Below are 144,179 nucleotides of genomic sequence, written 5' to 3'. Positions count from 1 at the left end.
ACGTCCTGCCTAATTACCCATTTGTCTCAGGAGTTTCCTTGTTCTTTTCCCCTTGGAGTGGTGGCACTGACCACTACCCCTGGGAAGTCCCGCGGTGTGGGACTTTTCTTACTATAGCTGTCCCAGTGCCGCCCAAGAGAGATGTTATGGGGAGGGAGGGGGGAGGGGGGGTTCATGTTTGGGAACGCATGTAAGAAATAAAGATTTTAAAATTAAAAAAATAAAAAACTAAAAAAATTAAATTAAATTAAATTAACAATAAATAAATAAATAAATAAAGTTATGCTGCTGCCATTTTATGGTTAAGCCTTTTCCTGATCCCCAAATCCTCAAACTCAGTACAATGTCTATCATACATTTTGTTTATCATTCAGATTGCTGATAACCATTTGATTTAATTCCACATTCTATTATAATGCGAAGAACTGACTCATTGGAAAGGATCCTGATACTGGGAAGGATTGAGGGCAGAAGGAAAAGGGGACGACACAGGATGGCTTTGTTGGATGGCATCACCGACTCGATGGACAAGAGTTTGAGTGGGCTCCGGGGATTGGTGATAAACAGGAAGGCCTGGAGTGCTGCTGTCCATGGGGTCACAGGGAGTCGGATACGACTGAGCGACTGAACAGAACTGATTATAATGCTGATATGTATATTCTTGTATATATTTTTGTGTGGACACATTTTCATTTCTTTCAGATATTTATTTTAGAGTGGAATTCTTGGATTATACAGGAACTCTAAGCTTAACTGCTTAAAGAATTTTGCCAGACTTTTCCAAAGTAGCTTCAAATTTTATATTCTCACAGTAGTGTATGAGGATTCTAGTTTCTCCACCTTCTCAGAAACACTTGTTTCATTTTTTAATTCTGTTTTAATGAATATGTAATGATATTTCATTGTGGCTCTGATTATCATTTCACTAATGACAAGCATTTGTTCATATTCATATTGACTATTTGTGTATTCTCCTTGCTGCTGCTGCTGCTGCTGCTGCTGCTAAGTGGCTTCAGTCATGTCCGACTCTGTGCAACCCCATAGATGGCAGCCCACTAGGCTCACCCTTGCCTGGGATTCTCCAGGCAAGAACACTGGAGTGGGTTGCCACTTCCTTCTCCAATGCATGAAAGTGAAGTCGCTCAGTCGTGTCTGACTCTTAGTAACCCCGTGGACTGCAGCCTACCAGGCTCCTCCATCCATGGGATTTGCCAGGCAAGAGTGCTGGAGTGGGTTGCCATTGTATTCTCCTTAAGAAATGTTTATTCAGATCTCTTGGTTATTTTTAACTGTTTTTTTTTATTTTTGTCTTTCTATTATTTTACATATTTTAGACATAAGGCTCTTATCATATACATGATTATAGGTATTTCCTACCAATTTTGGGTTTATAATTTCATTTTCTTGGTGATATCCTTTGAAGCATAAAATTAGTTAATTTTGATGAAGTCTATTTTTTTTTTTTTTACTTTTGTAGCTCATGCTTCTGGTGTCCTAATAGTTCAGTTCAGTTCAGTTCAGTCACTCAGTCATGTCCAACTCTTTTCAACTCCATGAATTGCAGCACGCCAGGCCTCCCTGTCCATCACCAACTCCTGGAGTTCACTCAGACTCCTCTGCCAAATCTGAGATCATTAAAATTTTACTCTATGTTTTATTTTAAGCATTTTACAGCTTTATCTCTTTCATTAATACATTTGACTCACTTATAAGTTAATTTTTATGTATTGTGAACTAAGATTTTTATTTTTAAAGAATAAGACTATGTTCAGGTGGCAATACGTATCAAATTTATCTACAGATTCATTAAAACCATATCAAAATCACAGTTGATGTCTTTGTGCAAAATGTCAAGCATATTCTAAAATTCATATATCCTAAAGGAAATTAGTCCTGAATATTCACTGGAAGGGCTGACGCTGAAGCTGAAGCTCCAATACTTGAGCCACCAGATGCGAAGAACTGACTCACTGGAAATAACCCTGATGCTGGGAAAGATTGAAGGCAAGAGGAGAAGGGAACGACAGAGGATGAGGTGCTTAGATGGCATCACTGACTTGATGGACACGAGTTGGGAGACTGGGAGCTGACTGTGACTCAGATCATGAACTCCTTATTGACACATTCAGACTTATATTGAAGAAAGTAGGGAAAACCACTAGACCATTCAGGTATGACCTTGATCAAATCATTATGATTATAGAGTAGAAGTGAGAAACAGATTTAAGATCAGACAGACAGACAGAGTGCCTGATGAACTGTGGACGGAGGTTCGTGACATTGTACAGGAGACAGAGAGCAAGAACATCCCCAAGAAAAAGAAATGCAAAGAAAGCAAAATGGCTATCTAAGGAGGCCTTGCAAATAGCTGAGAAAAGAAAGGAAGCAAAAAGCAAAGGAAAAAAGGAAAGATATATCCATTTGAATGCAGAGTTCCAAAGAATAGCAAGGAGAAATAAGAAAGCCTTCTTCAGTGATCAGTGCAAAGAAATAAAGGAAAACAATGGAATGGGAAAGACCAGAGATCTCTTCAAGAAAATTAGAGACACCAAGGGAACATTTCATGCAAAGATGGGCTCAATAAAGGACAGAAATGGTAGGGATCTAACAGAAGCAGAAGATATTAAGAAGAGGTGGCAAGAATACACAAAAGAACTGTACAAAAAAAGAGCTTCACGACCTAGATAATCACGATGGTGTGATCACTCATCTAGAGCCAGACATCCTGGAACATGAAGTCAAGTGGATCTTAGGAAGCATTGATACAAACAAAGCTAGTGGAGGTGATGCAATTTCAGTTGAGCTATTTCAGATCCTGAAAGATGACGCTATGAAAGTGCTGCACTCAATATGTCAGCAAATTTGGAAAACTCAGCAGTGGCCACAGGACTGGAAAAGGTCAGTTTTCATTCCAATCCCAAAGAAAGGCAATGCCAAAGAATGCTCAAACTACCACACAATGGCACTCATCTTACACGCTAGTAAAGTAATGCTCAAAATCCTCCAAGCCAGGCTTCAATAATATGTGAACTGTGAACTTCCAGGTGTTCAAGCTGGTTTTAGAAAAGGCAGAGGAACCAGAGATCAAATTGCCAACATCCGCTGGATCATCATAAAAGCAAGAGAGTTCCAGAAAAACATCTATTTCTACTTTATTGAGTATGCTAAAGCCTTTGACTGTGTGGATCACAAGAATCTGTGGAAAATTCTGAAAGAGATGGGAATACCAGACCACCTGACCTGCCTTTGAGAAATCTGTATGCAGGTCAGGAAGCAAGTTAGAACTGAACATGAAACAACACATTGGGCACAGACTCAGTTCTCATACACCTCTCCTATGTCCTAATTCTCCATGCTATTCTTGGGGTTGCATCTCATGAAGAAAGACTAAAGCACTCAATACTTGTTTATCCCATGTATGTGTGGCACTTAGCTTCCTCGTCCCTGTATTTGGCGTATGCATGTTTCATCGCTTCGGGAAACACTTTCCTCCCACAGTCCATATTCTCATGCTGGACACATACCTGCTTCTCCCACCAGTACTTAATCCCATTACCTACAGTGTCAGGACCAAGAAGATTCGTCTAGGCATTTTTCACATGTTTAGGCAAAGAAAGAGGCTTTAGAAAGCATCCCACTTTTATCAGTTAGCATTGATTTGGAGGAATATTTTCTCCACTGGAATCTTAACTTTCCAACATATAAGATATGTTATTTTGGAGAATTCCCTAGTTTTTATTCTATTTCCATGTTTTTGTTTTTGGTTTTTTTTTTTTTTTTGTAAATTTGGGATTTTATCCTTGTTCTGATTTTATTCCAGCATTATATGAATATCACTTCACAAATATGTTATGAAGATTTTAATATAACAAAGCAAACTGATTTATAACGTGTTTTACAGTTTTTAAAAATAATAAATCCATTGAAATCTCTTAATCCAAAGACTCAATTGTGGTTATCATTCATTGTTAGTCCATGATTAGTTATTCCTTTGTCAAGTGCCAGAATTTTGTGCAAACTTTTGTTTGTTTTAATGATCTATGCATTTGGCATGTATTGGGCCTGAAATTTTAAAGACCTTACCAAACCCAATCTTTACTCTGCCAAATATCATGACCGTAACTGACTTTTTTCTTTATCATTTGCTCGTACCTTAGTTTCCTCTTCAGTTATTCCCTTGTATAGCTATTAGAATCATGCTCACTTTCTAGTGTTGAGATAAACACAAGGCCATGATTATTCACTCAAGGTTGACATATAATAAGCTGAAATATCAAAACAGGCATTCATTCCTTTGACAGCAAGGGAGTGAGACTAAATCTAGAACACTGATGGTTTTAGAGTGTGTTTACCCACACATTCAGATTATAATTTGGGATTAAAACAATGACGCAAACAATTATATGCAAAATAAACATCCAATTTCTCTTCATTGCTGTGATGGAGCAACAAAGATCAGATATAGTCCCTCACTTTAAACAACAGAAAATGTGGGAAGTGTATGAAAGAATAGTTCTCAGAAGTTGGGTAAAAGGTAACAAAGAGTGGAGAGAAGGAGAAACATGAGGTGAGCCTGGTGATTGCCCTGGTTTATTTATTGGAAATTTATTGAGTCTTGAAGTGAGGAGAACCCTAACAGAGTCGGGTGGTCTCCCTGAATTATGAGGCAGAGTAACAGAGAGCAGAAAGTTGCACATAGACAGATATGTGACGCGTAGGACACTCCTCAGAGGTCTTCAGTTCTGTATTGATCACTGTATGTTTGTGAAGGAACTACTGAGGCTGGGAAAAAATCATCAGAAAGGAGTATATAGAATGATTTTTTAAACTTTCTATATGACTGAGAAGAGTTTATATTCTCATAGCCACACGTAGAGAAACTTTGCAATACACAGAACATCTCTGTGTATTGGCAATGGGGCAAATTATCCCTAAATTAAAAACTGTCTTGGTTATTGCTAACCTTGTGTAAAGAAAAATCTCGAAAGAATTAAACCATTTATATGTAATTTTATTACACACAAAAAATAAAGATAAAATTTATATTTAAAGAAATACAGAAAAAAAATCTTTTGCTCAACAGTATAAAATTTACAATGTATAAAATTCAATTAAAAAATTGTAAGACATGGAAAGATGAGTAATAGCAGAATCCACATTGATGACTCAATCCATAGAAACACATGCTGAGATAAGACTAATGATGGGATAAGTAGACAAGAACATTAAAAAAATATAAATATGATCATTATATTCAAGAATGTAAAGGAAAGCATTAACATATTAAATAGAGCTATGATTATTTTAAAGATGAAATTTAAGTTCTAGAATGAAAATTAGTATGGGAGAGATGAAAAGCATACTGAATGTATTTAAATGAGAGGGAATAGACTCAAAAGTGAACTAAGCATCTTTGAAATACTGGAGATCATCACACTATCTAATATATGCACATAACTGGAAATTTAAAAAGAGAAGAGAAGAGAAAAAAAAGTATAAACAATAGCATGTTTCCTGAATTTAATAAAACTAAGTCCACAATCCAAGAAGCTCAATAAACCCAATCTGGAAAAGAATATGAATAAAACCATAGAGAAGCACATCCTAATCAATTTGCTTAAAAGCAATGGAACTGTCTGAAAGCTGTCAGAAAAATGACATCAAATTTACAGAGAGACAAAATAAGAATGAAGACAGCCTTCTTGCCAGAAATCATGCAACCCAAAAGACAGTGGAGCTATATCTTCATAGTACTAGAAAAAGCAGAAATAGCAACCAAACACCCTAAAATGCTATACTCAGCAAAAACATTCTTCAAAAATGAGGACCAAGTAAAGACAATATCATATATTCAGCACCTGAAACAATTTAACTCAAACAGAGCAGCAATACAATATTAAAGGATCACTTACAGCAAATATAATAATAATGCATTGTGGTATTAATTACATAGGTAGAAATAAAACATATGACAAAAATAGCAAAAAGACCAAGGTGTGGGTAATATTAGTATATTCTTATAAGATTCTTATTTTTTTAACTGTTAAGAATAATAGGATTCTTATTCTATATGCAAAATGATACATGACAGGAAAGTAGATAATGATAAGCTAAAGATGTATACTAAAATTTCTGAAGGTGTTACTAATATATACAGCTAAAAAAGGTATAGGTAATAAGTAATAAATGGTTATATTAAATCATAATTCTATTCCATTCATTAGAAATATAGGAAAAGTGGAAAAGGGGAAAAGACCAAATTAACTATAAAACAAATAGTAAGATGGTGGTAAATGGAAACATTTACTCTTCTGTTTCTCAGACACATATATTCTTTCTTTAGAATAATTGATAATTTAGAGTGTGTACTGTATCCTGGATGGTTTATGCATCATTGTAGATAGCAATTTATAAGCTGACAACTAAGACATACACACAATAGGTAAATCTACCACTTCATTAGTTTGCCAGCTTAATAGTATAAGATATAATCAAGGCATCTCATGGACATGTGTCCACTGCTGTAACTCACTGAACACCTCTTGTTGTAAAATGGGTCCCTTGTTTCTATATGGTATTATGCAAATTATATATCAATGTATTACTGCTACTCAGTCGCTTCAGTTGTGTCTGACTCTGTGCAACCCCATGGATTGAAGTCCACCAGGTTCCTCTGTCCATGGGATTCTCCAGGCAAGAATACTGGAGTGGGTGCCATTTCCTTCTCCAGAGTGATGGTGGTGGTGGTTTAGTGGCTAAGACATGTCTGACTCTTGTGATCCCATGGACTGTAGCCTGCCAGGCTTCTCTCTCTATGAGATTCTCCAGGCGAGAATACTGGAGTGGGTTGCCATTTCCTTCTCCAGAGGATTTTCCCTACCCAGGAATCGAACCTGGTTCTCCTGCATCACAGGCGGATTCTTTACTGAGCTATGAAAGAAGTCCCCACTAGCTTCTCCAGGATATCAATGTATTGAGCATGCTATAGTCCTTGGGATGATGAGTGAGACTCCATGGGAAGGAAAGTCAAACTCATGCTTAGAAAATATGTCCAATCTAGAATTGAAAGAGATACATGTACCCCAATGTTCATTGCAGCACTGTTTATAATAGCCAGGACATGGAAACAACCTAGATGTCCATCAGCAGATGAATGGATAAGAAAGCTGTGGTACATATACACAATGGAGTATTACTCAGCCATCAAAAAGAATACGTTTGAATCAGTTCTGATGAGATGGATGATACTGGAGCTGATTATACAGAGTGAAGTAATCCAGAAAGAAAAACACCAATACAGTATACTAACACATATATATGGAATTTAGAAAGATGGCAATGATGACCCTGTATGCAAGACAGCAAAAAAGACACAGATGTGTATAGCGGACTTTTGGACTCAGAGGGAGAGGCAGAGGGTGGGATGATTTGGGAGAATGGCATTGAAACATGTATACGATCATGTAAGAATCAAATCGCCAGTCTATGTCCGATGCAGGATACAGCATGCTTGGGGCTGGTGCACGGGGATGACCCAGAGAGATGTTATGGGGAGGGAGGTGGGAGGGGGGTTCATGTTTGGGAACGTATGTACACCCGTGGTGGATTCATGTCAATGTATGGCAAAACCAATACAGTATTGTAAAAGTAAAATAAAGTAAAAATAAAAATTTAAAAAAACTAAAATAAATAAATAAAAAAGAGAAAAAAATAAATGAAATGCTGCCCTTTTTAGAGTATAAATGTCTAGTGTAACCAAGTTGCCACCAAACGGTTGGTCTTCTTAGAAGACGGTGCCATATTGGGGTTTATTACTGGTCTCTTGCTAAGGTTTGGGTATTCGGCACTGGCAAGAGTAGTACAAAAAAGATCTTCATGACCCAGATAATCATGATGGTGTGATCACTCACCTAGAGCCAGACATCTTGGAATGTGAAGTCAAGTGGGCCTTAGAAAGTATCACTATGAACAAAGCTAGCGGAGGTGATGGAATTCCAGTTGAGCTATTTCAAATCCTGAAAGATGATGCTGTGAAAGTGCTGCACTCAATATGCCAGCAAATTTGGAAAATTCAGCAGTGGCCACAGGACTGTAAGAGGTCAGTTTTCATTCCAATGCCAAAGAAAGGCAATGCAAAAGAATGCTCAAACTACCGCACAATTGCACTCATCTCACATGCTAGTAAAGTAATGCTCAAAATTCTCCAAGCCAGGCTTCAGCAATATGTGAACTGTGAACTTCCAGATGTTCAAGTTGGTTTTAGAAAAGGCAGAGGAACCAGAGATCAAATTGCCAGCATCCACTGGATCATGGAAAAAGCAAGAGAGTTCCAGAAAAACATCTATTTCTGCTTTATTGATTATGCCAAAGCCTTTGAGTGTGTGGATCACAATAAACTGTGGAAAGTTCTGAAAGAAATGGGAATACCAGACCACTTCACCTGCCTCTTGAGAAACCTATATGCAGGTCAGGAAGCAACAGTTGGAACTCGGCATGGAACAACAGACTGGTTCAAAAAGGAAAAGGAGTACGTCAAGGTTGTATATTGTCACCCTGCTTATTTAACTTACATGCAGAGTACATCATGAGAAATGCTGGGCTGGAAGAAGCACAAGCTGGAATCAAGATTGCTGGAAGAAATATCAATAACTGAGAGGGTAACAGGCGGGAAGGTCAGGGGTCTCCAAAGGGAGGAAATAGCCTGCAAGTGTCAGACATTTTTATCTCCCTTAAGCAGCAGGAGGAAACAAACTATTGATATTTTTTTTCCTTCTCTATACAAATTTAAAAGGAGGTTTCCCTAAAATACTGTGTTGCCATAATGACACCTGGTTTCACCTGAACTTAACTATTCTCAAACCTAGAGATAACCAACCCACTCAGGTACTCTTGCCTGGAAAATCCCATGGATGGAGGAGCGTGGTAGGCTGCAGTCCATGGGGTCACTGAGGGTCGGACATGACTGAACGACTTCACTTTCACTTTTCACTTTCACGCATTGGAGAAGGAAATAGCAACCCACTGAGTGTTCTTGCCTGGAGAATCCCAGGGATGGGGGAGCCTGGTGAGCTGCCATCTATGGGGTCGCACAGAGTCGGACACGACTGAAGCGACTTAGCAGCAGCAGCAGCAGCAGAGATAACCAATGCATTTCTCTTATGGAGATGCTTATCTTAAGCTATGCTAATGTACTGTGCATTTACCCCAAACTCTGTCTTCAAGTTGGTTCTACCTCTTTGCTCAGAACCTACCTGACAAACCAGTATATTATACTCAGATATTGTTCCCCTAATCTATGTAAACGAAACTATTTGTATGGTAATCTGCCCTCCTTCAAGATTCATGTTAATCATTTTATGGCCCAGGATGAACCATTTGGTGCCAAGATTATCCCCAAATGCATCTTATGGGTGAGGGGCCTGGTGCCATTTTGAGCTTTAAGAGATTCCTTTCTTTCATTAACAGACTGCTAGTGACTATATAACATCCAGCTGAAGACTGCCCCCTTCTGATGCCTATATCAGAAGCTTTCTGTATCTCCTTTATACTTTAATAAAACTTTATTACACAAAAGCTCTGAGTGATCAAGCTTTGTCTCTGGCCCTGGATTGAATTCTTCTCCTCCAGGGGCCAAAAATCCCGGCGTCTTTGTGTGATTCAGCAACAACCTTTCATAACCTCAGATGACCCAACCATTATGGCAGAAAGTGAAGAGGAACTAAAAGCCTCCTGATGAAATTGAAAGAGGAGAGTGAAAAAGTTGGCTTAAAGCTCAACATTCAGAAAATGAAGATCATGGCATCTGGTCCCATCACTTCATGGCAAATAGACGGGGAAACAGTGGAAACAGTGTCAGAGTTTAGTTTTCTGGGCTCCAAAATCACTGCAGATGGACTGCAGCCATGAAATTAAAAGACGCTTACTCCTTGGAAGGAAAGTTATGACCAATCTAGATAGCATATTAAAAAGCAGAGACATTACTTTGCCAACAAAGGTCCATCTAGTTAAGGCTATGTTTTTTTCCAGTAGTCATGTCTGGATGTGAGAGTTGGACTGCCGAATAATTGATGCTTTTGAACTGTGGTGCTGGAGAAGACTCTTAAGAGTCCCTTGGACTGCAAGGAGATCCAACCAGTCCATTCTAAAGGAAATCAGTCCTGGGTGTTCATTGGAAGGACTAATGCTAAAGCTGAAACTCCAATACTTTGGCCATCTCATGCGGAGTTGGCTCACTGGAAAAGACTCTGATGCTGGGAGGGATTAGGGGCAGGGGGAGAAGGGGACAACAGAGGACTGAATGGCTGGATGGCATCACTGACTTGATGGACATGAGTTTGAGTAAACTCTGGGAGTTGGTGATGGCCAGGGAGGCCTGGTGTGCTGCGATTCATGGGGTCGCAGAGTCGGACATGACTGAGCGACTGAGCTGAACTGAAAATTAGAAAATATTTAATATCTTTAGAGATTTCAGAAGGAAAACGTGTATAGAATTGGAAGTGATTCCTTAATCAGTTTTGCATGAATTATATCTATGGACGTGTTCTTGTGAGTTTAAACCCAAAAGAGACATACAGATGGCAGTCAGATGTACGAAAAGGTGCCAACATCACTAATCATCAAGGACATGCAAATCAAAACCATAGTGAAATATCACTCACACCCATTAGGCATTCTCTCATCAACAAGCATTGACAAGGATGTGGAGAAGAAACCCTCACAGGTAGAATTGTAAATCGGTGCAGCCACTATTCAAAACAACGTGGAAGATCCTCAAAAACTTAAAACTACAATTGTCATATGATCCAGAAATTTCACTTCTGGGTATTTACCTGAAGAAAGCAAAAACAGTAATGCAAAAACATATGTGTACCCTAATATCCACTGCAGCATTATTTATAATAGCCAAGATACGGAAGCAATCTAAGTGCCCATCAATAGATGGATAAAGAGAATGTGGTATACACCTATATTGGAAAATTACTCAGTCATGAAAATGACTGGACTTTTGCCATTTTTGACAACAGAGATGGACCTAGTGGGTACCATGTTAAGTTGAACAAATCAGCCCAGAAAGGCAAGTAACAGATGATTTCACTTATGTGTAGAAATTTTTAAAAATGAGATAATTGAACAAACATAACAAAACAGAAACAGATTCATAGATGCAGCGAAAAAACAAGTGGTTGCCATAGACAAGTGGCATAAAGGGATGAGTAAAATAGATGGGGGAGATGGTGAGGCAGAAACTTCCAGTTATAAAATAAGTAAGTTACAGAAATATAATTTACAACATTGGTGAAAGTGAGAGTGTTAGTCACTCAATTATGTCCAACTCTTTGGGACCCCATGGACCAAAGCCCACCAGGCTCCTCTGGCCATGGAATTCTCCAGGCAAGAATAATGGAGTGGGTTGCCATTTCCTTCTCCAGGGGATCTTCCCGATCCAGAGATCAAACCTGTGTCTCTTGTGTCTCTTCCATTGGCAGGAAGTTTCTTTACCATTACACCACTTGGAAAGGTAATATAGTCAATATTATTTTAATAACTTTGTATAGAGAAAAATGATAATTGGACTTATCCTGGTGACCATTTTGCAATATGGAATCATTATGTTGTATACCAGAAGCTAATATTATAAATAAGTTATATTTTAATTAAATTTGTTGCTAAAATAAAATAATAATAATGATGATAATAATAATAATAAGATGAACTATAATTGACCATTTACAATGTACAGGATAGTGTTCTGAATGTACAAGAAAATTATAATTTATTCCCAAATTTTCTCAAGAAGGAAGGCAGTATTTTGAGTCCCTTTTTACTTTTAGGGAAACTGAGGTGTAGAAATATGTAAGTCACTGAAAGTGACATGGCTAGTATGTGACAGGGCCATGACTTAGACAATAGCACTCTAAATCTAGGATTGAAATTTAGGCATTTATAATTAGCAGGATTTCAGAATTCGTACATGTGAAATTGTGAGGATAGTGCTAGGGAAAGTATGTACAGAAAACAGTGTGAAAAACTAATGATTAATCTGTGTCAAGACAGACATATAGATCACAAATAGAAAGAGATAAAATCCAGATGTAAAACTCAAGGATTAAAAGATCTAAAATGTAAGATCATCTAGAATGCTGGAAAATAAAACAAATGGGATCTAGCTATATAAGCAAGGTGTCTGAATGGGATAATAGCGCAACTGATAATCTCTGAAGCTCAAGAAGATTTAAAATAGACATAAGGGATGGCTAACAAACACATGAAAAGATGCTCAACATCACTCATTAAATTGAAAGCTGTGGTACATATACACAATGGAGTATTACTCAGCCGTTAAAAGAATTCATTTGAATCAGTTCTGATGAGATGGATGAAACTGTAGATGTGTATAACGGACTTTTGGACTCAGAGGCATTCTAACATGTATACTATCATGTTGAAAAAAAAGACTAATCAGGGAAACTCAGTGGTTACTATAGCTTATAGTATATGATGTCAGATTCGTGATCTCTGAAGAAGAAGATTTAGCTTTCGGACCAGGGACCAGACTTGATCACTCAAGAGCTTTTGTGTAGCAGAGTTTTATTAAAATAAAAGAGGACAGAGAAGGCTTCTAACATAGACATCAGAAGGGGGACAGAGAGGGCCCCCCTTGCTAGTCTTATACTTTTTCAGTGGGCTATTACAGTAAATCAAAAGAATGTCTCAAGATTGTAAAGGTCTTACCAGACCCATTCACACAACATAACTTTAAGATGACAGGATTATTCAGAAGGTTCTTAAGAAGGAGAAACATGTCCTCAAGCAGGACACATTGCGGCTATATAATCATTGGTACAGTGTTTAAGGGAAAAACATATCCTTGAGCAAGATGAGTTGTTTTGTTGTATAATCATTAGCTCTGGGCTTAGAGGGGCTTCACTGGTGGCTCAGAGGTTAAAGTGTCTGCCTCCAACGCGGGAGACCTGGGTTCGATCCCTGGGTCGGGAAGATCCCCTGGAGAAGGAAATGGTAACCCACTCCAGTATTCTTGCCTAGAGAATCCCATGGACAGAGAAGCCTGGTAGGCTACAGTCCACAGGGTCACAAAGAGTCGGACACAACTGAGCGAATTCACTTTCACTTTCACTTTCACTGGGCTTAGAGAGAGAGAGTTTTTCCTTTTCTCCTTCTTGAGAACTCCAGACCTCTATCTCTTCCTTGGGGATCCCAGACTTATCAACCTGCCTAGGAATTGACTCTCTCAGTTATGAGGCTGGAAAAAAACAAATTATCAGTGAAGAGAAAGAGTAAAATCTAAAGCAAAAGGAAAAAAACCTTCATATTTTTAAAAACATTTTAAATTAAATTAGTTTATTCTCTGTGTAGAATGTCAGTAACACATAGAATTGGGCCATGTATTCACATTCACATGAAGGTACAATAATATATATCTTTTCACATATGTCAAGTATAGATGAACTAACTGTTTTATCGCCACTTGTTAACTTTTATTTACATACACTTCAGTCTGCTTCTATATCCTTTGGAGTTTTCGGCCTCTAGAGTAGAATCTTGAAGTTTGTGAGCAGTCCCTGAGGGTTCAGTCCCAGAGCTCTGTGCAAAGTTGCAGTGTTTTCTCAGAAATATCTCTTGAATACTCAATCTCTAATATAAACATGCCCTCCATGCCCTATTCAGAATGAGGGGTAAGTATTGTGCCACTTGACGCTGTGCATAAGACCCAGGCACACATGCAAAAGATGAATCAGCTGCTGATTTCTGGTGAATAGATCTCTCTAGTAAACGGAGAGACACATGGGCAGAACAGGCTGAGAATGGATTATGTTGCCAGACTGCACTAGGTAGGAAAAAATAATGTTTTTAAATGGTGATAAGTTCATTCTTTGGAGAAGGAAATGGCAACCCACTCCAGTACTCTTGCTTAGAAAATTCCATGGATGGAGGAACCTGGTGGGGTATAGTCCATGGGGTCACAAAGAGTCGGACACGACTGAGTGACTTCACTTTCACTTTCAAGCTTATTCTTTAAAACGCTCAGAAAGACCCAAGTCATGAAATATCATCTTGTCAATCACACTACATAAGATATATTTCTCTGGCAGTAGGAAGGATTGAAGCTAGTGGTGATCCTCTGTTGAAGGTGGACTCCTAGAGTTGCTACAAAATAAGCAACAGGGACTCTATAGCCTTGGCCATGGCCATGGCCATGATTTTTCTACTGGACAGTGGCATTTTAATTGCCCAGTTTGCTTATGTGTTTATAGATCACAAACAAGAGTCAGTGCACTTGGCAGCACTAATTCTCTCTCTGTTGGACTGAACTCACAAAAAAGGAAAGTTTGGTTTTTTACCATGGTATGTTTTCTATATCAAAAGAGAATGAAGTAAAACTGTAACAAAGTTCAACAATGCAAGGACAAAAAGGAAGGATCTCTATGCCTTATTCTGAATTACAAGTGCTGTAGCACAACCCTGGGGCAACTTTCTTTACCTCATTTTGAGTATTTTGAGTGGTTTAATTCATTCTGTAGCTTTATTTTTTAAAAATGTAGTTGTTTTACACTGCCGTGTCAGTTCCTGTTGTACAGCAAAGTGAATGAGCCATATGCATACACATATCCCCTCTTTTTTGGATTTCCTTCCCACTTTAACAGTTTAAGAAGGTTCTCTTTTTTCCACACCCTGTTAAGCATTATTGTTTGTAGATTTTTTGATGGTGGCCATTCTGACCAGTGTGAGGTGATATTTTATTGTAGTTTTGATTTGCATTTCTCAATCAGGACAGTATGGTACTAGCACAAAAACAGAAATATAGATCGATGGAACAAACTGGGAAGCCCAGAGATAAACCCACACAACTATGGTCACCTAACCTATGACAAAGGAGGCAAGAATATACAGCGGAGAAAAGATAGTCTCTTCAATAAGTAGCGTTGAGAAAATTGGGCACTACATGTAAAAAGAATGAAATTAGAGACTCCCCAACTCCAATACTTTGGCCACCTCATGCGAAGAGTTGACTCATTGGAAAAGACCCTGATGCTGGGAGGGATTGGGGGCAGGAGGAGAAGGGGACAACAGAGGATGAGATGGCTGGATGGCATCACCAACTCGATGGACATGAGTTTGGGTAAACTCCGGGAGTTGGTGATGGACAGGGAGGCCTGGCGTGCTGCGATTCATGGTGTTGCAAAGAGTCGGATACGACTGAGCAACTGAACTGAACACCATGTACAAAAATTCAAAATGGATTAAATACTTAAATGTAAGTCTGGACACTAAAAAACTCTTAGAGGAAAACAGTCAGAAACTCTTTGTGATAAACCCCAGCAAGATCTTTTTTGACCTATCTCCTAGAGTTATGACAATTAAAAACAAAAATAAACAAATGGTCCCTAATTAAACTGAAAAGCTTTTGCACAGCAAAGGAAACCATAAGCAAGCAAAAAGACAGCCTGAAGAATGGGAGAAAAATACTTGTAAATGAAGCAACTGACATAGGATTAATCTCCAAAATATGTAAACAATTCTTGTAGCTCAATATCAAAACAACAAGCCCAAATAAAAATTGGGCAGAAGTCCTAAACAGACATTTCTCTAAGGCAGACATACAGATGGCTACCAAACACATGACAAGATGCTCAACATTCTGCTGTATTTTGAAAGCATCTCTCAAGTATCTTTCTCCACACCTTTAGTTCACTGCAGAGGTAGATTCTTCTCTATTGAGACACTGATATCCCAGAGAGCTACCAAAAATACCTCCTCTAGTACCAAAATGATCTTAGGCTTTCAGATTTTTCTACCTACTTCCAGTGTATTGAGCTTGTAGGAGTAACCAAGCAAGTGTTGGCTCAACAGCAATGGTAAAATTAACTCAAGTAAAATTAACAGCTGTTCTGAGAGTACCTGATAAGCTATGGACAGAGAAAAGAGTGTAAATGACACTAGAAAACACTCCCCTTCTCCAACTGATACTCCGTGCAGTCTGTAACTCATGAACAATGGCTGTCTCTGCTCCTGGCCAGACATCTCAAGGGGTCAGTAATTTGTCTGAGAACTTGTAGCTGTGTCTCTTATGATCTGATTTGATTTCTGTGAGAGGCTACTGGGCTTGGGTCAGAATTTTTGCATGTACGTCTCTATGTGAATAATGGGGAATCAGAAGAATTCAGGCTTGAATTGTACAAGCTCCTATACACCTATATCTATAATTTATTCTCCTTATGGAGCCCTTGAAGGCAGTTTTGAATGCCTCTGTAATGCATTAACTTGTTCTCATGTGTAGTCTTGATTTTTCTAGAGTCACTTACCAGAGTATATTTCCCCAAATAGAATCACATCCAACTCTCTTTCAAAGTGAATGGCACAGTCTAATTATTGGCACTCTGCACTGAGCTTGCTGTAAAGCTTCACATTTGGAATTAGAGATCAATCAGCAGGCAGAATAAAAACTGAATATGACTCTGACCTGGTATATTAAATGCTAGAGGGAACGACTCCATACATGTGATTCAGTAACAGGCCTACTTACCTAGTAAACATGACATAAACTCTGTGCTGACACACTGAGCTAGGAATTGATGAAACAAATCATTCTCCCTCTGATCTCTCTCTCTCCCCCTCTCTCTTTCACTTTTTCTGTTGACGGGAGCAAGAGAACCAGATTCACTTTCTTCAAGAAGTAACAGGATGACATGTCACAATGGGAGCACTTTTCGCCCAATCACATTTTTCCTCATTGGAATCCCAGGTCTGGAAGAGGTCCATGGCTGGATCTCCTTGCCTTTCTGCTTTATTTATATAGTGGCTTTACTGGGCAATGTCACAATTCTGCTGGTCATCAAGATGGACCAGACCCTCAGGGAGCCCACGTTCTACTTCCTGGTCATTCTTTCAACAATTGATTTGGCCCTTTCAACAACCTCAGTACCCTGTATGCTGGGTATCTTCTGGTTTAATGCTCATGAGATCAACTTTGGAGCTTGTGTGGCCCAGATGTTCCTGATCCATGCTTTCACTGGCATAGAGGCTGGGGTCCTGGTAGCAATGGCCTTTGACTGTTATGTGGCGATCTGTGCTCCACTCCACTACACAGCCATCCTGACGTCCCGGGTACTCATGAGCATCACTTTGTACATCGTAATTTTTACAGTCTTGCTTACCCTTCCCATGATCTATCTCATCTCCTGCCTACCCTTTTGCCAGGCTCATGTAATAATACCTCATTCCTACTGTGAGCACATGGGAATTGCAAACCTGTCCTGTGAAAACATCCATGCCAGTGGTATTTATGGGCTCTTTGTGGTCTCTGTTTTTCTCCTGGACCCAGTCCCTATTGGCATCTCTTATGTTTATATACTCCTCGCTGTTTTCCGTCTGCCATCCCAAGATGCACGGCTAAAAGCCCTAAGCACATGTGGCTCCCATATTGCTGTCCTCTGTGTTTTCTATATCCCCTCACTCTTCTCTTTCCTCAGCCACTGATTTGGACACAACATACCCAACCATATTCACATTCTTGTTGCCAACCTCTATTTGGTTATCCCACCATCGCTCAACCCCATCATTTATGGTGTGAGGACCAAACAAATATGGGAGCGAGTGCTCCATATGTTATTAAAAAATAAAACACCTACCGTATTGTTTTACTAAGGATTTTGATCTCTCTAGGAAAATTTGGGTGTTCTTGTCTTAACAAGTATCTCCTGGTTCTGACCTATTGCTGCCAGATTGCAACACAAGTTGGTTTGTTCCGGACTGCTGACTAATGAATTTTAGAACTTGTGGAAACTCACTGGAACTTTAGTTCAAAGGTTGATGGGCTGTCCTGAAAGGGAGTTGTGTGACCCCTATTTGTATGCTATCATGCATTGTCCTTGATAACATGAAATCTCTTCTTTTCTGGAGATGATTTACTATACTGTGTGTTTATTGCTCTGCAATTAGAGAAATGCGGTGCTAGAGCTTTGACCCTGTTTCCTGTGTCCACTCATTCACTCATTCATCCATTCCTGTTTTACTCAGTTTGTACTCATTTGTGTTTATTGTATGTCTTCAATGATTCTTATCACTGAGGGTAAATCAATGACCGCAACTAACAGGAACATCTATTCTTATGGAGCTTGCATCCTGCTGTACCCTTTAAAAAAGCCAGGCTCATAGTTTCAATAAAAATTATTACCAACTCTGTATCCTGAAGTGGAAAGGTCTGCCAAACATGTAACACTCAGTGTAATGAGAAGCCAAAACAAACATAAAATTCAAATACAATTTATCATTAATGTCATCAGTGCCATTTAGGTGATTTTTTCTTTGCACTCAAGCTCATAATGTAAATGTGGTCTTGAGGTTTATTATATAGTACTGCTGTCTATGTGATGCATGCTGGACTTCTTCCTATCACTTTATTGCCTTGTTCTCTCAGTCTACACTTGACCCTGAGATATTCCATCCTCAAATCCAAGACCTCTCTTTCTAAACCCATGATCTATCCCTAATGCCTTCACTGACTTTAAAGTACAGATTATCAGATACATCTAAGAATAGTCAATTTTTTATGTGACCAAGGACTTTTGATTGATTCAATAAGATTTTCCAAGACCAAATAATAAGCTTTTAGATCAACAAACTTGTTACATTACTATTTTCAAAGTGGCAGATTCATGTTGATATATGGCAAAACCAATACAATATTGTAAAGTAAAAAAAATAATAATAAAATAAAGAAAAAGAAAAGACATTTCAAACAGACACACACACACACACAAATCATTTTATTTTTCAGTCTTTTAACAAATGGAGGAGCCTGGTGGGCTACAGTCCATGGGGTCACTAAGAGTTGGACACGACTGAGCAATTTCACTTTCACTTTTCACTTTCATGCATTGGAGAAGGAAATGGCAACCCACTCCAGTGTTCTTGCCTAGAGAATCCCAGGGACGGGGGAGGCTGGTGGGCTGCCGTCTATGGGGTCGCACAGGGTCGGACACGACTGAAGCGACTTAGCAGTAGCAGCCGCAACAAATAAAACTAAAGTAAAAATATAATAAATATTTTTGTTTCTACAACTCACACATTAATGACTTTTAACATTGCACTCATCTCAGAGATAAAGCTTAATAAGTATGTATACAGAATTAAAGTTGAAATTATCACTGTTTCAATACAGCTTTTCTGCTATTTTTCCAGAGGCAAAACTTATCATGTGTTTTTCTGACATCACAGTACATAAATTTTTAGCTCTACAACCAATTGCACTATTTTAGTTATTAATTCATTTAGATTAAAATATTTTGTTTTACAACATTGATTTTATTTACCTAGCCATTGATTAATAGGTATTCATATTAATTTCCAACTAGATATATGCTGCGTATTCTTTTATTTCTATGAACAGTTTTTAGATCGTTTATCCAGGGTTTATAATTTAATATAGAATTGTTAGTCAGCAGGATTGTTAATAATTAGAACATAATTCTGCTTTCCTGACCTTTGTTTTTGATCACTTTTTTAAGTTTCACATTTTCAAATATTCCTTTTTTCTAACTTTCATGCTTCCCTAATTTAACTTTGTTTCCTAACATTAACTGCTGAAGTGTTTGCTTTCTAATCACACTAAATTCTAGCTTTACTACTTTACTACTGTGAACAAAAAAAAAAGAAAATTCAGGCTTATTTGCTTTTTTCTGTTGTGCAACTTTTAGGAATTGCAATTCCAGTGACTTAACAAAGTGGCACCCCATTCCAGTACTCTTGCCTGGAAAATCCCATGGATGGAGGAGCCTGGTAGGCTGCAGTCCATGCTAGGGGTCGGACACGACTGAGCGACTTCCCTTTCACTTTTCACTTTCATGCGTTGGAGAAGGAAATGGCAACCCATTCCAGTGTTCTTGCTTGGAGAATCCCAGGGACGGGGGAGCCTGGTGGGCTACTATCTATGGGGTCGCACAGAGTTGGACATGACTGAAGTGACTTAGCAGCAGCAACAAAGTGCATCTAACTCTTTGGAACTCCTTTTCTGACCTCCTGGCAGTGCTGTCTCCAGTCTAGCATTTGATCTCAGGAGTAAAGCCAGAGTGAGAATCAGAAGGCTTGGCTGATTGATAAAATAATACTGCACTTAACATGGATATTCATCAATTTCTTAAAATGGGAGATTTTTAACTCTCTCTATAGAAGTAATCTCCATTCATTTTTCCATAACACTTTGCCATAGGTTCTGTTTTTCCTGTTTCAAATAGGAAGAAGTGGTGGCAGTACGGAACAAAATGGCTTGAATTCACACAGTATCACAATAAGCCTGTGATTGTCTGCTGCACCAAATAAATGAGAACATGAAAAAAAGATACTATCACACATCATGAGTCAGATTGCAGCTTCAAGCAAAACCATGAAGATTAATTGATTCTGAGGATACCAACTCCTCAACCTCCCAGCTATTTCTGAAAATTAGAAACCAATTTTTATGGTTAGAGAGACCCACCCACTGAAATGGAAGTTAGGCATTAGGTACCTTGGAAGGCATTCAGAACAATCAGTGCCTACCACAATACATGTATTTTTAAGTGTGTATGAAGTTATAAGCTCATGTGTAAGTGAAGACTGTACAGTATGATTCTGGAAACTTTAACAGGCTTGCTGAAACATGAGATAGGCTCAAAATCTCAAAACTGAAAATGTAGGCAGTATAACGTATCAAGGGACTTCCCTGGTGGCTCAGTGGTAAAGAATCTACCTACCAAGCAAGATAGGCGAATTTAATCCCTGGGTCAGAAAGATCCCCTGGAAGAGACAATTCCACTATTATTGCCTGGGAAATCCCATGGACAGAGGAGCCTGGTGGGCTATAGTCCATGGGGTCACCAAGAATCAGACAGGAGTTAGTGACTGAACAACACCACCACTATAATATATAGAATAATAGCACAGATTTTGGAATCAGACATTTGGGTTCAAATTTTACATTTATTGTTTCTAAAATATTCCATAGTTCAAGTTTTCCATCTGTATAAGCAATGAGCATACTATCTATATCATATAGGGCTATTTCAAAGACTAAAAAGATGAACAAAATAAAATGCACTTTGAAGATTCCTCTTATGCTTCCCTCATAGTCCAGTTGGTAAAGAATGCTCCTGTGATGCAGGAGATCCAGTTTGATTCGTGAATCAGGAAGATCCACTGGAGAAGGGATAGGCTACCCAGTCCAGAATTCTTGGACTTCCCTTGAGGCTCAGCAGATAAAGAATCCACCTGCAATGTGGGAAACCTGAGTTTGATCTCTGGGTTGGGAAGATCCCCTGGAGAAGGGAAAGGCTACCCTCTCCAGTATTCTGGCCTGAAGAATACTATGGACTAAGTCCATGGGGTCTCAAAGAGTTGGACATGACTGACTGGCTTTCACTTTCACTTACTTAATAACACATTAAGTAAAAGTAAACCTAGCTGGGACAATGGGATAAAGGCCTCTGATAAGAAGGTCTCGTGGGAAAAATAAAATTGTGAAAATGCAGTTGTGTATCTTTAAGACATATTAGGTATGAATAAAAAAACAAAACAAACAAAAACAAATCTTACTTCAGTTCAGTTCAATTCAGTCGCTCAGTCATGATCAACTCTACGACCCCATGAATTGCAGCACAACAGGCCTCCCTGTCCGTCACCAACTCCTGGAGTTCACTCAGACTCACATCCATTGAGTCGGTGATGCAATCCAGCCATCTCATCCTCTGTTGTTCCCTTCTCCTAAAGCTGGCAATTGCTCCCAGCATCAGAGTCTTATCCAATGATTCAACTCTTCGCATGAGGTGGCCAAAGTATTGGAGTTTCAGCTTTAGCATCAGTCCTTCCAAAGAACACCCAGGACTGATCTCCTTTAGAATGGACTGGTTGGATCTCCTTGCAGTCCAAGGGACTCTCAAGAGTCTTCTACAATACCACAGTTCAAAAGCATCAATTCTTCAGCACTCAGCTTTCTTCACAGTCCAACTCTCACATCCATACATGACTACTGGAAAAACTATAGCCTTGACTAGACAGACCTTTGTTGGCAAAGTAATGTCTCTGCTTTTGAATATGCTCTTTAGGTTGGTCATAACTTTCCTTCCAAGGAGTAAGCGTCTTTTAATTTCATGGCTGCAATCACCATCTGCAGTGATTCTGGAGCCCTCCAAAATAAAGTCTGACACTGTTTGCACTGTCTGCCCATCTATTTCCCATGAACTAATGGGACCATATGCCATGATCTTTGTTTTCTGAATGTTGAGCTTTAAGCCAAATTTTTCACTCTCCACTTTCGCTTTCATCAAGAGGCTTTTCAGTTCCTCTTCACTTTCTGCCATAAGGGTGGTGTCATCTGCATATCTGAGGTAATTGATATTTCTCCCGGCAATCTTGATTCCAGCTTGTGCTTCTTCCAGCCCAACGTTTCTCATGATGTACTCTGCATAGAAGTTAAATAAGCAGGGTGACAATATATAGCCTTGACATACTCCTTTTCCTATTTGGAACCAGTCTGTTGTTCCATGTCCAGTTCTAATTGTTGCTTCCTGACCTGCATATAGATTTCTCAAGAGGCCAGTCAGGTGATCTGGTATTCCCATCTCTTCATTCCCTTCTCTTCATCAATTCCCATTATCTTCAGAATTTTCCACAGTTCATTGTGATCCACACAGTAAAGGCTTTGGCATAGTCAATAAAGCAGAAATAGATGTTTTTCTGGAACTATCTTATTTTTTCCATGATCCAGAAGATGTTGGCAATTTGATCTCTGGTTCCTCTGCCTTTTCTAAAACCAGCCTGAACATCAGGAAGTTCACAGTTCATGTATTGCTGAAGCCTGGCTTGGAGAATTGTGAGCATTACTTTACTAGCATGTGAGATGAGTGCAATTGTGCAGTAGTTTGAGCATTCTTTGGCATTGCCTTTCTTTGGAATTGGAATGAAAACTGACCTTTTCCAGTCCTGTGGCCTCTGCTGATTTTTACTGACATATTGAGTGCAGCACCTTCACAGCATCATCTTTCAGGATTTGAAATAGCTCCACTGGAATTCCATCACCTCCACTAGCTTTGTTCATAGTGGTGCTTTCTAAGGCCCACTTGACTTCACATTCCAGGATGTCTGGCTCTAGGTGAGTGATCACACCATCATGAATATCTTGGTCATGAAGATCCTTTTTGTACAGTTCTTCTGTGTATTCTCACCACCTATTCTTAATATATTTTGCTCCTGTTAGATCCCTACCGTTTCTGTCCTTTATCAAGTCCATCTTTGCATGAAATGTTCCCTTGGTATCTCTAATTTTCTTGAAGAGATCTCTAGTCTTTCCCATTCTGTTGTTTTCCTCTATTTCTTTGCATTGATCACTGAGGAAGGCTTTCTTATCTCTTCTTGCTATTCTTTGGAACTCTGCATTCAGATGCTTATATCTTTTCTTTTCTCCTTTGCTTTTTGCTTCTTTTCTTTTCACAGCTATTTGTAAGGCCTCCTCATACAGCCATTGTGCTTTTTTGCATTTTTTTTCCATGGGGATGGTCTTGATCCCTGTCTCCTGTACAATGAGTCAAACCTCCGTCCATAGATCATCAGACACTCTATCTATCAGATCGAGTCCCTTAAATCTGTTTCTCACTTCTACTCTATAATCATAAGGGATTTGATTTAGGTCATACCTGAATAGTCTAGTGGTTTTCCCTACTTTCTTCAATTTAAGTCTGAACTTGGCAATAAGGAGTTCATGATCTGAACCATAGTCAGCTCCCAGTCTTGTTTTTGCTGACTGTATAGAGCTTCTCCATCTTTGGCTGCAAAGAATATAATCAATCTGATTTCAATGTTGACCACCTGGTGATGTCCATGTGTAGAGTCTTCTCTTGTGTTGTTGGAAGAGGGTGTTTGCTATGACCAGTGTGTTCTCTTGGCAAATCTCTGTTAGCCTTTGCCCTGCTTTTTTGTACTCCATGGCCAAACTTGCCTGTCAATCCAGATATCTCTTGGCTTCCTACTTTTGCATTCCCGTCACCTATGATGAAAAGGACATAATTTTTTTGGTGTTAGTTCAAGAAGGCCTTGTAGGTCTTCATAGAAACGTTCAACTTCAGTTTCTTAAGCATTAGTGGTTGGGACACAGACTAGGATTACTGTGATGTTTAATGATTTGTCTTGGAAATGAACAGAGATCATTCTGTCCTTTTTGAGATTGCAACCAAGTACTGCGTTTCAGACTCTTTTGTTGATTATGAGGGCTACTCCATTTCTTCTAAGGGATTCTTGCCCACGGTAGTAGATATAATGGTCATCTGAATTAAGTTTGCTCATTCCAATCCATTTTAGTTCACTGATTCCTAAAGTGTCAATGTTCGCTCTTGCCATCTCCTGCTTGATCACTTCCAATTTACCATGATCCATGGACCTAATATTCCAGGTTCCTATGCAATATTGTTTATAGCATTGGACTTTACTTACATCATCAGTCACATTTACACCTGGGTGTTGTTTTTGCTTTGGCTCCATCTCTTCATTTTTCTGGAGTTATTTCTACACTCTTCTCTAGTAGCATATTGGGCACCACCAACTTGGGGAGTTCATCTTTCAGTGTCATATCTTTTTGCCTTTTCATACTGTTCATGGGGTTCTGAAGGCAAGAATACTGAAGTGGTTTGCATTCCCTTCTCTAGTGGATCACATTTTGTCAGAACTCTCCACTATGGCCTGTCCATCTTGGGTGGCCCCATGCAGCTTGGATCATAGTTTCATTGAGTTAGATAAGGCTATGGTCCATGTGATCAGTTTGATTCATTTTCTGTGATTGTGTTATTCATTCTATCTGCCCTCTGAAGGAAAAGGATAAGAGGCTTATGGAAGCTTCCTGACGGGAGAGACTGACTGTAGGGGAAACTGGGTCTTGTTCTGATCATCAGGGCCATGCTCAGTAAATCTTTACTTACTATCTCTTAATAACACATTAAGTAAAAGTAACTCTAACTGGAATGATGGGATAAAGACCTCAGAGAAAAAGTGTATGACCTCACCTAATGTTTCTCAGCTTTTGTTATGAACTTAACTCTTACTAAACTTATCATTTACATGCCCATGATTTCCAAGAAATTACCATATTTGAATATATGTATATGAAAATGATTTAGAATATATATATATGTAGACATATATATACTTAAGTATGTACATGAAGATACACATATATGTTTCACTTCATATGATGTATGAAGTTTTATATTTCCAGAGATTTTACTTTAAGATTTGTGTGATATAACTGAAAGACAAGAGTGAAAAGAAACATTTAACTTCATTTTTTGTAGTCTATGCTTTATATCTTAAACCTGATCATGCTCTTTCTTAAGTATTATCTAAGATATCTGCTTAAATCTAAAGAGATTCAATTTTTGCACTCAAATACATTCTTGTCAGAATAAGAACTAGGTGTACATTTGACTCAGCACTAATGGATAAATGTTACAATAAATGAGAACTTTCACCAAATGTTACAGCCTGGTGGCATGAGAGATTTCTCAGTATAGTTTACATAGGTCTAGTGTTTACAAAGGTGGTGCTGTGAGCTAAATTTTATTTTAAATTAACCACTTAAAATATGCCAGGAATTATACAGATTGCCTGATATCTAGTACTTAATTTATCTTCAAAATGCCTTATGCTTTTGGTCCAATTATCATCCCTAATTTTCCAGTTGAGGAAACTGAGACATAGAGATAATTAGTAAATCACTCATGGTGATATAGCCATACATGGGTAGTCCAGTATTTGAACTGAGTCAGATCAATCCCAGGGTTGGCTATTTTGATCATTTGTCTCTATGGCCTCTGTGACATATATATGAACAACTGTAAAAGGGGAACAATCATGGACAGAGGATAGTGGGTCCAAAGAACTTTAAAGCTAAGCATTCAATGAACTGAGATACCTGGTCAGTGACGGGAGACAGGGAGAGCTAAGGTTGAAAATGGAGTCTCCAATGCTAGCTTACTATGTTTGAACTTAGACTACGAATTAGGTGCCATTTTGTCTAGAAAACAGCAACCCATAGAATTTGACTACAGAATCTTCCCTAGAGGAACATGAACGCTTCTCTCTATGGCATATACAAATGATAATATCTGTGTTTTTGTCCCACATTCATAACTTTCTATAAATCCCTAACCATGTTACTTTCTCTTGGGTTTCTCTTTTTCTAAACCATAGTCTGAGGGTTTTGTCAGCAATCTCAGAGGAGTTAATCTCAGAGCGCACTTTATAAGAGAAAGCTGAATTAACTCATTTTTTTCCAAACCTATAAGCAGCTACAAACTTAATATAAAACTTCTCTCTCTGGACTGTATGAAAAAACAGATAGAGTTTTACTATTTGATAGTTATCATGTGTCTCTCTTTCTATGGAAAAATGAAGCATCACACATGAATTTTCTTTTTATTTAGGTGTGTACTGAACTCAAATGAAAGAGGCATGATCCATCCAACGTGGCTGAGAACTACTACTTTGATATGATATGTTTAATGCAGTAATCCATTTCAGGTGGGAAATCTTGCAACTTTTAAATAGAGATTGGGTATCTTTAAAAATATCTAAAATATCAAAGGCATTTAAAATCTACTTACAAGAGTAGTTATTTAGTTGGTTGATAAAGTTAAATTTCTGCTTCTGGAATAGGTTATAGGGATTGAATGAAATGCATTTATGAAGCAGGAGGAAAGTCTGAGGTGAACAGTGGCATGTTATTGAGCATTTATTTATAGAGATGAACCCAAAGTAGGCATCACAATGTCTAGAAGGTTTGCTCTTCACCTGCACCCTGACAAGGGCCACTGGCAATTACCTGGAAGTTTCAGTTTAAACACACACACACACACACACACACACACACACACATAAAGGAACATTGCAAAATACAGCTGTTCTCTATCTCTCCATCTCTCTTTTTTTCTTTCTCTCACAAACACACACACCAACTTTAGAATGTATACAACATTTATTTCATTCATTCAACCTGATATATTTCCCATGGAAATATGGAGTTATACTAAGGTTAAAAACAGGAGTCTATGCTACTTTATCCTGAACTTGAAGCACTGTGCCTCAAGTTGGGAACCCAGAGAAAGTGTCTTAGCATCATTATGAGTTTATGGGATTTTTCCAGATTGCTTCTCCATCATTTTGAAGGCATTGCAAAAGTGCTCCTATTTCCTTCAGACAATGATGAAAAGGAATTTTCTCTTCTATTAGATTTTGTTGTTCCAGACTTTTTGTGATGCTCAAAAATACCTTCTGCAGATCCATAACAACCTGAAGCCTTTTTAGACTGTACTCTACCCATACTTCCAAAGTCTTAGCCAGGCAAAAGGAGTGAGTAGATTACATGCCAGTTCTGAAGCCATGATAAAATTATCAGGTCTTCTCAGAGGAGCTGATGTAGAGTGAACAGTGAATGCAGAATTTGTCATATACCACTAGAAACCAACATATTCATAACAATCGAAAATGAATCACTATTAAATGAAATGACTGAGAAAATAGAAACATCAATGAAAATCTACAGAAGTTTATTATCTTTTTATTATCTTTCTTTCAGGGATCTTTCAAGTACAGATGTATGTGTCCACTTGAGTCTACTGTTGGGCAGGTATCTCAGAATGTGTGTATTTTTTTATGATAATATATATCTCTGATATTTTGCTTCTGTCATTTCACAGAAAACTCTTTGATCTGGGAATTTTCTGTATGTCAAAATGATAAATAAATCTTTAGAGAAAGTCTGCCTTTTCTAATTATGGAAGAGTTGTGTGCATTCATGCCCATGACTACTTTCTCATCTGCCTATCTCTTTTTGGGTTATGTCTGCATTCTCATATGTGTATCCTTGGTTTTTCATGTGTCCCTTTTCAGTATGAGATTTCAAAAAAGATATAGAGAATATTAAATTATTCCATATTTCATGCTATGGTTTATGTTTTCTATTCTGCCCAGGACTTGATGATAAACCTTAGATGGTAAAAAATAGGATTAAATGTTTATAAGGATTACATATTTTAAGACTGGACCATTCAAACGAGTATGGCTTGATTTAGAATATGAAAAAGAATTAATAGATCTTCCAAAGCAAAATTCTTCATTTCACATCATATTGAAACACTAAGCTAATCATTTTCATAACCAGTACTTACTGAAATTTCTTTTTTTCTTCCTCCTTCTAGGAGTGACAGCTGCTTCTGCTCTGTGACTTGGAAGGATGTTTTATCACAATAGGAGCATTTTTCACCCAACCACATTTTTCCTCATTGGAATCCCAGGTCTGGAACAGGTCCATGGCTGGATCTCCCTGCCTTTCTGCTCTGTTTACCTTGTGGCTTTACTGGGAAATATCACAATTCTGCTGGTCATCAAGACAGAGAAGACCCTCCGGGAGCCCATGTTCTACTTCCTGGCCATACTTTCAACAATTGATTTGGCCCTTTCAACAACCTCAGTACCCCGTATGCTGGGTATCTTCTGGTTTGATGCTCATGAGATTAATTTTGGAGCTTGTGTGGCCCAGATGTTCCTGATCCATACTTTTACTGGCATGGAAGCTGAAGTCTTACTGGCAATGGCCTTTGACCGTTACGTGGCTATCTGTGCTCCACTCCACTACACGACCATTTTGACATCCCGGGTGCTCATGGGCGTCAGCGTGTGCATTGTAATTCGTCCACTTCTGCTTACACTTCCCATGGTCTATCTCATCTATCGCCTACCATTTTGCCAGGCTTATATAATACCTCATTCTTACTGTGAACACATGGGAATTGCAAAACTGTCCTGTGGAAATATCCGAATTAATGGTATCTATGGACTTTTTGTTGTTTCCTTCTTTGTCCTAAACCTAGTCCTTATTGGCATCTCCTATATTTATATCCTCTGGGCTGTCTTCTGTCTCCCATCCCAAGATGCAAGACTAAAAGCCCTAAGCACATGTGGGTCCCATATTGGGGTTATCTGTGTTTTCTATATCCCCTCAGTCTTCTCTTTCCTTACCCACCGATTTGGACACAAAATACCTCGCTCTATTCATATTCTTGTTGCTAACCTCTATTTGATTATCCCACCCTCACTCAACCCCATCATTTACGGTGTAAAGACCAAACAGATATGGGAGCCTGTGCTCCGTGCCTTTATTAAAAAATAAGACACTTACCACATTGTTTTATTAAGAATTTTGATCTCTCAAGGAAGATATGTGTATTCTTGCTTTAACAAATATCTCCTGGTCCTGACCTATTGCTGCCAGATTGCAACACAAGTTGATTTATTCCTAACTGCTGACTAATGGGTTCTAGGACTTGTGGAAACTTTATTGGAGCTTCAGTTCAAAGGTTAATAGGCTGTCTTGAAGGGAAGCTGTTGTGGTCTCTATTTGTATGTCATTATACTTTGTTCTTGATAGCATGAAACTGCTTCTCTTCTAGGCAAAGAATGTATATATGGTGTGTTTTTAGCTCTTTAATTAGAGAAATGTGGTACTGGGACTTTGACTCTGTAGCCTGTGCCCATTCAATCACTCATTCATTTTCTTAAGTTCTCCTAATTTACATTCATTTTGTGTTTACTGTATGTATTGAATCATTCTTATCATTGTTTTTGTTCAGTCGCCAAGTTGTGTCTGACTCTTTGTGACCCTATAGACTGCAGCATGCCAGGCCTCCTTGTCCCTCACCATCTCCCAGAGTTTGCCCAAGTTCATGTCCACTGAATCCGTGATTCTTATCATTAAGGATGATAAATGAACCGAAATAAAATGAACGTCTGTTCTTATGGAGCTTGCATTCTCTTGCGCTCTTAAAAAAAGCAAAGTTCATGGGCTTTGGCAACCTATGAGCTAAGGAAGGAGAGAGGTGATCACCAGGGGATGACTGACTCATACTGCACGTGGCCAGGACTGCCGATCACCTATGCTCTGTCCAGTTCAAAATAAAATCATTACTAAATGTGTAGTTGAAATGGAAAGGTCAGCCAAATATGAAAGATTCAGAGAATTGGTAGCCAAAACAAACATAAAACTCTTTCTCACTAATATCATCAGTGTCATTTCAGTGAACTTCCCTCTATACTCAGACCCATAATATAAGGGTGGTATTATAGTTAAATTACATACAGCATTTCTATCTATGTGATACATGCTGGTCTTTATCACTTCACTGCCTGTTCTCTCAGTCTACACTTCATCATAAAATACTCCATCCTCAAGTCCAAGACTTCTCATCTTAAACCCCTGATCTATTTCTAGTGCCTTCCTGTAATCCAATCAGTCAATGATTAGTCAACTTCTTCATGATCAAAGACTTTCAACTGATTCTACAATAAGATTTCCTTAGACCAAACAATGGGGTTTTGCAGCATCCAACTTGTCACATTATTTTCTATTGTTAACAAATTATTTTCTTTTTCAGACTTTAAAAAAATTAAAGTAAAAATGTAATAAATATATTTCTTCCTACAACTCATGAATTAATGAATTTCAACACTGCAGTAATCTCAAAGGTAATGCTTGTTAAATTAAAGTTGAAATCATTTTTAACACTGTCCCAATAGATCTTCTCTCCTATTTTTCCAGAGGCAAATTTTATCGTGTGTTTTTTGACATTACAGTATGAATTTTTTGCTTTATAACCAATCACGCTATTTTAGTTAGATCATGTTAATTTAGTTAGAAACCTTACTATGTATTTTGTTTAATAGCATTGATTTTATTTACATATTCCTCTATGAATAGGTACTGATATTAATTTTTAAGTAGAAATATACTATCTATGCTTTCATTTTCTTCTTGGTACATTTTTTAGATCATTTATCCAGGTTGTATAATTTAATATAAAATTATTAGGTAGAAGGATTGTAATCAACTATAACATAATTGTGCTTTCTTGATCTTTGCTTTTGATCACTTTTTAAATTTTTCATATTTTTCAATATTTTCCTTTTTTCATATTTTCATGCTTTCTGATTTAACTTTCCTAAGATTAGGTAATTAAGTGTTCATTTTCTAAGTACACTGGTTTGTAGTTCAGTTCAGTCTCTCAGTCGTGTCCGACTCTTTGCGACCCCATGAATTGCAGCACGCCAGGCCTCCCTGTCCATAACCAACTCCCAGCGTTTACCCAAACTCATGTCCATCGAGTCAGTGATGCCATCCAGCCATCTCATCCTCTGTCGTCCCCATCTCCTCCTGCCCCCAATCCCTCCCAGCATCAGAGTCTTTTCCATAGAGTCAGCTCTTTGCATGAGGTGGCCAAAGTACTGGAGTTTCAGCTTTAGCATCATTCCTTCCAAAGAACACTAAGGACCGATCTCCTTTAGAATGGACTGGTTGGATCTCCTTGAAGTCCAAGGGACTCTTAAGAGTCTTCTCCAACACCACAGTTCAAAAGCATCAATTCTTCGGTGCTCGGCTTTCTTCACAGTCCAACTCTCACATTTACTCTACTCTAAAAAGTGAAAGAGGAGAGTGAAAAAGTTGGCTTAAAGCTCAACATTCAGAAAATGAAGATCATGTCATTTGAAATGGGAAATAGATGGGGAAACAGTGGAAACAGTGTCAGAGTTTATTTTGGGGGGCTCCAAAATCACTGCAGATGGTGACTGCATCCATGAAATTAAAAGACGCTTACTCCTTGGAAGAAAAGTTATCACCAACCTAGATAGCATATTCAAGAGCAGATACATTACTTTGCCAACAAAACGTCCGTGTAGTCAAGGTATGGTTTTTCCAGTAGTCATGTATGGATGTGAGAGTTGGACCGTGAAGAAGGCTGAGCGCTGAAGAATTGATGCTTTTGAACTGTGGTGTTGGAGAAGCCTCTTGAGAGTCCCTTGGACTGCAAGGAGATCCAAGCAGTCCATTCTGAAAGAGATCAGCCCTGGGTGTCCTTTGGAAGGAATGATGCTAAAGCTGAAGCTCCAATACTTTGGCCACCTCATGCAAAGAGTTGACTCATTGGAAAAGACTCTGATGCTGGGAAGGATTGAGGGCAGGTGGAGAAGGGGACAACAGAGGATGAGATGGCTGGACGGCATCACCAACTCAATGGACATGGGTTTGGGTAGACTCTGGGAGTTGTTGATGGACAGGGAGGCCTGGCGTGCTGCGATTCATGGGGTCACAAAGAGTTGGATACGACTGAGCGACTGAAATGAACTGAATTGAACTGAAACAAAACAAAAATTTTAGGCTTCTTTGATTTTTTCCCATGATTTGACTTTAGGAATTGTCATTCCAGCAGGTTAGCATAATGCATTGGACTCCCTTTGAACTCCTTTCCTGACGTTAAAGCAGCTCTGTCTTGTCTAGCATTTGATCTCAGTAGCCAGAGTGAGAATCAGAAGGCTTGGCTGGTTGAAAAAATAATACTTCATTTAACATGGACATTCCATCAATTTCTTCAAGTGAGAAATTTTAGTTATCACTATATAAGTAATTCTCATTCATTTTTCCATAACACTTTGCCACAAGTTCCAGAGTTCTTATTCTAAATAAGAAGTGGTGGCAGTACAGAACAAGGTGGCTTGACTTCAGGTAGTATCAGAGTAAACCTGGAATTGTCTTCTGCACCTAATAAGTGAGAACATGAAAAAGAGACACCCAGACATCATGAGTCAGATTGCAGCTTAAAGCAGAACCATGCAAACAAATTGATTTTGTGAATATCAACTCTTCAGCCTGGCAGTTGTATCTGAAAATTAGAAACCAAGACTATTCTTATGGTTAGAGAGACCCATACACTGAAATGAAAGGTAGGTATGAGGTGTGTTCTTGGCATTCAAAAGAATCATTTCCTACCCCTCATATATGTATTTTTATACATATAGTTATGTATAACTATATGTATATAGTTACAAGCAAAGGTATAAGTGAAGATTTTACAATATATTTCAGTAAACTTTAACATGCTTGTTGAAACATGAAATAAGCTCAAGATCTAAATACAGAGAAAGAAGGCAGTATAATACATTGAATAATAATATAGATTTTGGAATAAGACATTTGGGTTCAAATTCTTTGTTGTTGCTAAAATTTTCTATAGCTCAAGTTTTCCATATGTATAATGGAAATAAACATAGTATCTATGTTGCAGGGCTGTTTCAAAAACTAAAGACATTAAGAAAGTAAAATGCACTTTGAAAATACCTCTTACCTAATACCACATTAAGTAATATCAGTCCTAACTATAAAAATGTGATAAAGGCTTCAGATAGAAAGGTATCATGGGGAAGAAAAAAAAAACAAAAACTTAAGTATGATCAATGGAACAAAACAGAAAGTCAAGAGATAAATCCATGCACCTATGGACACCTTATCTTTGACAAAGTAGGCAAGAATATACAATGGAGAAAAGACAATCTCTTTAACAAGTGGCGCTGGGAAAACTGGTCAACCGCTTGTAAAATAATGAAACAAGAACACTTCCTAACACCATACACAAAAATAAACTCAAAATGGAATAAAGATCTAAACGTAAGACCAGAAACTATAAAACTCCTAGAGGAGAACATAGGCAAAACAACCGACAGAAATCACAGCAGGATCCTCTATGACCCACCTCCCAGAATATTGGAAATAAAAGCAGAAATAAAAGTAAAAATAAACAAATGGGACCTAATTAAAATTAAAAGCTTCTGCACAACAAAGGAAACTATGCTGCTGCTGCTGCTGCTGCTAAGTCGCTTCAGTTGTGTCCAACTCTGTGAGACCCTATAGACGGCAGCCAACCATGCTCCCCCTTCCCTGGGATTCTCTGAGCAAGAACACTAGAGTGGGCTGCCATTTCCTTCTCCAATGCATGAAAGTGAAAAGTGAAAAGTGAAAGTGAAGTCGCTCAGCCATGTCCGACTCTTAGCGACCCCATGGACTGCAGCCTACCAGGCTCCTCTGTCCATGGGATTTTCCAGGCAAGAGTACTGGAGTGGGATACCATTACCTTCTCCTAAAGGAAACTATATAAGCAAGGTGAAAAGACAGCCTTCAGAATGGGAGAAAATAATAGCAAATGAAGCAACTGACAAACAACTAATCTCAAAAACATACAAGCAACTCCTGCAGCTCAATTCCAGAAAAATAAACAACCCAATCAAAAAATAGCCAAAGACCTAAACAGACATTTCTCCAAAGAAGACATACAGATGGCTAACACATGAAAAGATGCTTAACATCAGTCATTATCAGAGAAATGCAAATCAAAACCACAATGAGGTATCACTTCATGCCAGTCAGAATGGCTTCTATTCAAAAGTCTACAAGCAATAAATGCTGGAGAGGGTGTGGAGAAAAGTGAACCCTCTTACACTGTTGGTGGGAAAACAAACTAGTACAGCTACTATGGAGAACAGTGTGGAGATTCCTTAAAAAACTGGAAATAGAATTGCCATACAACCCAGCAATACCACTGCTGGGCATACACACTGAGGAAACCAGAATTGAAAGAGACATGTGTACCCCAGTGTTCATCACAGCTCTGTTTACAATAGCCAGGACATGGAAGCAATCTAGATGTCCATCAGCAGATAAATGGATAAGAAAGCTGTGGTACATATACACAATGAAAAAGAATATATTTGAATCAGTTCTAATTAGGTGGATGAAACTGGAAAGAAAGAAAGTGAAGTCACTCAGTCATGTCTGACTCTTTGTGACCCCATGGACACCAGGCTCTTCCGTCCATGGGATTTTCTAGGCAAGAGTACTGGAGTGGGTTGCCATTTCCTTCGGAGCCTATAATACAGAGTGAAGTAAGCCAGAAAGAAAAACACCAATAAAGTATACTAATGCATATATATGGAATTTAGAAAGATGGTAATGATAACCCTGTATGCGAGACAGCAAAAGAGACACAGATGTATAGAACAGTCTTTTGGACTCTGCGGGAGAGGGAGAAGGTGGACTGATTTGGGAGAATGGCATTGAAGCATATATAATATAAATAAAAACTTATTGCTACTGAAAAAATACTTAAGTATGTATCTTTACATAATTTTGAATTATAAGTAAAATAAAATCAAACAAACAAAAACCCCCACTAATCTTACTTAATTTACTTAAATATTAAGGGAGATTTTCTCTCACCTTAAAACAAAGTACAATAAAAATATTGGTATGAGTTCCTTGTCACCAAGAAAAAGTTGTTCTGATATTTTTTGATAACTAGGCAATACGTTGTTTAAAGTATTTCAGAGCTGACATTCTGTGACTCACTTGTGTCTAAGGTTGCTCTTGTCATGATTCTAAAACATCTAACCAGCAACTCCTCAAAATAGATGCTCTTTATTCCCAACTAGCAGAAAAAGGGCTATGAACTTCCCTAATATTTCTCAGCTTATGTTCAAAAAGTAATTTTGACTGAACTTATCAGTTACATGCCCATGATTTCAAAAAAAATGCTATGTTTGAATATGCATATATTAAACTATTTTAGAACATATATTTATGGAGATATATACACACATACACATATACATATATAGATATGTATAGACTTCCTTGGTGGCTTAGATGGTAAAGAATCTGCTTACAATGAAGGAGACCTGGTTTTGATCCCTGGGTCAAGAAGATGCCCTGGAGAAGGAAATGACAACCCACTCCAGTATTCCTGCCTGGAGAATTCCTTGGAGAGAGAAGCTTGATGGGCTATAGTTCATGGGGTTGCAAAGAGTTGGACACAACTGAGTGAATATATTTATACTTCATATTATGCATGAAACTTTAAATTTTGTAACAGTCAACTTTAAGGTGTGCGTGATATAACTGGAAAGACAAGAATCAAAAGAAATATTTAATTCCATGCTTTATATTTGCAGCCTTTATATCATCTGCTTTATATCTTAAGCCTGATGTTGTTTTTTCTTAAATATTATCAAAAATGTCTGCTTAAATGTAAAGAGATATAATTTTTGCACTCAAAATAAATTTATTCCAGTGAGAATAATAACTATGTGTACATTCAATTCAAAACTAATGAAAAAATGTTTAAAATATATGCAAACTGTCCGATCAAATGTTACAGATTCTGTGGCATGAGCGATTTTTCAGTATAGCTTATATAGGTCCAAGTTTATGAAGGTGGTGTTGTGAACTAGCTCTTATTTTAATTAATCACTTAAAATATGCCAGGTATCAGACTTCCCAGGTGATTCATTGGTTGGAAATCTGCCTTCCAACGCAGGGGACTTGGATTCAATAGCTGGTGCAGGAGCATTCTACATGCTGTGGGACAACAAAGCCTGGACCCCACAAGTACTGAGCTCATGCGCTTCAGTTAGAAAGCAGCCTCTGCTTGCTGCAACTAGAGAAAGCCAGTGCAGCAAGGAAGATCCAGTGCAGCCAAAAATAAATTATTTAATTAAAAAAACAAGCCAGGTATTATACTAAATGCCTGATAGCTGATATCTACTAGTTAATTTACTCTTCAGAATACTTCTAGGCAATTGGTATTATTATCATCCCTAATTATACAGTTGAGAAAACTAAGATATAACTAATAAATCACTCATGGTGATATAGCTGGTACATGGGAAGTCCAGTATTTGAAGTGAGTCAGGTCAGTTCCAGGATTGACTTTTTACCACTTCTCTATGGCCTTTCTGATATACATATGGATCATTGAGAAAAGGAAGTAATCATGGACAGAAGATAGTGGGAGCAAAGACCCACAGATTGGAATCCCTGAAGCTAAGCATTCAATGAACCCAAAATACCTGGTCAGTGAAGGACAGGGAGAGCTAGGGCTAAAAATGGGGTCTTCTATGCTGGGTTATTTGGAGAAGGTGATGGCACCCCACTCCAGGACTTCTGCCTGGAAAATCCCATGGATGGAGGAGCCTGGAAGGCTGCAGTCCATGGGGTCGCAAAGAGTTGAACATGACTGAGCGACTTCACTTTCACTTTTCACTTTCATGCATTGGAGAAGGAAATGGCAACCCACTCCAGTGTTCTTGCCTGGAGAATCCCAGGGACAGGGGAGCCTGACAGGCTGCCATCTACGGGGTCGCACAGAGTCAGACACGACTGAAGCGACTTAGCAGCAGCAGCAGCATGCTGGGTTATTATGCTTGAATTTAGAATATAGATAAAGTACTATTTTATCTAGAAAACAGAAAGCCATAGAATTTGACTGCAAAATGAGGGACATGAACATTGATCTCTATGCCACACTCAAATAATAATATCATGTTTTTGCCCCATATTTATAATTTTCTTGATATAAATTCTTATCCATTTTACATTCTCTCAGACTTCTCATTTTCTAAATCATAGTCTGATGGTTTTGTCAGTAATCTCAGAGGATTTAATCCCAGGGCATGATTATAAGAGTAAGCTGAATTAGCTCATCTTTCCCAAGGTATAACCAGCTATAATCTTAACATAAAACTTCTCTCTTTGTACTATATAAAAAATGGACATAGAGTTTTATTCCTTGATATCTATTGCGTGTCTCTATTTCTGTGGAAGAATGAAGCATCACAGATGAATTTTCTCTTCATGTGGGTGTGTACTGAAGTCAAATGAAGGAAGTATGATCCAAGGTGGCTGAGAACTAAAATCTTGATATGATATGCTTGATGGGGTGGGGGTGGGGATGAGGATCTTGTAAATTCTAAATGGAGATTGGGTATCTTTAATAATATTAGAAGATCTGAGACTTTAAAAATCTGCTTACAAGAACAGTGATATACCTGGTTGATAGAATAGAATTTCTGCTTCTGCAAGAGGTTATAGGGATTGAATGAAACATACATATGAAGCCCAATGAAAGTCTGAGGTAAGCAGTGGCTTGTTACTGAGAGTTTATTTCCAGAGATGAACCCAAAGTAGGCATTGCAATGTCTAGAGGGCTCGCTCTTGACCAGCACCCTGACAGTGGCCAGTGGCAATTACCTGGGAATTTCACTGTTCAATAAGCACACATACAGGAGCATTGCAAAATGCAGTTTTTCCTTCTTTCTCCCTCTGTCTCTGTCTCTCTCTCTGTCACAATAAACTGTCTCCCTCTCTAAATTAATAATGTTTACACACTTATTTTATTTTCTCAACATGATATATTTGCCATGGAAATATGGAGTTATACTATGGGTGAAAACAGAAGTCTGTGCTACTTTATCCTGATCTTGAACCACTCTGCCTCAAGTTGAGGTCCCAGAGAAAGTTCTTTTGTTTCATTATTTAAATTTATGGGGCTTCTCCTGATAGCTTCTCCATCATTTTGAAGGCATTCCAACAGTACTCTTCTCTATTTCCGTTAGATAATTACAGAAAACGATTATCATTCCTATAATACCTTGTTATTCCAGACAGTTTTAATATGCCTTCCCCAGACCCATAATGACCTGAAGCCTTCTAATTTGTCTCTACCCACATTTCTCTTGTCTTAATCAGGCAGGAGTGAACTCAGTCGCTAATTCTGAAACAGTGATCAAATTATCAGGTTTTCTCAGAGGAACTGATGTAGAGTGAAAACGGAATAAAGAAGTTGTCACATACCACTGGAAACAACCTCAAACACAACAATCTAAAATGAGCCATTATGAAACGGAATCACTTCGGGAAAATAGAGACATCAGTGGAAATCTACTGAATTGTATTATTCAGTTCAGTTCAGTTCAGTCGCTCAGTCGTGTCCAACTCTTTGCGACCCCATGAATCGCAGCGCGCCAGGCCTCCCTGTCCATCACCAACTCCCGGAGTACACTCAGACTCATGTCCATCGAGTCCGTGATGCCATCCAGCCATCTCATCCTCGGTTGTCCCCTTCTCCTCCTGCCCTCAATCCCTCCCAGCATCAGAGTCTTTTCCGATGAGTCAACTCTTCGCATGAGGTGGCCAAAGTACTGGAGTTTCAGCTTTAGCATCATTCCTTCCAAAGAAATCCCAGGGTTGATCTCCTTCAGAATAGACTGGTTGGATCTCCTTGCAGTCCAAGGGTCTCTCAAGAGTCTTCTCCAACACCACAGTTCAAAAGCATCAATTCTTCGGTGCTTAGCCTTCTTCACAGTACAACTCTCACATCCATACATGACCACAGGAAAAACCATAGTCTTGACTAGACGGACCTTAGTCAGCAAAGTAACGTCTCTGCTTTTGAATATACTGTCTAGGTTGGTCATAACTTTTCTTCCAAGGAGTAAGTGTCTTTTAATTTCATGGCTGCAATCACCATCTGCAGTGATTTTGGAGTCCAAAAAAATAAAGCCTGACACTGTTTCCACTGTTTTCCCATCTATTTCCCATGAAGTGATGGGACCAGATGCCATGATCTTCGTTTTCTGAATGTTGAGCTTTAAGCCAACTTTTTCACTCTCCTCTTTCACTTTCTTCAAGAGGCTTTTTAACTCCTCTTCACTTTCTGCCATAGGGTGGTGTCATCTGCATATCTGAGGTTATTGATATTTCTCCTGGTAATCTTGATTCCAGCTTGTGTTTCTTCCAGTCCAGTGTTTCTCATGATGTACTCTGCATATAAGCTAAATAAGCAGGGTGACAATTGTATTATTATACTTTTATCTTTCTTTCTGGGCTCTGGGCTCTGGGCTCTTTCAAGTACAGAGGTATGTGCCCACCGGTGTCTGCTCTTGGGCAGGCATCTCTGAATGTTTGTTGCTTTTTTCTTGTGATAATATGTATTTCTGATATTTTGTTTCTGTCTTTGACAGGATACTAGGCTTGATTTTGGAATTTTCTCTATGTCAATAAATGATGAATGAATTATTAGAGCATTTCTGCATTTTCTAATTATGGAAGTGTTGTGTGCATTCATGCCTGTGATTTTACTTTCTCACTTGCCTATTTCATTTTGGGTTGTATCTGCATTCTCATATGTGTATCCTTGATTTTTCATGTGTCCCTCTTTAGCTAGGGACTTCATAAAAGGTATGAGAATTGCTAAATTATCCCATACTTCATGCTATGTTCTATGTTTTATAGGTTTGCCATGGGCTTGATAATAAACCTTCATGTATGCTCAGTCATGTCTGATTCTTGATGACTATGATTCTTGATTCAGGCTTCTCTGGCTGTGTAAGATTTCCTGGCAAGTATACTGGAGTAGGCTGCCATTTCTTCCTCCAGGGATGATAAACCTAACATGTTAAAAAAAAATAGGACTAAATCTGTATAAGTATTACATTCTTTACACTGGACCATTTAAAATACTATGGCTTGATTTAGAATTTGAAAAAAAAACAATAAGAAATCCTTCCAAAGCAAAATTTTTCATTTCATATTATATTGAAGTGCTAAGTTAATCATTTTTTATAACCAACTCTTACTGAAATTTCTTTTGTTCTTCCTTCTTCTAGTAGTGACAGCTTTTCCTACCCTGTCATTTAGCAGAATGTTTTGTCACAACAGGGGCATTTTTCACCCGCTCACATTTTCCTCATCAGAATCCCAGTTCTGGAAGAAGTGCATGGCTGGATCTTCTTGCCTTTCTGCTCTGTTTACCTTGTGGCTTTACTCGGGCAATGCCACAATTCTGCTGGTCATCAGTGTGGACCAGACTCTCTGCGAGTCCATGTTCTAGTTTCTGGCCATCCTTTCAACAACTGATTTGGCCTTTTCAACAAACTTCAGGACCCCGTATGCTGGGTATCTTCTGAGATTATCTTCTTCATGAGATTAATGCTGGAGATTGTGCGGCCAGGTGTTTTGATCCATGCTTTCACTGGCATCAAGGCTGATGTCCTGGTGGCCACGGCATTTGACCGTTGTGTGGTAATTTGTGCTCCACTCTACTGCATGACCATCTTGACATCCTGCGTGTTGCTGGGCATGAGTTTGTACACTTTAATTTGTCCAGTTCTGCATACACTTCCCGTGATCTATCTCATCTACCACCTACCCTTTTGCCAGGCTCATGTAATAATACTTCATTCCTACTGTGAGCACATGGGAATTGCAAAACTGTCCTGTGGAAACATTTATGTCAATGGTAATTATGGGCTCTTTGTGGTCTCTTTTTTTCTCCTGCACCTAGTCCCTGCTGGCATCTCCTATATTTACATTCTCCGTGCTGTTTTCCATCTGCTATCCCAAGACGCAAGGCTAAAAGCCCTAAGCACATGTGGCTCCCATGTTGCTCTCCTCTGTGTTTTCCATCTTCCCTCAGTCTTCCCCTTCCAGGCAAAACATACCCTGCTATATTCACATTCTTTTTGCCAACCTCTATTTGGTTATCCCACCCTCACTTGATCCAAGTATTTATGGTGTGTGGACCAAACAGATATTCCTTTATTAAAATATAAGAAGTATTACTATGTTCATTAAAAAGCATTTTGATCCAGAAAGAAAACCTGTGTGTGATCTTTCCAGAAAGATGGTGTGTCTAAATTTAGTGCTATCAAACTCCATGCTGGGGATTTGATTTTGGTTCATTAATGATTCTATACTTTGAATAATCTGTAACATGTTTCAATTTCAAGTGCTGATTCCTATTGTGGAATTAAGAACTGTTTGTATGACTTCACTCTGAATGTAGATAATATGTGCAATGACCTCTCCTAGCGTAATGTTTCTTAATACTGTTTTCCCCCCAATTTTCCCTCTCAGCTTAACAAAAGAAAGACAAGGAAATGTATAACAAGAAATTTTGTTCCCATAAAATGGTTGTAAATATATTATTTATATTATTTATCTTAAATGTTAATTTTAATCAAACATATGAGGTATTTAAGTTGAAATAACCGATTCAGAGACAACGTGACTACCAGAGGCTTTTTGTCTTTCTGAGAGTCCAAATTTATCACTTTAAATTCAATAATTTCTGGGTAATGAAATTGTGATTTTTAATTAATGTAAATAGTAGCACTGTATATGACATCACAGTTTTTTCACTTAATATTAAACTTAGAGATATATCTATGCTAATACAAATAAGACATAGTTATTTCCTTTAAAACTTAGTTATTTCCTTTAAAACTTTCCTTTTAAACTTCATTTGCATTTCATTTTTCCTCATCTTTTGATGACATGAATAGTACTTTCGTTATTTTTAATTTAGAATCAATGTGACATCTTTATGAATTATTTTTGTACCTATTTGAAAATTTTCTAAAGTTTCTATATTTGGAATTGTTAGAGAGTAGGCTACAGACTAAAAAGTATTGCTTTCTTGGATTGTATTTCTTATTTATTGTAATTTCCTTCCCACCTCACCAATTTTTCTGCCTAGCTTCATAAAAGTCTCATTGCATGAGTTGAGTGCACTTGACATTAACACTTTCCTATAAACCCTTTGCATTTACTACTTTATTTTTACATTAAATGTTGTCATTGCTGCTGCTCTTAAGTTGCTTCAGTCCTGTCTGACTCTGTGCAACCCCATAGACGAAATCCCACCAGGCTCCCCCGCCCCTGAGATTCTCCAGGCAAGAACATTGGAGTGGGTTGCCATTTCCTTCTCTGATGCATGAAAGTGAAAATAGCAAGGGAAGTTGATCAGTCGTGTCTGACTCTTAGTGATCCCATGGACTGCAGCCTACCAGGCTCCTCCGTCCTTGGGATTTTCCAGGCAAGAGTACTGGAGTGGGTTGCCACTGCCCTATCCAAATGTAATCATTACTGATTATTTTACCTATGGCACCACCTTTAATCACTTTCAAATTTAGGACTCTGCATAGCTTTATTATATACCATTATCCCAACATCTATTTTATTATTTGGATTTGTCCATGTGTGTTTATGTGTATGTATGAATTTTTACATTTTCTTCTAATCTAACTGCAATTTGTTTTGGTGTAAAATGTAGGCAAGAAAATTAAACAATCTCTTTTTCTATTCCTAACTTGTTTTATAACACAATTGATTTATTAAAACTACACAACTGAATTGTACTTAATCTTTCTTCATATTGCATTTCAATTTATATAAGAACATGATTTTCATTAATAGAGTAGGCTTGTCTGCCTGTTCTTTACTCAGTATCACAATGTTTTAATCACTACAGATTTGTAATATATTTGAATAACTTTCAGAGCTGATTATCCTTCTGTAATTATCTTGTCCTCTTTTTGTTCTTTATTATAATTTTTACAAAAAGTGTTGTCACTTCGCCATAGTTAACAATATCCTCATGGAATTTTGAGTTAACTTATTCTTGGGTTCACTTACGCAATATATTCATTTCTTACAATATCAACTAATAATTAAATATTCTCCACACTTAAATAAGCACAGATGATAAGATGTTCCATGGTAATTTTGCACTGTGGCCACTTAGCTAAGCTAACATTCTATTTCCCAGAATCCTCTCCCCTACTACTTCTCAGTTTAGAGTTGATTACATAAGAAATGCAGAAGCTGTGGGCACAGATGTGAAATGTTAGTCATTTTTTGTTCTGTAGTGTTCTTGCCTTGAGAATCCCAGGGATGGGGGAGCCTTGTGGGCTGCCATCTATGGGGTCGCACAGAGTCGGACACGTCTGAAGCGACTTAGCAGCAGCAGCAGTTCTACACTTTACGGGCAATGACAGGTAAACAGTGACTAGAGAGTTCTAATTTCTCCTCACTTCCCCCAGCTCCATGTCCAGCTCTCCATCCTACCAACCCTACTGACAAAGTTATTTCAAGTTCACCACTAGATACTGCAAGTACACAGGTGTAGTAGCCACAGGTTATAAACCATCTTCCATAAATTTCTATATCTTCTTCCTTTATGATTCCATCCCAGAAGCTGAATGTACCTAGCTTTCTGCAGAAAGCAACTCATTTATGTATACTTAATATGTTTAGCAAATTTGTTTTCAAAACTTTTCTATCTCCTTCTACACTTGTATCAATTCCTGTGATAAATTCTTTGCTTCTTATACTCATAGTAGTTCTGAATCCTAACTGACATAAGTATATATGCATGCATGTATGTGTGTGCGTGTGTGTGTGTGTGTGTGTGTGTGTGTGTGTATCAAGAGTAGTTCCTGGGTAAAAAGTTCTTAAGAATGCAAATTTAGGATTAGTCCCTTATTCAATTAAAGTCATTAAGATCCCTGTTGGTAATGAGGACACTAGTGGTGCAGGGGTTACAGTGACAAAATTGTTGTGTATATTATCCCTCTAAACTTCCTTAGAAGTGAAGTGAAGTGAAGTGAATTTGCTCAGTTGTGTCTGACTCTTTGCGACCCCATGGATTGTAGCCCACCATGCTCCTCTGTCCATGGGATTTTCCAGGCAAGAGTACTGGAATGGGTTGCCATTTCCTTCGCCAGAGAATCTTCCTGACTCAGGGATCGAACCCAGGTCTCCCACATTGTAAGCAAGACACTTTATCGTCTGAGCCACCAGGGAAGTCCTTAACCAAGTGCTTAAAAAAGGCAAGGCTCTCAATGTCCAAGTATTTCTGCCAAAGAAGATTTTGATAAGAATAAAGACAGTATAGATTTGGCTTTTTGTAAAAAATAAGCTGGAGAACCTGAATAAAGGAAATAATGAGCTCAGGGTTTTAAAAACCCAGCCCAAGGTCCAGGTAAGAAAATGGAAATCATTTTTGACTATCATAAAGAAATATACATCTCTCACTAGTCCATTTATTGGGAAGAAGTAGAGTTCTAAGGATTAAAATGACATTATATGAGTATAACCCAGTGAAGCAAATCTCACGATTTGAAGCAGCTCTTCTTCTCCTGTTTGAGGTTTATTGTCTCCCCTTGTCCGAAGAAAATGCAATACTCTCCCCTGACATAGCTGAATTAAAGTATATTGCTTATCTATCCCATAAGCTATTCCCATCATTCCCCATTGTTTCTAGAATGATGCTCTCTAATACAAATAAACTGTGGGTCACCTATGTACTTCAAGTTTTCTAATCATCACTTTACAAAAGCTAAAGCAAAATGAAATTAATTTGGTAGACTATTTAATAAAACATAATATGGAAACATTATTTAAATATAAATTCAATATAAAACATCAATTAAACACTTTACATCCTTTAAATATTCCAAGCAAATCTTCTTAATTCAGTACTTTACACTTAAAACACAGGTTGCTTCATTCACTAAATTTTCAATGACTAAAACAAAATGCAGCCTTAGAAAAACAAAGCAAAATATCACGTTGAACTGAATTTTTTTATATTGCTTCAGACTTTAAATTAAAATGAATAAATATTAAAATTAAGTTCTTCTGTTGCATTTGCCAGATTTCAGATATTCAATAGTCATGTATGGCTGGTGTCTAACATAATTTTAGACCTATAACTGGATTCAAATGGCAGCAGACTTTTTAGAGAATAAAATATACTAACCAAAAGAATTGCAAGATTTTGTCACTTTGTACAGATGGAAACCTGGGGAACATATGCCTTAGAATTTAGAATGAATTCTAAGATTATTCAATCTGAGTGGAAGGAAAATGACATTTCAAGAGACTGAATTTTAAAATGAGAATCCAGATTCGATGTTTCCAGGAGTGGCCGTAAGACTTTATTTGGTTGGTTGACTAAAACCTGGACTCAATGATGGCTTGCAGCAAATGTAACTGAAATGCCAGTATTTCCTTGGAGGAGCTGCAAAAAGAGTTTCCAAAGACTTCAGGGAGCACAGAAATTTCAAGTGGATTTATCATGTAATTTCTGCTCAATCAGCTCCCATCTCTGTTCTCAGAAGGCCTAGGAAACCTTCTTTTCACTATGGCTGTGATAAATAATATTCATGAAGAGAACCCAGGAAACCAGGAAAATATCCATTTTAACTAATTTCTGTAAACCAGAAAAGATATCATAATTTTTCCTGCCAAACTACTTTCTGAATTCAATCTTGAGACAATTCTAAAACATAAAGCCCACTGAGCTGGAAGCTGTATTTCTTGGAGGAAAAATTCTGTTGAATCACTATAATACATACTGGTCTTCTTGAAAGGGACATGAGATCATTTATCATCAAGACTGGATTGGAAAGGGGACCAGCTAGAGTCTTGGTGAGGCCAGGGGAGGAGTGGACTGGACACTGGTCCTGAACTGATACTAATATCTGGAGAAGCAAAATGCCACTGTGGTTCACTATTCAGAGTAGGGACACATGAAGGTCAGGGAATCAATGGAGTTTTGACTGGTGTCCATATCATAGTGAACCACAGGCTCTTGGAGTATATCATAGAAAACAATAGCACATCCACAGGTGCTGTGTGTTAGTCACTTAATAATGTCTGACCCTTTGCAACCCCATGGACTTCAGCCCACCAGGTTCCTCTGTCCATGGGATTGCCCAAGCAAGAATACTGGAGTGGGATGCCATTTCCTTCTCCAGGGGATCTTCTTGACCTAGGGATCAAAACAGGTCTCCTGCATTGCAGGTGGCTTTTTTACTGTCTTGAGCCACAAGGAATGTCTCTACATTCATAGATAAATTGCAGAAATTAGTTCTACCATTAAGAAGTTGAAATGTTTACTCCTGCAACATCTCCATTGAACTTGTTTCTCAACTATATGAAAGACAGACTGATCTTGGGTAGAATCCATGGTGCTTGGGTTCAATCACATTACTATGCTGTCTTTGAGGAGGTTAAGAGTTCTCATGATTCCAGGAAAGGAGTATAGTTGGTTGACTTAGGCTCAGGCACATATCACTGATTTTGAATAACTGGTATATTATCCCCAGAAAAGGGCAGAAATCTCTAGTGGATTTTTCTACTTAGCGTAGGACCTGGCTTAAAACAGGGACTTTTGGACCCTTCACTCTTTAATGAATGTCACTCTAGGGAGTTTCATTTAGAGGCTTTCCTTTGGGGAGCATTGTATTAAGGATAAAAATTTCATTCTCTATTTCAGCATACATGAAAATGTAGAGATGAAGATAGACTCAGAAGCACTTAATGTGCACAGTTTGGTCAGTCTTTCACATCTTTCCCCAACCCACAGACAGAATGACAGACAGAGGGGAAGAAAGGAGAAAAGACAGAAGTGCCACAAAAGGGGGAGAGCAGTGGGGCTGAGACTGAGTTCATGAGATGATGTTCAATATTTACATATAATAACACCTGTTTGCATTTTCATCTTTTCAATCATTACAAGGTCAGGTGTCTCAAAATAGGTAGATTTTTCATTGATTTATATCAGAATGAAGTACAAGAGAAAGAAATCCTAGATGTGTCTTCTCATATCCCAGTGCTAAAGTGGTTATAACTAAGCCCTTGTGGCTAAGCTGATGAAGAGTCCACCTTCAAGGCAGGAGACCTGGGTTCGATCCCTGGGTTGGGAAGATCCCCCGGAGAAGGAAAAGCTACCCGCTCCAGTATTCTGGCCTGGAGAATTCTGTGAACTGTATAGTTCATGGGGTCGCAAAGAGTCAGACACGACTGAGTGACTTTCACTCACTCACTCATGTGTATGTATATATATATATATATATATATATATATATATATATAAAACAGTAGAAATAGAGAAATAGTCTGGTGTATTTATTTCTGATCACTGTTATGTGCCAGGCAAATGAAGGATCAACTCCATATTCAAAGAGTATTGTGCTGTATAAACAGTTTCCAGCATGTATGGATACTAAAGGGGAAAACAAACAAACAAAATTATGTCTCTAAAAGTCATAAAGCTTTGCTAATGCATTTCCCTGTACACTCTTGGCTTTTGACACTACTTGGGTCCAGAGTTTTCAGGTTCTAGTTCCTTGGAGGGGGGCATGTATTATACATCAGAAAACTAATGATTTCCTGAAATCATAAAGAATTCCCCACATGAGTTAAAATTTCTGAGACAGGCAGTAAACCTTGGGTCTACTTCATAATTATCTCTGTCACTCAAAACTTAAAACTCTTTCAGGAAACTAAATATTTAAGGTATATTTTTTCTTTTTATCAAAGAAATCTTACAGAGTACTTATATTTTGCTCATTACTTAAACAACAGAATACAAAAATCTCAATTAAAATACTTTCTGAATTGTACTTTAAGCTTACCATTCAAAAAAATTCCTTAAAATATATTTTTAAAATTCACTTAACTGATATGCCAGGCTCAGTACTATATCTCTTCCTATCTCTCCAAATTTGTAAGACATTTACTCCTGTTTTTTCTATTTACCTAAATCTACTTCTGAATCTTACTGAATTACTTTTCTCTTACCTTTAAGGAAATTATTGTAAATCACTCTAGAACATATCTGTGAGAGCTGGGAGATTCATTTTTGCTATTGTTTATTATTCCCCAAAATTTAGACTAATACAGATTCTCCTTAAACACAAGAAAAAATATTCCTTAACAATAATTTGTGTAAAAGCTACTTGTATTTATTTTACCATTTGCTAAAGTAAGCAAACCTTTACCACAGCATATATGTGTTTGTCTGTGAGTGCATATAGTTGACCCTTGAACAACATGGGTTTCAACATGGTCACTTATTACTGGGTAGTTTTCAATACAAATGTGCTATAGTACTACACCACCTATGGTTAATTGAATTCACAGGTGCACAACCAAAGATACATATGGTTGACTACAGAGTTATATATGGAATTTTGACTGCATGGGAGTCAGTACCCCTAAAGTATGCATCGTTCAAGGGTCAAATATAGGTAGCCGTGTATATATACATATCTATCTACATAGAGAAAGAGAGTTATGTAATTATATATGTGTATATATATTTATATATACAATTATACAGTTATGTGTTTTATATATATATACAAATCTTCAGCTAGCCATACCTCTCGATAAACCCATCATAAGTCAAAAATGCATATAATACATCTAACCTAGCAAACATCATAGTTGGGCCTATCCTACCTTAAACCTACTCAGCACACAGTTACATTAGCCTACAGTTGGGCAAAACCATCTAAGACAAAGTGTTTTTTGTAACAACATGTTGAATATCATGTAATCTGAAGGAGATCAGCCTTGGGATTTCTTTGGAAGGAATGATGCTAAAGCTGAAACTCCAGTACTTTGGCCACCTCATGCGAAGAGTTGACTCATTGGAAAAGACTCTGATGCTAGGAGGGATTGAGGGCAGGAGAAGGGGACAACAGAGGATGAGATGGCTGGATGGCATCAGCGACTCGATAGATATGAGTCTGAGTGAACTCCGGGAGTTGGTGATAGACAGGGAGGCCTTGTGTGCTGTGATTCATGGGGTCACAAAGAGTCAGACACAACTGAGTGACTGAACTGAACTGAACTGATACTGAAAGTGAAACACAGAATGGTTGTGTGGGTACAGGATAGTTTTAAACACATAAGTTGCTTCTATTTATATATATACACACATATTGAGAGAGAAAATTAGAAGATCTCACTGTTTACAACATCATATAACTTCTGCATAAATATCTATTCAGTTATAAAGAAGATATTTGAGATTAAACAAGGAGTTATTTGATAAGAAACAATGTTTGGTTGCCAGTTCTGTAACTTTTTCTGCCCAATAATGATTGCATTTTTAGCCCACCAGCCATGATTGCATTTTTAGCCCGCCAGCCTCCTTTCTTAGCTCTCCATGCTCTTGGCAGAAAGCGCTCATTTTAAAGCTATGGGGCATGATCAATGAGGTGTCACAAAGAAGAAATTCTAGTAAAATTATTCTTAAGATTATTCAATATCCTACTTTTCAGTCTCGACTTCCCTCCCTCTCTTGTTTCTATGAAACAAAGATTTAGAGTAATAAAATTAACTCATTTTTCTATAAATTCCAATTATAAGTTTCCTTAAGGTAGATTTCAATCAACCTGGTAAAAACAACAACAACAACAACAACAAAGTTTACTGATGAGGTTTTTTTTACTATTGGGATAAACAGATAATTGCTTCTTTCTAGTACTGGTAAACATCACGGTAACAGACTGGAACCTCCCAACATTTGCAATGAACACATTATATGAAATCACAAGAAAGATGCCTCTTTCCAATGGCACCCAGTTTCACCTCTCCTCCTTCCTGTTGCTGGGAATTCCAGGACTGAAAAACATTCACATCTGGATTGGCTTTCCTTTTTGTGCTGTGTATCTGATCACACTCATAGGCAACTTCACCACCTTGTTTGTCTTCCAGACTGAGCACAACATTCACCAGGCTATGTTCTGCTTCCTGCCTATGCTGGCTATCATTGACTTGAGGCTGTCCACAGCCACCATCCCTAGGATAACTGGGCAGATAATTCAGATGCAGGGAGATAATTTTTGATGTCTGCCTCATTCAAATGTTTTTCATTCACATCTTTACTGGCATGGAGTCAGTAGCCCTTCTTGCCATGACTTACGACTGTTATGTAGCTATTTATAACCTTCTTCATTATAGCACTTCTGACTGGGCTTCCCTGGTGGCTCAGTCAATAAAGTATCTACCTGTAATGCGGGGGACCTGAGTTCAATCCCTGGGTTGGGAAGATCCCCTGCAGAAGGAAATGGCAACCCACTCCAGTACTCTTGCCTGGAAAATTCCATGGATGGAAGAGACTGGTGGGGTTGCAAAGAGTCGGACACAACTGAGCAACTTCACTTGTTCACTTGTTCAGTACAGCACAATCCTTACTAAAAAGATAGTATCTCTTACTGGTTTGAGGGTGATAGGGAGATCAGTCCTCTGTGTATTTCCTTGTGTATTCCTCATCTTGCAACTGCCCTTTTGTGGACACCAAGTCATCCCCCACATGTACTGTGAGCACATGGGTCTTGCTCATCTGGCCTGTGCAAGGATCAGGGTCAACATCATATATGGTCTGGGGACCATTGCTCTCCTGGGATTTGACATAATGGCCATTGCTCTCTCCTATGTTCAAATTCTTCATGCTGTTTTCCATCTCCCCTCCTGTGAGGTCAGACTCAAGTCTCTCAGCATCTGTGGTTCCCATGTATGCATAAGTCTAACCTTTTATACCCCAGCCCTCTTCTCTTTTATGACACATTGATTTGGCTGAAATGTTCCCTGCTACATCCATATTCTTCTGGCCAATCTCTATGTGGTTATTTCACCAATGCTTACCCCTGTCATCTATGGAGTTAGGACCAAGCAGATTCATGAAAGAGTGCTCAGAATATTCATCCTGAAATAAATAGCAAATGAATACCATCAGTTTTAGTCCAAAAGATTAAATGTTAACATGTATACATCTGAGAAATGAAGAGAGGCCTTGAAAATGGCAAATAGGTGCAGCCATGATTACTTACTGGAAAGGATGTCTTTTAAATGTGGATCTCATTTACTTATGGAGTGAGAGAATAACCTTTGAATTCTAAATAGTGTGAGTGAGTGAACATTCTATATGATTGTTTGGAAGGTGGACAAGAGATATGTTCATGATTTTCAAGATATACGTCATGTCTTTTGTGACTAGGTCAAGTAACAGAAGATATTTTTCTATTTTCTCTGTGGGTACCAGGTATTCCTCTTCCTCTCCTATTCCTTTTTCTCTCTACCTCTTTTTTTTCCTAGAAAAACTCATTTTAATTTCAGTATTCAAGTGAGTTTTATGACCTCTTGAAAAAATAAATTTTCTTTTAAATTACGTATGGGGTTGTCATCCCAATCACTTTAGTACTTGGATCTTCTAAAATTCTTAACCCAGCCCTGAATACAAAGACTCTAAGAACAAAAGGTTAAGGAATCAAAGATGAAAGCTAGTATACTCACAACTATTTATATCCCCAAAGCTTTGACATTCTGCAAGAGCATGCCATTTCCCAAACACTAACTTCTCTTTACAAGGTTATGATTATTAGCTGGGATTTGAAGCTCAATAATAATACTGCCAGTTAATGTGAAACTCAATCATGAAAACTTGAGATTTTTGTTTTATGAAAACAGAGAATTGAAATTCTTTTATGCCATAAATGTGCATTCATAGTCCATGAACTATGCTCTGATTTTATTTAGGGATAGAATATTTTCCTGTCAGACCCCATTCTTCCCATTTCTTGGTAGAAACATGGTATGGAGTGCATCTCTTGGCTTCCTGCTAGTGTATAGGACACTCCTGAACAACCCACTCGCAGTGCCTACCAGCCCTGCTGTAGGACATGATTTCTCCTGGTGCTGTTCTTCACTTCATATCCTGTACTTGATGGGAGTATGTGACATGCTGCTCCGACACTATTTAATTAGTGTTTGTCTTTATACTGGTGCCCTTACTTACTGCATATGTCACTTACGGCAGCAGTTTAAGGGGTTCAGCGGAACTGGAGAAACCATGCATTCAGGAGGCATGTGCAGTTGATAACAGACCAGTTTACATGCCTTATGAAGGCAGTCAGGAGACAGATCTGTAGGCTTGCTTCTCCATATTCTGATACCATGAGCTAATGAAAGAACAAGGTTTAGGGGGTCTTAGTGTGCTAATGGAATTCCCAGGTGGCTAAGTTCATAAAGAAACTGCCTACAACGCAGGAGACATCAGAGATATAGGTTCAATTCCTGGGTTGGAAAGATCTCCTGAAGGAGGGCATAGAGACCCACTCCAGTAATCTTGCCTGGAGAATCCCATGGACAGAGGAGCCTGGTGGGCTACAGTCCATAGGTCACAAAGAGTTGGACATGACTGAAGCGACTGAGCAACAATACTGCTCATCCTTGGGTCAACTGAGCTTGCAATTTCTCTTTAAACTAGTTGCTCTAATAATCATATGGTAAGTAGGTTTGATCACTCATCTTTCTGAGATCAGGTACTTGATTTAAACACAGAGTCACTTATATTTCTGAAGTCTTTCAGCATCATGATGATTGGGACATAAACTCTGGGTTGAGAAGTTTGAAAAAATCCTTTATACATCATTTTCACTTCCTTGTTCTTTTTATGAAACTAAAATTCCTGATTGGAAAAGCAAAATTTTTTCTAGATATGAGGATGAAATTTTAAGAGGTGTTTTGAATTAATTGTGGAAGCTATAAACAATTTCATTGTCCCCAATGTCAGAATTTGAAAATAAAAAAGATTTTGCTTTACCTCAATCTAGTTCACTCTTTATTCTCTTTCTTCTTTTCTTTCTCCTCTTCCTTCTTCTGATGCTTATCTTTATTCTTTTCCTCTATCCTCCAAATTTCTGTCAGTCAGTTCAGTTCAGTCACTGAGTCTTGTCTGACTCTTTGTGACCCCATGGACTGCAGCACACCAGGCTTCCCTATCCATCACCAACTCCCAGGGCTTGCTCAAACTTAGGTCCATTGAGTCGGTGATGCCATCCAACCATATCATCCTCTGTCGTCTCCTTCTCTCTTGCCTTCAATCTTTCCCAGCATCAGGGTCTCTTACAATGAGTCAGTTCTTCACATCAGTTGGCCAAAGTATTGGAATTTCAGCTTCAACATCAGTCCTTCCAGTGAATATTCAGGACTGATTTCTTTTAGGATTGACTGGTTTGATCTCCTCCCTGTAAAAGGGACTCTCAAGAGTCTTCACCAACAACACAGTTCAAAAGAATCAATTCTTTGGTGTTCAGTCTTCTTTATGGTCCAACTCTCACATCCATACATGACTACTGGAAACACAATAGCTTTTACTAGATGGACCTTTGTTGGCAAAGTAATGTCTCTGCTTTTTAATATGCTGTCTAGGTTGGTCAGAGTTTTTCTTCCAAGAAGCAAGTGTCTTAATTTCATAACAGCAGTCACCATCTGCAGTGATTTTAGAGCCCCCCAAAATAAAGTCTGTCACTATTTCTGGTGTTTACCTATCTATTTGCCATGCAGTAATGGGACCGGATGCTGTAATTTTAGTTTTTTGAATGTTGAGGCAATGGCAAACCACTTCTTGCCTTGAGAACACCATGAAGAGTGTGAAAAATTTCTTCAGCCTTTTTCAATATGTGTTACTATAGCTCTCTCTCCCTGCCTTACCCACTTCTTCCTAACCTAATTTAGTTCTCCATTTCATTTACACTCAAAGTACAAACAACTTTTTTCTTATTGGTTTTAATGAATAATTGACTAATTGGGTTAGTAGAGTAACTAAACAGAGGAAGTATAAGTAAAAGAAAGCAGTCAAGTAAATGAAAAAATTCACTCCTATAAATACTAGAAATTCTGCACGTTTAAAATTAAATACATAGCCATCTCATTAAAATATTTCTTATACAGTTTATCACATTTCACATGCTAGCAAAGTAATGCTCAAAATTCTGTAACCCAGGCTTCAATAGTACCTGAACTGAGAACTTGCAATGTTGAAGCTAGATTTAGACAAGGGAGAGGAATCAGAGATCAAATTGCCAACATCCACTAGACCACAGAAAAAGCAAAAGAATTCCAGAAAAACATCTATTTCTGCTTCATTGACTACACTAAAGTCTTTGATTACGTGGATCACAACAAGCTGTGGAAAATTCTTAAAGAGATGGGAATACCAGAACACCTTACCTGCCTCCAGAGAAACCTGTGTGCAGGTCAAGAAATAACAGTTAGAACTAGACATGAACAATGAACTAGTTTAAAATTGGTGAAGGAGTTCATCAAGGCTGTCTATTGTCATCCTGCTTATTTAACTTATATGCAGAGTACATCATGTGAAATGCCAGGCTGGATGAAGATCAAGCTGGAATCAAGATTGCTGGGAGAAGTATCAACAACCTCAGATATCAATGCCACCCTAATGGCAGAAAGTGAAAGAGGAAAAGCAGAGCCTCTTGATGAAGGTGACAGAGGCTTAAAATTGGCTTAAAACTCAACATTCAGAAAAATGAAGATCATGGCACTCAGTCCCATTATTTCTTGGCAAATAGAAGGGGAGACAATGGAAACAGTAAGAAACTATTTTCTTGGGCTCCAAAATCACTGAGGATGGTGACTGCAACCATGAAATTAAAAGACGCTTGCTCCTTGGAAGAAAAGCTATGATTAACCTAGATAGCATATTAAAAAGCAGAGACATCACTTTGCTGACAAAGGTTCATATAATCAAAGCTATGGTTTTTCCAACAATCATGTACAGATGTGAGAGCTGGACCATAAAAATAAAAGGCTGAGCACTGAAGAATTGATGTTTCAAACTGTGGTGCTAGTGAAGACTCCTGAAAGTCCCCTAGACTTCAAGAAGATCAAACCAGTCAATCCTAAAGGACGCATCCCTGAATATTCATTGGAAGAACTTATGTTGAAGCTGAAGCTCCAATGCTTTGGCTACCTGATGCAAAGAGCTGAATCACAGGAAATGACCATGATGCTGGGAAATACTGAGGGCAGGAGAAGGGGCAACAGAGGATGAAGTGGTTGGATGGCATTAAAGACTTAATGGACATGAGTTTGAGCAAACTCCAGGAGACAGTGAAGGACAGGGAAACCTGTAGTGCTGCCGTCCATGGGGTCACAAAGAGATGGACATGACTGAGCAACTGAACAATACAAATTGATGAATGTGCTAATTAACTTGACTTTGGTAGTCATCCACAATGTGTACATATGTAATATCATCACATGCATACATTTAAAAATCACATTGTATAAGCTAAATACAGACAATTTTTATTTGTCAAGCATACTTTCATAAAGCTGATAGCCTGAGTTAATTTAGAATTCGATATCCACCAGATAACCTTAAAATTAAAGTGGGGTAAAATTATTTTTAGCAAAGAAAAACAAAAACTCACCACCAACAGAACTGCGTAAAGGAAATAAGACCTAAGTTTATGTAAGAAGGAACACATACCAATAGAAATAGTAGATATCAGGAACATTTAAATGGATATTTACTGTCCTATGTACTTATATGTATATGAGTTTTAAATTTTATAAGAAGTAACTTAAACCAACAATAGTATATGTCAGAAAGCAGATACATGGACTAAATTTTTTTAAGATCATTTATTAAACAGAAAGTGATAAGACTGTTAATTTATATTAAGATTTGATAAGTTGTTGGCATTTGTAGGGCAATGTCTAAAGTAATTTTAAAGTTATTTATAAAATAAATACACATGAGACTTATGATAGTAATAAACATAATTCAGAGAGCAAAAGCTTTGTAGTGAAAGGTCTATAGTTCAGGTTGAAGTAATAATGGCAAACATAAGCTAATAATTTAACAAAACAAATAGCTGTAAAAGTGTCAAATGTGCTTGAAATAGTAGCATACTTAAGATACTAAAATTGCCAGACTGGTTTAAATATAAACTGTTTCATATGTGAAAAATGAAACAATTATCAGGATATTAAAAGGCTGAAAGAAAAAAGGATGACTAAATGAGTTTTTATGACTAATTTTAAACTATGCAAGTTCCACAGTTATAGAAAGTGACATAGTCACCATTTTATTCCCGGTAGTTATGAAAATAGACACGCAAAGTGATTATAACTATATTGAGAGAAGAAAGAAGCTCGGTAAAACACCAAATGACCCACCAACAATGGATACATTAAAAACTTCTGACATAAACATATCAACCAGATATTGAGAAAAAATTTTAAAAAATGATATCATTTACTTGATGCAACTACAAGGGACAAAGAATATGCAGCACTGAATGCTGATAAGTGGTCTGAAGAGCTGATGGAAATTAAATGCAATTCAGTTCAGTTTAGTTCAGTCACTCAGTCGTGTCCAACTCTTTGCGACCCCACGGACTGTAGTATGCCAGGCTTCCCTGTCCATCGCCAACTCCCAGAGCTTACTCAAACACGTGTTTATCTAGTCAGTGATGCCATCCAGCCATCTCATGCTCTATCGTCCCCTTTTCCTCCCACCTTGTATCTTTTCCAGCATCAGGGTCTTTTCCAAAGAGTCAGTTCTTCATATCAGGTGGCCAAAGTATTGGAGCTTCAGCTTCCGCATGAGTCCTTCCAATGAATATTCAGGACTGATTTCCTTTAGGATTGACTGGTTTGATCTCCTCCCTGTACAAGGGACTCTCAAGAGTCTTCTCCAAAACCACAGTTCAAAAGCATCAATTCTTCTGTGCTCAGCTTTCTTTATGGTCCAACTCTCACATCCATTAATGATTCCTGGAAAAACCACAGCTTTGACTAGATGGACCTTTATAGGCAAAGTAACTTTTCTGCTTTTTAGTATGCTGTCTAGGTTGGTCATAGCTTTTCTTCCAAGAAGCAAGTGTCTTTTAATTTCATGGCAATTAAATATTTACAAAAGAGACCCAATATAGATGCATATTTAGCATATTTTTTGAAAAAAGTATTTTTCTACATTTCATGAAATTGCATATATAGCCTCGTATGAGTTAGATGTCATTCTATTTTTTTTTTCAGTTTTAATATTTTCTTTACATGGTCATAAATCTGCTTAGTTCTGACTCCATATATGACAGGGTTGAGCATTGGCGGTACTATGACATAAAGATTGGCCAGGAGTATATGGATATAGCGGGGAACATTTTGTCCAAAGCGATGTGTCATGAAGGAAAAGAGGGCTGGAGTATAGAAAGCAAGAATCACAAAAACGTGAGAACCACAAGTGCTAAGGGACTTGAGTCTGGCTTCATGGGAAGGAAGATGAAAAACGGCACAGAGTATCTGAACGTAAGAAAGGGCAACAGCTATGATGTCAAACACTAGATTAAAAATTGCACATAAGCCATAAATAATATTGATCTTGATACTGGCACAAGATAGGCGAGCAAGACCCATATGTTCACAATATGTATGAGGGATGACATAACTCCCACAGAATGGCAGTCGTAAAATGAGAAATACAAACGGAATCACAAAAATAAATGCCCTTCCTAAAACAGCAAGGCCAATCTCAGAAACAACCCTATTGGTGAGGATGGTGCTATATTGGAGGGGGTTGCAGATGGCTACATAGCGGTCATAAGCCATTGCCAAGAGGACTGCTGACTCCATAAGTGTGAAGCTGTGAATGAAAAACATCTGGGAGAGGCAGGCTTCAAAGAGGATCTCCTTGAGACCAAACCAGAAGATCCCAAGCATCTTAGGGACGGTAGCTGTGGAGAGACCCAAGTCAATGGTAGCCAACATGGCCAGGAAGTAGAACATAGGCTGGTGTAGACTGCTCTCAGCCTGGATCACAAATAGGATAGTGAAGTTCCCTATCAGTGCAGTCAGATACACAGCACAAAAGGGAAAGCCAATCCAGATGTGGAGTGTTTCCAGTCCTGGGATTCCCAGCAACAGGAAGAAGGAGGGGTGAAACTGGGTATCATTGGGAAGGGACATCTTGCTGAGCAATGCATATGTCTTCAGGACTGTAGACTCACAGTCTATAGGCCACCAGATAGTTTTCTGTAGCTTTGACGACCTAAAGGTAGTATAAGAATACTTCATTAGCTACCTTCTCTCATTATCACAGTCATCACCAACAGACAACCCTCATTTTGACCATTTAAAAGTTCTGCAGTCTCTAAATACAGTTATGGACATGAATTCCACTTGATTGAATGGCAACACAAGGCTTAATACACAAGATGGATAATAACATTTCAAAAAGCATGTGGATTCATCAAAACTTATAACAAAATAATAAAAATTACTTTAAAAACTAAAATGGATTCATTCATTAGTATTTAGTCATGAATATTACAAAATAAGGTAGGGATAATAGTGAAAACAGCAATATCAACTACCAATTATTGAGGTGCTCCTACTATTTGTAAGACTTTTTGCAAAATTACACTTAATATTTGAAAAAAACACTTTTTAAGAAGGGCACATTTTACACATAAGTTGTCTAAAATTCAGTGCGTTTAAAAGATTTATGAGAAGTTTAAAATGTTTTCAAAGGAATATCTGGGAGATTAGGCTAGAAAGAAAATTAGTGAAAGAAAATGGAAGAAAAATAGAAATAAAAGCTATGCCTTATCTATGTTTTACTGCACACAAACACATAATATTCCACACATATTATACAAATACACAATCATTTTTAAAACTCACAACATCTACCTGAATAAAATATGTTAGTATTTCTTATTTACAGCTGAATCAGTCACGATTTTAGGAGTTTAAACTAGATGTCAAAATGCCAATCAAAAATGAGAGAGACAAAAAATTAGGAATATTGTTAAATTAGGCACATGACAATTCAATCATTTTCAAGGTTCCCTATATCTTTCTTTACATCTTCATGTAGTTTGCTTATAACATTTGATAGGAGATTTCCAAAGCATCTATGCATTCATGTGTTTAATTATTTTGTAGTGAAAAGTCTCTCTTCTGATTATATGAAGATTCCATGGCAGCAATTCCATGTAATTGTGTTAATTACAACCACATTTTCAGTAAGTAAGACAGGATATTATTTAGGTACTGATATAAAGAGGGGAAAAAAAGAGTGTAATGAACATGATATGGAAGAAGCAGTTGAATATGAATGGTAAACCTGAAGAGGAGCAAAGTTAGCAGAAGGAGGCACTCTGTGGCTCTTGTGACAGAAACAGTCTATTTCCCTAGGGTTATGTCAATACAACAGACTTGTAAATACTTTCAAAGGGTATGGCAATGAATGACAGGAGGAGTGAAAGCAGAATTCATTTATGGAGGCAAGTTGTTCTGTGAATCCCATGGGTGAAAATAAACAAAAAATCAAAAACATTTTCCTTTCTTTTCCAGTATACAAATATGCAACAGTTTAAAAGCTAATGACAGCTTACTTTGAGTACTAAAGGGTAGATTTGATTGCCAAAGGGTAAAAATAAGCTACTTCTCTGGCTTTTCTAAGAAGGAAGGAATAATACTATATTATTTGACTGATAATTTAAGTGAAAATTATATCTCCCTGGACATATATAATCATACCCTATGGTGGTGCAGCAGGTAAATATCAGGGAAGTAGCCAGAAAGTGGTATGATTAAACCAAGTGGAAGACATATACAGACAAGGAACACACACACACACACACACACACACACACACACAAATTAGAGTAGAAACAAGGAGTAGACAGAAAGGAGTAAGATCTGACTTGTCAGCTAAATAAACTTTAATGTTCCTGTGGACATTAAATAGTTTTGCTTCAGTCAGTCAGTTCAGTTGCTCAGTCGTGTCTGACTCTTTGCAACCCCATGGACTACAGCACACCAGGACCCCTGCCCATCACCAACTCCCAGAGTTTACTCAAACTCATGTCCATTGAGTTGGTGATGCCATCTAACCATCTCATACTCTGTTGTCCCCTTCTCCTCCCACCTTCAATCTTTCCCAACATCAGGGTCTTTTCCAATGAGTCAGTTTACACTTTAACGCTCCTGTGGACATTCAATAGTTTTGCTTAGCTGATTGTTAAAGAGCAAATTTTGTAAAACCCCAAGAACAATGTGTAACATCTATGGGCATGTGAAAGTGGGATGGGATAGTAAAGGTAGTCTTTACCTGTTGACAAGCCTTCAGGAATTACACAGTTTAGATGGGACAACAGTTTACAGTGAGATGGATGTGTGGAAGGAAGGGTTGTTAGTGATCTTGGTTCTTGTCACTGAAATTGAAGACACCTACAATCTTGTGTTTAAACCATTTCAAACTTTCATTCCTGCCCAGAGGTATTCTATCCATTTGATGTTACCATGAGAACACCCTGATATTTTCTCCTTGACTCCCTTGGATTTAAATTGGTAAAAATACTGGTGTTATGTCCAAGCCTCTGATGGACAAAGCACATAAACAATAATGGAAAGTTACATCAAACAAATTTTAAAAACTCCCTTCAAGACATAATTGAGATATATACTCAGGGTAATGGTGAATGACCTCATACAGACTAAATATCCTTTTCTTCTGTGTTCTTAAACAGTGTAGGCTAATAGTGTATACAGTGAAATACTATACATATGAACAATCTACAACTGCATGTCCTAACATGTAGGTATATTACCAAATGATGATGAGAGAAAGAAATTAGCTATTTATATAAAAGTTAAAAATAGTAAAAACTATTCTAGAGTCTAAGAAGTCAGGATAATTGTTACTTTGTGGAATACTGGTAGTCAGCATGAGTGGGACTCCCAGGGAGTTGATAATGTCTGTTTATTTACTTATACACTGGTTATACAAATGTAATCACTTTGTAAAAAATTGAGCCATGCTTTTATAATGTGTACCTTGTTTATGGATATGGAAGTTCAATAAAATATTTACAAAATATGAATTCTTTAGTGCTGACAGAATATGTCATTTATTTATATCCCTGATATCACTTAGTACAGTATATTTCATAAAGTAAGAAATCAATATTAAAATGATTAATGGTCATAAAGACATCCTAGGCTGGATATAATTTGAGCTCTAATCTTGTTAATAGTTCCATGTATGTTATGTGTTATTCATTAAATACACATTATTGGGTGTGTTCTGTGTTGGAAACTGTCCTGAAACATTTCAAATTTGAGGTTTGTTACAATCATGAATAAAATGTTATGCAGTTGACCCTTGAACAATTTGGGGGGTGTGGCACCAACTTTCCTTGCAATAAAAAATAACATGTAACTTTATTGTTACCTTTCCATTTCTGCAGTTTTACATTCTCTGATTTAACCAACCTTGGATCACGTAGTACTATAGCATTTATAATTGAAAAAAAAGTACAATTAGACCCACAAAATTCAAAGATCAACTGTATATAATCCGATGCAGTACTGAAAAACAAAGATATTCAAAGGAAATAAATTTCTAAAAATTCATAAAGCTATTCCACAAATATGGAAACAAGTTCTACATCAATATTTGAATTCAATCATGTAATCTACTCTTAAAGGGCTTCCCTGTTAGCTCAGATGGTAAAGAATCTACCTGCAATTTAGGAGACCCAGGTTTGACTCCTGGACCAGGAATATCTCTGGAGAAGGGAATGGCAACTCAATACAGTATTCTTGCTTGGCGAACTCCAAGGACAGGCCATGTGGTATTAAAATAAAATGAAATAGAGTTTCTCAAAATTATAAGACATCCTTAGTCATACATACATAGCACCTCTCAATAGCAGGATCAAGTGCTTCCCTGTAATTGTCATCATTGTGTGAGGAAATTCTATAAATGTATTTCTGTAAGCTCTAGAATGATAAGTCCTATGATACTGAACATTTCATCTTTTATTTCTATTTTCATCTTCACATTTTCTTTTAAAGACATCTGTTCCTCTGATTATTTAGTAAATACTGGTAATTCTTAACCATCAGCTTTAGCTCCTGTTATTTCTCATTTAACTTAATATTTCTAAATAATCTTATCCACATCCATTGCTTTAAAAACTTTCTTTATAATAAAGATTAATAAATAAATGTCACTTGTCCTCAGGACTGTGACAAATTCAGATTCATATAACCAAATTCCTGAGTAACTACTTTCACATTTTCACATGCAAAAATATTACAAATAATATATTTCTATAATTTAATCCCCAATCCTGCTTCTACAAAACTCCAACTGTAACTTCATCTGAATTGTGCTGTTATCAGTCTCAGTAAATGGTATTACTATTCAGTGATTTGGCCCATCCAGAAATATGAGCATTGCTCTTTTCCCTTCCCCACTTATGGAAAAAAGATCAAGACTTGATTCTATTTCTAAAAATGTCATTAAATATAGTACCTCATCTGCATCCTAACTGGGATGGTTTAAACAATTTCTATTTTTTATAGCATAGTACTTTCCAGTGTATAAGAGCACGAGCTCTACATTCAGACTAGTTGTGTTAAAAGCCAGCTTCATGAGTATTCACTCTAGAGTTGAGAGAAAGTAAGAAGTATTACTTCTTAGCTGTGTGGGTCTGCACAAGAACTTTAATATCTCTGTACCTCAGTTTCTTCATGTAGAAAATAGAAATAAGAATTGTAAATAAATCCTTAAAATTAACCTCTATTTAGAACATAAAATTCTTTCAAAACACTTTGAACTGTATTCCAAAGATACTAGCTATCCACCTTTCTTTAGATATCAGGCAGACATTTTTTTTCTGAAATGTCTGCTGGATAGATTTAGGCTGAAATCCAATTAAATGCCTAGGATTATATGGTCCTTCCTAAATGTGATAATATTCTTTCCCTAAACTCCATCATTTGTCTCCTTTCCTCAAAACTTATCCCATATCTCTTTTCTTTCTCTTCCATTCTTCTTTCCTTTCACCCATCATTGTGTCCTATAGATGCAGTCTGAGTTGGGGGACAGAGAAGACTCAGTAACTAAAACTGTCACAACATTGTTAATCAGCTATACTTCAATATTAAACAAAAGTTAAAACAAACAAACTCACCAGACTAAACACCAGGATCAAATCCTGTCTGTTTTGTCTCAATCTGCTCAGTCTTTATGAGAAGATTTTCCAGAGAAAATCTCCTAGAGCCAGTTTTGTAAAAGGACATAAGGTCTCTGAGGATTCTAGTTTCTAATCTGGCCCTGAGATATGATTAGAAAGCCATGATTACTAAGAAAAAGAAGACAGAAAAAAAGTGAGGTTTCTTGATTACCTTGTGAATCTCCATTAACCTTTCATTAACCTGCTCCATCTTACATCATGCAATAATAAATGGAGCTCATTCTCTTACCATCTCAGATCTTCATTTAAGGAGACAGTACAATTCTGTGTTCCAAAACAATGATTCTCACGACAAAACACTTCTGTTGTACTATTTATTTATTTATATGTTTACCAATTAAAAGTGATGTTGGATCTATTATTTAACCTCTTCATTTTATTTTACTTATTTTTCAATTGTTCTTTATGTTTTACTATAGTAACTCACTTCTCATTCATAGTTAACCTCAAACCTAATAATTTACTTCATTTTTTTTTTTTTTACTGACTTTGCTTGCTTGCTTGTGAAGTCACTTTAGTCGTGTCCAACTCTTTGTGACTCTGTGGAATGAATCCCACTAGGCTCCTCTGTCCATGGAATTCTCCAGGCAAGAATACTGGAGTGAGTTGCCATTTCCTTCTGCAGGGGATCTTCCCTACCCAGGGATTGAACCTGCATCTCTTGCAACTCTTGCCTTGGCAGGCAGGTTCTTTACAACTAGCACCACCTGAGACTCTGGGTCTTATTGACTTTAACCCTGCAATCAAATTTTGAGTTATATTCAATAGGCAGAATTAATAAAATTTGAATGAATTTTTCAAATATATCAATAATTTAAAGTAGATGTTCATAATGTGTTTTAGATGTTTCAAATTAGTCTAATTATTATATAAAAATAAAAACTTTATTAGTGCATTTATTGACTTACACAGTCTTTTTGCCTTTTTTTTTTTTCCTCAGAAACAGCAACTAACTAATATATCACAATAATAGGACTTGCAGAGGCTATGTAATGCTAATAAACATTTTGTGGGTATTTGACAAATACCCACAGTACTCAAAATCTTGTTTTTAAAAGAGGGTCCAATGTGTGGGGGTTAATAATTTGCTGTGCTTGAGTTTTTCAAACACTTTTATCTTTGAATTTGGAAACAGTGACAGACTTTAATTTTCTAGGGTTCCAAAATCACTGTAGACAGTGACTGCCACCATGAAATTAAAAGAAACTAACTCCTTGGAAGAAAAGCTATGACAAATCTAGACAGCATATTAAAAAGCAGAGACATCACTTTGCCAACAAAGGCTCATCTATTCAAAGCTGTGGATTTTCCAGTAATGATGTACAGATGTGAGAGGTGGACTATAAAGAAGACTGAGAGCCGAAAAATTGATGCTTTTGAACTCTGGTGCTGGAGAAGACTCTTGAGAGTCCTTTGGACAGTAGAGTTCAAACCAGTCCATCCTAAAGGAAGTCAGTCCTGAGTATTCATTGGAAGGACCGATGCTGAAGTTAAAGCTCCAATACTTTGGCCACTGGATGCGAAGAGTCGACTCACTGGAAAAGACCCTGATGCTGGGAAACATTGAGAGCAAGAGGTAAAGGGGGTGACAGAAGATGAGATCGTTGGATGGCATCACTAACTCAATAGACATGAGTTTCAGCAAACTCCCCAGGACATAGTGAAGGACAGGGAGGCCTGGAGTGCTGCAGATCATGGGCCACGGGATCCCCAAAAGTTGGACACTGCACTGACTGAGTGACTGAATGACAGCAATCTTTGACTTTATATCCTGGAATTGAAATCTTACGTGAAAATGAGGCAGATGATAGGATTTGAAATCAGACATATACCTTCATGCCTGCTATACCCATCGTGTCAGACTCACATACATTCACACCTGCTACACTCCTCCTATCTTCCAAGAATGATATTTTGCCACTTGTTATCCTACCCTGGCCCACAGACTGCTGCTGCTTTCTCTTGCCCTTGGCCTGCTTCAAATTCTGAAGTTATCCACATTGGTAACCAGTACTCTACTTCATAAGACAGAGGTCCTCTGTTCCTGTGCAAGTTTTCTCTCACCCAACAGTTATCCTCACACCCCAAAGAAAGAACAACAGGAGATAAAAAAGAACACCATAATTTCTTGAAAGAGAGAAATCGTTGTGAAATGAAAATATCTCCTGCCATTACCAATCAATACGAATGTCACCACCATCAGCAGTTTCTGGCCTCCAGATGTGAATGACGGATCCCCACACTGTGATCCAGCAGATTCTGCCGCCACCACCCCAAGATGACTGCAGAGGAGCTGGGGAATGCAACAGAAAGCCATCTGCCACTTCAAAAGGTTACCAGGGAAACAGGATTGGCTCCAGATAGCTGAGGTACATATGAAAGGAATAAATTCAGTGAGCCCAGAGGCTTGCATCGTCCCATACAAAGAATGCTAAACACCGATATTTGATGTTCAGACTGCCTGCTCCTTCTGTTGCAAAGTAGCACAGAGCCTGACTTCCCCTTCTGCCTTCTTGGAGCAGGTTTCTGAGTTACTAGGGTGCTGACTCCTGGCCTCAGAGTCCTAAACATTCCCACCAAATAAAAGAACTCTCTACTTTTAGGTTAAATGTCATTTTTTTTTCCAGTCAACACTATCAAAGAAAAACAAAGCTCTTTTATTTCCCTCCTGCATTTTCAACAAGGACTCTGTAAGGAGTGTGTAATTTCCTCTCTTTTGTCTCATGGCAGCAAAAATTTGAAGCAACAGATGGAGCAGTGTTACAGCTCAGTTTCATTTAGAAAGCAAAGGAAAACACATCCTCAAGGTGTGAGGGCAGGTTGACCCAAAAGAGAAGAGAAGAGGAGAGAAGAGAAGAGAAGTCCCTCCTCCTGAATTTTGGCTCCTCTTATTATATGTCTTTTCCTCCTCCCTCTGGGCCTGCCCTATGTAAATTGGGCTAGCCAAGAGGGCTGTTTGTTTTACCTGAGGTCCTCACTTAGGTCCTTGGACCTTCCTTTCTATTCTTTTGGGCTTTTCCCTTCTTTGTCTTTTAGCCACCTCCATTCTGCACTCCTTTTTCCTATTCTAATTTCCTAACAACCCTAGGAACTTCACTTTGCACTGGGCTTCTCAAATTCTGCAGCCAGCAGTGGTTAAGACTGAGGATCATACATAATATCCGGCAAGTTCAGGGCACTGCTATGGACTGAAAGTTTATAGACACTTCATGTGTTGAATCTCTAACCCCCGATGTGATGGTATTTTCAGATGGGGTTTTTGGAAGGTAATTAGGACTGGAGCAGGTTATTAGGGTGGGGCTCTCATGATGGGATTATTTGCCTCATAAGAAGAGCTTCCCTGGTAGCTCAGATTGTAAAGAATCTGCCTGCAATGTAAGAGTCTCAGGTTTAATACCTGGGTTGGAAATATCTGCTGGAGAAGGGATAGGCTACCCACTCCAGTATTCCTGGGCTTCCCTGGTGGTTCAGCTGGTAAAGAATCTGCCTGCAATGCGGGAGAGCTAGGTTCAATTCCCAGGTTGGGAAGATGCCCTGGAGAAGGGAATGGCTACCCACTCTGGTATTCTGGTCTGGTCATAAGAGTTGGAAATGATTGAGGGACTTTCACTTAAGAAGAGAAATGGCCATATGTGGATAGCAAGGAGGCAGATATCTACAAGCCAGGAAGAGACCTCTCACAGAGAGCTGAATCAGCTTGGCCCTTGATTTTGCCCTTACCTGGTTTAGAAATGCCATTGAACAAACTATAGAACAGCTATGATTAGAATCTGAGCCTTTGTTTGTACAGCTTCTACATCTTCTACTGAAGCATTTTAATTCTACGTGCAGATTCTAGCCTCAACTATTTTCATCACAACGAGGAATTAAAGTGATGAACATAATTTATAAATGGTCCCCCTTTTCCTCTCAAACTATTTTTTCTAAACAACTTTTTCCAGATTCTTCTGAGGAATACACTTGTTCTCTCCTTCAAATTCCTTTGAGTTTTACCTGAATGCACCTGAATGCATACTGTCTCCCCACTTTTGTATTTCACAAAATAAACACACTAACAAAAACCTAGAAGAAAGAAGGGAAGAAGAGGTAATTATTTGGAAGGAAAATCTTTTGCTAAGCGGAAAGGCTAGTAATGAGGAGAGCTGTGAGAATATTTGCAGCCAGAGCACTACCTAAGTCAGTTGTTGGAACCCAGCAAGTATTAAGAAAGAGAAGGAAGACAGAGATCTAGCTGTATTTTGATACTTCAACTCAGAGTGACAGAGTCCTAACTTTATGGCGGCTATCCAATTGTGTTGGCAGATTGAGGTATTACTGCCAAAAGGAATTGAGCACCAGTGAAGTCAAAGAGCAGAAAGTTCCCATACTAGATACTTAGTTCAAAACCTTATAACACTGTGAAACAGATGGAAATTCCTAAGTAAGAGTTGAAATCTTAGAACTTACAAGTGGGAAAGTATACAAATGTCTGGTTATAGAACTGGAAAACAAGCGAATGTATAATATCACCCTTTGAGGATTGTAGATCATCTGGAATTATCTAAATACATGTGAAAAGGATTATACCAGCACAAAACAGCTTATAATTTGATTTTTCTCAGCTTATCCCTATTCTCTTTATCCTACCCAACATCCTGCTAAAGCTGAAACAGCCTTAGTCAAGTTGATAAATGATCTCTGGTCACCAAACCGAAGCAAATGCCCCTGCCCTCATCATAATACAACTCTCAACATATGAAACCGTTGACCATTCTTTCATTTTAATCTTATTGGTGTATATATCCAAAATAAATTAAAACATGATACTGAAAAAGATAGCTGCTTTCCCATGTTTCTTGCAGCAATATTCAGAAGAGTTGAGATATGAAAAAAAAAAAAAAACACAACTAACTGTTTGCCCACTGAGGATGGATAAAGAAGATGTAGTGTGTATACACAATGAAATATTATTCAGCCAAAATAAAGGAGAAAATCCTGCAATTTTTGACAACATGGATGTACTGTCAGGACATTAAGTGAGAGATAAGTCAGAGAAAGACAAATACTATATGATATCACTTATATGGGGGAATTTAAGAGTTTGATTCATAGAAACAGAAAGTAGAACAGTACTTATCAGGGACTAAGGATGGGAGAACTGAGGAGATGTTGGTTAAAGTTACAAACTGGTAGTTAGAAGATGAATAAATTCTGGGGATCTAATGCACTGTGCAGTGACTACAGTCAATAATACTGTATTATGTACTTAAAAATGGGCTTCTCAGGTGGTGTTAGTGGTAAAGAACCCACCTGCCAATATGGGAGACATAAGAGAAGTGGGTTCAGTCTCTGGGTTGGGAAGATCCCCTGGAGGAGGGCATGGCAACCTACTCCATAGGTTCTTGCCTGGAGAATCCCCAGGGACTTCCTAGAAGGCTACAGTCCATAGGTTTGCACAGTCAAACACTACTAAAGCAACTTAGAGTGCATGCATACATACTTTAAAATCTCTAACAGATTAGTTTTTAAATATTCTCACCATAAAAAAGTCGTCATGCATGGATATGAAAGTTGGACTGTGAAGAAACCTGAGCACCGAAGAATTGATGCTTTTGAACTGTGGTGTTGGAGAAGACTCTTGAGAGTCCCTTGGACTGCAAGGAGATCCAACCAGTCCATTCTGAAGGACATCAGCCCTGGGTGTCCTTTGGAAGGAATGATGCTAAAGCTGAAACTCCAGTACTTTGGCCACCTCATGCGAAGAGTTGACTCATTGGAAAAGACTCTGATGCTGGGAGGGATTGGGGACAGGAGGAGAAGGGGACGACAGAGGATGAGATGGCTGGATGGCATCACGGACTCGATGGACGTGAGTCTGAGTGAACTCCGGAAGATGGTGATGGACAGGGAGGCCTTGCATGCTGTGATTCATGAGGTCGCAAGGAGTCAGACATGACTGAGTGACGGAACTGAACCGAACCATAAAAAAAGAGATAATTGTATGATGTGACAGAGTATTACCAACACTAATGTAATAGTCATGCTACAGTATGTAAGTGTATTGAGTAAAGTTCTACACCTTAAACCAACACAATGTTTTAGGTCAATTATATCTCAATAGAAATTAACTGAGACTGTGAGGATAAGGCAATTTGCACATGGATTGTGATATCATGATTTATAATAAGAAGTATTCAGCTTCAGTCCTTGTTTCTGGCACAGAGCACTTAAAACTCTTGGAATTTCCTAAATGATAAGAGCCATAAAAGTGTCTTTTTTATGTTAATGAACTGACTTTTAGGTCCTCACCTAAAATGAGGGTGTGGGTGGGGGAGATGGTTGCTTGCAGAGATAATCCTGTAATTAAGAGGATTGTAACTTTCCATCGTCTCCCTCTGGGAGGGGAGACTAGCTAGAGATTGAGTTCAATCCCCAATGGTCAATGATTTAATCAAACATTACCTGTGTAATAAAGCTCCAATAAAAACACAAATGATGGGATTTAGAGAGCTTCTTGGTTTGTGAAGATGTGGAAATTTGAGGAGAGTAGTATGCCTAAAGAGGGCATTAAATTCCAAGGGTTTTAGAGACTCTGTGCTAGAAATAGGGACTAAAGCAGTGTTCTCTTAAGTAATTTTTTTCTTTGAATTCTGTAAGCTGCTCTAGCAAATTAATTGAACCCAAAGAGGAGGTCATGGCAATCCATCCCGGTATTCTTGTTTGAAAAATTCCATGGACAGAGCAGCTTGGCAGGCTACAGTTCGTGAGGTTGCAAAGAGCTACGCGCAACTGCAGTGGCTTAGTATACAAGCATACAAGGAGAAGGTCATGGTAATCTCTGATTTATAATCAGTCAGTCAAATGTACAAGTAATAATTTTAACTTGAAATTTGCCACTGAAGTCAAAAGAGTGAGTTTAGAGTTTACAATCAACCTACAATCTGGTCTGTATGCTGGTCTGTCAGAAGCAGGGATGATATAACTGGGCTTGTGACTGGTATTGGAAGTAAGGCAGGGGAAATCTTGCAGGAATGGATTTTGACCTGTGTGATCTGATGCTATCTCCAGGTTCATGCACGTGTGCTCAGTCACTCAATCATGTCTGACTCTTTGCACTCATAGACTGTAGCCCATGCCAGACTTTATTTTCTTGGGCTCCAGAATCACTGCAGATGGTGACTGCAATCATGAAATTAAAAGAAGAAAAGCTATGACCAACCTAGACAGCATATTAAAAAGCATAGACATTACTTTATCAACAAAGGCCTGTCTAGTTAAAGCTATGGTTTTTCCAGTAGTCATGTATGGATGTGAGAGCTGGACCATAAATAAAGCTGAGCGCCGAAGAATTGATGCTTTTGAACTGTGGTGTTGGAGAGGACTCTTGAGAGTCCCTTGGACTCCAAAGAGATCAAACCAGTCAATCCTAAAGGAAATAAGTCCTGAATATTCATTGGAAGGACTGATGCTAAAGCTGAAACTCCAAAAGTTCGGCCACCTGATGCAAAGAACTGACTCATTGGTAAAGACCCTGATGCTGGGAAAGATTGAAGGCAGGAGGAGAAGGGGATGACAGAGGATGAGATGGTTGGATGGCATCACTGATTCGATGGACATGAGTTTGAGCAAACTCTGGAAGTTGGTGATGGACAGGGAAGCCTGTCATGCTGCAGTCCATGGGGTGCAAAGAGTCGGACATGACTGAATTGAACTGAAGACTGTAGCCTGCCAGGCTCCTCTGTCCATGAGATTTTTCAGGCAAGAATACTAGAGTGGGTTGTCATTTCCTCCTCCAGGGTATCTTCCAGACCCAGGGACTGAAGCCCCATCTTCTGTGTCTCCTGCATTGGCCAATATCAAATCAAAATGGTAGCTATACAATACTAGAAGAGAGATCCAAATTTAATGCAGCCATTGCTTTATACATCATGTAGCCTAGATCAGGCCCAGCCATCTCAAGGAGTTAGGATAAAGAGCTTAGAACCAATCCGAAGAACTCTGTTGTGAAAAAATGTTTAATAATTTTAGAATATAAAAAATATAATAATAATTTTCCCTTGAAAATAAACAATACTGAATTTGAAAGTCTAGGCCCAGGATCAGGATGTGGGCTACTTATGTCTGTTGATGTTCTATTTCACTGAAAAAGGAGTTATTTCAGATCTCAGAGATTTATTGTTCTCTCTCCCAAACTTAGAGTGTTCCCAATACAACCAAAGTCTCATTCTGGAGTCTGTGTCCACCAAACCATAAAACCTCCCACCTAAGCAAAGGGAGTTCAAAAGGATGCTAACTTCTCTAGATATCTCTTCAGGTAAGTTACTTTTTAGAAATGAAGATCTTTTTCTGTGATCAGCTGAGCACAAGAAAAAGAATGGTAGGTGGTAGGATAGGGGGAAGCAAGCAAAGCTTTCCGACTAAGGGGAGAGGATAAGGGAACTGACTATAAGAATGTGTTGGTATAATCCTTTATGTACACTTGAGCAATTACTGCTTTCATTTTTCTAATACATTATTAAACATTCTCTGTGTGCAGCTCATATATCTTTTGATACTTGTGACATTCTTTCTGTGCACTAGAGCTCTTTGCTAACCTGACTCTTTATCTATTTACTGATCTATCGAAATTCTCTTTGTGTTTTCTTTCTCACCATCAACCCTTTCTAAACCAATATAAAGATTGGAGAAATGCCCCTATCCTGAGATTATATTCAACACAGGGAGAACTATAATTGAACTTAAACTATTCAGAAATGATCCCTCATCAGTTACATCCTAGTAAAACACAACCAAACAACTTGCTGCTGCTGCTACTGCTAAGTCGCTTCAGTCGTGTCTGACTCTGCGCGGCCCCATAGACGGCAGCCCATTAGGCACTCTTGTCCCTGGGATTCTCCAGGCAAGAGCACTGGAGTGGGTTGCCATTTCCTTCTCCAATGCATGAAAATGAAAGTGAAGCCACTCAGTCGTGTCCGACTCTTCACGACCCCATGTACTGCAGCCTACCAGGCTCTTCCATCCATGGGATTTTCTAGGCAAGAGTACTGGAGTGGGGTGCCATCGCCTTCTCCTAGTTTCCTCCAACTAGAACATAGTCCTAATCATTTCAAATAGGACAATCTCCAAGTATATAATGCAAATATCTGTGAAAATGTCTAAGGATAAGGGTAATCAGATGTACTTATATAATGAACTCTTTCAAAATATTTATATGCAAATGAACTATCAGGATTTAAAGTCTGCCCTGATATGAGAATTACCTAACAAGTTGAGATATGCAGAACCAAGTTCACTATAGCTGTTTATTTCTCACGTTCTCATCAATAGGTTAATCAGTAACTGTAGCTACCTTTTTGATGAACACATTATGACCCATGGAAACCTTGCAACAACCAGTGATGTCAACATTTTAACCTCATTTCGTAGGGGAGGAATTTCAGACTAAAAGAAAAATAATTACTTAATTAAATTCAAATGGCAATGAGCAATAGCATTTGGCTTCAATTCCTAATAGCTATGTCTAAAAATTATGCTGTTTCCCAAACAGTAAGCTCTAAGTTAGCTGAACTCAAGCCACAGAAAAGAAACTTGATGATAGGATTCTACTTTGTTTCTTTCCCAAATCCCCTCAATTTAAATATCATTCATTAATACAACATTGTTAATCAGCTATATTCCAATATAAGATAAAATTTTAAAAATTCAATAAATAAATATGACTCCTTATAACATCATCCTTCTTGATATTATGTATTTTTCCTACATAGTTCTTATTTCTTTCTGCATATCCCCTTTCTTTTTTCTCACTTCTATAATTTGCTTGCTTTTGACTAATTATCTTAATTCACAGTTTTATTTCCTTCCAGTATCTGGGATCAAAGTCTCCTTTGTAAATTTCTCATGCAATGTGTCCAAGGCTCAAGCAGCAATGTGCCCTTTCAACACACACACACACACACACACACACACACACACACACACTTTCATGCCTAGAAACATTGTTCTAATACAGTTTACCTATCTAATGCAGTGTCTCCCTGTTTTGCATCGGCATATGGCCCTTTTTTATGTATATGTCAATCCATCTCTCTCTCTATTGAGAGACAGAGTATGTGAGTGTGAAAGAGAAAGAAACAACTCAATTACAGTGTGCTCAGACTTATTAAGGTGATATATCATGGTGACAACTTTGTATAGTAAAAATAATGGTATATTTGGATTCAGAGAGTGAAGTGTATAACTCATTTTACTGGACCACTTTGTGATCTTTTATAAACCTGAACATTAACATTTGTGTGTATGTATATATGTATCTGTGTTTCTGTCTTGACAGGAAGACACAAATAGCAGGCTCCACTTGCCTACAGTCAGAAGAGAAATGAAGAGGGAAATATACATTCCATACTAAGCAGACCCAGTTTAAGAAGATCATCCAGAGATGACGTTTCCCGTGGTTTCATTGATAAAACTTCATGAAAGGTTATTTTATGATGTTAGAACTAACAAGAGAGGAGAGACCAGAAGATGACTACGATATGAGGAATAGTTTTGGGTGGTTTAAATAGTGAAAGGCCAGCACAGATCCAAAACTGTCTTACAAAGTTCTTGTTACAGTTATAGTTCCTTTTAATAGTGTATTGTGTATGTTTAAGTTAGAAATGTGGTGTATTCAGAATAATAATGGTTGTCATTTTTTAAAAGAGAATTTTTTTGAGATATAATTCACATACCATATATTTCTCATTATGTATAAGATGTATTCTTACCTTGTATATAAAATATATAGTCATGAATCAACCAGTTTTTCTATGAAATAACAAAAAGTTTTCAAGAAATATTTTGCGTACCCAAGTAGCAAGGGAACGACTTATCTTAAAATTATTTTATTAATTTGAATGGCCTATTTGTATGACTCTTTCAACCACTAACATTTTAAGTTCCACCAGGAAAGATACCTTGTCTAACTCATCTTTTGCATTCAGTCTTAGCATAGAACTCAGTGCGTATATGGTAGATACACAGTCAATGTTTGTTGAACTAAAATATAAAATTCAATTGAATGGATTTGAGGAAGTACATTAAATCTTGTGGCCATGTTTTACCATTAAATTTCATAGACTTTCAGGACTCTATGATGCAACAAAGCCAGCAGTTATAGTACAAGTTTCACTGATTTCTTCATTTTCCCTGTAGGATGAAACATGTTCTCTGACTGAGAAGATCTTGGTCTCTGAAATATTTCACTGCAAAAAGATCCCCAAATGATGGCCTCACTCAATGCCACACTATTTCATCCCTCCTCTTTCCTTCTTCTGGGGATACCTGGACTGGAACATGTGCATATATGGATTGGTTTTCCTTTCTTTGTTGTGTATCTGACAGCTGTACTTGGGAATATTAGCATCCTTTCTGTGATTCAGACTGAAAGGAGTCTCCATCAGCCCATGTTCTTCTTCCTGGCCATGCTGTCATCTGTTGACCTGGGCCTGTCCACATCCACCATCCCCAAGATGCTTGGCATCTTCTGGTTCAAGCTGAGAGAAATCTCCTTTGAGGGTTGCCTGGTCCAGATGTTCTTCATCCACCTATGCACTGGCATGGAGTCGGCTGTGCTCGTGGCCATGGCCTATGATCGCTATGTGGCCATCTGTAACCCTCTTCACTACACACTGGTGCTGACAAACAAGGCAGTAACCATCATTGCACTGGCAGTCCTCCTGAGACCTCTGACTTTCGTCATCGCCTTTATTCCGCTCATTCTAAGGTTACCATTTTGTGGGCACCAAATCATACCTCACACTTACTGTGAGCACATGGGTATTGCCCGCCTATCCTGTGCCAGCATCAGGGTCAACATCATCTATGGCTTATGTGCTATCTCTATCTTGGTGTTTGACATTGTAGCCATTGTCATCTCCTATGTACAGATCCTCCGTGCTGTATTTCAGCTTCCTTCCCATGATGCCCGGCTCAAAGCTCTCAGCACCTGTGGTTCCCATGTGTGTGTCATGTTGGCTTTCTACACTCCTGCATTTTTTTCATTCATGATCCACAGGTTTGGCCGGAATATACCACGCTATATCCACATCCTTCTGGCCAATTTCTATGTAGTCATTCCACCTGCTCTCAACCCTGTAATCTATGGTGTCAGGACTAAACAGATTAGAGAGCATGTGCTGAAAGTATTTTCCAAGAAAAAAGCATAACTCTGGTAAAGAATCAAATCTAAGAAGGGAGTGGCACTCTATGGTCAAAATGAAATATTTGGAAGCAATAGAGGCCTATCTTAGAAAAGGCGTGTCAGCTTCCTTCACAAACCCAAATTAGAAAGTTAGAATCATGTCAAATGCATTTATAAAGGTGTTTTATAATTTCCATTGTTTGAAAGTAATTCAGCCTCTTCACGTGGAAGAAAATCAACACTTTGTTTTGCTTCTACTATGACTGAACAAAACACATCACATTCCATAGTCACCATCAGATTGAAACTAAACCATGCTGCCCCCACTGCAAAAAAAAAACACAAGCAAACAAAAAAGGTCTTTATATCTTGATTTAAACAAAAATAAATGAGTTACTGTGATCATTGCTAGTTCTAAAATAACAGATGCTGGAGCACTTCCCATATGCCTGGAATCACTATTAAAAAGAATGCTGCTCTTGACTTTGCTATGTTAATGTTAGAGGATATGAAATTGACACTGTGTATATGCTATGTGTGAAGATGAGAATTTTCTATGAACAAAATGGAGGAAAGTTGACAATCTTTGTAAATACATAGTTTTCTTTTCTTTTCTTTCAAGCTGCATTCTGTTGCTTGTTTAATGGATGAGTTCTTACAGAGTCTTGCTTGCTGATACTTCTTTTCAAAGAAGTTCTTATTTTTCAAGCAGTTTGCCTCTGTGTTTTCTGCCATTTTGCCACTCCATAGAAAAGTTTTATCCTAATAGAATGTTGGAAGCCTTAGATTTCAAGTCCAGTATTACCCCTGAGTTTGTGTGTGTGTGTTTAAGATGAAATTTTAATTCCATGTGTTATCACTCACTATTTCTATTTCTATATGGCTTTACTGACATTATTTGTAGAAAAGATTTAAGGGAAAATATGTTTGTAAATCTTGGCCAATAAAACTAAATTTTTAGCTATATTTTACTGCAGAACTCTCAGAGCTTTTAATTAATAAATTATTCATTGTAAACTTGGAAATTATCCTCCAAGCATACTATGACACTCATTCTATAGAAGGCACTTTAGGAAAAAAGTTCCACTTATTTTTATTGCAATGGAAAATATAATGTCATAAATTATTGGAGTTTTCATTAATTAACATCACACACTGAACTTGGGTTTATTCAAAAACAACCAGTTATGCTTTGGATTTTCTAGAACCTTACTGTGGTTCTAGAAAATTAATTATCCACTTATTCTACTTATGAAATGAACTCTAGTTATACAGCCTAATTTGTTTTCTTGAGTGATTTGGAAAGTATTTAGTCTGTTTGTATGTTTTGGTTAATTCATGGAGAACTGGTATTTAACCTTTATAAGTTTGGTAGAATTCACCAGTGCAGCTATTTAGGCCTGGAGACTTCTGTTAGAAGTTTGCTCACTACAGGTTCAAATCTTTAAATTGGTAAGGGATTACTAAAGCCATCCATTTCCTCCTGCAATTTCTTTGAATGTCCTCAGTGAATGAGTCACAGGATTCATATCTCTCTAACTTTACCTTTTACTCAGGCTGAGGGCTGGTGAGAAGGTTTTCTAATGTCTATCCCAGTATCAGCTTTGGATCACCCCTTTATTCCTGTGTACCAGACAAGACCAATCTCCAGGCTCTCCACATACCCTCAGGAACAGAGCACAGTGCTTTGTTACTTAAACCCACCGAGTCTGCTGGTGGGAGCTGGAGGATGGGGTTGTCTTCTGATTGTTCTGTTTCAGCCTGTCTCAGGCAGGTGCAGTGTTCCTGGATATTGAAAGTGCATATTTCTCTGTGATTCTGCCCCTCCCTCAGTGCTGCAGGGGACTTCTGATGAACCTGCTTCAGCCTGGGATTATAGAGTCTGTTTCTACTCCTTTACCTCACAGGCAACGGATCTTCACTTGATACTTAGGGGACAGGAACTGGGTGTCGTATAGTCCCCATCCTACAGCGGATGCCATTCCCATCCTCCAAGTCTGTTCCGTGATGCAAGCCTTCTCAGGACTCTAGTCCTACTTTCCAAGAGTAGGCTTTCCAGGAGTACCTGGCTGAGCTCTAGGGAGAAAAACCTGAGTGGGTCTAAATTCTCATTTGTGTCATACACAGATGGCCCTCAGCCATTCTATATTCTCAGTAGGTCTACACTTAGTTGTGAGGAATTCGCTTGAAAATTTTAACCAGTTCTTTTTTACAGGCTTGTATGGCGTATGGCATCTTGGCTGGTGAGCATGGAACTATGTTTCATACATCTTTGGCTCTGCCTATCTTCTCTGAGGTTTTGTGTTGGTTAGTTGCTCTCTAATTTCAGTCATCTGACATTTTCAAAAAAAGTATGGATTTTGATTATTTAGCATTTTTTTAAGTTTTTAGAGACACATCTTCTAAGTTTCTATATTCTACTGAAAAGCTATAACTCCTGGTAGGAATTTTAAACCATGTTATATCCTTTAAGTGGAAGGTCCTTTATGTGTTCATTCTCACTTTCCTACAACAGTATTTCTCAAAGCTTGGACCACTGAATCATAAGTACTCAGTATGATCTATCAAAAGAAAATAGGATTTTATTTATGAGACATGTGACGGAAGTTCTGAATCTTAATAGCTTTAGAGTAGGTCTGAGCAATCTGTATTCTTAAGAGACATTAAGCCTCCTTAATCTTGAGAACTATTATTCTCGAAAGTTGAAATTTGATTATTAATCAAAATGGTTCATTGCCAGAGGGGGGAAAAATCAGATAATCGTTAGGAAGTGAGATGTTTGAATGTAGAATTGGCTAACGCAAAACTGGACACTTCCCTTTATCCAACACACAAGTGCATGCATGTGCACACACATAAACACACACACACACACACACACAACTGACTTGACCTAATCCACACTGGCTTTTAATTATCTATCTAATGTTCCTGATGTCCTATCCTTCTGGAACACTTTTATGATTTTCTAAATCCCATGCTGTTGCTGCTGCTGCTAAGTCACTTCAGTCGTGTCCGACTCTGTGCGATCCCAGAGACAGCAGCCCACCAGGCTCCCCAGTCCCTGGGATTCTCCAGGCAAGAACACTGGAGTGGGTTGCCATTTCCTTCTCCAATGCATGAAAGTGAAAAGTGAAAGTGAAGTCGCTCAGTCGTGTCTGACTAGTAGCGACCCCATGGACTGCAGCCTACCAGGTTCCTCTGTCTATGGGGTTTTCCAAGCAAGAGTACTGGAGTGGGGTGCCATTGCCTTCTCCATCTAAACCCCATAGCCTTGGCTAATTACCTATTTTGCATTAATACTTCTATCATAGCACTTGTCACACTTACATAGCAGTGTGTAATATAACTAGATATAGTGTAGTGGCTAAGAATGTAAATCTATATATGGAATTACTGCGAGATTAGAAGAAAACTATGGTTTTAGAGCTGGAAAAGACTTCCAATTCTAGCTCCTTGACTCACTAACCTGTTGAATATGAGTTTGTTAAGCTATTTAACATATGGATATTTATGATGACTAACCCTAGAAAATATAAGAGTTAAGTCATTATGTATATAAAATACAAAATGAAGAGCTTGGAACCTAGCAAATGCTTAATAAATGCTGATTAACTTCCCATTTTTAGCTTGAATGGTGAAGTACTTGACTAAAATATTTCCCCATTGGTCAACTAATTTCTCTGTGCACAACTGAAGCTGAATTTTAGTTGCATCTGTAGATTACCTAGGGAACTTGAAAATATGAATGCCTGAATATGATGCCTCATAGTTTTACTTTCTCTAGATTTTCATTTACATAGAACAATACAGCATGTATTCTCTTGTGTCTGACTTATTGGTTAGCATAATGCCTACGAGATTTACCCATGGGAACCTGTGTGGTGTGTGCTTAGTTGCATCTGACTCTTTGCAACCCCACAGATGCCACCCACCAGGATCCTCTACCCATGGGATTTCCCAGGCAAGAATACTAGAGTGGGTTGTCATTTCCTTCTCCAGGAGGTCTTCCTGGCTCAGGGACTGAGCATCTTTTGCATCTCCTGCATTGGCAGGCAGACCCTTTACCACTGAGCCACATGGGAAGCCCCATGTGAACCTTTAAGACATCAAGAAAAGTAAAATTATTTAATGACAAAGAGAAAAGATAACAGTTAAGGATAATTTGGTCAACAATGAGCCTATTCAACTAATAATAGATTCCAAAAGACTGTAGGAGAATAACTTGAAAAGACTAATAAAATGTAATAACTAGCGAATAGAACTGCTTAGTTAGAGAAGTGCCATTCAAGAAGAGGGTGAATTGGAGAAAATTTTGGTGAACAGATAACAGAGAAGGTAGCACCAAGAGACTCTGACTAAGACAATATGAAAGCATATGCTTGAGAATGAAGTACATTTAGTAAAGAAGGAAGAACTGGGGCAAAAAATAGAAATTTCTAAATCCAGTAGTAAATTTTATACTGTAAGCCAAAGATGTGATTATATATCATGCTGGTTTTAAATTTCTCTTATTTTTCACCTCATATGATTCTCCATTTTTGAAATAATATTTTATTATTTTGACAAAGAGCCTTACTTGGTAATACACCTGCCTTAATGCCTATGACAACATAGATGTAATAATGTAATAACCCATCTTTGGATAAGTTACTTCCCATAGAAAAACCTTAGCCCTCAAACAATTAAAAGAAGTTCTTGATGAAGAAACCACACATTCATTGCTTGCAGATTTTTGGATCGCAGACATTCTGACTGGTGTGAAGTGGTACCTCATTGTGGTTTTGATTTGCATTTCTCTAATAATGAGTGATGTTGAGCATCTTTTCATGTGTTTGTTAGCCATCCGTATGTCTTCTTTGGAGAAATGTCTATTTAGTTCTTGGGCCCATTTTTTGATTGGGTCGTTTATTTTTCTGGAATTGAGCTGCATAAGTTGCTTGTATATTTTTGAGATTAGTTGTTTGTCAGTTGCTTCATTTGCTATTATTTTCTCCCATTCAGAAGGCTGTCTTTTCACCTTGCTTATATTTTCCTTTGTTGTGCAGAAGCTTTTAATTTTAATTAGATCCCATTTGTTTATTTTTGCTTTTATTTCCAGAATTCTGGGAGGTGGATCATAGAGGATCCTGCTGTGATTTATGTCTGAGAGTGTTTTGCCTATGTTCTCCTCTAGGAGTTTTATAGTTTCTGATCTTACATTTAGATCTTTAATCCATTTTGAGTTTATTTCTGTGTGCGGTGTTAGAAAGTGATCTAGTTTCATTCTTTTACAAGTGGTTGACCAGTTTTCCCAGCACCACTTGTTAAAGAGATTGTCTTTACTCCATTGTATATTCTTGCCTCCTTTGTCAAAGATAAGGTGTCCATATGTGTGTGGATTTATCTCATGTCTGATGCAGGATACAGCATGCTTGGGGCTGGTGCATGGGGATGACCCAGAGAGATGTTATGGGGAGGGAGGTGGGAGGGGGGTTCATGTTTGGGAACGCATGTAAGAATTAAAGATTTTAAAATTTAAAAAATAAAAAACTAAAAAAATAAAAAAAAAGAAACCACACATTCACAGTTAGATAATATAATGTTGTTCAGATATTAGTTATGAATAAAAAAGATTTAGTTCAGAGACTTTGAAAAATTGAAAAATTTAAGAAACCTGTTTCGTATCTTCTTGGTCCTTACCCCATAGATGATGGGGTTCACCAGGGGAGGGACTAGGAGATAAATGTTGGCCACAAATATGTGGACATGGGGCGCCACATGGTCCCCAAACCTGTGAGTAAGAAAAGAGAAGAAGGCTGGAGTATAGGACACTAAGATTACACAGACATGAGAGCCACAAGTACCCAAAGTCTTGAGTCGGGCATCCTTGGATGGGAGATGGAAGACAGTGTAGAGTATGAGGACATAAGAACAAATGATCAATATGAAGTCCACTCCTCCTGTAAGAAAGGCAACAGTGAGGCTATAGGCTCTGCGGATTCTGGTCTCAGCACAGGCAATCTTGATGAGGGCCATGAACTCACAATAGGTATGGGAAATGATATTTCTGCAGTAGGGAAGCCACCGTAGCAAGAAAGGGTGAGGAAAGAGAAGTACCGTGCCCCAGAATACAATTGCTAGACCGATGCACCCAATTGTAGAATGTGTCAGAATAGATGCATGTCTTAATGGATTACAAATGGCTATATAACGGTCAAAAGCCATTGCCAGGAAGAAGCCAGACTCCATGGTGGAGCAAGAGTGAATCAGGAACACTTGGGTGAGGCAGGCTTCAAAGCGAATCTCTCCATCATGGAACCAGAAGAGGCTGAGAAGTTTGGGCACAGCTGTAGTGCACACAATAAGGTCAGCCAGAGTTAGCATGCAGAGGAAGAGGTACATTGGCTCATGGAGGCTAGAATCTGTCTTGATAATAAAGAGAAGAGAGCAGTTTCCCAGTAGGGCTAAAAGATAGATCACACAAAAGGGGATGGAGATCCAGATGTGAGCAGTCTCTAATCCAGGAATGCCGATGAGAATGAAGGTTGATGGATAGATATCAGTCTTATTATATGCTGACATAATCATCAGATGTTTTAGTTTTCCCTTCATGGATTTTCATCTAATGCAAACAAATCATAACATAAATTTTGAAGCCTCTGGGAAGTTAGCCAAAATGCAGAGAATTATAGTCTATGGAATAAATACAATGTCTGTAAATATTTTGATAGAAATTATTTCATTATCTGTCTGAGTGTGGAATATTACATCAGAGTTATAAATTTCAGTGTGGCTGCTCTGTAGATGCTAAATGAGAAAAGATATCTAGGTATCAAACAACTGGAGTTACATATATGAAATTAAAATCTTCCATTAAGAAGAAAAGGATATCAGTTGAAAGCTGAAGACTATGTGAGAGTCATGGGTTTGGATGACTCAGTAACAAACATGCAACTGTAAGATACAAAGCAGAGTGAAACAGGAGGGGTGATAGAATATTTTGAATGGAAAATAAACTTTATTTTCGATTTTAGTTATAATAGTTTGGGCACATGCCAAATTATAGGGGGTGGGAGGCTTTGAGATTTAAATATTGCAGTTCTGGGGGACTGTTGTAGAATAAACAGAAGGGGCTTAATTCAGACCAACATGGGATTCATGCAGGATGATGGCAAGAGTGAGCCTGATGACAGTGTGTCAGAAAATGAACAGCTCATTGTATTGCTCATGACCCACATCTGGCCCCAGAATTTGTGTTTGCGCTAGTAGGTAAAAATTACAATATTATTATAACCTGTATTCTGAGCTTCCTTCACTTTTTGGCATTGCTGTTTAGTCATTAAGTAGTGCCCAACTCTTTTGCAACCCCAAGGACTGTAGCCGCCAGGCTCCTCTGTCCATGGGATTTCCCAGCAAGAAACTAGAGTGGATTGGCATTTCCTTCTCCAGAGGATCTTCCCAACCCAGGGACTGAATCCGTGTCTCCTGCATTGGCAGGGGGGTTCACTGAGCCACCAGGGCAGCCCTACCCTTGCTTACCTTTAGGTTTATGTCTACATTCATTGAGCTAAAACGAGTTTCTACAAACTTTCCCTTTTTGATCTTCAAATGAAATTTTATATCCTTTTATCTATAGTTGTGTTTCCATCAACATTCTCCTATTACTCATGCACTTTAAGTTTCATTCTTTCTATTTGTTCTACCTCTCTACACAAGTTAAATATATTTCCTGGTAGAAAATAAGTGGATAAATTGTGAAAAATTCATACAGAAGTGAATGCAATTTTCCAATTATTTAAAACAGATTTTATCCTTACTTGCAATCATGAAATTAAAAATGAAAATGATAGAAATCACAGTTTATATTTTTATCCAACAGATATTATGATTGATATCAAGCATTAGAGAGGTTTGAGCTAACAAGCAGCTAGTATGCATAATTGGTAGAAGACAATTGACCTGTTAGAGAAAAAATTGTTTAGTAACTACTCTTATGAAACAAAAGGTTTGGCAGTTCAATTGAACAATTTGCCATCCAAGGAATAATGCTCATATATACATATGGAGGGAAGATCCCCTGGAGGAGGGCATGGCAACCCACTCCAGTATTCTTGCCTGGAGAATCTCAGGGACAGAAAAGCTTGGTGGGCTACGGTCCATAGGGTTACCGAAAGTTGGACATGAGTGAGTGACTAAGCACATAGACATAGAAGTATATACAGTGATTCTCATTGTAAAAATGCCTATAATAGAAGAAAAAATCAAGCATCCAAAATGTCCATCAAGGTAATATCAAGTTAAAAAATCTGTACCATATTATAGAGTACTCAGAAGCAATTAGAATGAAGTTATTTATACATATTTACATATAAAATATCCAAATGAAAAATGAAACAGAAATTTGATTTTTCCATTAACACAAAAACACAAGCAAAACTGAAACATGTATGTTTGTGTGTGTGTGTGTGTGTGTGTGTATACACACACAAAACACATTTATACTAAAGCTTTTATAAACACAGAAAACAATCAAGAAGGGTATACTTAGGAAGCATAGATTTAGAAAGAGCTTAAATTTGGGACTGTGATAAGAATATAATTTAGCTGTATCACTGTGGTTACCTCTTTTTTAACAGCATCAGTATAGTCGATAAATTGATGTGCTATATATACTTTAAGGTAAGTAAATAAATAATGCAGAGTTGCAGTGGTATTCATTATAAAAATATAAACCATGAAATTACAGAGGAGATGGGGCTTTCCTTCTCTTATAAAATATTGAAACATTTCTCTAACCTTTTAAAATATCTTTCCCACATCTCTCATAGAGAACTTGTCACTTAGTTTGTGAAAGTGGTGGCCCAGCGTCTTTGTTCTTCATGGTGGTATTTTTTCCACATAAAATCCCTCAATAACCCAAGAATTTACTCACATATCACTCCTCTGGGATTACTTTTCTAGTTATTTTCAACCATCATTTGATATCCCTCCTCAGCGTCCATATGATGTGTACACTTACATGTCTCTATTTCGCCATACTGTGTTTTTATTTCTGTACATCTTTCACATTTATTATGGTACAAATTCTTACTTGACAGAGTTCATCTCTTTTCATATATTTCTTTGACATTTCAATGAATGAATGAATGAACAAAAAGAAAAAAAAGAAGAACGTAAGGGAGTGTAATTTTTTCTGGTAAATAATTTTATTTCAACTTAAGACAAACAATGGAATCACTATAAACTGACTCTGGTTCACACTAACCCCCAAACACTATAGTACATTAACAGTTTATACTATTTTCATATTATTTATACTGTTCATACTATTAAAATTTTTAATACTACTTTAATATGTTTATTTTTATCATATTAAATATTTAAGACATATCCAAGAAAGTAAACGGAGATGGCAACCCACTCCAGGACTCTTGCCTGGAAAATCCCATGGACAGAGGAGCCTGGTAGGCTGCAGTCCATGGGGTCGCTAAGAGTCCGATGCGACTGAGCGAGTCCACTTTCGCTTTTCACTTTCATGCATTGGAGAAGGAAACGGCAACCCACTCCAGTGTTCTTGCCTGGAGAATCCCAGGGACAGGGGGAATGGGCTGCTGTCTATGGGGTCATGTAGAGTTGGACATGACTGATGCGACTTAGCAGTAGCAGCAGCAATAAATTAAAAATACAACAAAAAAAATTATAAAAATGAAATACAACAAAATTAAATTATATCAATATTTTTTTCTTTGTCTGATTATAGCGGGGCAGGGGAGAGGGAATGGAGGAGAAGAAATATCCGATTTTGAGGGGAAACAAAATAAATGAGCTATAACATCTTCTGGCAAAATTCTGCATCTCAGACTTTCTCCATGCTGTTAAATATTCTATATAATTTTTTATTCTTGTTGGTTTTTTAAACTTTTTATTTTGTATTGGAATAGAGCCAATTAACAATGCTGTGATAGTTTCAAGTGTGATGCATTGATACATGAAAAAATGTTGTTACAAAATAAGAGCATAGTAGATCCTGATATTATAAATCAAAACCCAAAAGACCTTGTATTGCACACTTAGAAGAGTCAAGAACATGGATGTACATATAAGTGAAAGATACTGTATAAAATAAACACACCAAAAAGTAAAAGAGAAAAAAAAAGTTCTACATCTCTATCAAGCTTATAACAAAAATAAAATAAATCAACATGAACTGAGCTTCTATTAGATATTATATTTCTTTATACTGAGGGCATTGTCGTACTGAATCCTTAAAGGGACTTTCTAGATAGGTACTCAAACATATAATACAGATATGAATACAAGTAAACGATGTTTACTCTAGGTTCCCAAATCTCTTCTATAATGAATTCAAGGAGCTAGAATTGGAATCCAAGTGTAATTACAAGGTTTGCAATTTTGTAAAATGTTATAAAGTTTATATTAACCATTAAAAGGCAAGTGCTGCACAGGATTCTGTAAGTATAAAATGACATAAGGCATGTTAGACAGTTTGGGGCAGCAGGGAGAGTTATTCAAATACCCGAGATCTCTAAGGGTTGTTCAGAACATAGGGCTGATAAATCTGCACTCCCATCCTTTCTTCATTGCCTTTTTCTGCAGGCCTGATCTAAGTAGAGAACCCCATGCACATATTTATTCTCAAGGAAAGCTGCACCCTGAATCAACTCACATCAGAGTAAAACAGAGGCCACCTATTCAGGGGTCATAAATCCAAAGGGGCTCAGTTGCTCCAAGAAATCTTACACAAGTCTGTTTTCCAACAGCCTGTTTACCCTGATGAGAGTCCTGAAACCTTCTCTCTGGCTATTGTCAAACTAGCCTGTGACACAAATGAGAGCAAACTGCATTGCCTTACCTCACCAGGGGTGCTTCTGGGATGAGGATGAGTACCAACCTCAACTGAAGAAAACTTCATAACTTACAGCTTTTCATAATGAGCTCAGTTATAGACATGCTTCCCATTTTCTGAGGGTCCCATGGGCATTGAGTGGGAATGGTCTCCCTATAGAGTCAGGGAAAGATAACACTGGGAGTTAAAGACCTGAGTTCAGAAATCAGGTTGTAAATCTTTGGAGCTGACATCTTCATAACAGGAAAATCCAAGAGAGGGGAGAGGGAAAGATGAGTCTTCCTCAGTTTCATGGAGTCTATTTTTCAGCAGGATTGCTTGCATCTCAGAATTGCTTGCATCTCAGAATTGCTTGTTTTTAAAAATAAATGCACAAATCTAAAAAGTAAAGATAATGTCTAGTCCCTTTGTTTTAAATAATGCCTTTTTAATTTTTAATATAAGAAAAATAAAGAAAAACTAATTTCAATCCTAGTCACCTTGATATTTAAATTATATATCATAATTTTCATATTTACTTGATTTAAAATATTTAAATATTAGACTAAATTTTATAGCATAACCTATCTCGACATGATATAAACTTTATTACTCTCATATTAATCAGAATAAATTCCATTGATTTTTTTTAAATGCACATCATGGTGATTTGATATAGCTATATATCATGGAAGGATTTCCCCTCCTCCCACATCTAGTTAATTAACATATCTGTAACCGCACATATTTATTTGTATGTGAAAACATTTGTGTGTGTGTGTGTGTGTATAAGAGAGAGAGCATTTAAGTTCTAATCCTCAGCAAATTTTGATTATATAATGTAGTAATATCAACTATAGTCTTTAAATTAGGTGCTAAATCCTCAGACCTTATACATCTTATAGCTGAAAGTTTGTACCCATTTACCAATCTCTTCCCATTTTTTCCCCTAACAGCTCTTGGCAACTACTTTGTACTGTATGTCTATTTCTATCACAGAAAATTTATTACATGAAACAAATGAAAATGTGACTTTGTTGAAAACTGAATAGCATTTAAACATTATTGTGGAAACTTTGACATCTTTAAATAAGCCACTGAGATTTATTGCTTGATTTTACATGTATGTATTCCAGGCTAGCTTTTGACCTTTAACTAATTTTTGAATCTTTATTGTGCGTGACAGTCTCACTAATTTCATTCATTATACAACTTGGAATTTTATCATTTAACTTTAAATTTAGTTATATTCTTTATGTTATTGTTAGTGTGTCTTATATACATTACATATACACTTGAGAGGGGAACAGGCAGGAAGGCCAGGGGTCTCCAAACGGAGGAAATAGGCTGCAAGTGTCAGATATTTTTATTTCTCTCTTAAGCAGCAGGAGGAAACAAACTAGATTCATATTTCTTCCCCTTCTCTATGCAAATTTAGGACAGTCCCCTGGTGGCTAAGATGGTAAAGCATCTGCCTTCAATGTGGGAAACCTGGGTTCTATCCCTGGGATGGGAAGATCCTCTGGAGAAGAAAATGGCAACCCACTTCAGTACTCTTGCGTGGAAAATCCCATGGACAGAGAAGTGTGGTAGGCTACAGTCCATGGGGCTGCAAAGAGTCAGACGTGACTGAGCAACTTCACTTTCACTTTATAAAAATTTAAAAAGAGGTTTCTCTTAAAATTCTGTGTTGCTATAATGACACTCAATATGCCAGCAAATCTGCAAAACTCAGCAGTGGCCACAGCACTAGAAAAGGTCAGTTTTCATGCCAATCCCAAGGAAAGGCAATGTCAAAGAATGCTCAAACTACCGCACAATTGCACTCATCTCACATGCTAGTAAAGTAATGCTCACAATTCTCCAAGCCAGGCTTCAGCAATACATGAACTGTGAACTTCCTGATGTTCAAGCTGGTTTTTGAAAAGGCAGAGGAACCAGTGATCAAATTGCCAACATACACTGGATCATCGAAAAAGCAAGAGAGTTCCAGAAAAACATCTATTTCTGCTTTATTGACTATGCCAAAGCCTTTCACTGTGTGGATCACAATAGACTGTGGAAAATTCTGAAAGAGATGGGAATACAGACCACCTGACCTGCCTCTTGAGAAATCTGTATGCAGGTCAGGAAGCAAGAGTTAGAACTGGACATAGAACAACAGACTGGTTCCAAATAGGAAAAGGAGTACATCAAGGCTGTATATTGTCACCCTGCTTATTTAACTTATATGCATAGTACATCATGAGAAACGCTGGACTGGAAGAAACAAGCTGGAATCAAGATTGCCGGGAGAAATATCAATAACCTCAGATATGCAGATGACACCACCCTTATGGCAGAAAGTGAAGAGGAACTAAAAAGCCTCTTGATGAAAATGAAAGAGGAGAGTGAAAAAGTGGCTTAAAGCTCAACATTCAGAAAATGAAGATCATGGCATCTGGTCCCATCATTTCATGGGAAATAGATGGGGAAACAGTGTCAGAGTTTATTTTTTTTGGAGGCTCCAAAATCACTGCAGATAGTGACTGCAGCCATGAAATTAAAAGACGCTTACTCCTTGGAAGAAAAGTTATGACCAACCTAGATAGCATATTCAAAAGCAGAGACATTACTTTGCCAACAAAGGTCCATCTAGTCAAGGCTATGGTTTTCCCTGTGGTCATGTATGGATGTGAGAGTTGGACTGTGAAGAAGGCTGAGCACCGAAGAATTGATGCTTTTGAACTGTGGTGTTGGAGAAGACTCCTGAGTGTCCCTTGGACTGCAAGGAGATCCAACGAGTCCATTCTAAAGGAGATTAGCCCTGGGTGTTCTTTGGAAGGTATGATGCTAAAGCTGAAACTCCAATACTTTGGCCACCTCATGCGAAGAGTTGACTCATTGGAAAAGACTCTGATGCTGGGAGGGATTGGGGGCAGGAGGAGAAGGGGACGACAGAGGATAAGATGGCTGAATGGCATCACTGACTTGATGGACATGAGTCTGAGTAAACTCAGGGAGTTGGTGATGGACAGGGAGGCCTGGCGTGCTGCAATTCATGGGATCACAAAGAGTCAGACACAACTGAGTGACTGAACTGACTGATAATGTCACCTGGTTCTATCTGAAACTTTTTTTCAAACCTTGAGCTAACCAATGCATTTTTGTTATGGAAATGTTTGCCTTAAGCTGTGTTAATACACTATACATTTACCCTAGACTCCATCTTTGAGTCAGTTCCACCTAAAGTTTCAGATCCTGTATGTTTTACTTGTACATTGTTCTAATCTATGTTAATAAAACTATTTAGTTGCTTGGAAATCTACCTTTCTTTAAGATTCATGTCAATCGTTTTATGGCCCAGGATGACTCACCTAATGCCAATGTTATCTCAATGCCTGTTGTGGGTGAGGGGCCTGGTGCTATTCTCTGAATTTTGAGACATTTCTTTTCTCTAATTAGCAGACTGCTAGTAGCTATATAATATCTGGCTAAAGACTAGCAGGGGGCACTCTTTCTTCCCTCTTCTGATGTCTATGTCAGAAACTTTCTCTATCTTTTTTATACTTTAATAAAACTTTATTACACAAAAGCTCTGAGCGATCAAGCCTCGTCACTGGCCCCAGATTGAATTCTTCTCCACTGGAGGCCAAGAATCCCGGTGTCTTACGTGGTTCAGCAAAAACCTTTCAACAGCACAACCCCATTATTTGGGAATTCTATAGTTGCAAACTTGCCTACTCTCAAGAATTTATTTGTAACCTCAAATAAATAGTTATGACATTTTCACAGTCATCTATAGACATGCAAAGATCTGGGACAAATTAAATTGCCTGACATGTACATTCTCAGCTGAGGTGGACTTTTCATTTCCTCTTTCATGTTGTAAACAAGTATTATTTTTGCATTCTATTCAGTGCCACATTTTTATTATTTCCATGTTTCTTGTTGATAATCTTGCTGTTTGTAATAGCTGTCAAGTGTAGTGAAATGCACTAAAATAAATAAATATTTTAAAAATTTACTTTTGAAGTGTACTAGAATAAAATAATATTTACCTGCATTGTCCTTCTGAGTGAGTTTGTTTCCTGGAACACATGGCTACAGCAGTGCAAGAAGCTTGTAGGAACCCAGATCTGCGTTTCCTCTATGAATGATATTTTCCTACATTTTAATTCAGTGACCATGTGATTTTATGGAAAATAACTGCTGAGAATAATAAGAAAGGACTATGCCTGTGCATGAATACCTATTATATGTATATGTACTCCCTCACCCCTGCCACACACACACACACACACACACACACACACACACACACACACACACACACACATTCATCCGGAGTTGGGCTTACTCTCTCGTTCCCCCATAAGAGAACTCAGGTTGAGGGAATTTGTTGGTGCAGAGCAGTGCCAGTCTGAGGAAAGGTGAGTCGATGAGGGTAAAGTGAAACATTTCTTCTTACTCTTGCCAATCTGTTTTGTCTTGTTCTTTGCTCCACCGGGGTCTTATAACCTCCCATCTAGATTTTGGGACTCTTATTTTCATCCATTACTGGTTGCTGAGCAGGTGTTTCTGCGAGGGAAGAGTACAAAGACCTCCTATTCAGTCACCTTCTTAATGTAAACCTGACATCAATCACTGCAGATGGTGACTGCAGCCATGAAATTAAAAGATGCTTACTCCTTGGAAGAAAAGTTATGACCAACCTAGATAGCATATTCAAAAGCAGAGACATTACTTTGCCGAATAAGGTCCATCTAGTCAAGGCTATGGTTTTCCCTGTGGTCATGTATGGATGTGAGAGTTGGACTGTGAAGAAACCTGAGCACTGAGGAAATAATGCTTTTGAACTGTGGTGTTGGAGAAGACTCTTGAGAGTCCCTTGGACTTCAAGGAGATCCAACCAGTCCATTCTGAAGGAGATCAGCCCTGGGATTTCTTTGGAGGGAATGATGCTAAAGCTGAAACTCCAGTACTTTGGCCACCTCATGCGAAGAGTTGACTCATTGGAAAAGACTCTGATGCTGGGAGGGACTGGGGGCAGGAGGAGAGGGGATGACTGAGGATGAGATGGCTGGATGGCATCACTGACTCGATGGATGTGAGTCTGAGTGAACTCCGGAAGATGGTGATGGACAGGGAGGCCTGGCGTGCTGTGATTCATGGGGTAGCAAAGAGTCAGACACGACTGAGCGACTGAACTGAACTGAACTTTGTTTCTTTTCCTTAGAAACCAGGGTTCCCTAATGACTCTCTTTTTTTCTAGCTCAAAACCAGATTAGAATCTTGAATCCTCAGAGGTCTCTTTTGTGCTTTATAAAACTGGCTTTGGGGAATTTCTACTGAAAGCTCCTCCAGGCAAAAAGCAGTGCTCTCATAAAGACTAAGTGGTTTAAGACAAAACAGAGACAGGATTCCATCCTGGTGCTCTGTCTGGTGAGTCTTCTCTGTCTCCTAACTCACAGTGTATCCAGAGGCCACAGTGATGGACAAAAGGCAAGATGAGAGAAAAAAAGGAAGAGAAGAGACACAAGATAAGTTTGAGGGAAAGAAGACTGAGACAGAAGTTTAGAGAAATGGATAAGACCATATTTAGGAAGGAGCATGTAATCATAACATACACATTTGGACTTCAGCCTGAATCTATCCTGTGCAGTTTAGAAAAATCACTCTCCTGACATCTAAAGAATGATGGATAGCATGGTATCTTTGAAGTAGGCTCAAAGTGTTCAATATCTATCTAAAACCAAAAGTACATTATATTTAGGGCTTTAACTTTATTCCCTCTTTTATAGATGAAAAATGCTTGTCACTTACTTTCCTTTGATTACACTGTAAATAAGTCATAAATCTGGGTTTCAACACAATTAGTCTGACTGCAGACTTCATACTTTCAAGTACTGTAAAGTACTGTGCTATAATAAATCCAAGAAATGATAATGATTTAAATTAATTTCATTATGAATGAGACAAATGCACTGATTTTTAAAATACTGAAGAGGTAAAATTAGTTGTACTTTTTGATAATGTGTGAGAGAAGAGGATGCTATTCAGATATTTTTCTTTCTTTTTTAAATTTAGGTATAATTGACATATAATGTTATATTTCTTTCAAGTGTACAACATAACCTACATCTTATGAAATGATCACCACAATAATCTGATTAACATCCATCACCATAGATAGTTACAACTTGATTTCTGGTCTAGGAATACAAAAAAAAAAAAAAAATTAAGACTCTGTCAACTTATGTTAATGAATCACAGAAAATTTTGCTTCCATAATTGAATTCTACTTTCAATTATCTATATCACACATTTTTAGAGTATTCACTATTGCATTTCAAGGCCACAATATTATGGAAGAAAGAGTTTATTCTTAAAGACATTTCACAGAGTGCCTCCTACAAATAACATCTATTGCTTTCAGCTTCCCTTGTTTTCATGTTTGCCATTTCCTCCTAGGAGTTCCCTGCTTTCTCACACTTATCATCAGGTCTAGATGATACCTGATTGTCTTAGTGAAACTGTGATCATAATTTCCATTGCTCTTCTGGCATTTTCCAATAACACAAAATGATGAAAAGACCCTTCTTACTACAAAACCACTATCAGTAATGAATGATCAAAATTTTTAAAATACTCATCTAACAATTGCCATAAGTAAAGTACATAAAATCTGTAAAAACAGCTTTAGTAATTTTGAAAATGGTATAACCAGTTTGCTCAGAGCAGGCGTCTATTTAGTTTTTTCTTCAACATACATGCCATGAATCTTAAACTGTTACAACTATGACCTCCTTAGATTATAATGAAGATATGACATCTTGTATTCAGATGGATGTGGGTTTAAAAGAGATGATGTGTCTGTTTGAATGCGTGTAGAGGAGAGGGAACTATGTACATATGATACGGGTTAGGCATGTATTAGCTTTTCCTTATTTCCATTCTCTTTTCATTTCAATTTAGTGTTTTCTCATCTATTTTCCTTCTATAGCTCTGTAACTATAAAAATTACAAGTTTTGACAAGTCTTTTAAACTATATGAGGTTTAGATCCATACGTAAAGATGGGATTAATGTTCTCCCATCTGTGTTTATAAAGATTAGAGATAATATTTGCACATGTTCTGTAGCATTGGAATTAGTAAGCAAGTACCTTAATGAATGGTAGTTGATGCTGCCATTTTAACTGTACTTTAACTGCATATTTTAATATTCATAAATAAATATTAACAAATGGCTTACCTGAATCCTTTATAATTATTTTGAATCTTTTAGATTGCATCTTAATGAATATGTATTCATTAGTGATTATTAGAAAAAATGCTTTAATACCTGTGTGTTACCATCTAATCAAATGAAACTACAGACCATTTTAAAGGCTGGCAAAGCCCTATGTATGTCAATATTGAAAATAAATTATGTTGATGATGATAAGAGAAGGTAATTAATGAGTTCTTAATATTAAGGCAAAATTTTAGCATAATACCAGTGATAGAACCATTGCAAATCAGCAGAGAAGAAAAGTGCTAACAAAGATGAATACATTACGTAGAATTTTTTATGACAATCCACTACAAAATTTCTAAAACCTTCTCAAGAATTTGCTTTTTCACACTATGTTTATGTATTGATACTACATTTCTTATTGTGTGAATTAACTGAGGAAGTGAGTATACTCAAATGTATGGTATTCTTATTTTCTTTAGGTTTAAAACATTGCAGAGTTTTACTCAGTACTCTGAAGATTGGTAAACACCCATTTGTAAGGAACATGGACTTATGCGCTACCAAGCAGGATGTCCCTTCCCAATGATACCCAGTTTCACCCCTCCTTCCTCTTGTTGCTGGGAATCCCAGGACTGGAAGCTCTCCACATCTGGATTGGCTTTCCCTTTTGTGCTGTGTACCTGACTGCACTGATAGGGAACTTCACTATCCTATTTGTGATCCAAGCTGAGAGCAGTCTACACCAGCCTATGTTCTACTTCCTGGCCATGTTGGCTACCATTGACTTGGGTCTCTCCACAGCTACCATCCCTAAGATGCTTGGGATCTTCTGGTTTGGTCTCAAAGAGATTCTCTTTGAAGCCTGCCTCTCCCAGACGTTTTTCATCCACAACTTCACTGGTATGGAATCAGCAGTCCTCTTGGCAATGGCTTATGACTGCTATGTGGCCATCTGCAACCCCCTCCGATATAGCACTATCCTCACCAACAGGGTCGTTTCTACGATTGGTGTTGGTGTGCTGGTGAGATCGTTTATTTCTGTTATTCCATTTGTATTGCTCATTTTACGGCTGCCCTTCTGTGAGAATCAAGTCATCCCTCATACCTACTGTGAACACATGGGTCTTGCTCGCCTATCTTGTGCCAGCATCAAGATCAATATCATCTATGGCCTAGGTGCTATTTCAATCCTAGTGTTTGATATCATAGCCATTGCCCTTTCTTATGTTGAGATACTCTGTGCTGTTTTTCGTCTTCCTTCTCGTGAAGCACGACTCAAGTCTCTCAGCACATGTGGTTCCCATGTTTGCGTAATTCTTGCCTTCTATACACCAGCTCTATTTTCCTTTATGACACATCGCTTTGGCAGAAATGTCCCCCATTATATTCACATACTTTGGGCCAATCTCTATGTTACAGTGCCACCAATGCTCAACCCTGTCATATACGGAGTCAGAACCAAGCAGATCTATGACCGTGTGAAAAAAATGTTATTACAAAAATAAGGAATTAAAATGGAATAGCACCTAATATGGAGAAGGCAATGGCACCCCACGTTGGACACAACTGAGCGACTTTACTTTCACGCATTGGAGAAGGAAATGGCAACCCACTCCAGTGTTCTTGCCTGGAGAATCTAAAGGATGGGGGAGTCTGGTGGGCTGCTGTCTATGGGGTAGCACAGAGTCGGACACGACTGAAGTGACGTAACAGCAGCAGCACCTAATATGTATGAGATGGAACTTTTGAGCAGGGAAATAACTCATTATATTAAATTATGTACATTTAAGTGTGATTGACAAAATATGTATTTTGACTCCCTTCTGTAACTATTTTAATGAGTTTAGAAACTGAAAAAATCTAAGCTTTGTTATCCAATTCAAATGGTAAGTGAAAGTCTGTGACAGTCTTTATATATGATATTTGATCACTGGTATCAGTAGATTTGAAGTAGAAATATAGAATGTACCTTTTTTTTGTATTATATCTTTCATGTGCATTTTTTTTGATGATTCTCACTCCCTCTTTATCTCCAAGTTGCCCTGTAACTGTTTCTCCCCTCTTACTTTGCAATCCTCTCTTGTTTCTCCTTCTTTTTCTCATTTTCTCTACCTTTAGAACTCAATCATTTTTATTTTAAGGACTTAAATATGATATCCTTTGATTTCATCATAAATATTATAGACATCCAAAATTGTGTCATAGATTAGGTACTTATTTTGCACATAAAATTGAACTAGGGAAATGAATGCCTATAAAAGCTTCATTATAAATGTTTGTTAGAGTTTATCACAGATATATTTAGGTTTCATAAACCAAACTATGACATAAACGTAAGTAAAGAAACCATCTACAGCCTAGAATGGTTGACTGCATCCACATTCTTAGTTCTATATGTTCTATAACTTATTTTTAGACTAATTTTGTAGTCGCTGTTTCCTTTTTTTATTAACAGACAGAACTTGTTTGGTCCTAGTTCTGTCTTTAATATACATATTTCAATGATCCTCAGTTTCCTTATTTTATAAGCATTGCCATAGTTTTATTTCAAAGGTTAAACATGAGACTTAATTACATTGCATAATGTTTATACAGTATAGTACCTGCATTTTTTTATAGCAAATAAAAATAATTATTAGCCATTAACATTATCATCAGACTTCCTTGGTGGCTCAGTGGTGAAGAATCCACCTGCCAATGCAGGAGATGTGAGTTTGATCCCTGAATCGGGAAGATCTCCGAGAGAAAGAAAATGGCAACCCACTCCAGCATTCTTGCCTGGGAAATCCCATGGACAGTGGGACCTAACTGGCGACAGTCCATGAGATTGCAAAAGAGTTGGACATGATTGGGTGGTTAAACCACTACAACAGCATTATCATCATCATTTGTGTTATCATATTTTGTTACTGATGCTCACCCTTGACAACAATGTTTCTATTAGAGATGTTTATGGGTTTTTATTTTATTATTAGCCTTATACAAAAAACCCTGAAGCTGTAGTGATACAACTAAAGTACGATTAGTGTCAAATTTAATATATATTATCCATAAATTTAATTTATATTTTTTACATTTATGTTTAGTGTTACCTCTTAGTCTTTAAAATAGAAATGTGTAATTTGGAAATAATTACATAATTTATTTTTCTCTTTATCCATATATAGTGTGAGGAAAGTTATCTCCACAATCTTCTGTGATTTCATTTATATCTGTTACTTTTAATCACTGAAGTACCTTTATCACTGGGCACTTTCAATCGTCCAGATCAGCTGATTTTATTTCATTTGTTGTTGTTGTTTAATCACTAAGTTGTGTCTGCCTTTTTATAACCCCATGGACAGTAGCCTGCCTCTATCCATGGGATTTCCCAGACAAGAATACTGAAGTGGTTTGCCATTTCTTCTCCAGCTAATCTTCCTAATCCAGGGATTGAACCTGCATCTCCTGCATTGGTAGGCAGATTCTATACCACTGAGGCACCAAAGAAGCCCTTTTATTTCAGAATTATCTGAAACATTTTCATTTTTGCCTCTGATACTACCATCTTACTGTTTCTAGCAATCAGCATATGACATTTGTACTTTTGCTACATACTCTATGCCAAAAATCTCTCCCAGTTTCAGTTTTGCTATTACATTTAACATTCTTCTTGGTCATCATTTTGTAGAGGTATGCCTAGTCCTTAATAAACTCCTCTGCAATCCAAATATACCTACTTTATAAGACTTACTGACTTGCCCTCCCTTCCCCAACAACTTAATACTAATATGACACCAATTTTCTGACATTTATATTTTAAAATCTACTACTCAAAATCTTACTTCAGAAAAACACTGGTTTACATGGGAATGAATTTTTATATATTAACAAACTCTAGGGAAATTTCTTTTACACTATTTAAAGTAGAATAATGCTTACTTTTTTCATTTATTATTTATTCAGGGTTCTCTTACAACTTAATATAATATCTTGCAATGACTGCCTATCATCCCCTCTACTCCCAGATCATATGAAATTTAATGCTACTTACCTATTAAGTGACTCACAAGCTACTCAATAAGTGGCTGCTGAATGAATCAATCTAAGAATGAAAGAACTTATTGCTTATCAGTCATAGCATAATACAAGAAAGTTGATATCAAATATATGTATTGATATAAATTATTATGCCAGAAACTACTGAAACAGGCTGGGTAAAGGATACATTGTATTGAGAAGAAAAGAGTAACTGATTTAACTTTGAAAGCAGGGAGGAAGTAAGTTAGCAAAGCTTTCCAATCCAATGAATTTATTCATGCAAAATAGAATATAAATTGGCAAATTATTTGTGACAAGTAATAGCAACATTAGGTAATAATTGTCTTAAACATGTTTACAATTATCATCCTGGTTAGGATGTCTCATCATTACAAATAAAAAAAATCTTAGTATAAATTTACTTCAGTGTAATGAAATGTGCTATTTTGTGTAACAATAAGCTCAGTGAAGAACAGGATCAGCTGCCCAAAATGTAATCAAGGTTTCAGTTTCTATGTAGCTTTTTAGGAACTAAAAAAATTATCTCCATAGGGATATTGAAGTCTTCCTTTCATGATTGAATGCCCAGTTTTAATTTTTCTATGATTAAATATTATACTTTTAACTTTATGCTCTCATTATGTTAAAAATACATTTTGATTTATGACTTTGAAATGTTAGAATAACATATCTTTTCTCTCTTTGGTTCCCATTCATTTCATTTATCTAAATATATTCCTTTTATAATTTTTATGTTATTTATTTTTTATTATCTTACACCCAGTAAGACTAGCACTGCATGGGAAAAAAAAAATTAAAGACTTTGTCTTATAGAAAAATCATGATATGTCAATAAATTATTGATGACTGCTAAGACATGGATGTGGGAAGGGAAGATACATGTGTCAGTGACTGATGCCCTAAACTGCATTTTTATATTTAATAAAATTGTGTTGCAAAATTCAGCCAGTAAGAGATTCTGTTCACTTCATTCTGTTCACTTCATATGCATAGGTTTTGATGGTATTAGTTTTGTGTCTCTGACTTCCTATTAACAATATATGCTTGCATTGGGGGAAAGGTGTGGACTAAAGACTATGTCTGCCTCCACATCAGTCCCTTTGCCCCAGGTACAGATAATGGAATTTTCCCCAAGAGACTCTGAGTTGTTAATCTTGATTCCCATAGGGAGTATGAGTTGGCTTTGCTTTCAGACATGACCCCAAAGATCCTAAGTACAGGTAGTATAAAACCATATTCTCTTTCGTAGGTGTATTGGAGCTCTCTAGCCCTATTCCTCCTGAAGGTAAGTTGCTTTTGAAATGTGTGATGGAGATGGATAGTCATTAGAGACCAGTGTTCAACAGTGAAGGAATGAGCTACAGTTGAATTTATTAAGCTCTGTATCACCACTGTAGAAAGATTTTCTGACAGAAAAAGTTTTTCAGTGGGTCATCCTGAAACAATTTAAATTTTTAAATAATCACCTATAAAGGGAACTTAAATTATGGTATAAATGATGATCTCTACTGCCAGGGATAATTGTGTATTTGGGCAATTTGTGTATTATAATAATTTAAAAATAAGATCATCATAGACCCAGAGTTAAGTGCTAGTTTATAAAGCTTATTACCAAGAGGGAAGCAGAGAAGTAAGAAATCTGAAGATGGAGATTAAATACAGTCTAGAAGGATTTACTGGCTGGGGATTCTCTACTTTAGTCATAACATTATTAAAACACTTCCCCAAATTTAGACTTTTGTCTCTCACTTTCATCAAGAGTTGATTAACCTGAGACTCCCTTCCTCCCTTTCTTCTTTTTTTATCCCATCCTTTCTTCCTCCCACCCTTTCTTCCTTTTGACTTCCATTTTTGTTTTCTTCTTTCCCTTCTTTAAGCTTCTCTTTTCCTTCCTCCACCCCTTTCTTCCCACACTCCTCGGCCCCCTTCTTCTCTTCAGTAGTGCTGTACAATCTCTTCTTGTTTTTTGTTCCAGAAGGAAAGAGGAGAGAAAGCAAAAGGGAAGAAGAAAGAAAGATGGAAGAAAAGAAGGAAAAAAGAGCTGACAGAAAAGAAAGAGAATGAAAGACAAGGTGAGAAAGAGAGAAAGGATGGAAAACCGTACCTACATTGTGGTAAATTAGGAGCACAGGTTTCATCAGCCTGATTAGAAAGGTGTTTTTATTCTCTGAAATCATCTCCTTTCAACAAAATTTTCACTGCTCACCCTCAAACTCTCCCCAACACATGGCAAGGAAGTGTAAAGATTTTAGATATTTTGAGATATTCTTAGCATTATGGCAGCCAGTAGAAACCCTGGAGAGTCTTTAGTCTATATATCCCATCAGACTATTAATATCAAAGAGACACATATGTCTCCTGGAGGTTATTTCAGGCTATAACGTTTCCTCATTTTGTGCAACTATCTTCATACTCAATGTACAGTACAACTTGTATATCTTTGTATACCTTTTTTCTATATCTGTGGTATATTACAGTGTGTCATTGGGGTTTATGGAGAAATATGAAAAGATAACTAATGAAGCATATTTCTTCATTTAGGATATGGTATTCAGTGTAAATATTGATATTGAATAAACTGGTTCCAGAAATACTGCTTGATATGCATCGCTCTGTATATCTTGGTACAACTCTGTTCCCATATATATATATATGGTTTATGCGCAGGTATCCGCATCTGATGTTCTGTGATTTGGTGTTGATATGTTTAATTAAGGTATACTTCATCTTCAAAAAGACTAAAATCTCAATATAAATATAAACTCCTTCATGTTCCATGAATGAATTCTATGTCTTATGTGAGGTCTGAGCAAATGAGCATAAGATATTACTGCCTAATATTCAGATAAAGTCTTTCATAAAGTTAATTTTCCTTCCACTGAAAAATAGTCTGTCTGTGACAATACCTGCTTTTGTACGTAAGTTTTAGCATTAACTTTAATAATAAAAATAGAGATAAAAATTAAACCTACCGGTGTGAGTTTTTATCACTCTTATTTTCACTTCCAGAGATGGTCAACTCTTTGTCTTCTCATCGATGGCAAGATGCTCCACACCAACACTTCCATTTTCCACCCAGACACCTTTTTCCTTGTAGGCATCCCAGGACTTGAGGATGTCCATGTCTGGATCTCCCTGCCTTTTTGCTTCATTTACTTAATGGCTCTGCTTGGCAATGCTACCATTTTGCTGGTTATCTGGTCTGACCACACTCTGCGGGATCCCATGTTCTACTTTCTAGTCATCTTATCAGCCATAGATCTGGCCCTCTCCACATCTGCAGTGCCCCGGACGCTGGGGATATTCTGGTTTGATGCACATGAGATTAGTTTCTCAGCCTGTGTGGCTCAGATGTTCCTGATACACACCTTTACAGGAATGGAGTCGGCAGTTCTGCTGGCGATGGCTTTTGACCGCTACGTGGCTATCTGTGCACCACTCCACTACACAACCGTCCTGACGCCCCAAGTACTAGCAAGCATTGGTATTGGTATTATAATGCGCCCAGTTCTACTCATGTTTCCCATTCTTTACCTAACCCATCATCTGCCCTTCTGTGGGGCTCGAATTATTGCCCACTCCTACTGTGAGCACATGGGAATTGTCAAGTTGGCCTGTGCCAGCATTCGGATTAATGCCATTTATGGACTTTTTGTGGCTTCTTTCCTCATTTTGGATGTGGCCCTGGTTGGAATTTCTTATGCCTACATCCTCCATGCAGTTTTCCGCCTCCCATCTCGAGATGCTCGCCACAAAGCCCTGAATACATGCGGGTCCCATGTAGGGGTCATGTTTGTTTTTTATACACCTTCTCTATTCTCCTTCCTCACCCACCGTTTTGGCCAAAAAATTCCACCTTACATTCACATCCTTGTTGCGAATCTCTATGTGGTCATTCCACCTGCCCTCAATCCTATTATCTATGGTGTGAAGACAAAGCAGATTCGTGCACATGTGAGTCATGCTTTCAGCTCAAAATAGGGTTGTTTCCTTAGTTCTTGAAGGCATGGATATAACTGAAATAATAACTTTCAGTCTACTGTAGACGGATCATCTTTTTAAAAGTTCCTTATATCAAAAGGTCTTGCAAATACTAAAAGAACAAAGTTTTTGGTCTTAAATCCTTTCCTTTTCCTATTGGTATTGAGTACTTATTCTTCTGAATAAATTACATTTATTCATTACAGCAGGGAAAGATTCCATTGGAAATTCTTTCATTTTTAACTATGGAGATTGAGTGAAACTCCATATCCATCTATTTGAAAATGACATAGCATTTCAGTGGGGAAAAATTAGTTTATTATATATGCCTTGGTTTCCTCTGAATAAAATAAATACATTTAAATATAAAATTTTAAAAAGATCTTGGGAGAGCTTATCAATAAATTTTTTAATGTATCTGATTTCTTTAAGAATGATACTGGCTATTAAATGAGTTGTTAAAAGCATCTCAAGTTCTTCCCTTTAATTTCAGTTCTCTTTTCCTTACTCTTCAGGAGAATCTATAGGCAATATGTACCCTCACTATGTCACTATACTTCTGTCTTTCTGGAGGCATATGAAATGAAAGAACCTGGAAAAAGTACTTATATTAAAGCATGAAAATTTTGTTATGAGAAAATTGAATGTACAGAATTCTAACAGGTGGATTTTGAGTCATGTTAAACAAGGTGTATGGAGAAGGCGATGGCACCCCACTCCAGTACTCTTGCCTGGAAAATGCCATGGACGGAGGAGCCTGGTAGGCTGCAGTCCATGGGGTCGTGAAGAGTTGGACACGACTGAGCAAATTCCCTTTCACTTTTCACTTGCATGCATTGGAGAAGGAAATGGCAACCAACTTCAGTGTTCTTGCCTGGAGAATTCCAGGGACAAGGGAGCCTGGTGAGCTTCCGTCTATGGGATCACACAGAGTCGGACACAACTGAAGCGACTTAGCAGTAGCAGCAGTAAACTAGGTGTGTTTTGTGTGTGTGAGGGAAAGACGTTGTTAGTTTAGTCGCAAAGTCATGTAGGACTCTTGTGACCCCACAAACTGTAGCCCATCGGTTCCTCTGTCAGTGAGATTCCTCAGGTAAGAATATTGGTGTGAGTTTCCATTTCCTTCTCCAGGGGCTCTTCTGACCCAAGTATCAAACCCATGTTTCTTGTGCTGGAAGGTGAGTTCTTTACTACTGAGCCACCAGGGAAGTGGAAGAGGGGTGGATACTTTGGTTTATCCACATATGTTTAACATATTTAGGAAAGCTTTTACCTAAATAGGCCGCTTCTCCTCCAAAGACCTCTTTATTTGTGGAATATAGATTGTATTTATCATTTTGGTTGATACTTTGCAAAAGTAGTTGACTTTCAGGCATTTGGTAGAAACAAGTTTTGAAAGTCAGCTACTATAAAGGAATTTGATGAATATTCTCACAAGTACATTTTGTTTTCTTATAAAAACATTTTTCCACTATGAATCTGAGGCATTTAAGACATTATTGATTAATGTTTCTAAATTAGTTGTGGCAGAAACTAATCTCATAAAAATAGTGAAATAGAACACAAGACCGATTGTTTAATAAGAGTCTAGGAACTAATTTTCTGATGGTAAGCTCACAATATGATAAGAGAAAAATGACTACACAATTTTATAATATCATTAAATGGATTAGAACACATATTTTCAGAGATTGGAAATGGGAATGATAGGGTATATATCAGCAGGCACAGGGATTGAAGATTCAGAAAAATCTTTCTTGAAGGAATTAATGTAAGGTGGCACAAGGCACATCTAAATAAGATATATTTGAAGAATCTGTTTCTTGTAACACCTTAAGTACTTAAATGCTCTCTTCTCTTAGATAATGGAAGATATGCAAAATGAATTTTAATTATGTCTTTTCAAGAGTTCATCCAAGAGCAGTCTTTTGAGTGTTTTTGTTCAATTGGATGTTGTATTTCATTTGTGGCACAACTTAAATTTAATATTATCAAAGACAACAAAAACTAAAACATTAATTTTATTATTAATAAGTTATTAATTTACTCATTAAATTGACTTTAAATATTCATTTAATGTGTGATCCCACTTTTAAAGTCACCCAGGATTACTGAAATCATTTGCAAAATAAATGCAGTATCTATCTTTAGAAGGAAACAAATACATATTTCTGGAGATTGATAGAATTCATATGCATTAATCAGTAAGCCATGACATTCTCTATTAAAACTTTAAGAGTAGCTTTATAGTCAAATCAAATCTAACAGTGCTTTTACAGTTTTAACGCTGACTCCAATCACACAATCAAAATTATGTCTGCATTTTTTCCCTTTACCTAGATGACTGTGACTAATGGTAAGAAGCAGCTTTTTGTTACTTCTGTCTTTTAAAATCACTTTTACCTGTAAAAACAAACCACTCAAGTGCTTGTCATTTTCCTTAGGCATATATTCTAAGGAATAATTAATAAATTATTAAAATAATAATTTAATATTAAATAAAATAATAAATAATAATTAATTAACTTTTATTAATCCTACCCATCATCTGATAACTTGAAACTAAAGATTTCTAGGAACTGAAGCACATGACATCATATGAGACAACTTTCTAAAGATATCTGAACCAGGGCTGTTGATGTTTGTCACCAAACCTTTGATGATGACATTATGGTTCAGATGATCTCCAGTATCTATGATCTTGATAACCTATGGACTTTAGACCAGAAGTGGCCCAAGTGTTCTTCCTCTAATCTTTCTTGTTACCCGAATGAGCCCTGAATATTTATCTAATCTGCATACTTTCCCTCTAGCATAATACAATGTACCAGGAAAGATCCTTCCTGGCATTTGAGGGACAAAAAGCTGCTGAAACTGGGAAACCTGACTCTTGATCAGCAGTGCTTTAGAGAATCTCAATAAAAAGGGGAAATGTAAAAAATAATGATAATAAATGGAAACCTTAATTAAATAGAGTCAGGAGACTAGAAGGGGGAATGCTCATCTCTTGGAGCAAGAGTAGAATCCAACAGGAAGAAGCAGTGCTCTTCTTTCTTGGCAAAGATTAGGCCATTAAAAAGCCATAGACTCTTCATTTACTATAGCCTGACCAAAATTCCTTTTTTTCTTATGTACATAAAAATGTTCTCCTTCCCTTGCTTTGTGGGACCTGGCATATGGTTCTTTATAGATTCCAAATCATAATTATTTGCTGACCATCAATAAACCCATTTTTGTTGGATAAATATCTGGCAGTCTAATTGTTTTAGGTCAATATATGTTATTGAGAAATCTGTTACTTAGACTTCACATTTTGGAGTTTTCCAGTTATCTTTCTATTATTGATTTGTAATTTAATTCAATTTTTGTCAACAGAACTTTTGTATAATTTGAATCATTCATTGATAAGATGTTTTATAGGGCAGAATATATTTTATCTTGGCAAGTAGTATCCTGGCACTTGAAAATAATTTGTACTTGGCTCTTTGGGGGGAACTGTTCTAGTAATGTTAATTATATCAAGGTGTTTAATAGTGTTTGTGATCTATTTATATTCTTACTGTTTTTTTTCTGCTTGTTATACCAATTATTTATTTTTCTCTGCTTGTCATATCAACTATTGATATTTTTAATTATGATTTTATGTATGGATCACTACAGTTCTATCAGTTTTTTGCACATATTTTGAAGGTACTAAAGAAAGTATATTAAATTTTTGTGATTGTGAGGTCTTTAAGATAAAATGACTTCTTTTAATTATAAAAAGTCACTCTTTATCTCTGATAAGAGAGTTACTTGGAAATTTACTTTTTCTAGTATAGTCACTTTCTTTTGATTAGTGTTAGTACACTATAAAGTTTTCCATCATTTGATCTGAACAAATTAATTTCTTTATATTTAAAGTTATATTCTAATAGAGCCTTCTAATAGTTATAGTATCAAAAGGTTACCAAAAGGTGTGATTTGCCATAGATGTGTGGAATAGAGTGAAAGCCCACAAAATCAACCATACACATAGACTCAGTTGATTTTCAATGAGAATGCCAAATCAATTCAATGTGTGAAGATATTCTATGCAAAAAATAGTCCTGGGAAAACTAGATACTCAAATGAATAAGAATTAAATTGGATCTATCTCACACCATGTAAAAATTTAAGTTAATTAATAACCTAAATATTAGGGCTAAAAAAATAAAACTCTTAAAAAAAAATTTAGGACTAAGTTTTCATGACCTTGGCTGTGACAATAGGTTCTTAGGACATCGAAAGCATGAGTAACGAAATAAAACTAAATAAATTAGACATCCTCAAAACAAAACCAACCAGCAACAAAAACAATTTTGTGCATCAAAGCATGTTATGATGAAAAAAAAAAAAAAACTCCATAAGGGAGACCAGAATATATAAATATAATACCTACCTCTCAACAACAGAAAGGCAAAAAATAAAACAAAATAAAATAACTAGTTAAAAAATGGATTGGTGGGGGGCTGTATAGACATTTTTTAAATAACACATACAAATAGCTAATAAGCACATGAAAAAAGGCTGAACTTCACTAGTAACTAGGGATATTTAAATGAAAACCACAATAAGCCAGGATTTCACACCTACTAGGATTGCTTTAAACAAATAAAGAAGTAAAAAAAATAACAGGTGTTGGTGAGGATGTGAATGAATTGGAACTCTTATGCAATGTTGGTGGATATGTAAAATGGGACTGCTGCTAGAGATATTATTTCAAACTACCTCAAAATATCAACCATAGATTTGTTGTGTGCCACAGTAATTCTACTCTTAGGTTTATATGGAAACAGAATTGTAGGTCAATGTTTGTTGCAGTATTATTTACAATATCCAGTCCATTCACCACCAACAAATGAATAAACAAAATGTGATATATACATTGAATGGAATATTTTGTTGTTGTTTGGTCACTAAGTTGTGTCTGACTCTTTGCAATCCCATGGACTGCAACACCCCAGATTTCCCTGGCTTTCACTATCTACCAGAGTTTGTTCAGACTCATATCCATTGAGTCAGTGATGCCATCCAGCCATCTCATCCTCTGTCACCCCCTTCTCCTCCTGCCCTCAATCTTTCCCAGCATCAGGCTCTTTTCAGTGAGTTGGCTCTTCTCATCAGGTGGCCAAAATATTGGTGCCTAGCATCAGTCCTTTCAATGAATATTCAGGGTTGATTTCCTTTAGGACTGATTGATTTGATCTCCTTGCTAACCAAGGGATTCTCAAGAGTCTTTTCTAGCACCACAGTTCAAAAGCATAAATTCTTTGGTTCTCAGCCTTCTTTATGGTCCATCTCTTATATCCATATACAACTACTGGAAAAAAATGTAGTTTTGACTATATAAACCTTTGTTGGCAAAATGATAACTCTGATTTTTAATGTGCTGTTTAGGTTTGTCATAGCTTTCCTTCCAAGGAGAAAGCCTTAATTTAATGGATGCAGTCATCATCTGCAGTGATTTTCGAGTCCAAGAAAATAAAATCTGTCATTGCTTCCACTTTTTCCCTTTCCATTTGCCATGAAGTGATGGCATGGTATGCCATGATCTTAGTATTTTGAATGTTGAGTTTTAAGGCAGCTATTTCACTCTCTTCTTTCACCATCATCAAGAGGCTCTTTAGATCCTCTTCACTATCTTCCATTAAAGTGGTATCATCTGCATATCTGAGGTTGTTGATATTTCTCTCAACAGTCCTGATTCCAGCTTGTGATTCATCCAGCTTGGCTTTTTCTTTTCTTTTTTTTAAAAATTCCCTTCATGGATCATAGCTTTACTGTGGCAAAGACACTTGCATAAGTCAATGAAGCTATGAGCCATGCCATACAAGGCCCTGCAAAATGGATTATTATGGAAAAATAGTCACTTGGAAAAAAGCTTGAAAGTTTCTCACAAGGCTTAATATAGTTTTACCATATGATCCATCAATTATATCCCAAGAAGTTTATCCAACTGGCTTGAAAACTATGTCCAAACAAAAACCTATATGTGGATATTCATACCAACTTTATTCATAATTGCCAATAACCAGCAGCAATCAAGATGCCTTTCAAAAAAAGATAAATGAATATCCAAACTGATATGTCTATTGAACATAATATAATTGATATGATTCAGCATTATTAAGAAATGAGATATCAAGACATAAAAAGACATAGATGAATCTTAGATGTATATTCCTAAATGAAAAGAAGCCAATCTGAAAAAGCTTCGTATGGTGTGACTCTAAAGAATATTCCAGAAAAGCAAAACTATAGAGACAGCAAACATATCCATGCCTGCCAGGAGAAGGAGGAGTGAGGAGATGTTGACCGTGTGAAGAACATGGAAATTTTCAAGTCAGTGAAACTATGTTATATGATAGTGTAATGGTGAATATATGATGCTAAACATTTGAAAAATACATGAAATTTTACAACACAAAAGATGACTTAAGTGTATGCAAATTAGAAAATAATTTAGGAGTTCAGAGGATCCCATGATGAAATGCAAAATGTAACAGACACAATGTACTACAAATGTAGGTTAAAACCTCACTAAAGTTGGTGGAGGAAAGTGTATCAACCTAAATAACTTTGGACATGAGTGGAGTCTATGAGACTAAAGGCAGAAAGGACTGTATACATAAGTGCTGTACCCTAGCAGATGCATTTTTGCCCACAGGGTTATAGGTTAATAATTCTATCATATTTACATGTAAATGCTGCTGTTGAGCAATTATTCAAATGGATGGCACGTGGTGGGATCCAGATTTCTCATTGTTGGAGTGGTACTTTACAGATAAGCATGAGAGGATACTAGAATAATTCATTTGGTAATGAACTGGAGTTAGAGACATCACAACGATATTTTCAAATAGATGATAGATGTGTAGATCTTTATAGATATGTATTCAATATAACATGCACAGGTTAACATATACATATATACTTCCTTGCTCTGTCAGCTGAGAGGGTCTTAAAGCAATGACATCCTAGTAGTAAAGCAAACCTAGCCTTTTCTAACACCATTATCAAAGTAAAGAAACCAGTAATACTTAGAGAAATATCATATTCTAAGTTTGGGGTAGGTGATATGCAAGATAAGCATTATAGCATGATGCAGCGCCAGAAAATAAAGAAGTCTACCCCCCGCCCTCAAATAAGAACCTACAATTATAGGGGTGTGTCAAAGAGACATAGTAGTCAACTGAAAGAGTTTCCAATAGCCACAGTTAAAAAATGTGAGAATATAAAGTAATACTGAGTATAACCTACAGTATAAATATGATTCCATATTGGTATAAATAAATGATTGAATACATAAGCAAATGGGAGAAATAGATATATCTCATAAAAAAAAAAAGTCCAAAACAATATATGAGGATACCCTGTCCTCAAGGAAGAGGAGCATCACACCTCACTTAAAGGTTCCACATTACTTACTTTGAGAGAGTAATTTCCTTCCACAGAGCAAACCTGGAAATGGGTGAGAAAAAAGATCCTGACAAACACTGCCTCAGATGTTAAAGCCATGAGAATAGTAAGTACCCTTATGTCCTGATATCACATAAATATAGTCTAGTCATGAGGAAAGTATCAGACTACTCTCAACTGAGGAACATTTTACAAAAATCTGACCAGTATTTCTAAAACCAATCAAGTCATCAAAACCAAGAGAAGCCTGAGACACTGTCATAGCCAAGAGAACCCTAAGAGATCTAACTAAACCAAACTAGTAAATGTCATTTGGTATCCTGGATGGGATCCTATAAGTGAAAAAGAACATTAGGTAAAACTAAGGGAATATAAATAATATTTGAACTTTAATAACATATGAACTTTGATTAACACTGGTTCATTAACTGTAACAAATAACCATACTAAAGTACAATATTATTGATGGGGGGGGATTATGAATGGGTCAAAACTGAGAGATCTGTTTACTGCATCTGCATGTTTCTTTACAACTGTTCTATTTTTAAAGTTTATTTAAAACTTTTAAAATATTTTATAGAAAATCAATTAGTCAGAAATTATCTTTCAGACCTTCAAGAGGGAAACAGGACATAATCTGTGAGAGATAAAGACTTTTAATATACTGCTGATATTATGAAAGATGAAGACTGACGATTGAATAAACAAAAAAAAGATGAATATCCTAGATAGAGACTCCAGAAATACATAGATTTATTAGATTTATTTGTCATACGATAGTGCTGACATTGCAGATCTCAGTGTCAGTCTCCAAAATTCATGAATCCCAAAGCTTTCTAAAAACTTCTGCTTCTGCAACCAAAAAACCCAAGGTTTTCAGGTAAGTTAAGGGTGTGAGGGGATTCCCAGGTGGTTCAGTGGTAAAGAATCTGCCTGCCAATGCTAGAGAACGCAGGAGACGCAGGTTTGATCCTTGGATTGGGAAGATCTTCTGGAGGAGAAAATGGCAATCCACTCCAGTATTATTTGGGGAAAATCCCCAAAGACTGAAGAGTCTGGAGGGCTACAGTCTGTGGTGTTGCAAAGAGTCTGACATGATTGAGCAACTGGGCATGCATACAAGGAAGTGCAGACAAAGATTTGTTAGACAGCCTACTTTCCCAGCTTAGATGCATAGCTAAGGCAAGAAATGACAGGCAGCTTTTACTCAGTATTAATTCTGTTGTTCTAAAAGCCATTTATTTGACCCAATTATTTTTTCATTATTGGAAATAAGTCTAGGTGAGGAATATGACATTTATTGACTCCCCTATAATTCCAGGTGTGAGTTCTAGGAAACATCTTCATGGTAACTCCAATCAGTATGAGCTTCCATAGAATATCACAGCTTGAGAATATTAAGTATTAGCTAAGTAGCTCAACACATAGTTACAAACTTCTTACTATATATCAGGAAATGTTTTAAGTGTCACACAAGAATCAGCTCTTTTAGTCTTCACAGCAATATTTGTATTTGGTATTATTCTGTTCATTATAGAGAAGAAAATGTAGACACAAATTTTAAATTTCTTGCCTTAACTCTTATGTCTGTTAAGGGAGATGAGATTCAAATCCATACAATCTGTCTCAAAGTCCATCCATTTAGCTAATTTCCTGTATAATATATTTCTTTCCTTAGACCTCTGCCTTTTTATCATTAAATTTAACCCTGTCTTATTTACTGTTAATAAGAATAATAAAGGTGGGTCTCTTGTAAGCAGCATATAGAGGGGTCTTGTTTTTGTATCCATTCGGCCAGTCTTTGTCTTTCGGTTGGGGCGTTCAACCCATTTACGTTTAAGGTAATTATTGATAAGTATGATCCCGTTACCATTTACTTTATTGTTTTGGGTTTGGGTTTATACACCCTTTTCGTGTTTCCTGTCTAGAGGATATCCTTTAGAATTTGTTGGAGAGCTGGTTTGGTGGTGCTGAATTCTCTCAGCTTTTGCTTGTCTGTAAAGCTTTTGATTTCTCCTTCGTATCTGAATGAGATCCTTGCTGGGTACAGTAATCTGGGCTGTAGGTTATTGTCTTTCATCACTTTAAGTATGTCTTGCCATTCCCTCCTGGCCTGAAGAGTTTCTATTGAAAGATCAGCTGTTATCCTTATGGGAATCCCCTTGTGTGTTATTTGTTGTTTTTCCCTTGCTGCTTTTAATATTTGTTCTTTGTGTTTGATCTTTGTTAATTTGATTAATATGTGTCTTGGGGTGTTTCGCCTTGGGTTTATCCTATTTGGAACTCTCTGTGTTTCTTGGACTTGGGTGATTATTTCCTTCCCCATTTTAGGGAAGTTTTCAACTATTATCTCCTCAAGGATTTTCTCATGATCTTTCTTTCTGTCTTCTTCTTCTGGGACTCCTATAATTCGAATGTTGGAGCGTTTCATATTGTCCTGGAGGTCTCTGAGATTGTCCTCGTTTCTTTTAATTCGTTTTTCTTATTTCCTCTCTGATTCATTTATTTCTACCATTCTATCTTCTATTTCACTAATCCTATCTTCTGCCTCCGTTATTCTACTATTTGTTGCCTCCAGAGTGTTTCTGATCTCATTTATTGTGTTATTCATTATATTTTGACTCTTTTTTATTTCTTCTAGGTCCTTGTTAAACCTTTCTTGCATCTTCTCAATCCTTGTCTCTAGGCTATTTATCTGTGTTTCCATTTTGATTTCAAGATTTTGGATCATTTTCACTATCAATATTCGGAATTCCTTCTCCGGTAGATTGCCTACTTCTTCCTCTTTTGTTTGGTTTGGTGGGCAACTCTCCTGTTTCTTTGCCTGCTGAGTATTCCTCTGTCTCTTCATCTTGGTTATATTGCTGCGTTTGGGGTGGCCTTTTTATATTCTGGTAATCTGTGGAGTTCTCTTTATTATGGAGCTTCCTCACTTTGGGTGGGGTTCTATCAGTGGCTTGTCAAGGTTTCCTGGTTAGGGAGGCTTGTGTTGGAGTTTTGGTGGGTGGAGCTGGGTTTCTTCTCTCTGGAGTGCAGTGAAGTGACCCGTAATGGGTTATGAGACATCAAAGGTTTTGGGATAATTTTGAGCTGCCTGTATATTGAAGCTCAGGGGAGTGTTCCTGTGTTGCTGGAGAATTTGTGTGGTATGTCTTGTTTTGGAACTTGTTATGAGGTACCACTTCACACCAGTCAGAATGGCTGCGATCCAAAAATCTGCAAGCAATAAAAGCTGGAGAGGGTGTGGAGAAAAGGGAACCCTCCTACACTGTTGGTGGGAATGCAAACTAGTACAGCCACTATGGAGAACAGTGTGGAGATTCCTTAAAAAATTGCAAATAGAACTACCTTATGACCCAGCAATCCCACTGCTGGGCATACACACCGAGGAAACCAGAATTGAAAGAGACACATGCACCCCAATGTTCATCGCAGGACTGTTTATAATAGCCAGGACATGGAAACAACCTAGATGTCCATCAGCAGATGAATGGATAAGAAAGCTGTGGTACATATACACAATGGAGTATTACTCAGCCGTTAAAAAGAATTCATTTGAATCAGTTCTGATGAGATGGATGAAACTGGAGCCGATTATACAGAGTGAAGTAAGCCAGAAAGAAAAACACCAATACAGTATACTAACACATATATATGGAATTTAGGAAGATGGCAATGACGACCCTGTATGCAAGACAGGGAAAGAGACACAGATGTGTATAATGGACTTTTGGACTCAGAGGGAGAGGGAGAGGGTGGGATGATTTGGGAGAATGACATTCTAACATGTATACTATCATGTAAGAATTGAATCGCCAGTCTATGTCTGACGCAGGATGCAGCATGCTTGGGGCTGGTGCATGGGGATGACCCAGAGAGATGTTATGGGGAGGGAGGTTCATGTTTGGGAACGCATGTAAAAATTAAAGATATTAAAATTTAAAAAAAAAGAATAATAAAGAAGAAAGTATTTGTGTTTGAAACAATTGGTCATTGTTTTATTATCATTCCCATTTACGTTCTAACATATAGCTCATGAAGTGATGGCTACTAGCTGAGCTTCAGTTTTTTGAGATCATATTTAAGGTTGAATTGTGCTTAGCATTGGGGTGTGCGAGGCAAATAAGTGGAAAGTGAGCCCTCCTCAAAGCATCTCCTACTTAGAAATAAGACAATTCATCAGTAGTCACCTCAAGCTTGGGAATCAGCATCCAGATACAGGACTTTTTTTCTTTTTTTTTTCCTTAATCATCAATGATGTTATATATTTATGAAGCATCTAGCTCTGTGTCTCTGGACACTTCTGTTCTCCAGAGAGCACTAATGTTTGGAGACACTCCATTTTAAAGGCAGTGTTTACAGTATAAATTTCCCATTGTAGTCAGAGTGCGTGAAATGTAAACATTCTGGAGCAGTTGAACTAGCTAATTCAGAAAGCTTTGCTGGTAAGTCTGGCCTTGGGGCCAGAAAGGATGTACTAAGACAAGGAACCATTTTATTATGGTCATTTCATTGAGATTTAAGATGAGCCAAAATAGATGAAAGAAATGTAGAAAAAAAGGAAAGCTAATTGAATATAGAAGGTATCACCCCAAAATGTAACAAGATGATAATTTACATAGATTCAGAGCTGTACTCCAACAAATATTTTATTAAAACATCATTTTTAAATATTTGGATAAGTGATGCATGTGTGCATATGTGAATACCTTTACAATTCCCTGTATTGTCTTTCTCTATGTCTTTGTCATTTATCTCACTTTTTCCTTTGCCTTTTGTGGTTGTATCTTCACCTTCAAACTTGTCTCCTTTGCTTTCTCTTAGCATTTTGCAATTATTTTGCAGAACTTAACCTTGTATATTCCTCTAGCCTCTATTCAGCTCTCAAGAGAAAAAGACAAGACAATCACAATCTAGTTAACTGAAAAGTTTTGACCTTCTAAATTACAATTCCTCTTATAAATGGAGTAAACAAACAAACAAAATCCACTATCAGTTGGTAGTTTTGCACAATATATGTGAAATTCATGGAAGTTTCTGCCTGAGAGTTAGAGAACAAGTAGGGCTCCAAGAATTTCTGAACTTCAAGAGTCTTCAAACAACATGAAATGTTTCATCTACATAAGTCTATTTATGTTTTTTTTTTTTCTTATCTGTTCTTTTTTTAACAGAGGAGCATGGGCATAGGGAAATCCTGAGAAAAATGTTAATAGCTAATGATTATATTTACCACATAACTTGGTAGCTCAGCTGTAAAAAAATTCCTCCCTCATTGCAGGAGACCCTGGTTTAATTCCTGGGTCAGGAAGATCCCCTAGAGAAGGGATAGGGTACCCACTCCAGTATTCTTGCCTGGAGAATCCCCATCAACAGAGGAGCCTAGTGGGCTAGTCCATGGGGTCGCAATGAGTCGGACACGACTGAGCAACTAAGCACACAGTCATTCTACTTTCATGTACTTCTTTAGAAAGGTGCCAATATGCATCTTTAAGTGCTTAGAAGATATACATGTAATAAACAAAAGATTTCCCATAAGTAACTCCAGTTGAAGAAAGGGATGAAGCACTACAAAACCTATAAGTATCATAGTTCTGGGTGGAGTCAGTGACTAAATTTTGTTTTGAGAATTCAAAGAAGGGTAAAGGGCATATAAAGTCAGGGTTATGAGATATTGAATTACGTACCATTTTACTAAATGCACACATATTTTTAACACATTCTAACTCATAAATGCTTATGTACGTTATCTTATTTTGCAGCAGTTCCCAAATGACAAAAACATTGAATCAGAATAACTTGAGGAGCTTCACAGAAATCATGAGATGCTATACCATACCTAATGATTCAAAACTTCCAGAGTTTGGACTTAAAACTTGTATTTTTATGTAGTTCTCCACAGGCTGCAAAGGATGAGAAGCCACTGCTGTGAAATCCCTCTTTCAGTATATTTATAGGAACCATGTGGAGAGCTTTGGCCTACTTTCTGACTACCTTAATCTTTTAAGAAGCAGTTCAGCTGCTGTACATTAACTGCCTGGCAGGATGCAGCCTGATGTGAGCAACTGATACATCTTCGAAATCTCCTCTTCCAATTTCTAAGCACAGTGCTAAGTAAATATTTGCTAGAATACACGACAAGATGGTAACACTGTACACTAAAGAAATGTGACATATTTTTGAAGGATCATCACAATCTGACGCAGAGAAATGAGATAAAGTGTAGGCATCAAAGAAGAGGGAAAAGGTTGAAAAGAGTGATCCAGACTTCTGTGTGATCCACAAAATCCAAATGTTATGCTCTTCTCAACTATGATACTTTAATACTGAAACTTTCCTCTTCTATATTAAAAATTCCATCACCTTGACTCTCTTTCCAATTTAACTTCATATGCTCTACTGTTATGTTTTCAGGACTATGTCTTAAATATCACTTTGAATAATTACTTAAGAAGCTGCATGCTGCTGTGAACCAAGCTCTTACAATTTCATCATTATCTCTTCTGCTATTTTCAACAATCAATTGTAAAATCTAATGGTGAGGCCAAGTCAATTCTATCAACTATTCAGTACAGTCTACCCAAACTACAATGGTGGTGTTTCTGATGAAAGAGATATAGGAGTTGACTGAGTGGCTTTCTTTTTTTTTAATTTTTTAAAATTTTTTTAATTTTAAAATCTTTAATTCTTACATGCGTTCCTGGGTTTGGTACTTCTAAAAAGATTTTGTGCTAGTTCTATCTTCACAGGTTGTGGAAATTAACTATGAGATGGTAATTGCCTAGGATAAAAGGAAAATATACCTGTTACAATTCCAAAGAAACCATTTTATTATTGCTTTAATTCTTAAGCTATAATTGAACTTGCCTAAGAGGAGTAATGATGCTTAATTTATCTGTGCACACCAAATATCTGGCCATTTGCCTGATAAGCTATTGATCTTTGATAAAAGTTTCATTAAATTAAATTAATAATAAAAGTATAAAATTAAATAAATTAATCATTAAAATTATTGAAGAGATTAATGAAAATAAATGTAATGTCTGATAAGCTACATCAAAATTAAACAAGAATGATGTATTTTAGTTTCCATAAAGGTCACATAATTATGTCATGATGGGCTTGGTGACTAGAAAAGACCACACATATTTTTGTATAATTCTGTAGGAAATCCATATAACTGGACAAGAAGTGCTGGAGCCTCTCAATGAATGAGACATCTGGTATGAAATGTGCAGCTGTCAAAGTGCCAGAGAAGCATGGTCCCTCCTAATGACACACAGTTCCAACCCTACTTTTTTCTCCTTCTGGGAATTCCAGGGCTACAAGGTGTGCATATGTGGATTGGCTTTCCATTTTGTATTGTATATATGACTGCTCTACTGGGAAATATTGCAACTCTTTATGTGATTCAGACTGAACGCAGTCTCCATCAGCCCATGTTCTACTTCCTGGCCATTCTGTCATCTATTGACCTGGGCCTGTCCACATCCACCATCCCCAAGATGCTTGGCATCTTCTGGTTCAAGCTGAGAGAAATCTCCTTTGAGGGCTGCCTCGCCCAGATGTTCTTCATCCACCTATGCACTGGCATGGAGTCGGCTGTGCTCGTGGCCATGGCCTGTGATCGCTATGTGGCCATCTGTAACCCTCTTCACTACACACTGGTGCTGACAAACAAGGTGGTATTAGTGATAGCATTGCTCATCCTTCTGAGACCCTTAGCTATTGCAATTCCCTTTGTTCTGCTCATCCTGAGGTTACCCTTCTGTGGGCACCAAATCATCCACCACACTTATTGTGAGCACATGGGCATTGCCCGCCTGTCCTGTGCCAGCATAAAGGTCAACATCATCTATGGCTTATGTGCTATCTCTATCTTGGTGTTTGACATCATAGCCATTGTCATCTCCTATGTCCATATCCTGCGTGCTGTCTTCTGCCTACCTTCCAGGAGTGCCCGGTTAAAGGCACTCAGCACATGTGGTTCCCATGTCTGTGTCATATTGGCCTTCTATACTCCAGCATTCTTCTCCTTCATGACCCACCGTTTTGGCCGAAATGTTCCTCAGTACATCCACATTCTTCTTGCTAACTTTTATGTTGTCATCCCACCTGCTCTAAATCCTGTTATTTATGGGGTGAGAACCAAGCAGATAAGAGAAAGGGTAATTAGAACTTTCAGAAACAGATTATGAAACTTGCTTTTCAGAGATGAAGAGGCTTGAGTAGGAGAAAACAAAACTTCATCTCTCCGCCGATGATTGAAATAGTACACTGTCAGGGGACGATGATATTCTATGTATAGATTTACAAAGTATTTCACTCATTTTAGAAACTATAATCCAAAAGGGACAATAATAAATATTTAATATATGCATAGATATAATCACATACAAATGTAAACAACTGCGTAAGTTAAAGAGAAAAAAGCACATAAGGTTGGCAAAAATTGACTAATATTAATATAATAACACTCACTTACATATATATATTATGAGCCAGACTCATAACACATATTATGAGCCATACTTCATAACTTTTAAAGTATGAACTCCTTGAATTCTTGTAGCTATGATGAGAAGTAGCTACTAATTATTCCCTTTCTATAGCTCAGGAAATGGAGATAATAATACGGGATGGAAAGGAGTGTATATAGAGGAGGTAACTGGAGAAATCTATCTATCTGAAAAGACAGAAGGATTAAGCATGGGAAGGTAGCTGTGTTTTAAACAGGACAAAAACTCAAAGTTTTCTACCAGAGAAAATATTATTCCAAACTAACAAAGGCAGAGTTTGAGAAAAAGTGCAAAGGCAACTTTTTATTTTTTAATTTTTTTGTAGTTTTCTTGTTTGTTCTTGACCCATGTCAGGATAAGATCATGCCCTCATGATCTGGCTTGAAGTGACAAAGTCTGAAAGTAAGACTGAGCAGTGGAAGGGAAGAGGAATAATTTAATAAAACTAGTTTTTACAGCTAGTGAAACATAACATAGAAATATTAAGCAAAATGTTTATGTATTCATTAAATAAAAAGCACATATGCCCTCAGACTTTTCTTTACCAGTAGTTTTAGCAAAATATTCAATGAAACTGTGAAAATGAAAGCACCAACATAATACGGTAGATCTACACCTTAGTAGAAGTGGTATGTACAATGCTGTGTGTTGGGCTCAGTCAGTTGTGTCCAAAACTTTTTGTGACCTCATGGACTACAGCCTGCCTAGCTCCTCTGCCCATGGGATTTTCCAGGCAAGAATACTGGAGCAGGTTGCTATTCCCTTCTTTAGGGGATATTCTGACCCAGGGATCTAACCAGAATCTCTGTATCTCCTGTACTGGCAGGTGGATTCTTTACCACTGAGCCACCTGGGAAGTCAGAGTGGTCTATGAACAAGTAATCCAACAAGTACCAAGAAAAATAACTCATGCAGTAATAACAATATACATTAATATTATATTGGGGAAGTAGCATTTTCAAAATTGGAATAGAAACTTCCTTATTTCTCAACTGAGTAAACCAAAATATATGACATGAACATATTCAAAGACTGTGGAACAAAAATAAGTATATAGGTGTTGCATGTAAATAGGTGTAGACACAACCGGTAAGAAAAATTGATTCCTTATATAGGGTACAAGGGGAAAAGTACCCCTAAATTCCATATGACATAAGAATCATAAAAAAAACATTAAGACACAAGCGGTAATAAAACTAATAATAATGGAATTTAACATTCTTTGAACAATCACAGTGTTATAGAAACTATATGTAGTTCTATAGGTAGTTCAAGTTTAAAAGTAAGTAGATATCTAGGAGTGAAGTGACTTACACACAGTCACACAGTTATCATGTAACAGAAGTTTAAATTTAGTTTCAGTACAGTTTCTTTAGCTTCTTTCCTATGATTTAATATAGAAACAGATGATGACACAACAGACAAAGAAAGGTTAAGTAAACATATAGCTGTTGAGAACAAGATGGCAGAGGAGTAGGTGGATGTGGAGTACATCTCTCCTTATGGATACATAAGAAATACACCTTCAGACACAGAAGTGAATGCAGAACACCAGCTGAGGACAGACAGGAGTACCTGACCAGTGGAAAAGAATATATAGAACCATGCAAAACTCAGTAGGATGAAGGAATTAGAGGAAAGAACAGTGTAAGTAGGACTGGACCTGCTCTAGTGGATGGGGGAACTGAAGCAGGGGTCTGATTCCCTCATTGGGGCAATTGTCTAAATCAGAGGAGAAACATTTAAGGCTGCGAGGGAAACAGCTGATCTGTGGCAGCCTAAAGGAAATGAGACTCAGAGAGTTCTTGCCACAGCCATACATACCCCAGATAGGCATGCAGGTCCCCTAGATGGTTCAGTGGCTGGGAGTTGGAGTTTAGGGATTGTAGAACAATCCCAGGGTGAAGGTTACTGTAACCTGTGAAAAGACAGATCGAGTGGATGTCAGGGAGGAGACTGTGATGGGAAATGTCTGTGGAGGAAAGCCAGGCAGCCATGGGAGCAAGGCAATACTGCTGAGTCATGCGGAGGGGAGTGCCACCACCATAGCTTCTCTCTCCCCAAAGGCATCGGCACCTGAACAATAGTGAGGCTGGCCCATCAAACACCTGACTGCACTGAACTACAGAGTAGGACCCCACCTAGGGTGCCCCTTTACATGCCTGAAGTGCAGATCTAAAGACTAGGACCTCAGCGAGGGGGGGGCCCCTCTATGTGCCTGATGTGCCAAACAACTGAGAAGGACCCCAGGTAAAGGAGACCTCTAAGTGCCTAAACAGGCGGAGCTATAGAGAAAGACTGGCCAAAGAGGCCTCTGAGCGCTAGATACAAGAGGTTCAAAAAAAAAGACTCTGATAGGACCATAACTCCTGCAGCAGAGGCAGTCCATGTCCCTGCACACTTGGCACCGTCAGGGTCCCTGCAAGCTAAGCAGCAACACCACCTTCATGGTTAACCCTCACTGGGACAGAGCTGCCATAGGCAAAAAAAAAAAACTTGTGTCAATGCACACAGGGTCGCTTCAGTCGTGTCCAACCTCTTTGTAACCGTGTTGCCTGAGGCCTGCCAGGCTTCTCTGTCAGGGGGGTTTTCCAGGAAAGAATACTGGAGTGTACTGGTCAATACTGGTTACCATACCCTTCTAGAGCACTATGCTTCCTGCTGCCCCAGCTGCCAACTTCCCTGAGTACCTGGTGCTGTCAGAACTTCTGCAACCCAAGCAGCTTCACCACCTCCACACCTGACCCTCACACAAGTCCTCCAGCTCAGCCTCAGGAGCAAACCCCAGTGGAAAACCCACATGCAGAGATGGAAAGAAACCACAGTTGAAACCCAGAGGCAGTGTGGCTAAGGAAGAAGGCCCAAAACCTTCTCACCAGCTGAATAAGCTTCAGATTAAATCCACATGATCAAGTAGACAGACTCTGTGTGCAAGGAACGTATAAAAGGACATAGAGGGCTCCCACAAAACAAAACGCACTAGTTCTGATAGCTGTGGACATTGGAGGCAAGAACACACAGGAATAGGACCAGATTAGAATCTCAACTGCACCCATAGCAGGTCCAGAGATCAGCACAGTGTTGGAGGGCATCCTAAGGAGGTGAGGTGGACTCTGACTCCCAGTGAAGGAAAGGACTCTGACAGCAGTGACTCAAGAACATTTATTATCCTTATGTTTTGACTTGTTTCATAGATTACTTTGGATTTTCTTTTTCCTTTTCTTCCCCTTCTGTTGTAGCTGTCGATTTTATTGGCATTAAGAAATCTAATTAATTTTTGAGTTTTATTTTTAAGTCTTTTTTGCTGTTGTTGTTATCAACCTTTGCCTCTAAGGGCTTCCCTGGTGGCTCAGAGGTTAAAGCATCTGCCTCCAATGAGGGAGACCCGGGTTTGATCCCTGGGTCGGGAAGATACCCTGGAGAAGGAAATGGTATTTCCTCCTTCAGTATTCTTGCCTGGAGAATCCCATGGACGGAGAAGCCTGGTAGGCTACAGTCCACAAGGTCGCAAAGAGTTGGACACGACTGAGCGACTTCACTTTCTGCCTCTAAGTTGCGCTTTTGCAGTTCTGTGGAACATTTTTTTCCCCTTTCTTCCTTTCTCTTTTTTTCCTTTTCTCTTTTCTTTTTTAAATTTTAACTTCTATTTTTTTTAAATCTAGCATTATTTTTTTCTACATTTATCCTTTGGTTTGCTTTCTTACAGTTCTTTTCCCCTTGTAGTTAATCTTTAAAGTATATAAATCTTCTTAACCTACTTCTATTTAACTTTGCATGTCTATTCTTTTATCTCTGCTTTCTTTCCTTTCCTCTCGACATATTTGTTAGTTTTGTGTTCATTGCTTTATTCTCTACTTGTCACCTTTCTTTAGTTTTGTTTTCTAGTTTGCACTTTAGTTATTTTTGTTCTTAACTGGTAGATATAATTTTTGGTTTCCTTTGTTCACCAGGCCAATCTATTATACTTTATATTTGTTGGGCTGTTTTTATTTTGCTTATGTATATGAATATGTATATGTGTATATTCCATTATCTTAATTATTATTTGCCTGATTTTGTAACTGCCATTTATCTGGGGTTTCTCTTTGGTTTCTTGTTTTGGGGTATTTGTTTTATTCTCACTTAATGCTGTAACAAATCACTTGTGGAATCTTTATTCCTGACCAGAGATCAAGCTCTGAGTCTTTGGAGTGAGAGCACTGACTCCAAAACCCTAGATTACCAGAGAACTAAGCCTAGGGAGTATCAAATAGTGAGAACTCACACAAAGGAAACCACCTGATTACAAGCCTGGGTATCGCCCAACCACCAGTAGCACCCTTTACAGGACACCTCATCTAAACGACAAGCGAAACAAAAATACAAAACTATCACAGCAGACAGGATTACCACCTCACTCAGCCTTGCCCATCAGAGGAAAACCAAAAACAGACAAAAAACCTTAGCACAAATCTCACCATATATGAAGCTTACACAAACAACTGGACCAACCACAGGAGGGCAGAAACCAAAAGGAAGAAAGAATTCAACTTTAAATTCTGAGAAAAGTTGACCACAAACATAATAACTTAAATAATGAAAAGGCAAGCAATACTATACAAATGAAGGAACAAACTAGTGACACAGAAGTTCAAATAAATGAAGAGGAAATAAGCAAACTACCTGAAAAAGAACTCAGAATAATGATAGTAAAGATGATAAAAAACAAAAACCTTGAAAATAGAATGGAGTAAATGTAAGACTCAATTAACAAAGAACTACAAGAATTAAAGAATAGACATACAGAGAAAAACAATACAATTACTGAAATTAAAAATACTCTAGAAGAAATCAATAGTAGAATCTGAAGTAGAAGAACAAATCCATAGGCTGGAAGATAAAATGGTAGAAATAAGTTCTGAAGAGCAGAATAAAATAAAAAGAATGAAAAGAACTGAGGATAGTCTCAGAGACCTCAGGGTCTCTGATATCAAATGCACCAACATTTGAATTATAGGGGTCCCAGAAGAAGAAGAAGAAAAAGAATGAGTATGAAAAAACTTTTGAAAAGATTACAGTTTAAAATCTCTCCAACATGGAAAAGAAAATAGTCAATCAAGTCCAAGAGGCACAAAGAGTCCCATATAGGATAAACCCAAGGAGAAACATACCAAGACACATACTAATTAACCTAACAGAGACTAAACACAAAGAAAGAATATTAAAAACAGCAAGGGAAAAGCAACAAGTAACATACAAGGAAAACCCCACATCTTTAACAGCTGATCTTTCAGGAGAAACTCTGCAGGCCAGAAGGGAATGTCAGGATATATTTAAAGTACTGAAAGGGAAAAATCTACAACCAAGATTACTGTACCCAGCGAGGATCTCATTCAAAATTGATGGAGAAATAAAAAGCTTTTCAGAGAAGCAAAAGTTAAGAGAATTATGTACCACCAAACCAGTTTTATAACAAATGTTAAAGGGACTTATATACTCAAGAAATGCAAGAGAAGAAAAAAATGTACAAAATCAACCCCAAATAATTAAGAAAATGGCCACAGGAACATATATACCAATAATTACTTTAAGTGTAATGTATTAAATGCTTCAACCAAAAGACATAGACTGGCTGCTGCTGCTAAGTCGCTTCAGTCATGTCCAACTCTGTGCGACCCCACAGATGGCAACCCACTGGGCTCCTCTGTCCCCGGGATTCTTCAGGCAAAAATACTGGAGAGGGTTGCCATTTCCTTCTCCAATGCATACATGCATGCTAAGTCACTCTAGTCGTGTCTGACTCGTTGCAACCCTATGGACAGCAGCCTACTGGGTTCCTCTGTCCGTGGGATTCTCTAGGCAAGAATACTGGAGTGGATTGCCATTTACTCCCACAGACTGGTTGAATGGATACAAAAACAAGACTCATATATATGCTGTTTACAAGAAACCCACTTCAGACCTAAAGACACATATACTGAAAGTGAGAGAATGGAAAAATATATTCCATGAAAATGGGAAGCAAAAGAAAGCTGGAGTAGCAATCCTCATATTAGACAAAATAGACCTTAAAAAAAAATATTACAAGAAATAAGGAAGCACACTACATAATAATCAAGAGATCAATCTAAGAGGAAGATACAATAATTGTAAATATCTATGCACCCATCTTAGGAGAACCTCAATACATAAGATAAACACTAACAGACATAAAAGGAGACATTGAAAGTAACACAATAATAGTAGGAGACTTTAACATGCCCTCACATCAATGGATAGATCATCAAAAGAGAAAATTAATAAGGAAATACAAGTCTTAAATGATACATTAGATACATTCATTGATATCTTCAGGACATTCCATCCAAATGCAAAATGCACCTTCTTTTCAAGTGCATATGTAACATTCTCCAGGATAGACCACATCTTGGGTCACAAATCAAGCCTCAGTGAATTTAAGAAAACGGAAATCATATCAAACATCTTCCCCGACCAAATGCTATGAGATTAGACATCAATTACAAGAAAAACACTTAAAAAATACAAACACATGGAGATTAAACAATACATTTCTAAATAACCAACAAATTACTGGGTAAATCAAACAATTTCTAGAAACAAATGACAATGAAAACACAACTCAAAACCTATGGGATGCAGCAAAAGCAGATATAAGAAGGAAGCGTATAGCAATACAATCCTACCATAAGAAAGAAAAGTACTTGTAGCAATACTTGTAGCAATACTTGTAGCAATACAATCCTACTTTAAGAAAGAAAAATATTGAATAGACAAGATAACTTTACACCTAAAACAACTGGAAACAACTGGAAAAAGAAGAACAACGAACCTCAAAATTAGCAGAAGTAAAGAAATCATAAAGATCTGAGCAGAAATACCTGAAAAAGAAATGAAAGAAACAATAGTAAAGATTAATAAAACTAAAAGCTGGTTCTTTGAGAAGATAAACAAAATTGACAAACTCTTAGCTAACTCATCAAGGGAAAAAAGAGAAGAATCAAATAAACAAACCTAGAAATCAAAAAGGAGAGGTTACAACAGACAATGCAGAAATACAAAGGAGCATAAGAGACTATCAAGAATAACTATATGGCAATAAAATGGATAACCTGGAAAAAATGGACAGATTTTTAGAAAAGTTCAATCTTCCAAGACTGAACCAAAAAGATATAGAAATTATGAACAACCCAATGACAAGCACTGAAATTGAAGTTGTGATAAAAAAATCTCCCCATAACAAAAGCCCAGGAGCAGATGGCTTCACAGGAGAATTCTATCAAACATTTAGAGAAGAGCTAATGCCTATCCTAAAACTCTTTCAAAAAATTGCAGAGGGAGGAACACTTCCAAACTCATTCTATGAGACCACCATCACTATGATACCAAAACTAGATAAGACAACACACAAAAAGAAAACTACAGGCCAATATCACTGCTGAACACACATGCAAAAATCCTCAACAAAATTTTAGCCAGCAGAATTCAGCAACACATTGAAAAGCTCATACACCATGATCAAGATGAGTTTACTTCAGGTATGCAAGGATTCTTCAATATATGCAAATCAGTGTGATATACCATATTAAAAAACTGAATGATAAAAACCAGATGGTAATCTCAATAGATGCAGAAGAAGACTTTGACAAAATTCAGCAACTATTTATGATTAAAACTCTTTAAAAAGATGGGCATAGAAGGAACCTACCTCTACACAGCAAAGGCCATATATGATAAGCCTATAGCAAACATTATTCTCAGTGGTGAAAAACTGAACCCATTCCCCCTAAGATCAGGAATAAGACAAGGGTGTCCACTTTCACCACTATTATTCAGCATAGTTTTGGAAGTCCTACCTACAGCAATCAGAGAAGAAAAAGAAATAAAAGGAATCCAGATTGGAAAAGAAGAAATAAAGCTCTCACTGTCTGCAGATAACCTGATACTGTACATAGAAAACCCTAAAATGGTGTCAGAAAATTACTAGAGCTAATCAGTGAATTTAGCAATGTTGCAGGGTAAAACACACAAAATCATTGCATTTCTATATACTAACAGAAATCACTTGCATTTATATATACTAACAATGAAAAATCAGAAAGAGAAATTAAGGAATCAATCCCATTTACTACTTCAAAAAAAGAATAAAACATCTAGGAATAAACTTACCTAAGGAGACAAAAGAACTGTACACAGAAAATTATGTCACTAATGGGAGAAATCAAAGATTACATAAACAGATGGAGAGATGATATTCCATGTTCCTGCATAGGAAGACTCAGTATTGTGAAAATGACTATACTACCAAACACAATCTATAGATTCAATGCAATCTCTATCAAATTATCAATGGAATTTCTCACAGAACTAGAACAAAAAAATTCAAAATCCATATGGAAACACAAAAGGCCCCAAATAGCCAAAGCAGTCTTGAGAAAGAAGAATGGAGCTGGAGGAATCCTTCCTGACTTCAGATTATACTACAAAGTTAAAGTCATCAAGTCAGTATGGTACTGGCACAAAAGCAGAAATATAGACCAATGAAACAAGATAGAAAGTCCAGAAATAAATCCATGCACCTATGAGTACCTTATTTTTGACAAAGGAGGTAAGAATATGCAATGGGGCAAAGAAAACCTCTTCAATAAATGATGCAGGGAAATCTGGACAGCTACATGTAAGAGAATGAAATTAGAACACTTCCTAACACCATACACAAAGATAAACTCAAAATGGATTTAAGATCTAAATGACAGACCAGAAACTATAAAACTCTTAGAGCAAAACATAGGCAGAACACTTGATGGCATAAATCAAAGCAAGATCCTCTATGACCTACCTCCTATAGTAATGGAAATAAAAACAAAAGTAAACAAGTAAACAAAAATAAAAACAAGTAAAAGCTTTGCACAGCAAGGGAAACTAGAAGCAAAGTGAAAAGACAACCCTTGGAATGAGAGAAAATAATAGCAAACTAAACAACTGACAAAGGATTAATTTCCAAAATATACAATCAGCTCATACAATTCAATACCAGGAAAACAAACAACCCAATCAAAAAGTGGGAAAAAGACCCAAACAGACATTTTTCCAAAGAAGACACACAGATGCCTAGCAAACACATGGAAACATGCTCAACATTGCTCATTATTAGAGAAATGCAAATCAAAACTACAATGAGACATCACCTCACACAGGTCAGAATGGCCCTCATCAAAAAGTTGACAAACGATAAATGCTGGAGAGGGTGTGGAGAAAAGGAAATGCTCTTGCACTGTTGGTGGGAATGTAAATTGATACAGTCTTTATGGAAGACGGTATGGAGATTCCTTAAAAAACTTGGAATAAAAGCACCATATGACCCAGCAATCCCACTCCTAGGCATATACCCTGAGGAAACCAAAATTGAAAAATACGCCAATATCTCATTGTTCATTGTAGCATTATTTACAATAGCTAGAACATGGAAGCAACCTAGATGCCCATCAACAGATGAATGGATAAAAAAGTTGTGGTGCATATACACAATGGAATATTACTCAGCCATAAAAGGAACACATTTGACTCAGTCCTAATAAGGTGGATGAACCTAGAGCCTATTATACAGAGTGAAGTAAGTCAGAAAGAGAAAGAGAAATATCATATTCTAATGCATATATATGGAATCTAGAAAAATGGTACTGAAGAATTTATTTACAGGGAAGCAATGGGGAAACAGACATAGAGAATAGACTATGGGCATGGGGAGAGGGGAGCAGAGGGTGATATGTATGGAAAGAGTAACATGAAAATTTACGTTACCATATGTAAAATAGACAGCCAATGGGAATTTGCTGTATGACTCTGGAAACTCAAAAAGGGGCTCTGTATCAACCTGGCGGGGGGTGGAGGATGGAGAGGGAGATCGTAGGGAGGTTCAAAAGAGAGGGGATATATGTATACCCCTGGTTGATTCATGTTGAGATTTGACAGAAAACAACAAAATTCTGTAAAGCAATTATCCTTCAATAAAAAAATAAACAAATAAAAATAACATTTAGCTGTCAACATGTTTTACAACTTGAAATTATATAAAATAATGAGCATGTGTGCATGCGTACTAAGTCACTTCAGTCTCTTAGGACTCTGCAACCCCATGGACTGCCAGGCTCCTCTGTCCATGAGATTCTCTAGGCCAAGTACTGGGGTGGATTGTTGTGCCTTCCTCCAGGGGATCTTCACAATACAGGGATCATACTGGATCTCTTAAGTCCCCTGTATTATCAAGCAGGTTCTTTACCACTAGTGCCACTTGCATAGCTGTTAATTCTGGAATGTAAGTGAAAAAAGGGAATATTATAAATATAAATATATATATATATATATAAAGATATATGCAATGAAGATAAACTACATTCAAAAATATTCTGGCTAAGGGACAAAATACAAAATGAGTTAGTTCTTGATTGCCTAGATTGAGGTTTAAACCAAAATGGTTCATAGTCAACGCTTGAGTCAACACTAGATCTTCTCAGTCCCTGAAGAGATGGACACAGAATGTCCCTCTCAGGGGAGATACAACCTTTGTATAAAGTGTTCCTCTTAGGGACTGTGGGCAAGAAGGCCAGCCTGACACACAGGAGGAGGCAGCACATTTCCTTGGGAAGGTAGCCCAGGTCATACTTTATACTTGTGTGTATGAGGGGTCTTCCACAAAAGGCTCATACTGGTGGGGCAGCTTAGCACTGTAGACACTGAGGAGAGTTTCTAGAGGTCACATTGGGTAGAATCACTTGCAGATATACCACAGATGACATGCCAGGCCCCTACTGCTACAGAGAAGGAGCATCCTGACGCTGTGTTCTGTACTTTCCCTGCAGATATGGGCCTGGGTAAGTAATTAGAGTCCAGAACCATGCAAATCAAAGTGATAGTCAGTAAAGTGACCTCTAAAATAGTTGCTGTATCATATGGGCTGTAAGGCCTTAGGGATGACCTTTGCACTCTGAGCTACAAGACAGGGATGCTAAATATTTGCTTTCTCTGTGTATTAACCTACATTCAAGAATCAGATTCTGTAAAGGTGACTGCTTTCCACAGTTTGTGTGATAAAACATGAGTTGACTGACAGCATCCAATTTTGTTCTGAGTTGAATCTAACTCACATATTCTATATTTTAGAATGAAAAGCAAGTATTTTTAAATTTATCCCAGGTAGAAAGTCTTTCAAAAATGAGTATCACTAAAGGAGTATTAAAAGTTTTGTCATTTGTTCCCTAAGTACAATGTATACCTGGGATATTATAAAGAGGATTTAAAACACAGCTCCTCATCTAATTAGATGAAAAAATTAATTTTGAACTTGAAATGAATGGTGGGGCTCAGTTAACATATTCCCTCAGAAGGGGCCATGTGTATACTGTTTATAACCTATTGTGTTTTATCAGAAAATCAAACAGTAGCATTGAGTCATATTTTTGGATAATAATGTCAGATTATTTCAACTAATGTTACTGAAGGGGCCAGTGTTAAGGCATGTTTATGTTTCACATATATAACATCTTATTTTATTACCACAAGAGCCATTTGAAGTTGATACATGATTATCTCAGACTAGACAGTTAAAATAAAGCTCAGGGAATTATTTTCCTAAGGTCATCAGAGTATAGGAGAGTGAAGACTTAAAACCATGTTTTGTTGGGTTAAAAAAGAGTGTTCCCAAATACCAAACAATTGATTTTTAATCAACCACAATAGGCAGAATATTTAGACTTAATATAGGTTGTTTCTTTAGTTTATGTTCTTTGACCTTAATTTTTTAATAGTATAGTTAGATTTTAGGATATTTAGCTCTCAGCAGTAATTGAGTGAGATAAATGATTCTATCTTTAAAATAAGCTCCAAAATTAAATGTTTTATTAAATCAAATATTCTACAGTTTGCATTACAAAATGACTAGGTTTATATTTATGCTTTTTAATATGAGTCATTTTAAACATATACGATCAATAGACACACATAATACTCTTATCAGCAATTTCAAGAACGATATATTGAATTTTCCTTCAGATCTAAATTTGATTTTTTAAAGTAAAATTTACATACATTTACATGTATACACTTTATCTGTATATTTTTAACAAAGGTAATGGCATATCCATTTATATCCTGCTGCTGCTGCTGCTGCTAAGTTGCTTGAGTCTTTTCCTACTCTGTGTGACCCTATAGACGGCAGCCCACTAGGCTCCCCAGTCCCCAGGATTCTCCAGGCGAGAACACTGGACTGGGTTGCCATTTCCTTCTCCAATGCATGAAAGTGAAAAGTGAAGGGAAGTCGCTCAGTCGTGTCCGACTTTTCGCGACCCCATAGATTGCAGCCTACCAGGCTCCTCCGCCCATGGGATTTTCCAGGCAAGAGTACTGGAGTGGGTTGATTTATATCCCACATTCTTATAAATAATTTTTCTATCATGTCAAAAATCTTCTTACGTTTCTTCCCATTCTGTCCCTGAAACCACTGAGTAGATATCTTCAGCACTTATTTTATCTATATAATCTAGAACTTCATAGAAATAAAATTATTTACTTAATACTCTTTAGTAGTAATTGGTAACTCAGTATGATGATTTTAGGTTCATCTATGCTGTTGCACACATAAGAAGCAAATCCAGCTTTGTTGCTGAATAGAGTTGCATTATGTAAACATCCCAAAACTGATTTGTCTATTCACTTGGTGATCAGTAGTTGTGATGTTTCCATTTGGGGGTAATTATGAATAAAGCTGCTATGAACATTCCTGCACAAGTCTTTGTGTAAACATATGCTTCAATTTGTCTTGAATAAACACTCAGGAGTTCAATTATTTCAGGTAATTTAAGAGAATATGTTACTCCACATTGTTACCAAAATTTGATTTTGTCATGGTTTTTAATTTGATCATTCTAGTGCTTGTGTAGTAATATATCATTATATATTAAACGTGTAATTCCTGATGCCTAATGATTTTGAGAATTTGAATGTCATTTGTATATTTTCTTTTGCCAAATGTGAGTTTAGGTTGCTTTATTTTTCCATTGTTTGTTTTTCTTATTTATTAGTTGTGTTTTGCATGTTTTCAACATGAATTTCTTTTCAGAGAGTAGAGATTATGAATATTTTATTCCAGTCTTACTCTCTAAATTCACATTCTCTACAGTAAGTTTTAAAATTTCATGTAACATGTAATAGCTTATGTCTTACGGTTCTTGCTTTCTGTGTTCTGTCTTAGAAACCATTACATTCCATCGGGTTGCAAAGATATTCTCCTTTTTATAAATTTTACAGAATTTAAGTTCTCTGTTTTTTTTTTTTTTAAACCTAGGTCTATTTTAGAAGTATAATTAAAATTTTGCATATGTTGTGAAGTTGGAGACAAACTTCTGTTTTTCCCTCATAAGTATATTCAATTGCACCAGATTACTGGAAGAAACAACTATCCTATTTTCAGTGAATTACCACATTTTTCACTTGATAAAATATAACTGAGTTTGTAAAATGTGTTCATTTCTTTTCATCACCTTCTATTTATCTATCATTGCACAAATGCTATAAGTTTTGATTACTATAGTTTTATAAGTTGGAAGTTCTATAGTATGTTTCATCAAGTTTTGTTATTCTTTTCCCAATGAAGATATTCTTAAAATAAGTTAGATGAAGCTTAAATTTCTTGGAATTCAACAAAGCTGTTCTAAACTTACTGATGAATTTAGGAATAACTGACATCATAACAGACTTCAGTCTTTTAAACTATACATTAAAAATTTTTTTAAAGTCTTTTAAAATTTCTGTCATGTTTTATAATTTTAACTACTTTATTGCTAAGTTCTCCCTGTTTCTGATATCATTGAAGGTGATATGTACTTTTATAAAACTGTAATTTAAAATTTCAATTTCCAATGTTTTATTAAAACAAGTATAAAATATATTCTTATACTTGAGTAATTGATAAATTAAATTACTGGTTCTAAATTAAGAGTTCATGTACATTTTTCTTGATGTATTGACCTTGTTACTTCCAGTGATATATTAAATATAATTGATGTTTGTTGATATTCTTGGCTTTTTCCAAATCCTAAGGAAAAAAATTTCAGTGTCCCACCATTCATTATGATATTAGCTGGAGAATTTTCATCGATTCCTTTTGCCTAATTGAATAAGATTTATGCCTTGCCTTTTCTATTGAAAACTGTTCTTTTAATATAATACATAAATATTGAATTAAATGACTATTTTCCCCACTTCTTTAAGATGATCACATTTGTACATGTATAGAATCACAGCTTTTTATTGTAAAAGTATAAAAATACTAATAATTCTGCAACCACAACATAAAAGACAGTTTCACTAAAATGCAGATTTAAACACAGTCTATTAAGCCAAATAAAAAAAAGTAACACCTAGAGAGACGGGACTATGACAGGCAAATAAGCCTAAAAAGTGGATGTTTTATTGACCACAATGACAATTATGGGGCTTCCCTGATGACTCAGATGGCAGGAGACTGGATTCAATCCCTGGGTCAGGAAGAAGAGAACGGCTACCCACTCCAGTATACCTGCCAGGAGAATTCCGTGGACAGAGGAACCTGGCGAGCTACAGTCCATGAGTTCTCAAGAAGTCAGACACGACTGAGCAAATAACACTACTGACCATTATAAGGAAAGATTCCTAATCCAATACTTACACTTTAAAAAAAAATAACATTTTGGAGGCTTTTCTTTTTTGTACTGCTCAACTAGGTAACCAAGGTAACTTGAAAATATTATACAAGTTACGATTATTGAAAGGATTTTCACTTGATATTAGCATATGTAGGTAAGCATTCCACAAAAGAATGAGCTCAGAGATGATTCAGTTCAGTTCAGTTCAGTTCAATTCAGTTGCTCAGTTGTGTCCAACTCTTTGTGACCCCATGGACTAAAGTAGGGCAGGCCTCCCTGTCCATCAACAAATCTCAGACTTTATCCAAACTCATGTCCATTGAGTTGGTGATGCCATCAAACCATCTCATCCTCTGTTGTCCCCTTCTCCTCCCACCTTCAATCTTTCCCAACAACAGGGTCTTTTCAAATGAGACAGTTCTTCGCATCAGGTGGCCAAAGTATTGGAGTTTTCACTTCTACATCAGTCCTTCCAATGAATATTCAGGACCGATCTCCTTTAGGATGGACTGGTTGTATCTCCTTGCAGTACAAGGGACTCTCAAGAGTCTTCTCCAACACTGCAGTTAAAAATCATTAATTCTTTGGTGCTCAGCTTTCTTTATAGTCCAAATCTCACATCCATACATGACCACAGGAAAAATCATAGACTTGATTAGATGGACCTTTGTTGGCAAAGTAATGTCTCTGCTTTTTAATATGCTGTCTAGGTTGGTCATAACTTTCCTTCCAAGGAGCAAGCGTCTTTTAATTTCATGGCTGCAATCACCATCTGCAGTGATTTTGGAGCCCCCAAAAATAAAGTCTGAGACTGTATCCACTGTTTCCCCATCTATTTGCCATGAAGTGATGGGACCGGATGCCGTGATCTTAGTTTTCTGAATGCTGAGCATTCAGCCAACTTTTTCACTTTCCTCTCTCACTTTCATCAAGAGGCACGTTAGTTCTTCTTCACTTTCTGCCATAAGGGTGATGTCATCTCCATATCTGAGGTTATTGATATTTCTCGTGGCAATCTTGATTCTAGCTTGTGCTTCCTCCAGCCCAGCATTTCTCATGATGCACTCTGTATATAAGCTAAATAAGCAGGGTGACAATATACAGCCTTGACGTACTCCTTTCCCAATTTGGGGAAGTCTGTTGTTCCATGTTCAGTATTAACTGTTGCTTCCTGACCTGCATATAGGTTTCTGAAGAGGCAGGTCAGGTGGTGTGGTATTCCCATCTCTTTAAGAATTTTCAACAGTTTGTTGTGATCCACACAGTGATGGTTATGAATCATTATACCACACTAACATCAGAGAAGTGCAACTTATAAAATCCAAGTGGAATATTAAACAGTTTAAAAATAATTTGAATATCTTTGAGAGTTAAATTTAATAGGACCCTAATTTCCTTCCATTATGTTCTCAATAATTTTAACATTACTCTACTATATAAATTTATACAGTGGCATCCAACAACCATACTTATATTTCCTCATGTCTCCCCAGAAATACTGAAGAAGACAGCAGACCATCCTCCAAGAATTTTCAGCAGAATGTCCTTTGTTAATGACACCACCTCACATCCTTCTGCCTTCCTTCTGCTGGGTGTACCTGGTCTGGAAGATTTCCATATATGGATTGCTTTCCCTTTCTTTGTTGTTTACCTGATAGCCCTTGTAGGGAATGTCACAATCCTGTTTGTAATCAAGACGGACCAGAGCCTTCATCAACCCATGTTCTACTTCCTGGCTCTTCTCTCCTTTATTGATCTGGGTCTGTCCACTTCTACCATACCCAAAATGCTGGCCATCTTCTGGTTCAACCATAGGAAGGTAAGCTTTGAAGCCTGCCTCATCCAAATGTTCTTTATCCACACCTACACAGGCATGGAATCTGTTGTACTCCTGGCCATGGCAATTGACCGCTTTGTTGCCATCTGTTATCCACTGATGTATACCACTATCCTCACCAACAAAATGGTAGCCATCATGGTCTCTGTTGTAGTTGGGAGGCCAGTCCTCCTTGTCATCCCCTTTTGTCCTCTTCTTAAAAGACTTCCCTTCTGTGGACACTATATTATTCCTCATACTTATTGTGAGCATATGGGAATTGCTCGTCTAGCCTGTGCTAACATAAGAGTCAACATTATCTATGGCTTATTTACCATTGCTGCCCTGATCTTTGACTTGCTCCTCATTGCCCTCTCCTATGTTCAGATCCTACAAACTGTTTTCCACCTTCCTTCTAGGGATGCGAGACTCAAAGCACTCAGCACATGTGGTTCACATGTCTGTGTCATCTTAGCCTTTTACACACCAGCGTTTTTCTCCTTTATGACACACCGATTTGGTAGGAATGTCCCTCGCTATATTCATATCCTCCTGGCCAATTTGTATGTGGTTGTTCCTCCTTGTTTAAATCCAGTCATTTATGGGGTCAGGACGAAGCAAATTCGGGGCCGGGTTGTGAGAATATTTTTCAAGAAAGAGTGACCCAACATATTTAGAATTTGGTAAGTTTGTCCAGGCTAACCTTTATTTTGAATATTTCTCAGGGTCCCTAAGTTGAGATTATATAAAGGCCACTAAGGCATTACTTCAGCCTTTATTACTCTAACCTCATATTAAAAGTTAATTTTTACTTTGACTTTCAGGAGATTATACTGATTTTTTTTTCACTAAAGGTGAGAGAAGATTGTGGAGCCAAGTAAAAGTTGTAATAAAATTGATTGAAGTTAAATTACCCTTAATGATGAAAAACTGAATATTTTCTATCTACTAGTTTTTCTAGCCAATGCATTAAAGCAAACATATGTAATTTAAAAAACAAAAACAAAACTTTGATGTTGGAAAGAGAAAATAAACCCTATTTCTTATGGCATGGTTTGTCCAGGCAGAAAAATCTTATGTAATATAAAAAACCATTAGAACTAATAAAATATAGGTTTAGTGAGTTTAGAGGCTACAAGGTCACAATATAAACATTTGGATTTCTTACATAAATGACATCCCATTAGAAATGAAATTAAGTATTATTTTAAACAGTTGAAAAAGGAGACATATTTCAGAAAAAAATACATATATATGACCTACATAGAGAAAACATATAATCACTGCTACAAAAGATTAACAAAGACATAAATAGAGATATAAGCAATTTTTCTTGATACAGTGAATATTTCTATTCTCCCCAAGTTGATATACAGATTTAATCATATTCCAATTGAATTTCTAGGGGGATTTTTGAGGGTAGTGATTGAAAGTCTGGTTCTAAAATTTATATGGAAGTATAGAAGTGAAAATAATCAAAATAAATTTGAAAAATTATGCAACAAAGCTGAAGAATATACATCAATACAGTTAGTATACTAGTGGCATGGTTGATCAATATATTGATCAATATAGAAGAAGCCCCCAAACAGAGCCATATATAGACATGGTTAATTGATTTTTAACAAAACACTAAGGTGTAAGTTCAATGTAGAATTATAGATTTGAAATAATTGTGTAATGATGTACACATGCATGTACTTCCATCTATACCTTACATTCCACATTAAAAAATGAAGTAATCCTAAATTATAAAGGTTTTAAAAAAATTAAAGATCAATATCCAGATAGAGTGTACAGTTATGAAAGCATAAAACTTCTAAGAGAAATTATGGTAAAGATAAAAATCTAATTTTTTTTAAAATAAACTAACTTTATAAAACTTTAAAGTTTCTACTCTTATAAAGCACTATTAAATGAGCAAAAACACAAGTTGAGACCGCAAGAAGATACTGTGAATTAAATATCTAATAATAGATTGCATCCAGTAAACATAAAGTTTAAAGGAAATTAAACCTTTCAATAGAAGTGGGCAAAATGTTTTAATGAATTGTTCACCAAAAGATTAAAACAAAAGTGTTAATCACTTTTATTGCCATTAAGTAATTAGAAAATGTAAATTAAAATCTCACAAGATACAATACCACCCTATGACATTGGAAAACTAAAAAAAAAAAAAGACTGACCATGATGAGAAAAGGTGAAGAAACAGGTACTCTACTGCTTTTAATAATGTAAACATCACAGATACTTTGGAAAAACAAATGAAAATTAATTAACTCTAAATTTTCAGTCCTAGTTACTGTTTTTAAAAGGTTTTATTTTTATAAAGCAGGTTTAGGTTCACAGTAAAATTAAGCGAAAGGTATAAAAATTTTCCATATACACTCCCTACACATAACTTTTCCCATTCAACTCCCATCAGAGTTGTACATTTGTTACATTGGGACACGTCATAATACCTGATGTCCTTAGTCGATCTTAGCATTCATTCTTGGTGTTGTGCATTCACTCAATTTGGATAAATATATATAATGACATATATTCACCATTATAGTATCATTCAGAACGTTTTTATTGCCTTAAAAATCCTCTATCCTATTGACCCCTGCCCTCCACTTCAATCTCCAACAACCACAGATATGATTATTGCCTCCATGCGAGTGTGCATGCTAAGTCACTCAGTCATGTCAACTCTTTGTGACCCTATGGACTGAAACCCACCAGGCTCCACTGTCCGTGGGATTCTCCAGGCAAGAATACTGGCATGGCTTTCTTTGCCCTCTTCCGGGAGATCTTCCTGACCCAGGGATTGAACCTGCTTCTCTTACATCTCCTGCATTGGCAGGCAGGTTCTTACCACTAGCGCCACCTGGGAAGCACTACTGACTCCATGGTTTTACCTTTTCCAGAATATCATTTATCTGGAATCACAAAGTATATAACCTTTATAAATAGGCTTATTTCACTTCGCAATATGCATCTAAGTTTCCTCCAAGGCTTTTCATGATTTGATAGTTCATTTATTTTTCATACTGAATAATATTCTACTGTCTCTTGTGCCAAAGTTTACCTTTCCATTCACTTACTCTAGGATATCTTGGTTGCTTCCAAAACTTGGCATTTTTGGATAAATCTGCTATACACACCTACATGCAGGTTTTTCTGTGAATGTTAAGTTTTTGACTCTATTGGCTAAATATCATACAGCGTGACTGCTGGAATGTGTGTAACAGTATGTTTAGTTTTGTAAGAAACCATCAAACTGTCTTCCAAAGTAGCTGCTTTCCTACCAGCAGTGAATAAGAGTTCCTTTTACTCCACATCTTTGCCAGAATTTAGTGTTGTCAGTGTCTAGACTTTGACTTTTTTAATAGATGTTCAGTCTCTCATTATTGTTTTAATTTGCATTGTACTGATGATATATGCTGTGGAGTGTCTTTGTATATATTAATTTGTCATCTGTATATCATTTTTTTATTTTCCATTTTTCTTAATTTTTTTATTGAAGAATAATTGCTTTACAGAATTTTGTTCTTTTCTGTCTACCCTCAACATGAATCAGGCATAGGTATACATATATTCCCTCCCTTTTTAACCTCCCTCCTATCTCCCTCCCCATTTCACCCTTCTAGGTTGATAGAGTGCCTTTTTGTTTCCTGAGCCATAGAGCAAATTCTTGTTGGCTATCTATTTTACATATGGTAATGTAAGTTTCCATGTTACTCTCTCCATACATCTCACCCCCTCCTCCCTCTCCCTATGTCTGTAAGTCTATTCTTTGGTGAAGTGTCCCTTAAGGCCTTTGGCCCATTTTTTTTTTTTTTTTTAAAATCAAGTTGTTTATTAGTGTTAAGTGTTAAAGAATTCCTTGTATATTTTGGATAAAAATCCTTTCTCAGATGTGTTTTTTTGCAAATATTTTTGTCTAGTCTATGCCTTTTCTTCTCATTCTCCTAATGTTGTCTTTCAGATTATAAGGTTTCAACTGTAATTAAGTCCTGCTCATCAGTTTATTTTTTTTTTATGAATCATGTCTAAGTGTTGTTTCTAAAAAGTCACTGTCATATCCAAGTTCATCTAGGTTTCCTCCTACATTATATTATAGGAGTTTTATGGCTTTCCTTTTTATATTTAGGTCCATGATGCATTTTGAGGTCATTTTTGTGAAGGAGGTAAAATCTGTATCTAGATACTTTTTTTTTTTTCCCTAACACACTGTGGACACCCAGTGTTCCCACACCATTAATGAAAAGACTGTTTTTTCATCCTGTAGCCCCAGACCCTGGGACTCACTTTCTCTCACCAGTTAGCCACACTAGATCTTGGCCCCAGCTACCAGTGGGCTGGTACCAGCCCTGGGGCCCCTGGGCCCTGCAGTCAGAGGGACTCAGGTCAAGTAGTAGACAGGTATGAGCCCCAGGAATCCCTGGACCCAGGCTTGCCCACCAGCAAGTTCAACACAATACGAAGACTATTGGAGCCCTTCAACAGAGACCTCGGGGTCTAGTTCTGCCCATTACTGAATTCACACTAACTCTAGGATCCCCTAGTCTCAGCTCTACCTACCAGATAACTGGCACCAACACCAAGATCTGGTATCACCTACTAGTGTATGAGCACCAGTCCCCAAATCCCTTGGGCCCTGACCTTGCCTATCAATGAGCAGACACCAGCCCCAGGAAAAGTGCAGCCTCACAGCTTCCCTTCTTAGGACCCAGCCAACACACCAAAAGGCTAGCCTCAGGCTTGGAACACCCCTAGATCTGGACTTGTCCCCCAGCTCTGGCTCTGCCACGAGCAGGCCAGCACCAGCTGTAGGACACCTTGCTCCCCTCAGCCAGCAGCCTTGGAATCTACCCTACCCAACAACTAGCTGACATCAGCATTGGGAAATGCTGGGATAGAGCTCTGCCTGCCAGTCATCTATCATTACCCCTGGGATGCAAGTCCTGGCTTTACCTACTAGTAGGCCAAAATCAGCTCTGCGATACCTCAGTCTCCTCAGTCAGCTTCCTGGGATTCAGCCCCACTCACCAGATCCAGGTACTAGATCCAGGGCTTATACCTGGCCCTGCAATAGCCCACCCCAGAACCTGGTTCTATCCACCATCAAGCCAATGCAAGACCCAGGAGACTCTAGGGTTCTGCAGCCAGATGACTATTGACTCAGTCCTACAACCCAAAAGTAAATTGTAAAATATGATGAAACAAAAAGTAATTTTGGGGTGAGGGGAAGGGAATAAAAATGCAGGAATGTCAAAATTCATTCTAAATTAAGAGATCATGTAAGATATATGTCAAAAGCCACAGAGCGGCTGAATTGATATAAAAATATGACCTGTATATAGCTCCCTATAAGATATTATCTTCAAATCTAAAGATATACAAAGATTGAAAGTGATAGGGATAGAAAGAGACATGACATGCAAATAGAAATCAAAAGATAGTCAAGGTGGTGATGCTTATATCAGAAAAACTAGGCCTTAAAACAGACTGTAGTAAGAGACAAAAATAATGATCAAGGGATCAATCCAAGAAGATATAACAATTGCAGATATATATGTACACAGCATGCTAAGTCACTTCAGTCGTGTTCGACTCTGTGTGACCCACAGACAGAAGCCCACCAGGTTCCCCCATCCCTGGGATTCTCCAGGCAAGAACACTGGCATATGAGCACCTAAACACAGAAAGCAATTATATCTGTTTTAGAGATGTTCAGGTTGGATAAATTGTATGTGACATCCACTTACAGAGACATTAAGTGGAAAAATTGGCACTCTAATTCCCAGTCTTGCTGATGGTAAAATCCAAGAAATTTATATCAAAGAATTGTAGAAGGATGGGGATAAGTACAAAAAGTCTTAGAATTGTCAGCTGATTTTAGTCATGAATAATTATAGAACACAATTTAGAATCTGTTTAGTCCTTACGCCAAGAATGATAGGGTTCAGCATAGGAGGGACCAACAAGTATATGTTGGTTAGCAGGATGTGGCTGTGATGTGGTACGTGTTACTAAAGCGGTGGGTGAGGAAGGAGACAAGAGCAGTAACGTAGAAGGTGAGGATGACACAAACATGGGACCTGCAATTGCTGAGGGCCTTCAATCTGGCATCTTTAGAAGGGAGGCTGAAGACAGTATGGAGTATCTGTACATAAGACAAAAAGATGAATGTCACATCAGTCCCAACAATTAAGATAATGAATGCCAAACTATACAGACTATTGATGGAAATGTCAGACAGTCAGTTCAGTCGCTCAGTCGTGTCCGACTCTTTGAGACTCCATGGACTGTCCATCACCACCTCCCGGAGTTTACTCAAACTCATGTCCATTGAACTGGTGATGCAATCCAACCATCTAATCCTCTGTCATCCCCTTCTCCTCCCACCTTCAATCTTTCCCAGCATCAGCGTCTTTTCAAACAAGTCAGCTCTTCACATCAGGTGGCCAAAGTACTGAGTGTAAAAATACAATTAAGCAAATTTATTCATATTTTGAATTCTCCTTGGTGGACCATCTCTGAAATTAGAAGTATTTCATTCCTCACAGTCAGCTAGTAATCTCATCAAGGACAACTAGGAATAGAGACTATCTTCTTAGCTCAAAACTGCCAGAGCATTCTGCCTGATACTAAGTATTCTCTTTCTGCTATAGCCTAGCTGGGCAAAAGTTCTGAAAAATAATACAGCTTCTTCACATCTTAAAAGTAAAGGGGAAATATCTATAGCATTGCTGTTACTGGAAATTATACTGACAAAATGATTATAGTCTCAGGGTAAATTCAATGAAGTAAAATCTTAATAGATATGTGTGAAAATATCACAGGACTGGAAAGGGTCAGTTATCATTCCAATCACAAAGAAAGGCAATGCCAAAGAATGCTCAAACTACCGCACAATTGCACTCATCTCACACTCTAGTTAAGTAATGCTCAAAATTCTCCAAGCCAGGCTTCAATAATACGTGAACTGTGAACTTCCAGATGTTCAAGCTGGTTTTAGAAAAGGCAGAGGAACCAGAGATCAAATTGCCAACATCCGCTGGATCATGGAAAAAGCAAGAGAGTTCCAGAAAAACATCTATTTCTGCTTTATTGACTATGCCAAAGCCTTTGACTGTGTGGATCACAATAAACTGTAGGAAATTCTAAAAGAGATGGGACTATCAGACTACCTGACCTGCCTCTTGAGAAACCTATATGCAGGTCAGGAAGCAATAGCTAGAACCAGACATGGACCAACAGACTGGATCCAAACAGGAAAAGGAGTACTTCAAGGTTGTACATTGTCATCCTGCTTATTTAACTTATATGCAGAGTACATCATGAGAAACACTGGACTGGAAGAAACACAAGCTGGAATCAAAATTGTGGGAGAAATATCAATAACTTCAGATATGCAGATGACACCACCCTTATGGCAGAAAGTGAAGGGGAACTAAAGAGCCTCTTGATGAAAGTGAAAGAGGAGAGCAAAAAAGTTGGCTTAAAGCTCAACATTCAGAAAATGAAGATCATGGCATCTGGTCCCATCACTTCATAGGAAATAGATGGGGAAACAATGGCAACAGTGTCAGACTTTATTTTTCAGGGCTCCAAAATCACTGTAGATGGTGACTGCAGCCATGAACTTAAAAGACGCTTACTCCTTGGAAGGAAAGTTATGACAAACCTAGATAGCACGTTAAAAATCATAGACATTACTTTGCCAACAAAGGTCCGTCTAGTCAAGGCTATCGTTTTCCAGTGGTCATGTATGGATGTGAGAGTTGGACTGTGAAGAAGGCTGAGCGCCAAACAATTGATGCTTTTGAACTGTGGTGTTGGAGAAGACTCTTGAGAGTCCCTTGGACTGCAAGGAGATCCAACCAGTCCATTCTAAAGGAGATCAGTCCTGGGTGTTCTTTGGAAGGACTGATGCTAAAGCTGAAACTCCAATATTTTGGCCACCTGATGTGAAGTGTTGACTCATTTGAAAGGACTCTGATGCTGGGAGGGACTGGGGGCAGGAGGAGAAGGGGACGACAGAGGATGAGATGGCTGGATGGCATCATCAACTCGATGGACATGAGTTTGAGTGAACTCAGGGAGTTGGTGATGGACAGGGAGGCCTTGCGTGCTGCGATTCACGGGGTTGCAAAGAGTCGGACATGACTGAGCAACTAAATTGAACTGAACTTAACTGAACTGAATACATGGATGCATGAAGGAATAATAAGCTTTCCATATCCTGAATGATAATACTTTCTGAAATTTGTCTCTCAGATGAACTTTGATCATAAGAGAACTGGCATCTATCTATTAGTTACTTAAATCCATGATAGCTCTAAGATAGTAATAAAAACATTGACATATCTAGAAGAGTATGCTTCTTGGATTTACTAGTATCCTTGGAAATATGTGACTCAGGCATTTCAGTCCATTTTTTCACAGAGATATATAAATATGTCCCATGGAATATCCATTAAACCATTCTTCCTTTTTATCAAATAAAACCATAACTAGGACACATAAATTTCTTACCATACCTAATTAGAATACATTTTGGGAAAGAAGGACTGATGAGTCCTAAATCAATCAAACCATCATCATGATTGAAAATAGTTAACAGTTGATGTATTTTGGGCCATAATATGTATCACAGAAAATAATGAATCATTAACCAGTGCCCAACTGCTGATTTGTATTATAAACAGTCTTACTGGGCTCATTATTACCATTCCCTATTTATGTAAAAAAGAAACTCACATTTTACATGAGCTAAACATTCCTCCAAAGTCACATAATCAGCATGTGCCAGAGGAGAAAGTAAAATACGGTTCCACTCCAAACCTTCACCTTTCTTCTACTAAAAAAGGAAATCAAGATAAAGGAAAAAAACTCATAATAAAGGTTTTCCACAGTTTTTATCAAGAAGGATTTTCAGAGTACTCAGAAACAATAAGGACAGATATTCTTATTTACTCTTGTTTTATAAATGAGGTTTGATGAATAATTAATATGACTTAGAGCAAATCTATTAATCATTAAGTGTCTGTTCCAACATCTTGGTCGATGTTCACTGTTAAAGTGGTGGTCAGTGTATTATTTCTTAATAAATTATTTTAAGTTCTGAGGATATACCTGCACACACTTCAGTTTGTAAAGTTGGTACCAGTAGACTGCTGTACTATAGGCCCTTAGTCATTGCCTCTCTCAGTTGTTAGATTTGAGCAAACATGGATGAATTGATTATATTTCAGATTAATTGTGTTATGTTGAATCAAAGCCAGGAATTTGGAGATGAATGCTGATTGCAGGTTTTATACCCTCACTTGGGAGTAGTCCTAGGGGCTCAAACTTTGCAATAGATACTTCTTTACCATCTCGGAAATAATAAATGATGCTTGAGAGAGTTCACATTTTCTGTATCACATGATGTGAGTTGATAACAGAATTTGATTTGAGTGAGACTGCAGTAACTTTCTGAAGAAACAGGAAAGAAGAAATAGAGTCACAGATGTAGAGAACAAATGTATGATTACTGTGGGGGGGGCAAATGGGGAAACTGGGATTGACATATATGTTCTACTGTGAATAAAACAGATAACCAATGAGAACCGACTACATTGCACAGGAAACTGTACTCAATCTGTGGTGATCTAAATGGGAAAAAAATCCAATAAAGAGTGGATATATGTATACATATAGGTGATTCCCTTTGCTATACAGCAGAAAGCAACACAACATTGTAAAGCAGCTATACTCCAGTGAAAATTAATTTTAAAAGTAAAGAAACAGTTTATTTACTCAAGTTGTATGCCTCTGACAACACTAGTTCAGTTAAAATTAAGGGTGTAGTTATATAGGGAACATAGCTGAGAGGCAAACACAGAAATAGAGTAGAAAACTGGATTCATGTAATACTTCAATCTTAACATGCATGGATACATGGTTCCCTCTCTCTGTTTCTCTTTACATTTCTAGCATTGCTATCATTGAAAAGTACCCCTAGAAAATAACTATAGTCAGGAGGTAAATTCAATGAGGTAAAGTCTAATTAAATATTCATGAAAACAATACATGAAGGACAAATAATCTGTACATAATTGCAACACTCTCTCTCTTTACATATACATATACATATACATACATACATACATATGTTTGTTTATCTATGCATACAATAGACATATTCAAATATATGCATTCCTTAATATACATACATGTATACACACAGAATCACATGTATGCATATATGCATGTGCAAACACCACACATACATACTTATAAAAATTCCTACACATATAAGAAGTATG

At 37.4% G+C, this 144,179-nt stretch overlaps 9 protein-coding genes and 2 pseudogenes across 9 annotated transcripts; 9 read left to right on the top strand and 2 right to left on the bottom strand.

The window, feature by feature from the left end:
• Positions 1-16,701: 16,701 nt before the first annotated feature.
• Positions 16,702-17,664, top strand: LOC101114975 (olfactory receptor 52J3). Its single transcript, XM_004016682.5, is given in 1 exon segment — positions 16,702-17,664. A coding segment is annotated over 1 exon segment (963 nt).
• A 10,606-nt stretch (positions 17,665-28,270) lies between these two features.
• On the top strand, positions 28,271-29,206 carry LOC101107990 (olfactory receptor 52J3). Its single transcript, XM_004016247.4, has one exon. It carries the CDS (start codon positions 28,271-28,273, stop codon positions 29,204-29,206), a length of 936 nt encoding a protein of 311 aa, XP_004016296.1.
• Positions 29,207-40,394: 11,188 nt separating this feature from the next.
• LOC105612850 (olfactory receptor 52J3-like) lies at positions 40,395-41,297 on the top strand (annotated as a pseudogene).
• An 8,597-nt stretch (positions 41,298-49,894) lies between these two features.
• On the top strand, positions 49,895-51,050 carry LOC101107730 (olfactory receptor 52E2-like; annotated as a pseudogene).
• A 6,113-nt stretch (positions 51,051-57,163) lies between these two features.
• Positions 57,164-58,111, bottom strand: LOC101107468 (olfactory receptor 52E2-like). Its single transcript, XM_004016246.4, has one exon. It carries the CDS (start codon positions 58,109-58,111, stop codon positions 57,164-57,166), a length of 948 nt encoding a protein of 315 aa, XP_004016295.3.
• A 16,327-nt stretch (positions 58,112-74,438) lies between these two features.
• LOC101114725 (olfactory receptor 52E1-like) lies at positions 74,439-75,383 on the top strand. Its single transcript, XM_004016681.4, has one exon. It carries the CDS (start codon positions 74,439-74,441, stop codon positions 75,381-75,383), a length of 945 nt encoding a protein of 314 aa, XP_004016730.3.
• Positions 75,384-80,974: 5,591 nt separating this feature from the next.
• Positions 80,975-81,952, bottom strand: LOC101114466 (olfactory receptor 52D1-like). Its single transcript, XM_012096590.4, has one exon. It carries the CDS (start codon positions 81,950-81,952, stop codon positions 80,975-80,977), a length of 978 nt encoding a protein of 325 aa, XP_011951980.4.
• A 12,023-nt stretch (positions 81,953-93,975) lies between these two features.
• On the top strand, positions 93,976-94,911 carry LOC101107220 (olfactory receptor 52E2-like). Its single transcript, XM_004016245.5, has one exon. The coding sequence runs from the start codon at positions 93,976-93,978 to the stop codon at positions 94,909-94,911; it is 936 nt and encodes a 311-aa protein (XP_004016294.3).
• Positions 94,912-100,492: 5,581 nt separating this feature from the next.
• On the top strand, positions 100,493-101,428 carry LOC101114212 (olfactory receptor 52J3-like). The gene has a single exon (XM_004016680.5). It carries the CDS (start codon positions 100,493-100,495, stop codon positions 101,426-101,428), a length of 936 nt encoding a protein of 311 aa, XP_004016729.1.
• A 14,696-nt stretch (positions 101,429-116,124) lies between these two features.
• On the top strand, positions 116,125-117,063 carry LOC101122931 (olfactory receptor 52E1-like). The gene has a single exon (XM_004022765.3). The coding sequence runs from the start codon at positions 116,125-116,127 to the stop codon at positions 117,061-117,063; it is 939 nt and encodes a 312-aa protein (XP_004022814.2).
• Positions 117,064-133,599: 16,536 nt separating this feature from the next.
• Positions 133,600-134,538, top strand: LOC101106965 (olfactory receptor 52E4-like). The gene has a single exon (XM_004016244.4). The coding sequence runs from the start codon at positions 133,600-133,602 to the stop codon at positions 134,536-134,538; it is 939 nt and encodes a 312-aa protein (XP_004016293.1).
• Positions 134,539-144,179: the final 9,641 nt, after the last annotated feature.

The sequence above is a fragment of the Ovis aries genome, chromosome 15, assembly GCF_016772045.2.
Source record: "Ovis aries strain OAR_USU_Benz2616 breed Rambouillet chromosome 15, ARS-UI_Ramb_v3.0, whole genome shotgun sequence".
Lineage (NCBI taxonomy): Eukaryota > Metazoa > Chordata > Mammalia > Artiodactyla > Bovidae > Ovis > Ovis aries.
This window is presented reverse-complemented; position numbering and strand designations above follow the sequence as displayed.

Coding starts and splice junctions, on each gene's coding strand:
- LOC101107990 (XM_004016247.4), top strand. CDS start 28,271: ATGTTTTATCACAATAGGAGCATTTTTCACCCAACCACATTTTTCCTC.
- LOC101114212 (XM_004016680.5), top strand. CDS start 100,493: ATGCTCCACACCAACACTTCCATTTTCCACCCAGACACCTTTTTCCTT.
- LOC101106965 (XM_004016244.4), top strand. CDS start 133,600: ATGTCCTTTGTTAATGACACCACCTCACATCCTTCTGCCTTCCTTCTG.
- LOC101114466 (XM_012096590.4), bottom strand. CDS start 81,952: ATGAAGGGAAAACTAAAACATCTGATGATTATGTCAGCATATAATAAG.
- LOC101107220 (XM_004016245.5), top strand. CDS start 93,976: ATGTCCCTTCCCAATGATACCCAGTTTCACCCCTCCTTCCTCTTGTTG.
- LOC101107468 (XM_004016246.4), bottom strand. CDS start 58,111: ATGTCCCTTCCCAATGATACCCAGTTTCACCCCTCCTTCTTCCTGTTG.
- LOC101122931 (XM_004022765.3), top strand. CDS start 116,125: ATGGTCCCTCCTAATGACACACAGTTCCAACCCTACTTTTTTCTCCTT.
- LOC101114725 (XM_004016681.4), top strand. CDS start 74,439: ATGATGGCCTCACTCAATGCCACACTATTTCATCCCTCCTCTTTCCTT.